The sequence below is a fragment of the Aythya ferina genome, assembly GCF_964211825.1.
Source record: "Aythya ferina genome assembly, chromosome: 29".
Taxonomy (NCBI): domain Eukaryota; kingdom Metazoa; phylum Chordata; class Aves; order Anseriformes; family Anatidae; genus Aythya; species Aythya ferina.
Window position 1 is genome coordinate 992,540 of NC_140326.1, and position 137,420 is coordinate 1,129,959.

The following is a 137,420-nucleotide window of genomic DNA, read 5'->3' on the forward strand; positions in this document are numbered from 1 at the left end:
TAGTGGCTTATAAATGCATAAGTCTGCCTGTGGGCAAACCCATTTTAACTGGTGAGTAAGCCAAAAATTTGGAAGAAAATCATTCTTTTCTCAGCTGCTCTTGTGGTGGCAGTATCTGGAACACTTTCTGGATTTAAAGATCTTACTTATTATAGAATAGAAAATCGCACACTTTCTGTTCACCTTGCTAACTAATAAAGACAAGTGTTTGCAACTGTTACTGTAAGGCTTCTTTTGAATGACAATGAATTGGCGTGCATTTCCCTGTCTGCACAATCACACTGGTTATTAGGGCGAGATCCCTTGATGCATCCTGAAGTGACTCTATTATTCATGACTGAAGTACCTAACTGGCAGAAGTAGTAACCTCTTAATAGTACGATGCTGTAACAACGTCTAGCCATAAAATAGCCAGTGAAGTGCTTTGAAATCCCCATTAAACCCTAGAACCTGTATTGTGAATGTAATTGCCATTCTTTGAACACACACAGAGGCACTTTGATGGCAGTCTCAAAAGAGGAATAGAGCTCAATTGTGCTATGATACACCTGGGTGCATGAGTATAAATTACATTGAACACCTTTGCAAGAAAGCTGTGGGTTGTGCTTCCAGCAAGTTCCAGGACAGAGGTTTCTCATGGCTTCTGAGGAACTTGTTTCTGGGAAGGTGCTCACTGACTTTGGTGCCTGACATGTTTGTTCCTGGAGCACAGTGCAGATTGCTGCTCAACCTGTATCTTGACATTAAGGCATATAAATTTAGCTGGTCATTATTCTGACATTATAACTGGCCATAATTTCAATTTTTCAATATCTAAAGCTACAAAATAAAATCTGGAAATTACTAAGTGTCTTACAGTGCAGAAGTAAGAGACTGAGAGCTTAAAATAATCACCATTACAGTATCACAGTGGTTCTACAGATTGTTTATGGACTTAACAGGGGACACAGGTAAAAGAAATGGTTAAAAATGCCCCAAATGCCACATAAGTATGTCTCTTTCTTCAGCTCCAGGAAATGTTAAGATAAGGCTAGAAAGAAATCCAGCTTTCTAAGATGAAAAGACAAAGATACTAATTGAAGGGTCTATTATGGTTGTTTGTGCAGACCCACATTTTAATGAAAAATTTGAAGGCTATAAAATCCCATTCTGACTAAAGCATATATAGAAATGTCTCCGTATGCATGTTTGAAGTGACTATTATTCAGTAATGAAGCATGTAATGAGAACAGTAAGCATTTAATACAGTAATAATACACTATGAATGTATTAAATAGTTACAAGCATCTGAGAAGTGCTTTGAACTTCTCAGACTACTTAGCATGAAGAAATCTGGTGATATTGTACACTTCTTGGGAAAAGAATCTCTGCGCAATAAACAAGTTATATTTTTTCATTTGAAGTCTATCCCTTACAATAAGGATATTATCTTGTTTGCATCTATTGCATGCTACAGCTCAAGGGTCAGTATCACAAGCTGTTCAACCTCCCACAGACTATTTAATAACAAATTTGCCATCTGATTTCTGATAATATGGCTTGAGATTAATTATCAAAAAGTCTCTAACCAATATGGAAAATTAAAAGACAAATTTAGAAACACAAACACACCAAAAGCAAGTTGTTGCTGCAATGGAGATTCTTTAATATGGATGGAAAAGGCAATAGACACTGACAGCAGAAAACAAAACATCACAGAAACAATGAATTAGAATCATAAAAATCACAAGGCAAGACACAGTCCAGGACTTCACCTCAAAGATTTCCCCTTCTTAGCATCATTCAGGAACCCTTGATCTGGGCAGAGGGAAGACACTCACTCGAGGATGAGCGCTGCTCTGCTGTACTGCAGATAGAGGGGAGCTTTTGAAGGCATTGCTGGACACCCTGAAACCCCCAGATATACATCTGCAACGTCATTTTCTGAAAAAAAGCAAGGAGCAGTAGATTAAAGTAGCTGCTTTGTCACAGCTGAAAGAGGGACTGAAATATTTGTTCTGCATCTGGTGGTAGAAATCAAGGGCAGCTGTTTGTAAAGGCTCAAGGCAGATGCAGCACTGCATTCCATGGGCCTTTGGAGTTTAGCAGGGCCCGCAGTTGCCACTGAGGTACCTGTGGCTCCGACGCCAGCCACCGTATCCGCAGCTCCCAAAGGCTCCATAGCCCCCATAGCTGCCAAGGCCTCCATAACCCCCAAGGCCTCCATAGCCCAAAAGGCCACCATAACCCCCAAGGCCTCCATAGCCCCCAAAGGCACCACGGCCTCCAAAAGTGCCGCCAAAGCCCCCTGCAACAGCCGGGACTCCCGCCGAGCCGACCACGGCGTGCTGAGGGAAGGAGCTGAGGATGGGCCCGGGCAAGGTGAGCACCGTGGCCGGGGGCTGGATCACCACGGTGGAGTCGGGGCACTGCCGCACGCAGGGCTCATTGGCGCTGTCAGCCAGCGGGGCCGGGGCAGCCACCCCGCACACAGGGGCACACAGGCTGGAGCAGGACATCCTTTGATTTGCAGGCAAAGCTGTGAGAGAAGGCAGAGCTGGGGTCAGAACATAAACGCATTGCAAATATCCTGTTGCTCTCCTGTACTTGGAGCTTGTGCCCCAGGAAATGCTCTGCATCATATAAGGCAGTCAGAGTATAAGGACAGTATTCATTTACAAAGCTGGTGTAGACCACTTACTCTCCCTGGCCCTAAGGACACAGGAAAAAACACATCATCCAAAGTACATGGAAAGAGACTGAGCACCCAAAGGACTTAGTTGTGTTGGGAAGCTCAAAGCACCATGCCTAAAAGTTTTAATATCCATCCTTCCCATAGCTGTGAAACACTACCATTACAACCAAGCCTATTCAACACTGGAAAAAGAATGGTAGAACAAACACCAACAGATGCAATTCATGAAATGACTGCTGAGGAATAGAAGAGGCACATAAGACATGGACTTACCCAAGTGATCTGGTAAGAGACAAATGGAAGATGCAGGATAGAGGCCTGTGAAGCCCTCTGTGCTTTTATACCTGTTTCAGACAGTCTGTGGCATCAAACAGGTGTGGAAGTCCCAGATATTCATGCAATAAAGCCATCATGAATCATGACACACGTGGAAATGTGGAGCAATTTTATACCTCCCAACTGGGGACACTGAGGCTTAAACGTACCCTGGGGAAGATGAGCATGATGAAAGGGTTAAGCTGTGACAGTCACTTAAAAGACCAGCCACTGCTGAAGCTGACCTCATGGCACCAATAAACCCCAATGAGTTCCAGAACCCCCAGGCAGATCTGGCTTCACCCAAAACACCAACACAGCTACAGCTCTTTGCTTGGCCTTCAGGCGAATTGGAGAGTGAGGAGCAGCACATGTCCCACAGGGCAGAGAGAAGGTTAATGGTTAGGGATGCTCCTCAACTCCCCCCTGAGTGCCTTGCAGCCCTTGCCTGTACAGGGTGATGGTGAGTGTCTGGAAGCCTCTGCAAGTGGCTGTGATGGCTTCATCCCTTTACCCAAACTTCCACCACCTCTGTTTACCAGCCTGTAAAATGGAGGTAATGACAGGCAGGCTGGCTGTGTAGAGGATTGCAAAGCAATTCTTCGACCAATAGCCCATGACTCTTCCACACAAAGTTTGGGATCAGGAAGAAATCAGGCTTTTGGTGTTCCAAGGTCAGTTTCAGCAGTGGATGGCCTTTCATGAAGTTATGTGTAATGGCCTATTCATCCCATCAGCATCCTGTTCCCCAGAGCAGGTTTGCATTTCAGTGTCCCCGATGGGGAAGAATATAATTGCCCCAAATCTTCAAATTTGTCATGATTCATGCAGGCTTTTTTGCCTGAACATCTGGGGGTTTCACCTCCGCCCCCTGCCTGATGCTGCAGGCTGTCTGGGACAAGGATAAAAGGGCTGAGGGCTTTGCAGCCCTCTATCCAGCTCCATCCACTTGTCTCTAAACAGATCACCTGCGTAAGTCGTGCTCTTGGAGGCTTCTCGGGGCTCTCTCCCTGCCTCCATCAATACAGCCTCTCCCCAGACCCTTGCCTAACTCTGCCTGCCCTTTGCAGTACTCCTTGCCTACGTGGAAGATGTCCTGCTCCAGCCTGTGTGCCCCTGTGTGCGGGGTGGCTGCCCCGGCCCCGCTGGCTGACAGCGCCAACGAGCCCTGTGTGCGGCAGTGCCCCGACTCCACCGTGGTGATCCAGCCCCCGGCCACGGTGCTCACCTTGCCCGGGCCCATCCTCAGCTCCTTCCCTCAGCACGCCGTGGTCGGCTCGGCGGGAGTCCCGGCTGTTGCAGGGGGCTTTGGCGGCACTTTTGGAGGCCGTGGTGCCTTTGGGGGCTATGGAGGCCTTGGGGGTTATGGTGGCCTTTTGGGCTATGGAGGCCTTGGGGGTTATGGAGGCCTTGGCGGCTATGGGGGCTATGGAGCCTTTGGGAGCTGCGGATACGGTGGCTGGCGTCGGGGCCTCAGGTACCTCAGTGGCAACTGCGGGCCCTGCTAAGCCCACCTCTGGCTCCACTCTGTGATGAAGGAGAGCTCTGGAATTGGCCTGCAATATTCCCACCTGATGTTGCCGTTAAAGGCTCCGCTGTAGCATCATCAAGTTGAAGAGCCTGGAGGTCTTGTGCCTGCATGGGGCTCCTCTGTGCTTCTCCTTCCCGTTTGAGCTTTGCTTTAGGAATCAATGCCCCACAATGATGCAGCCAAGAATTGGACTCCTCCTGTTGCAAGGCTGCTGCTCACCAACGCTCTGCCTTCTGCAAGGAGTCAGGGGCTGCCCTTCTGCCATCTCCCTGCTCCCCTGGACCTGAAATAAAAGCTCTGTTACAACACATTCTGGACCCTGTCTGTTCTGTGACACTTCCTGTGAGGCCTGGGAGCTGCCATCGGGGAGTCCTCAAGAGCACCACAGGCGCTCCCTCAGCTCCTCCAAAAGCCCTGCACACACGGCCATTACAAGAGGGTCGCCACAGCCTCCCCAAGGGCAAATGCCTGGTTAGAGTCAACAGGGAGGCCAAGGGGCAGAGGAAGGAGTCTGAGGGTCCCCCACTAGCCTTTCCTCCACCCCCTCCAGTTTCCCTCCTCTTCCTCCCAAATCTCCATGGAGCACTGGCAAGCTTTTCCCCACCACTGGGCCAGAAGCTCTTCCCTGTATACACAGCTTGCCTACCTGTAGCCAGGGGACACAGCTCTGGCCAAGTAGGACAGCAGTGCTCCACACAGCTCCATGCTGCAGACATGCTGCCAGGCCTTGGCTGCCCTTCCTCACACACCAGCACACAAAGCAACCTGCATGGCCAGGCCCCCAGAACACCTGGCCATAACAGCTGTGATGAGGCACACCGACTGCCTTCCACCACTCTGCCCTCACCCAGCATGCACGGGATGCTATGTGAGGCAGCACCCTGTGGTTGGCTGGCGGTCCTTGCACTGGAGCCTAGGGAGTGGTGCGAATGGGCAGAACTGGAAAAGATGTCCCCAAGCACAAGAGGAGACACACAAACTTCTGCGCAGGTGGTAGAGGAAAGCTGAGGCTGCTTTGACAGTTCACAGCCGTTTTCCCCTTCCCCTGCCTTGACAATTACGGGTTATGCGTGTTCTCCTGAGCCCCCACCACTGAACAACGTGCTGCCCCGCTGCTCTTCTTGATTTCCCTTGCAGGAACAGTCTCAAAGAAAGACCACTGTGCAGAGCCAGGATCACACGATCAGAAGATGTTTGGGAAACGAAGGGACATGAGGCGGGTACGGACACGAACCGCCTACTCAAGGCCTTTGTGCTCCCTGGCTCTGGATGGCTGCAATGGGTACATGGATGTGAGGGGAACCTGGGGCAGACTTGGTTGTGTCTCCTTCACCCCTTCCCAGTGCCACCACCTGCAGCTGTGCACATGCGCACAGTCAGCAGGTAGCAGCAGCCCTGACCATGCAGTGGCCATCTCTCTGTCTCCCCAGACCTCCACGGCTGACCATAGAAAAGGCAATATGAAGAGGTCAAACGTGCTGTGGTGGCTGTGCAAGACGTCCATTTCTCTGTCATGTTCTCAAAGTAGTACTGGGGATGCGTTGCCTTTCTACCCGGTGAGAGAAGGGAGGAGGTTCAGGGGCCTGTCCTCTACAAGACCCACTGGGGCCTCTGATCTTCAGTCGCAATGCCCTGCCCCAGCGGCCCAAAGACCCCAGTAGCAAAGGCAGGAGTGCAGCCAGCAGCCCAACTGCCCTGGCTCTGAGTTTTGGGGGAAGTCTGGAAGAAGAACGATGAAGAAATACCATGGGTCAAGAACGTGGTGCAACAGAGCTTTTATTGAAGGTCCAGGGAAGCAAGGAGACGGCAGAAGGGCAGCCCCTGGGCAGAGGCAGCCTCCAACTCCTTGGAAGATGCAGAGAGGAGGAGAGCAGCAGCCAGCCACAGGAAAAGGCAGTTCCATGGGGTTGCATTGTCATGGGGCAGCAAGTCCTGAAGCAAAGCCCAGTTAGGACATGATAAAGAGAGAGCTGGGCCCCATGAAGGCACAGGACCTCCAAGCTCTGGAGACGAGTGATGCCAAAGAGGAGCTTTTCCTGCTGGTGTCATGTCGGGACGTTCCAGGGCAGCTGAGGAGCTCTCCTTGTTCAGGGGCTGGAGCCAGAGGTGGGCTTAGCAGGGCCCGCAGTTGCCACTGAGGTACCTGAGGCCCCGACGCCAGCCACCGTATCCGCAGCTCCCAAAGGCTCCATAGCCCCCATAGCCGCCAAGGCCTCCATAACCCCCAAGGCCTCCGTAGCCCAAAAGGCCACCATAACCCCCAAGGCCTCCATAGCCCCCAAAGGCACCACGGCCTCCAAAAGTGCCGCCAAAGCCCCCTGCAACAGCCGGGACTCCCGCCGAGCCGACCACGGCGTGCTGAGGGAAGGAGCTGAGGATGGGCCCGGGCAAGGTGAGCACCGTGGCCGGGGGCTGGATCACCACGGTGGAGTCGGGGCACTGCCGCACGCAGGGCTCGTTGGCGCTGTCAGCCAGCGGGGCCGGGGCAGCCACCCCGCACACAGGGGCACACAGGCTGGAGCAGGACATCTTCCACGTAGGCAAGGAGTACTGCAAAGGGCAGGCAGAGTTAGGCAAGGGTCTGGGGAGAGGCTGTATTGATGGAGGCAGGGAGAGAGCCCTGAGAAGCCTCCAAGAGCACAACTTACCCAGGTGATCTGTTTAGAGACAAGCGGAGGAAGCAGGATAGAGGGCTGCAAAGCCCTCAGCCCTTTTATCCTTGTCCCAGACAGCCTGCAGCATCAGGCAGGGGGCGGAGGTGGAAGCCTCAGATATTCATGCAATAAAGCCAGCACAAATCATGACAAATGTGGAGATGCGAGGCAATTACATCCCTCCCCATTGTGGACACTGAGGTACAAACGTTCCATGGGAAACTGGGAGTTGCTGGAAGGAACAGACCATGACACTCTTCTACATGAAAGACAAGCTGCTGCAAAACTGACCTTGTGGCACCAAGAAACCCCAATGAATTCCTTATTACCCAGGCAGATGTGGCTTCAGCCACAATTCCAACATAGCCACAGCTCTTTGCTTAGCCTTCAGGCGAATTGGAGAGCAAGAAGTAGCACATGTTCCACAGGGCAGGGAGAAGGGTAATCGTAGGGATGCTCCTCAACTCCCAGCCAAATGCCTTGCAGCCCTTGCCTGTACAGGGTGATGGTGAGTGTTAGGGAGTTTCTGCAAGTGGGTGGGATGGCTTCATGCCTTTACCCAAACATCCACCACCTCTGTTTACCAGCCCATAAAAGGGAGGTAATGACAGGTGTGCTGGCTTTGCGCAGAGTTGCAAAGAGCTTCTTCTGTAAAATACCCCTGATACTTCCTCATAGACGAAGTTTCAGATTATGAACACATTGGGATTTACTGGTGCTATGAGGTCAGCTTTAGCGGCTCCTAGCCTTTCATGTAGGTGAGTATCATGGTCTGTCCCTCCCATCACCTCCCTATTCCCCAGGGCATGTTTAGCGACTCATGTCTGTTATGGGGAAGGACATAATTGCCCAACATGTCCACGTGTCATGTTGCTTCCTAGCTTTACAGCATTAATATCTGAGGCTTCAAACTGCTCGATGCTGCAGGCTGTCTGGGACAGGTATAAAAGGGCTGAGGGCTTTGCAGCCCTCTATCCTGCTTCCTCCGCTTGTCTCTAAACAGATCACCTGGGTAAGTTGTGCTCTTGGAGGCTTCTCGGGGCTCTCTCCCTGCCTCCATCAATACAGCCTCTCCCCAGACCCTTGCCTAACTCTGCCTGCCCTTTGCAGTACTCCTTGCCTACGTGGAAGATGTCCTGCTCCAGCCTGTGTGCCCCTGTGTGCGGGGTGGCTGCCCCGGCCCCGCTGGCTGACAGCGCCAACGAGCCCTGTGTGCGGCAGTGCCCCGACTCCACCGTGGTGATCCAGCCCCCGGCCACGGTGCTCACCTTGCCCGGGCCCATCCTCAGCTCCTTCCCTCAGCACGCCGTGGTCGGCTCGGCGGGAGTCCCGGCTGTTGCAGGGGGCTTTGGCGGCACTTTTGGAGGCCGTGGTGCCTTTGGGGGCTATGGAGGCCTTGGGGGTTATGGTGGCCTTTTGGGCTATGGAGGCCTTGGGGGTTATGGAGGCCTTGGCGGCTATGGGGGCTATGGAGCTTTTGGGAGCTGTGGATATGGCGGCTCGCGTCGGGGCCTCAGGTACCTCAGTGGCAACTGCGGGCCCTGCTAAGCCCACCTCTGGCTCCAGCCCCTGAACAAGGAGAGCTCCTCAGCTGCCCTGGAACGTCCCGACATGGCACCAGCAGGAAAAGCTCCCCTTTGGCGTCACCTGTCTCCAGAGCTTGGAGGCCTCGTGCCTGCATGCGGCCCAATTCTGACTTTTACCTGCCCCAATTGAGATTCTTTTCAGGACTTGCTGCCCCGTGACAGGCAGCACAGTATCTTCCTCCTGTTCATGTAGCATGGTTACTGGTCACCTCTTCTGTGCCTTTTCCAAGGAGCTGATGGATGCCTCTGCCCAGGGGCTGCCCTTCTGTCAACTTCCTGCTCCCATGGACTTTTAATAAAAGCACTGTTGCACCACATTCTTGACCCATGGTATTTCTTCATCGTTCTTCTTCCAGACTTCCCCCAAAACTCAGAGCCAGGGCAGTTGGGCTGCTGGCTGCACTCCTGCCTCTGCTACTGGGACCCTTGCTCCTGCACGTTAAGCTGAAGCAGGGGAGGTTTAGCTTGCACATCAGGAAGAGGTTCTTCACCACGAGGGTGGTCGCACACTGGAACAGGCTCCCCAGTGAATTAGTCACTGCACCGAGCCTGTCTGAATTTATGAAGGAATTGGACTGTGCACTTAGTCACATGGTCTAAAATTTTGGGAAGACCTGTGCGGTGTCAGGTTTTGGACTTGATGATCCTTATGGGTCCTTTCCAACTCGAGATACTCTATGATTCTATGATTCTTTGTGCAGCTGGGACAGGGCATTACGACTGAAGCAGAGGCCCCGGTGGGTCTTGTAGAGGACATGCCCCTGAACCTCCTCCCTTCTCTCACCGGGTAGAATGGCAATGAGTACCCAATCCTATTTTGAGAACATGAAAAAACAACAGCCATCTTGCACAGCCACCACAGCATGTTTGACCTCTTTATATTGCCTTTTCTATGGTCAGCTGTGGAGGTCTGGGGAGACAGAGAGATGGCCACTGCATGGTCAGGGCTGCTGCCACCTGCTGACTGTGCCCATGTGCACAGCTGCAGGTGGTGGCACTGGGAAGGGGTGAAGGAGATACAACCAAGGCTGCCCAAGGTCCTCCACATGGCCATGAACACATCACAGCCATCCAGAGCCAGGAAACACAAAGGCCTTGAGTAGATGGTGCGTGTCTGTACCCGCCTCATGTCCCTTCATTCCCTAAGTGTCTTCTGATCGTGTGATCCTGGCTCTGCACAGTGGTCTTTCTTTGAGACTGTTCCTGCAAGGGAAATCAAGAAGAGGAGCGGGGCAGCATGTTGGTCAGTGGTGGGTGCTCAGGAGAACATGCATCACCCATAATTCTCAAGGCAGGGGAAGGGAAAATTGGCATTTCTGCCCATCCACACAACTCCCCAGCCTCCAGTGCAAGGGCCGCCAGCCAACCACTGGGTGCTGCCTCACATAGCATCCCGTGCCTGCTGGGTGAGGGCAGAGTGGTGGGAGGCAGCTGGTGTGCCTCATCACAGCTGTTATGGCCAGGTGTTCTGGGGGCCTGGCCATGCAGGTTGCTTTGTGTGCTGGTGTGTGAGGAAGGGCAGCCAAGGCCTGGCAGCATGTCTGCAGCATGGAGCTGTGTGGAGCACTGCTGTCCTACTTGGCCAGAGCTGTGTCCCCCGGCTACAGGTAGGCAAGCTGTGTATACAGGGAAGAGCTTCTGGCCCAGTGGTGGGGAAAAGCTTGCCAGTGCTCCATGGAGATTTGGGAGGAAGAGGAGGGAAACTGGAGGGGCTGGAGTAAAGGCTGGTGGGGTCCCTCAGCCTCCCTCCTCTGCCCAGTGGCCTCTCAGGTGGCTCTAACCAGGTCTTTGCCGTTGGGGAGGCTGTGACAGTTCCCAGAGACATAAAAGTCCAAGGCCTTCAGGAAGCCCCTAGGGAGCTGCCAGAGTAGACAAGAAGTGCTTTTCGTTACCAACCTCTCATCTTGGGCTGTAGCTGTTAATTGCCCAGGATGAGGGTGAGATGGTGTGAGCGCTGAGGGAGCAGTGGTTGGTGATGGTTCTGTGTGTGGCCCCACTGTGGTGACCCTTCACTGACGGCTGCTCTGACCATCAAGGTCATCTTCTGATGGTCATGGCCGTAGAGGTGAGGGAGTTCCTGAGGGCCTCTGAGAATGCCCCAGGATTGCAGCTCTCAGGAATGGACCCTGGGGGCCTGCATGGGCTCACAGCAAGGAGCAAATGCATTAAGGGTCATAGAAAAGACAGGATCAAGAATGTGGCAAAACAGAGCTTTTATTGCAGGTCTAGGGGAGAAGGGAGATGGCAGAAAGGCAGCCCCTGGCACGTGGCAGCCCCTGACTCCTTGCAGATGGCGGCAGAAGCAGTCACGATGCAGAAATAGGCAGACAGCTGTGGGCTACATCGTCACGGGGCAGCAAGTCCTGAAGCAAAGCTCAGTTAGAGCAGGAGAAGGAAGAATCTGGGGCCCATGTAGACACAAGGCCCCCAATCAGTGGAGACGAGTGATGATGAAGGGGAGCCTTTCCTGGCAATGAACGTTGGGAAGGTTCCAGGGCAGCTCCAGAGTTGTCCTTCATCAGGGGCAGGAGCCAGTGGTGGGCTTAGCAGGGCCCGCAGTTGCCACTGAGGTACCTGTGGCTCCGACGCCAGCTACCGTATCCGCAGCTCCCAAAGGCTCCATAGCCCCCATAGCCGCCAAGGCCTCCGTAACCCCCAAGGCCTCCATAGCCCAAAAGGCCACCATAACCCCCAAGGCCTCCATAGCCCCCAAAGGCACCACGGCCTCCAAAAGTGCCGCCAAAGCCCCCTGCAACAGCCGGGACTCCCGCCGAGCCGACCACGGCGTGCTGAGGGAAGGAGCTGAGGATGGGCCCGGGCAAGGTGAGCACCGTGGCCGGGGGCTGGATCACCACGGTGGAGTCGGGGCACTGCCGCACGCAGGGCTCGTTGGCGCTGTCAGCCAGCGGGGCCGGGGCAGCCACCCCGCACACAGGGGCACACAGGCTGGAGCAGGACATCTTCCACGTAGGCAAGGAGTACTGCAAAGGGCAGGCAGAGTTAGGCAAGGGTCTGGGGAGAGGCTGTATTGATGGAGGCAGGGAGAGAGCCCTGAGAAGCCTCCAAGAGCACGACTTACCCAGGTGATCTGTTTAGAGACAAGCGGAGGAAGCAGGATAGAGGGCTGCAAAGCCCTCAGCCCTTTTATACCTGTCCCAGACAGCCTGCAGCATCAGGCAGGGGGCGGAGGTGGAAGCGTCAGATATTCATGCAATAAAGCCAGCACAAATCATGACACACGTGGAGATGCGAGACAATTATATCCCTCCACACTGGGGACACTGCGGCTCATACGTGTCCTGAGGAACAGGGAGGTGATGGGAGAGACAGACCATGACACTCACATACATAAAAGGCTAGACACTGCTGGAGCTGACCTCATGGCACCAATAAACCCCAATGAGTTCTAATCCCCCAGGTTGATTGGGCTTCGCCCATGATACCAACACAGCCACAGCTCTTTGCTTGGCCTTCAGGCGAATTGGAGAACAAGGAGTAACACATGTTCCACAGGGCAGGGAGAAGGGCAATGGTTAGGGATGCTCCTCAACTCCCACTTGAGTGCCTCACAGCCACTGCCTGTACAGGGTGATGGTGAGTGTTTGGGAGCTGCTTCACGTGGGTGGGATGGCTTCATCCCTTCACCCAATCTTCCACCACCTCTGTTTACCAGCCCATAAAAGGGAGGTAATGACAGGTATGCTGGTTGTGCACAGAGATAAAAAGGCACTTCTTCAACAAATTGCCCATGACACTTCTACATAGACAAAGTTTGGGATTAGGAAGAAATCAGGGTTTATTGGTGCCATGAGGTCAGTTTAAAAAGCAGCTGGCCTTTGATGTAGTTGCGTGTCATGGTCTGTTCCTCCCATGACCTCCTGTTCCTGAGGGCATGTTTGCGTTTCGGTGTCCCCGATGGGGAGGAATATAATTGCCTCGCATCTCCACATTTGTCATGATTCATGCTGGCAACATTGCAGGAATATCTGGGGCTTTCACCTATGTTTGATGCCAGGGGCTCTCTGAGACAGGTATAAAAGGGCTGAGGGCTTTGCAGCCCTCTATCCTGCTTCCTCCGCTTGTCTCTAAACAGATCACCTGGGTAAGTCGTGCTCTTGGAGGCTTCTCAGGGCTCTCTCCCTGCCTCCATCAATGCAGCCTCTCCCCAGACCCTTGCCTAACTCTGCCTGCCCTTTGCAGTACTCCTTGCCTACGTGGAAGATGTCCTGCTCCAGCCTGTGTGCCCCTGTGTGCGGGGTGGCTGCCCCGGCCCCGCTGGCTGACAGCGCCAACGAGCCCTGCGTGCGGCAGTGCCCCGACTCCACCGTGGTGATCCAGCCCCCGGCCACGGTGCTCACCTTGCCCGGGCCCATCCTCAGCTCCTTCCCTCAGCACGCCGTGGTCGGCTCGGCGGGAGTCCCGGCTGTTGCAGGGGGCTTTGGCGGCACTTTTGGAGGCCGTGGTGCCTTTGGGGGCTATGGAGGCCTTGGGGGTTATGGTGGCCTTTTGGGCTATGGAGGCCTTGGGGGTTATGGAGGCCTTGGCGGCTATGGGGGCTATGGAGCTTTTGGGAGCTGTGGATATGGCGGCTCGCGTCGGGGCCTCAGGTACCTCAGTGGCAACTGCGGGCCCTGCTAAGCCCACCTCTGGCTCCAGCCCCTGAACAAGGAGAGCTCCTCAGCTGCCCTGGAACGTCCCGACATGACACCAGCAGGAAAAGCTCCCCTTTGGCGTCACCTGTCTCCAGAGCTTGGAGGCCTCGTGCCTGCATGCGGCCCAATTCTGACTTTTACCTGCCCCAATTGAGATTCTTTTCAGGACTTGCTGCCCCGTGACAGGCAGCACAGTATCTTCCTCCTGTTCATGTAGCATGGTTACTGGTCACCTCCTCTGTGCCTTTTCCAAGGAGCTGATGGATGCCTCTGCCCAGGGGCTGCCCTTCTGTCAACTTCCTGCTCCCATGGACTTTTAATAAAAGCACTGTTGCACCACATTCTTGACCCATGGTATTTCTTCATCGTTCTTCTTCCAGACTTCCCCCAAAACTCAGAGCCAGGGCAGTTGGGCTGCTGGCTGCACTCCTGCCTCTGCTACTGGGACCCTTGCTCCTGCACGTTAAGCTGAAGCAGGGGAGGTTTAGCTTGCACATCAGGAAGAGGTTCTTCACCACGAGGGTGGTCGCACACTGGAACAGGCTCCCCAGTGAATTAGTCACTGCACCGAGCCTGTCTGAATTTATGAAGGAATTGGACTGTGCACTTAGTCACATGGTCTAAAATTTTGGGAAGACCTGTGCGGTGTCAGGTTTTGGACTTGATGATCCTTATGGGTCCTTTCCAACTCGAGATACTCTATGATTCTATGATTCTTTGTGCAGCTGGGACAGGGCATTACGACTGAAGCAGAGGCCCCAGTGGGTCTTGTAGAGGACATGCCCCTGAACCTCCTCCCTTCTCTCACCGGGTAGAATGGCAATGAGTACCCAATCCTATTTTGAGAACATGAAAAAGCAACAGCCATCTTGCACAGCCACCACAGCATGTTTGACCTCTTTATATTGCCTTTTCTATGGTCAGCTGTGGAGGTCTGGGGAGACAGAGAGATGGCCACTGCATGGTCAGGGCTGCTGCCACCTGCTGACTGTGCCCATGTGCACAGCTGCAGGTGGTGGCACTGGGAAGGGGTGAAGGAGACACAACCAAGTCTGCCCAAGGTCCTCCACATGGCCGTGAACACATCACAGCCATCCAGAGCCAGGAAACACAAAGGCCTTGAGTAGATGGTGCGTGTCTGTACCCGCCTCATGTCCCTTCATTCCCTAAGTGTCTTCTGATCGTGTGATCCTGGCTCTGCACAGTGGTCTTTCTTTGAGACTGTTCCTGCAAGGGAAATCAAGAAGAGGAGCGGGGCAGCATGTTGGTCAGTGGTGGGTGCTCAGGAGAACATGCATCACCCATAATTCTCAAGGCAGGGGAAGGGAAAATTGGCATTTCTGCCCATCCACACAACTCCCCAGCCTCCAGTGCAAGGGCCGCCAGCCAACCACTGGGTGCTGCCTCACATAGCATCCCGTGCCTGCTGGGTGAGGGCAGAGTGGTGGGAGGCAGCTGGTGTGCCTCATCACAGCTGTTATGGCCAGGTGTTCTGGGGGCCTGGCCATGCAGGTTGCTTTGTGTGCTGGTGTGTGAGGAAGGGCAGCCAAGGCCTGGCAGCATGTCTGCAGCATGGAGCTGTGTGGAGCACTGCTGTCCTACTTGGCCAGAGCTGTGTCCCCCGGCTACAGGTAGGCAAGCTGTGTATACAGGGAAGAGCTTCTGGCCCAGTGGTGGGGAAAAGCTTGCCAGTGCTCCATGGAGATTTGGGAGGAAGAGGAGGGAAACTGGAGGGGCTGGAGTAAAGGCTGGTGGGGTCCCTCAGCCTCCCTCCTCTGCCCAGTGGCCTCTCAGGTGGCTCTAACCAGGTCTTTGCCGTTGGGGAGGCTGTGACAGTTCCCAGAGACATAAAAGTCCAAGGCCTTCAGGAAGCCCCTAGGGAGCTGCCAGAGTAGACAAGAAGTGCTTTTCATTACCAACCTCTCATCTTGGGCTGTAGCTGTTAATTGCCCAGGATGAGGGTGAGATGGTGTGAGCGCTGAGGGAGCAGTGGTTGGTGATGGTTCTGTGTGTGGCCCCACTGTGGTGACCCTTCACTGACGGCTGCTCTGACCATCAAGGTCATCTTCTGATGGTCATGGCCGTAGAGGTGAGGGAGTTCCTGAGGGCCTCTGAGAATGCCCCAGGATTGCAGCTCTCAGGAATGGACCCTGGGGGCCTGCATGGGCTCACAGCAAGGAGCAAATGCATTAAGGGTCATAGAAAAGACAGGATCAAGAATGTGGCAAAACAGAGCTTTTATTGCAGGTCTAGGGGAGAAGGGAGATGGCAGAAAGGCAGCCCCTGGCACGTGGCAGCCCCTGACTCCTTGCAGATGGCGGCAGAAGCAGTCACGATGCAGAAATAGGCAGACAGCTGTGGGCTACATCGTCACGGGGCAGCAAGTCCTGAAGCAAAGCTCAGTTAGAGCAGGAGAAGGAAGAATCTGGGGCCCATGTAGACACAAGGCCCCCAATCAGTGGAGACGAGTGATGATGAAGGGGAGCCTTTCCTGGCAATGAACGTTGGGAAGGTTCCAGGGCAGCTCCAGAGTTGTCCTTCATCAGGGGCAGGAGCCAGTGGTGGGCTTAGCAGGGCCCGCAGTTGCCACTGAGGTACCTGTGGCTCCGACGCCAGCCACCGTATCCGCAGCTCCCAAAAGCTCCATAGCCCCCATAGCCGCCAAGGCCTCCGTAACCCCCAAGGCCTCCATAGCCCAAAAGGCCACCATAACCCCCAAGGCCTCCATAGCCCCCAAAGGCACCACGGCCTCCAAAAGTGCCGCCAAAGCCCCCTGCAACAGCCGGGACTCCCGCCGAGCCGACCACGGCGTGCTGAGGGAAGGAGCTGAGGATGGGCCCGGGCAAGGTGAGCACCGTGGCCGGGGGCTGGATCACCACGGTGGAGTCGGGGCACTGCCGCACGCAGGGCTCGTTGGCGCTGTCAGCCAGCGGGGCCGGGGCAGCCACCCCGCACACAGGGGCACACAGGCTGGAGCAGGACATCTTCCACGTAGGCAAGGAGTACTGCAAAGGGCAGGCAGAGTTAGGCAAGGGTCTGGGGATAGGCTGTATTGATGGAGGCAGGGAGAGAGCCCTGAGAAGCCTCCAAGAGCACGACTTACCCAGGTGATCTGTTTAGAGACAAGCGGAGGAAGCAGGATAGAGGGCTGCAAAGCCCTCAGCCCTTTTATACCTGTCCCAGACAGCCTGCAGCATCAGGCAGGGGGCGGAGGTGGAAGCGTCAGATATTCATGCAATAAAGCCAGCACAAATCATGACACACGTGGAGATGCGAGACAATTATATCCCTCCACACTGGGGACACTGCGGCTCATACGTGTCCTGAGGAACAGGGAGGTGATGGGAGAGACAGACCATGACACTCACATACATAAAAGGCTAGACACTGCTGGAGCTGACCTCATGGCACCAATAAACCCCAATGAGTTCTAATCCCCCAGGTTGATTGGGCTTCGCCCATGATACCAACACAGCCACAGCTCTTTGCTTGGCCTTCAGGCGAATTGGAGAACAAGGAGTAACACATGTTCCACAGGGCAGGGAGAAGGGCAATGGTTAGGGATGCTCCTCAACTCCCACTTGAGTGCCTCACAGCCACTGCCTGTACAGGGTGATGGTGAGTGTTTGGGAGCTGCTTCACGTGGGTGGGATGGCTTCATCCCTTCACCCAATCTTCCACCACCTCTGTTTACCAGCCCATAAAAGGGAGGTAATGACAGGTATGCTGGTTGTGCACAGAGATAAAAAGGCACTTCTTCAACAAATTGCCCATGACACTTCTACATAGACAAAGTTTGGGATTAGGAAGAAATCAGGGTTTATTGGTGCCATGAGGTCAGTTTAAAAAGCAGCTGGCCTTTGATGTAGTTGCGTGTCATGGTCTGTTCCTCCCATGACCTCCTGTTCCTGAGGGCATGTTTGCGTTTCGGTGTCCCCGATGGGGAGGAATATAATTGCCTCGCATCTCCACATTTGTCATGATTCATGCTGGCAACATTGCAGGAATATCTGGGGCTTTCACCTATGTTTGATGCCAGGGGCTCTCTGAGACAGGTATAAAAGGGCTGAGGGCTTTGCAGCCCTCTATCCTGCTTCCTCCGCTTGTCTCTAAACAGATCACCTGGGTAAGTCGTGCTCTTGGAGGCTTCTCAGGGCTCTCTCCCTGCCTCCATCAATGCAGCCTCTCCCCAGACCCTTGCCTAACTCTGCCTGCCCTTTGCAGTACTCCTTGCCTACGTGGAAGATGTCCTGCTCCAGCCTGTGTGCCCCTGTGTGCGGGGTGGCTGCCCCGGCCCCGCTGGCTGACAGCGCCAACGAGCCCTGCGTGCGGCAGTGCCCCGACTCCACCGTGGTGATCCAGCCCCCGGCCACGGTGCTCACCTTGCCCGGGCCCATCCTCAGCTCCTTCCCTCAGCACGCCGTGGTCGGCTCGGCGGGAGTCCCGGCTGTTGCAGGGGGCTTTGGCGGCACTTTTGGAGGCCGTGGTGCCTTTGGGGGCTATGGAGGCCTTGGGGGTTATGGTGGCCTTTTGGGCTATGGAGGCCTTGGGGGTTATGGAGGCCTTGGCGGCTATGGGGGCTATGGAGCTTTTGGGAGCTGTGGATATGGCGGCTCGCGTCGGGGCCTCAGGTACCTCAGTGGCAACTGCGGGCCCTGCTAAGCCCACCACTGGCTCCAGCCCCTGAACAAGGAGAGCTCCTCAGCTGCCCTGGAACGTCCCGACATGACACCAGCAGGAAAAGCTCCCCTTTGGCGTCACCTGTCTCCAGAGCTTGGAGGCCTCGTGCCTGCATGCGGCCCAATTCTGACTTTTACCTGCCCCAATTGAGATTCTTTTCAGGACTTGCTGCCCCGTGACAGGCAGCACAGTATCTTCCTCCTGTTCATGTAGCATGGTTACTGGTCACCTCCTCTGTGCCTTTTCCAAGGAGCTGATGGATGCCTCTGCCCAGGGGCTGCCCTTCTGTCAACTTCCTGCTCCCATGGACTTTTAATAAAAGCACTGTTGCACCACATTCTTGACCCATGGTATTTCTTCATCGTTCTTCTTCCAGACTTCCCCCAAAACTCAGAGCCAGGGCAGTTGGGCTGCTGGCTGCACTCCTGCCTCTGCTACTGGGACCCTTGCTCCTGCACGTTAAGCTGAAGCAGGGGAGGTTTAGCTTGCACATCAGGAAGAGGTTCTTCACCACGAGGGTGGTCGCACACTGGAACAGGCTCCCCAGTGAATTAGTCACTGCACCGAGCCTGTCTGAATTTATGAAGGAATTGGACTGTGCACTTAGTCACATGGTCTAAAATTTTGGGAAGACCTGTGCGGTGTCAGGTTTTGGACTTGATGATCCTTATGGGTCCTTTCCAACTCGAGATACTCTATGATTCTATGATTCTTTGTGCAGCTGGGACAGGGCATTACGACTGAAGCAGAGGCCCCAGTGGGTCTTGTAGAGGACATGCCCCTGAACCTCCTCCCTTCTCTCACCGGGTAGAATGGCAATGAGTACCCAATCCTATTTTGAGAACATGAAAAAGCAACAGCCATCTTGCACAGCCACCACAGCATGTTTGACCTCTTTATATTGCCTTTTCTATGGTCAGCTGTGGAGGTCTGGGGAGACAGAGAGATGGCCACTGCATGGTCAGGGCTGCTGCCACCTGCTGACTGTGCCCATGTGCACAGCTGCAGGTGGAGGCACTGGGAAGGGGTGAAGGAGACACAACCAAGTCTGCCCAAGGTCCTCCACATGGCCGTGAACACATCACAGCCATCCAGAGCCAGGAAACACAAAGGCCTTGAGTAGATGGTGCGTGTCTGTACCCGCCTCATGTCCCTTCATTCCCTAAGTGTCTTCTGATCGTGTGATCCTGGCTCTGCACAGTGGTCTTTCTTTGAGACTGTTCCTGCAAGGGAAATCAAGAAGAGGAGCGGGGCAGCATGTTGGTCAGTGGTGGGTGCTCAGGAGAACATGCATCACCCATAATTCTCAAGGCAGGGGAAGGGAAAATTGGCATTTCTGCCCATCCACACAACTCCCCAGCCTCCAGTGCAAGGGCCGCCAGCCAACCACTGGGTGCTGCCTCACATAGCATCCCGTGCCTGCTGGGTGAGGGCAGAGTGGTGGGAGGCAGCTGGTGTGCCTCATCACAGCTGTTATGGCCAGGTGTTCTGGGGGCCTGGCCATGCAGGTTGCTTTGTGTGCTGGTGTGTGAGGAAGGGCAGCCAAGGCCTGGCAGCATGTCTGCAGCATGGAGCTGTGTGGAGCACTGCTGTCCTACTTGGCCAGAGCTGTGTCCCCCGGCTACAGGTAGGCAAGCTGTGTATACAGGGAAGAGCTTCTGGCCCAGTGGTGGGGAAAAGCTTGCCAGTGCTCCATGGAGATTTGGGAGGAAGAGGAGGGAAACTGGAGGGGCTGGAGTAAAGGCTGGTGGGGTCCCTCAGCCTCCCTCCTCTGCCCAGTGGCCTCTCAGGTGGCTCTAACCAGGTCTTTGCCGTTGGGGAGGCTGTGACAGTTCCCAGAGACATAAAAGTCCAAGGCCTTCAGGAAGCCCCTAGGGAGCTGCCAGAGTAGACAAGAAGTGCTTTTCGTTACCAACCTCTCATCTTGGGCTGTAGCTGTTAATTGCCCAGGATGAGGGTGAGATGGTGTGAGCGCTGAGGGAGCAGTGGTTGGTGATGGTTCTGTGTGTGGCCCCACTGTGGTGACCCTTCACTGACGGCTGCTCTGACCATCAAGGTCATCTTCTGATGGTCATGGCCGTAGAGGTGAGGGAGTTCCTGAGGGCCTCTGAGAATGCCCCAGGATTGCAGCTCTCAGGAATGGACCCTGGGGGCCTGCATGGGCTCACAGCAAGGAGCAAATGCATTAAGGGTCATAGAAAAGACAGGATCAAGAATGTGGCAAAACAGAGCTTTTATTGCAGGTCTAGGGGAGAAGGGAGATGGCAGAAAGGCAGCCCCTGGCACGTGGCAGCCCCTGACTCCTTGCAGATGGCGGCAGAAGCAGTCACGATGCAGAAATAGGCAGACAGCTGTGGGCTACATCGTCACGGGGCAGCAAGTCCTGAAGCAAAGCTCAGTTAGAGCAGGAGAAGGAAGAATCTGGGGCCCATGTAGACACAAGGCCCCCAATCAGTGGAGACGAGTGATGATGAAGGGGAGCCTTTCCTGGCAATGAACGTTGGGAAGGTTCCAGGGCAGCTCCAGAGTTGTCCTTCATCAGGGGCAGGAGCCAGTGGTGGGCTTAGCAGGGCCCGCAGTTGCCACTGAGGTACCTGTGGCTCCGACGCCAGCCACCGTATCCGCAGCTCCCAAAAGCTCCATAGCCCCCATAGCCGCCAAGGCCTCCGTAACCCCCAAGGCCTCCATAGCCCAAAAGGCCACCATAACCCCCAAGGCCTCCATAGCCCCCAAAGGCACCACGGCCTCCAAAAGTGCCGCCAAAGCCCCCTGCAACAGCCGGGACTCCCGCCGAGCCGACCACGGCATGCTGAGGGAAGGAGCTGAGGATGGGCCCGGGCAAGGTGAGCACCGTGGCCGGGGGCTGGATCACCACGGTGGAGTCGGGGCACTGCCGCACGCAGGGCTCGTTGGCGCTGTCAGCCAGCGGGGCCGGGGCAGCCACCCCGCACACAGGGGCACACAGGCTGGAGCAGGACATCTTCCACGTAGGCAAGGAGTACTGCAAAGGGCAGGCAGAGTTAGGCAAGGGTCTGGGGATAGGCTGTATTGATGGAGGCAGGGAGAGAGCCCTGAGAAGCCTCCAAGAGCACGACTTACCCAGGTGATCTGTTTAGAGACAAGCGGAGGAAGCAGGATAGAGGGCTGCAAAGCCCTCAGCCCTTTTATACCTGTCCCAGACAGCCTGCAGCATCAGGCAGGGGGCGGAGGTGGAAGCGTCAGATATTCATGCAATAAAGCCAGCACAAATCATGACACACGTGGAGATGCGAGACAATTATATCCCTCCACACTGGGGACACTGCGGCTCATACGTGTCCTGAGGAACAGGGAGGTGATGGGAGAGACAGACCATGACACTCACATACATAAAAGGCTAGACACTGCTGGAGCTGACCTCATGGCACCAATAAACCCCAATGAGTTCTAATCCCCCAGGTTGATTGGGCTTCGCCCATGATACCAACACAGCCACAGCTCTTTGCTTGGCCTTCAGGCGAATTGGAGAACAAGGAGTAACACATGTTCCACAGGGCAGGGAGAAGGGCAATGGTTAGGGATGCTCCTCAACTCCCACTTGAGTGCCTCACAGCCACTGCCTGTACAGGGTGATGGTGAGTGTTTGGGAGCTGCTTCACGTGGGTGGGATGGCTTCATCCCTTCACCCAATCTTCCACCACCTCTGTTTACCAGCCCATAAAAGGGAGGTAATGACAGGTATGCTGGTTGTGCACAGAGATAAAAAGGCACTTCTTCAACAAATTGCCCATGACACTTCTACATAGACAAAGTTTGGGATTAGGAAGAAATCAGGGTTTATTGGTGCCATGAGGTCAGTTTAAAAAGCAGCTGGCCTTTGATGTAGTTGCGTGTCATGGTCTGTTCCTCCCATGACCTCCTGTTCCTGAGGGCATGTTTGCGTTTCGGTGTCCCCGATGGGGAGGAATATAATTGCCTCGCATCTCCACATTTGTCATGATTCATGCTGGCAACATTGCAGGAATATCTGGGGCTTTCACCTATGTTTGATGCCAGGGGCTCTCTGAGACAGGTATAAAAGGGCTGAGGGCTTTGCAGCCCTCTATCCTGCTTCCTCCGCTTGTCTCTAAACAGATCACCTGGGTAAGTCGTGCTCTTGGAGGCTTCTCAGGGCTCTCTCCCTGCCTCCATCAATGCAGCCTCTCCCCAGACCCTTGCCTAACTCTGCCTGCCCTTTGCAGTACTCCTTGCCTACGTGGAAGATGTCCTGCTCCAGCCTGTGTGCCCCTGTGTGCGGGGTGGCTGCCCCGGCCCCGCTGGCTGACAGCGCCAACGAGCCCTGCGTGCGGCAGTGCCCCGACTCCACCGTGGTGATCCAGCCCCCGGCCACGGTGCTCACCTTGCCCGGGCCCATCCTCAGCTCCTTCCCTCAGCACGCCGTGGTCGGCTCGGCGGGAGTCCCGGCTGTTGCAGGGGGCTTTGGCGGCACTTTTGGAGGCCGTGGTGCCTTTGGGGGCTATGGAGGCCTTGGGGGTTATGGTGGCCTTTTGGGCTATGGAGGCCTTGGGGGTTATGGAGGCCTTGGCGGCTATGGGGGCTATGGAGCTTTTGGGAGCTGTGGATATGGCGGCTCGCGTCGGGGCCTCAGGTACCTCAGTGGCAACTGCGGGCCCTGCTAAGCCCACCTCTGGCTCCAGCCCCTGAACAAGGAGAGCTCCTCAGCTGCCCTGGAACGTCCCGACATGACACCAGCAGGAAAAGCTCCCCTTTGGCGTCACCTGTCTCAAGAGCTTGGAGGCCTCGTGCCTGCATGCGGCCCAATTCTGACTTTTACCTGCCCCAATTGAGATTCTTTTCAGGACTTGCTGCCCCGTGACAGGCAGCACAGTATCTTCCTCCTGTTCATGTAGCATGGTTACTGGTCACCTCCTCTGTGCCTTTTCCAAGGAGCTGATGGATGCCTCTGCCCAGGGGCTGCCCTTCTGTCAACTTCCTGCTCCCATGGACTTTTAATAAAAGCACTGTTGCACCACATTCTTGACCCATGGTATTTCTTCATCGTTCTTCTTCCAGACTTCCCCCAAAACTCAGAGCCAGGGCAGTTGGGCTGCTGGCTGCACTCCTGCCTCTGCTACTGGGACCCTTGCTCCTGCACGTTAAGCTGAAGCAGGGGAGGTTTAGCTTGCACATCAGGAAGAGGTTCTTCACCACGAGGGTGGTCGCACACTGGAACAGGCTCCCCAGTGAATTAGTCACTGCACCGAGCCTGTCTGAATTTATGAAGGAATTGGACTGTGCACTTAGTCACATGGTCTAAAATTTTGGGAAGACCTGTGCGGTGTCAGGTTTTGGACTTGATGATCCTTATGGGTCCTTTCCAACTCGAGATACTCTATGATTCTATGATTCTTTGTGCAGCTGGGACAGGGCATTACGACTGAAGCAGAGGCCCCAGTGGGTCTTGTAGAGGACATGCCCCTGAACCTCCTCCCTTCTCTCACCGGGTAGAATGGCAATGAGTACCCAATCCTATTTTGAGAACATGAAAAAGCAACAGCCATCTTGCACAGCCACCACAGCATGTTTGACCTCTTTATATTGCCTTTTCTATGGTCAGCTGTGGAGGTCTGGGGAGACAGAGAGATGGCCACTGCATGGTCAGGGCTGCTGCCACCTGCTGACTGTGCCCATGTGCACAGCTGCAGGTGGAGGCACTGGGAAGGGGTGAAGGAGACACAACCAAGTCTGCCCAAGGTCCTCCACATGGCCGTGAACACATCACAGCCATCCAGAGCCAGGAAACACAAAGGCCTTGAGTAGATGGTGCGTGTCTGTACCCGCCTCATGTCCCTTCATTCCCTAAGTGTCTTCTGATCGTGTGATCCTGGCTCTGCACAGTGGTCTTTCTTTGAGACTGTTCCTGCAAGGGAAATCAAGAAGAGGAGCGGGGCAGCATGTTGGTCAGTGGTGGGTGCTCAGGAGAACATGCATCACCCATAATTCTCAAGGCAGGGGAAGGGAAAATTGGCATTTCTGCCCATCCACACAACTCCCCAGCCTCCAGTGCAAGGGCCGCCAGCCAACCACTGGGTGCTGCCTCACATAGCATCCCGTGCCTGCTGGGTGAGGGCAGAGTGGTGGGAGGCAGCTGGTGTGCCTCATCACAGCTGTTATGGCCAGGTGTTCTGGGGGCCTGGCCATGCAGGTTGCTTTGTGTGCTGGTGTGTGAGGAAGGGCAGCCAAGGCCTGGCAGCATGTCTGCAGCATGGAGCTGTGTGGAGCACTGCTGTCCTACTTGGCCAGAGCTGTGTCCCCCGGCTACAGGTAGGCAAGCTGTGTATACAGGGAAGAGCTTCTGGCCCAGTGGTGGGGAAAAGCTTGCCAGTGCTCCATGGAGATTTGGGAGGAAGAGGAGGGAAACTGGAGGGGCTGGAGTAAAGGCTGGTGGGGTCCCTCAGCCTCCCTCCTCTGCCCAGTGGCCTCTCAGGTGGCTCTAACCAGGTCTTTGCCGTTGGGGAGGCTGTGACAGTTCCCAGAGACATAAAAGTCCAAGGCCTTCAGGAAGCCCCTAGGGAGCTGCCAGAGTAGACAAGAAGTGCTTTTCGTTACCAACCTCTCATCTTGGGCTGTAGCTGTTAATTGCCCAGGATGAGGGTGAGATGGTGTGAGCGCTGAGGGAGCAGTGGTTGGTGATGGTTCTGTGTGTGGCCCCACTGTGGTGACCCTTCACTGACGGCTGCTCTGACCATCAAGGTCATCTTCTGATGGTCATGGCCGTAGAGGTGAGGGAGTTCCTGAGGGCCTCTGAGAATGCCCCAGGATTGCAGCTCTCAGGAATGGACCCTGGGGGCCTGCATGGGCTCACAGCAAGGAGCAAATGCATTAAGGGTCATAGAAAAGACAGGATCAAGAATGTGGCAAAACAGAGCTTTTATTGCAGGTCTAGGGGAGAAGGGAGATGGCAGAAAGGCAGCCCCTGGCACGTGGCAGCCCCTGACTCCTTGCAGATGGCGGCAGAAGCAGTCACGATGCAGAAATAGGCAGACAGCTGTGGGCTACATCGTCACGGGGCAGCAAGTCCTGAAGCAAAGCTCAGTTAGAGCAGGAGAAGGAAGAATCTGGGGCCCATGTAGACACAAGGCCCCCAATCAGTGGAGACGAGTGATGATGAAGGGGAGCCTTTCCTGGCAATGAACGTTGGGAAGGTTCCAGGGCAGCTCCAGAGTTGTCCTTCATCAGGGGCAGGAGCCAGTGGTGGGCTTAGCAGGGCCCGCAGTTGCCACTGAGGTACCTGTGGCTCCGACGCCAGCCACCGTATCCGCAGCTCCCAAAAGCTCCATAGCCCCCATAGCCGCCAAGGCCTCCGTAACCCCCAAGGCCTCCATAGCCCAAAAGGCCACCATAACCCCCAAGGCCTCCATAGCCCCCAAAGGCACCACGGCCTCCAAAAGTGCCGCCAAAGCCCCCTGCAACAGCCGGGACTCCCGCCGAGCCGACCACGGCGTGCTGAGGGAAGGAGCTGAGGATGGGCCCGGGCAAGGTGAGCACCGTGGCCGGGGGCTGGATCACCACGGTGGAGTCGGGGCACTGCCGCACGCAGGGCTCGTTGGCGCTGTCAGCCAGCGGGGCCGGGGCAGCCACCCCGCACACAGGGGCACACAGGCTGGAGCAGGACATCTTCCACGTAGGCAAGGAGTACTGCAAAGGGCAGGCAGAGTTAGGCAAGGGTCTGGGGATAGGCTGTATTGATAGAGGCAGGGAGAGAGCCCTGAGAAGCCTCCAAGAGCACGACTTACCCAGGTGATCTGTTTAGAGACAAGCGGAGGAAGCAGGATAGAGGGCTGCAAAGCCCTCAGCCCTTTTATACCTGTCCCAGACAGCCTGCAGCATCAGGCAGGGGGCGGAGGTGGAAGCGTCAGATATTCATGCAATAAAGCCAGCACAAATCATGACACACGTGGAGATGCGAGACAATTATATCCCTCCACACTGGGGACACTGCGGCTCATACGTGTCCTGAGGAACAGGGAGGTGATGGGAGAGACAGACCATGACACTCACATACATAAAAGGCTAGACACTGCTGGAGCTGACCTCATGGCACCAATAAACCCCAATGAGTTCTAATCCCCCAGGTTGATTGGGCTTCGCCCATGATACCAACACAGCCACAGCTCTTTGCTTGGCCTTCAGGCGAATTGGAGAACAAGGAGTAACACATGTTCCACAGGGCAGGGAGAAGGGCAATGGTTAGGGATGCTCCTCAACTCCCACTTGAGTGCCTCACAGCCACTGCCTGTACAGGGTGATGGTGAGTGTTTGGGAGCTGCTTCACGTGGGTGGGATGGCTTCATCCCTTCACCCAATCTTCCACCACCTCTGTTTACCAGCCCATAAAAGGGAGGTAATGACAGGTATGCTGGTTGTGCACAGAGATAAAAAGGCACTTCTTCAACAAATTGCCCATGACACTTCTACATAGACAAAGTTTGGGATTAGGAAGAAATCAGGGTTTATTGGTGCCATGAGGTCAGTTTAAAAAGCAGCTGGCCTTTGATGTAGTTGCGTGTCATGGTCTGTTCCTCCCATGACCTCCTGTTCCTGAGGGCATGTTTGCGTTTCGGTGTCCCCGATGGGGAGGAATATAATTGCCTCGCATCTCCACATTTGTCATGATTCATGCTGGCAACATTGCAGGAATATCTGGGGCTTTCACCTATGTTTGATGCCAGGGGCTCTCTGAGACAGGTATAAAAGGGCTGAGGGCTTTGCAGCCCTCTATCCTGCTTCCTCCGCTTGTCTCTAAACAGATCACCTGGGTAAGTCGTGCTCTTGGAGGCTTCTCAGGGCTCTCTCCCTGCCTCCATCAATACAGCCTCTCTCCAGACCCTTGCCTAACTCTGCCTGCCCTTTGCAGTACTCCTTGCCTACGTGGAAGATGTCCTGCTCCAGCCTGTGTGCCCCTGTGTGCGGGGTGGCTGCCCCGGCCCCGCTGGCTGACAGCGCCAACGAGCCCTGCGTGCGGCAGTGCCCCGACTCCACCGTGGTGATCCAGCCCCCGGCCACGGTGCTCACCTTGCCCGGGCCCATCCTCAGCTCCTTCCCTCAGCACGCCGTGGTCGGCTCGGCGGGAGTCCCGGCTGTTGCAGGGGGCTTTGGCGGCACTTTTGGAGGCCGTGGTGCCTTTGGGGGCTATGGAGGCCTTGGGGGTTATGGTGGCCTTTTGGGCTATGGAGGCCTTGGGGGTTATGGAGGCCTTGGCGGCTATGGGGGCTATGGAGCTTTTGGGAGCTGTGGATATGGCGGCTCGCGTCGGGGCCTCAGGTACCTCAGTGGCAACTGCGGGCCCTGCTAAGCCCACCTCTGGCTCCAGCCCCTGAACAAGGAGAGCTCCTCAGCTGCCCTGGAACGTCCCGACATGACACCAGCAGGAAAAGCTCCCCTTTGGCGTCACCTGTCTCCAGAGCTTGGAGGCCTCGTGCCTGCATGCGGCCCAATTCTGACTTTTACCTGCCCCAATTGAGATTCTTTTCAGGACTTGCTGCCCCGTGACAGGCAGCACAGTATCTTCCTCCTGTTCATGTAGCATGGTTACTGGTCACCTCCTCTGTGCCTTTTCCAAGGAGCTGATGGATGCCTCTGCCCAGGGGCTGCCCTTCTGTCAACTTCCTGCTCCCATGGACTTTTAATAAAAGCACTGTTGCACCACATTCTTGACCCATGGTATTTCTTCATCGTTCTTCTTCCAGACTTCCCCCAAAACTCAGAGCCAGGGCAGTTGGGCTGCTGGCTGCACTCCTGCCTCTGCTACTGGGACCCTTGCTCCTGCACGTTAAGCTGAAGCAGGGGAGGTTTAGCTTGCACATCAGGAAGAGGTTCTTCACCACGAGGGTGGTCGCACACTGGAACAGGCTCCCCAGTGAATTAGTCACTGCACCGAGCCTGTCTGAATTTATGAAGGAATTGGACTGTGCACTTAGTCACATGGTCTAAAATTTTGGGAAGACCTGTGCGGTGTCAGGTTTTGGACTTGATGATCCTTATGGGTCCTTTCCAACTCGAGATACTCTATGATTCTATGATTCTTTGTGCAGCTGGGACAGGGCATTACGACTGAAGCAGAGGCCCCAGTGGGTCTTGTAGAGGACATGCCCCTGAACCTCCTCCCTTCTCTCACCGGGTAGAATGGCAATGAGTACCCAATCCTATTTTGAGAACATGAAAAAGCAACAGCCATCTTGCACAGCCACCACAGCATGTTTGACCTCTTTATATTGCCTTTTCTATGGTCAGCTGTGGAGGTCTGGGGAGACAGAGAGATGGCCACTGCATGGTCAGGGCTGCTGCCACCTGCTGACTGTGCCCATGTGCACAGCTGCAGGTGGAGGCACTGGGAAGGGGTGAAGGAGACACAACCAAGTCTGCCCAAGGTCCTCCACATGGCCGTGAACACATCACAGCCATCCAGAGCCAGGAAACACAAAGGCCTTGAGTAGATGGTGCGTGTCTGTACCCGCCTCATGTCCCTTCATTCCCTAAGTGTCTTCTGATCGTGTGATCCTGGCTCTGCACAGTGGTCTTTCTTTGAGACTGTTCCTGCAAGGGAAATCAAGAAGAGGAGCGGGGCAGCATGTTGGTCAGTGGTGGGTGCTCAGGAGAACATGCATCACCCATAATTCTCAAGGCAGGGGAAGGGAAAATTGGCATTTCTGCCCATCCACACAACTCCCCAGCCTCCAGTGCAAGGGCCGCCAGCCAACCACTGGGTGCTGCCTCACATAGCATCCCGTGCCTGCTGGGTGAGGGCAGAGTGGTGGGAGGCAGCTGGTGTGCCTCATCACAGCTGTTATGGCCAGGTGTTCTGGGGGCCTGGCCATGCAGGTTGCTTTGTGTGCTGGTGTGTGAGGAAGGGCAGCCAAGGCCTGGCAGCATGTCTGCAGCATGGAGCTGTGTGGAGCACTGCTGTCCTACTTGGCCAGAGCTGTGTCCCCCGGCTACAGGTAGGCAAGCTGTGTATACAGGGAAGAGCTTCTGGCCCAGTGGTGGGGAAAAGCTTGCCAGTGCTCCATGGAGATTTGGGAGGAAGAGGAGGGAAACTGGAGGGGCTGGAGTAAAGGCTGGTGGGGTCCCTCAGCCTCCCTCCTCTGCCCAGTGGCCTCTCAGGTGGCTCTAACCAGGTCTTTGCCGTTGGGGAGGCTGTGACAGTTCCCAGAGACATAAAAGTCCAAGGCCTTCAGGAAGCCCCTAGGGAGCTGCCAGAGTAGACAAGAAGTGCTTTTCGTTACCAACCTCTCATCTTGGGCTGTAGCTGTTAATTGCCCAGGATGAGGGTGAGATGGTGTGAGCGCTGAGGGAGCAGTGGTTGGTGATGGTTCTGTGTGTGGCCCCACTGTGGTGACCCTTCACTGACGGCTGCTCTGACCATCAAGGTCATCTTCTGATGGTCATGGCCGTAGAGGTGAGGGAGTTCCTGAGGGCCTCTGAGAATGCCCCAGGATTGCAGCTCTCAGGAATGGACTCTGGGGGCCTGCATGGGCTCACAGCAAGGAGCAAATGCATTAAGGGTCATAGAAAAGACAGGATCAAGAATGTGGCAAAACAGAGCTTTTATTGCAGGTCTAGGGGAGAAGGGAGATGGCAGAAAGGCAGCCCCTGGCACGTGGCAGCCCCTGACTCCTTGCAGATGGCGGCAGAAGCAGTCACGATGCAGAAATAGGCAGACAGCTGTGGGCTACATCGTCACGGGGCAGCAAGTCCTGAAGCAAAGCTCAGTTAGAGCAGGAGAAGGAAGAATCTGGGGCCCATGTAGACACAAGGCCCCCAATCAGTGGAGACGAGTGATGATGAAGGGGAGCCTTTCCTGGCAATGAACGTTGGGAAGGTTCCAGGGCAGCTCCAGAGTTGTCCTTCATCAGGGGCAGGAGCCAGTGGTGGGCTTAGCAGGGCCCGCAGTTGCCACTGAGGTACCTGTGGCTCCGACGCCAGCCACCGTATCCGCAGCTCCCAAAAGCTCCATAGCCCCCATAGCCGCCAAGGCCTCCGTAACCCCCAAGGCCTCCATAGCCCAAAAGGCCACCATAACCCCCAAGGCCTCCATAGCCCCCAAAGGCACCACGGCCTCCAAAAGTGCCGCCAAAGCCCCCTGCAACAGCCGGGACTCCCGCCGAGCCGACCACGGCGTGCTGAGGGAAGGAGCTGAGGATGGGCCCGGGCAAGGTGAGCACCGTGGCCGGGGGCTGGATCACCACGGTGGAGTCGGGGCACTGCCGCACGCAGGGCTCGTTGGCGCTGTCAGCCAGCGGGGCCGGGGCAGCCACCCCGCACACAGGGGCACACAGGCTGGAGCAGGACATCTTCCACGTAGGCAAGGAGTACTGCAAAGGGCAGGCAGAGTTAGGCAAGGGTCTGGGGATAGGCTGTATTGATAGAGGCAGGGAGAGAGCCCTGAGAAGCCTCCAAGAGCACGACTTACCCAGGTGATCTGTTTAGAGACAAGCGGAGGAAGCAGGATAGAGGGCTGCAAAGCCCTCAGCCCTTTTATACCTGTCCCAGACAGCCTGCAGCATCAGGCAGGGGGCGGAGGTGGAAGCGTCAGATATTCATGCAATAAAGCCAGCACAAATCATGACACACGTGGAGATGCGAGACAATTATATCCCTCCACACTGGGGACACTGCGGCTCATACGTGTCCTGAGGAACAGGGAGGTGATGGGAGAGACAGACCATGACACTCACATACATAAAAGGCTAGACACTGCTGGAGCTGACCTCATGGCACCAATAAACCCCAATGAGTTCTAATCCCCCAGGTTGATTGGGCTTCGCCCATGATACCAACACAGCCACAGCTCTTTGCTTGGCCTTCAGGCGAATTGGAGAACAAGGAGTAACACATGTTCCACAGGGCAGGGAGAAGGGCAATGGTTAGGGATGCTCCTCAACTCCCACTTGAGTGCCTCACAGCCACTGCCTGTACAGGGTGATGGTGAGTGTTTGGGAGCTGTTTCACGTGGGTGGGATGGCTTCATCCCTTCACCCAATCTTCCACCACCTCTGTTTACCAGCCCATAAAAGGGAGGTAATGACAGGTATGCTGGTTGTGCACAGAGATAAAAAGGCACTTCTTCAACAAATTGCCCATGACACTTCTACATAGACAAAGTTTGGGATTAGGAAGAAATCAGGGTTTATTGGTGCCATGAGGTCAGTTTAAAAAGCAGCTGGCCTTTGATGTAGTTGCGTGTCATGGTCTGTTCCTCCCATGACCTCCTGTTCCTGAGGGCATGTTTGCGTTTCGGTGTCCCCGATGGGGAGGAATATAATTGCCTCGCATCTCCACATTTGTCATGATTCATGCTGGCAACATTGCAGGAATATCTGGGGCTTTCACCTATGTTTGATGCCAGGGGCTCTCTGAGACAGGTATAAAAGGGCTGAGGGCTTTGCAGCCCTCTATCCTGCTTCCTCCGCTTGTCTCTAAACAGATCACCTGGGTAAGTCGTGCTCTTGGAGGCTTCTCAGGGCTCTCTCCCTGCCTCCATCAATACAGCCTCTCTCCAGACCCTTGCCTAACTCTGCCTGCCCTTTGCAGTACTCCTTGCCTACGTGGAAGATGTCCTGCTCCAGCCTGTGTGCCCCTGTGTGCGGGGTGGCTGCCCCGGCCCCGCTGGCTGACAGCGCCAACGAGCCCTGCGTGCGGCAGTGCCCCGACTCCACCGTGGTGATCCAGCCCCCGGCCACGGTGCTCACCTTGCCCGGGCCCATCCTCAGCTCCTTCCCTCAGCACGCCGTGGTCGGCTCGGCGGGAGTCCCGGCTGTTGCAGGGGGCTTTGGCGGCACTTTTGGAGGCCGTGGTGCCTTTGGGGGCTATGGAGGCCTTGGGGGTTATGGTGGCCTTTTGGGCTATGGAGGCCTTGGGGGTTATGGAGGCCTTGGCGGCTATGGGGGCTATGGAGCTTTTGGGAGCTGTGGATATGGCGGCTCGCGTCGGGGCCTCAGGTACCTCAGTGGCAACTGCGGGCCCTGCTAAGCCCACCTCTGGCTCCAGCCCCTGAACAAGGAGAGCTCCTCAGCTGCCCTGGAACGTCCCGACATGACACCAGCAGGAAAAGCTCCCCTTTGGCGTCACCTGTCTCCAGAGCTTGGAGGCCTCGTGCCTGCATGCGGCCCAATTCTGACTTTTACCTGCCCCAATTGAGATTCTTTTCAGGACTTGCTGCCCCGTGACAGGCAGCACAGTATCTTCCTCCTGTTCATGTAGCATGGTTACTGGTCACCTCCTCTGTGCCTTTTACAAGGAGCTGATGGATGCCTCTGCCTAGGGGCTGCCCTTCTGTCAACTTCCTGCTCCCATGGACTTTTAATAAAAGCACTGTTGCACCACATTCTTGACCCATGGTATTTCTTCATCGTTCTTCTTCCAGACTTCCCCCAAAACTCAGAGCCAGGGCAGTTGGGCTGCTGGCTGCACTCCTGCCTCTGCTACTGGGACCCTTGCTCCTGCACGTTAAGCTGAAGCAGGGGAGGTTTAGCTTGCACATCAGGAAGAGGTTCTTCACCACGAGGGTGGTCGCACACTGGAACAGGCTCCCCAGTGAATTAGTCACTGCACCGAGCCTGTCTGAATTTATGAAGGAATTGGACTGTGCACTTAGTCACATGGTCTAAAATTTTGGGAAGACCTGTGCGGTGTCAGGTTTTGGACTTGATGATCCTTATGGGTCCTTTCCAACTCGAGATACTCTATGATTCTATGATTCTTTGTGCAGCTGGGACAGGGCATTACGACTGAAGCAGAGGCCCCAGTGGGTCTTGTAGAGGACATGCCCCTGAACCTCCTCCCTTCTCTCACCGGGTAGAATGGCAATGAGTATCCAATCCTATTTTGAGAACATGAAAAAGCAACAGCCATCTTGCACAGCCACCACAGCATGTTTGACCTCTTTATATTGCCTTTTCTATGGTCAGCTGTGGAGGTCTGGGGAGACAGAGAGATGGCCACTGCATGGTCAGGGCTGCTGCCACCTGCTGACTGTGCCCATGTGCACAGCTGCAGGTGGAGGCACTGGGAAGGGGTGAAGGAGACACAACCAAGTCTGCCCAAGGTCCTCCACATGGCCGTGAACACATCACAGCCATCCAGAGCCAGGAAACACAAAGGCCTTGAGTAGATGGTGCGTGTCTGTACCCGCCTCATGTCCCTTCATTCCCTAAGTGTCTTCTGATCGTGTGATCCTGGCTCTGCACAGTGGTCTTTCTTTGAGACTGTTCCTGCAAGGGAAATCAAGAAGAGGAGCGGGGCAGCATGTTGGTCAGTGGTGGGTGCTCAGGAGAACATGCATCACCCATAATTCTCAAGGCAGGGGAAGGGAAAATTGGCATTTCTGCCCATCCACACAACTCCCCAGCCTCCAGTGCAAGGGCCGCCAGCCAACCACTGGGTGCTGCCTCACATAGCATCCCGTGCCTGCTGGGTGAGGGCAGAGTGGTGGGAGGCAGCTGGTGTGCCTCATCACAGCTGTTATGGCCAGGTGTTCTGGGGGCCTGGCCATGCAGGTTGCTTTGTGTGCTGGTGTGTGAGGAAGGGCAGCCAAGGCCTGGCAGCATGTCTGCAGCATGGAGCTGTGTGGAGCACTGCTGTCCTACTTGGCCAGAGCTGTGTCCCCCGGCTACAGGTAGGCAAGCTGTGTATACAGGGAAGAGCTTCTAGCCCAGTGGTGGGGAAAAGCCTGCCAGTGCTCCATGCAGATGTGGGAGGAAGGGAAACTGGAGGGGCTGGAGTAAAGGCTGGTGGGGTCCCTCAGCCTCCCTCCTCTGCCCAGTGGCCTCTCAGGTGGCTCTAACCAGGTCTTTGCCGTTGGGGAGGCTGTGACAGTTCCCAGAGACATAAAAGTCCAAGGCCTTCAGGAAGCCCCTAGGGAGCTGCCAGAGTAGACAAGAAGTGCTTTTCGTTACCAACCTCTCATCTTGGGCTGTAGCTGTTAATTGCCCAGGATGAGGGTGAGATGGTGTGAGCGCTGAGGGAGCAGTGGTTGGTGATGGTTCTGTGTGTGGCCCCACTGTGGTGACCCTTCACTGACGGCTGCTCTGACCATCAAGGTCATCTTCTGATGGTCATGGCCGTAGAGGTGAGGGAGTTCCTGAGGGCCTCTGAGAATGCCCCAGGATTGCAGCTCTCAGGAATGGACCCTGGGGGCCTGCATGGGCTCACAGCAAGGAGCAAATGCATTAAGGGTCATAGAAAAGACAGGATCAAGAATGTGGCAAAACAGAGCTTTTATTGCAGGTCTAGGGGAGAAGGGAGATGGCAGAAAGGCAGCCCCTGGCACGTGGCAGCCCCTGACTCCTTGCAGATGGCGGCAGAAGCAGTCACGATGCAGAAATAGGCAGACAGCTGTGGGCTACATCGTCACGGGGCAGCAAGTCCTGAAGCAAAGCTCAGTTAGAGCAGGAGAAGGAAGAATCTGGGGCCCATGTAGACACAAGGCCCCCAATCAGTGGAGACGAGTGATGATGAAGGGGAGCCTTTCCTGGCAATGAACGTTGGGAAGGTTCCAGGGCAGCTCCAGAGTTGTCCTTCATCAGGGGCAGGAGCCAGTGGTGGGCTTAGCAGGGCCCGCAGTTGCCACTGAGGTACCTGTGGCTCCGACGCCAGCCACCGTATCCGCAGCTCCCAAAGGCTCCATAGCCCCCATAGCCGCCAAGGCCTCCGTAACCCCCAAGGCCTCCATAGCCCAAAAGGCCACCATAACCCCCAAGGCCTCCATAGCCCCCAAAGGCAAAACGGCCTCCAAAAGTGCCGCCAAAGCCCCCTGCAACAGCCGGGACTCCCGCCGAGCCGACCACGGCGTGCTGAGGGAAGGAGCTGAGTATGGGACCGGGCAAGGTGAGCACCGTGGCCGGGGGCTGGATCACCACGGTGGAGTCGGGGCACTGCCGCACGCAGGGCTCGTTGGCGCTGTCAGCCAGCGGGGCCGGGGCAGCCACCCCGCACACAGGGGCACACAGGCTGGAGCAGGACATCTTCCACGTAGGCAAGGAGTACTGCAAAGGGCAGGCAGAGTTAGGCAAGGGTCTGGGGAGAGGCTGTATTGATGGAGGCAGGGAGAGAGCCCTGAGAAGCCTCCAAGAGCACGACTTACCCAGGTGATCTGTTTAGAGACAAGCGGAGGAAGCAGGATAGAGGGCTGCAAAGCCCTCAGCCCTTTTATACCTGTCCCAGACAGCCTGCAGCATCAGGCAGGGGGCGGAGGTGGAAGCGTCAGATATTCATGCAATAAAGCCAGCACAAATCATGACACACGTGGAGATGCGAGACAATTATATCCCTCCACACTGGGGACACTGCGGCTCATACGTGTCCTGAGGAACAGGGAGGTGATGGGAGAGACAGACCATGACACTCACATACATAAAAGGCTAGACACTGCTGGAGCTGACCTCATGGCACCAATAAACCCCAATGAGTTCTAATCCCCCAGGTTGATTGGGCTTCGCCCATGATACCAACACAGCCACAGCTCTTTGCTTGGCCTTCAGGCGAATTGGAGAACAAGGAGTAACACATGTTCCACAGGGCAGGGAGAAGGGCAATGGTTAGGGATGCTCCTCAACTCCCACTTGAGTGCCTCACAGCCACTGCCTGTACAGGGTGATGGTGAGTGTTTGGGAGCTGCTTCACGTGGGTGGGATGGCTTCATCCCTTCACCCAATCTTCCACCACCTCTGTTTACCAGCCCATAAAAGGGAGGTAATGACAGGTATGCTGGTTGTGCACAGAGATAAAAAGGCACTTCTTCAACAAATTGCCCATGACACTTCTACATAGACAAAGTTTGGGATTAGGAAGAAATCAGGGTTTATTGGTGCCATGAGGTCAGTTTAAAAAGCAGCTGGCCTTTGATGTAGTTGCGTGTCATGGTCTGTTCCTCCCATGACCTCCTGTTCCTGAGGGCATGTTTGCGTTTCGGTGTCCCCGATGGGGAGGAATATAATTGCCTCGCATCTCCACATTTGTCATGATTCATGCTGGCAACATTGCAGGAATATCTGGGGCTTTCACCTATGTTTGATGCCAGGGGCTCTCTGAGACAGGTATAAAAGGGCTGAGGGCTTTGCAGCCCTCTATCCTGCTTCCTCCGCTTGTCTCTAAACAGATCACCTGGGTAAGTCGTGCTCTTGGAGGCTTCTCAGGGCTCTCTCCCTGCCTCCATCAATACAGCCTCTCCCCAGACCCTTGCCTAACTCTGCCTGCCCTTTGCAGTACTCCTTGCCTACGTGGAAGATGTCCTGCTCCAGCCTGTGTGCCCCTGTGTGCGGGGTGGCTGCCCCGGCCCCGCTGGCTGACAGCGCCAACGAGCCCTGCGTGCGGCAGTGCCCCGACTCCACCGTGGTGATCCAGCCCCCGGCCACGGTGCTCACCTTGCCCGGGCCCATCCTCAGCTCCTTCCCTCAGCACGCCGTGGTCGGCTCGGCGGGAGTCCCGGCTGTTGCAGGGGGCTTTGGCGGCACTTTTGGAGGCCGTGGTGCCTTTGGGGGCTATGGAGGCCTTGGGGGTTATGGTGGCCTTTTGGGCTATGGAGGCCTTGGGGGTTATGGAGGCCTTGGCGGCTATGGGGGCTATGGAGCTTTTGGGAGCTGTGGATATGGCGGCTCGCGTCGGGGCCTCAGGTACCTCAGTGGCAACTGCGGGCCCTGCTAAGCCCACCTCTGGCTCCAGCCCCTGAACAAGGAGAGCTCCTCAGCTGCCCTGGAACGTCCCGACATGACACCAGCAGGAAAAGCTCCCCTTTGGCGTCACCTGTCTCCAGAGCTTGGAGGCCTCGTGCCTGCATGCGGCCCAATTCTGACTTTTACCTGCCCCAATTGAGATTCTTTTCAGGACTTGCTGCCCCGTGACAGGCAGCACAGTATCTTCCTCCTGTTCATGTAGCATGGTTACTGGTCACCTCCTCTGTGCCTTTTCCAAGGAGCTGATGGATGCCTCTGCCCAGGGGCTGCCCTTCTGTCAACTTCCTGCTCCCATGGACTTTTAATAAAAGCACTGTTGCACCACATTCTTGACCCATGGTATTTCTTCATCGTTCTTCTTCCAGACTTCCCCCAAAACTCAGAGCCAGGGCAGTTGGGCTGCTGGCTGCACTCCTGCCTCTGCTACTGGGACCCTTGCTCCTGCACGTTAAGCTGAAGCAGGGGAGGTTTAGCTTGCACATCAGGAAGAGGTTCTTCACCACGAGGGTGGTCGCACACTGGAACAGGCTCCCCAGTGAATTAGTCGCTGCACCGAGCCTGTCTGAATTTATGAAGGAATTGGACTGTGCACTTAGTCACATGGTCTAAAATTTTGGGAAGACCTGTGCGGTGTCAGGTTTTGGACTTGATGATCCTTATGGGTCCTTTCCAACTCGAGATACTCTATGATTCTATGATTCTTTGTGCAGCTGGGACAGGGCATTACGACTGAAGCAGAGGCCCCAGTGGGTCTTGTAGAGGACATGCCCCTGAACCTCCTCCCTTCTCTCACCGGGTAGAATGGCAATGAGTACCCAATCCTATTTTGAGAACATGAAAAAGCAACAGCCATCTTGCACAGCCACCACAGCATGTTTGACCTCTTTATATTGCCTTTTCTATGGTCAGCTGTGGAGGTCTGGGGAGACAGAGAGATGGCCACTGCATGGTCAGGGCTGCTGCCACCTGCTGACTGTGCCCATGTGCACAGCTGCAGGTGGAGGCACTGGGAAGGGGTGAAGGAGACACAACCAAGTCTGCCCAAGGTCCTCCACATGGCCGTGAACACATCACAGCCATCCAGAGCCAGGAAACACAAAGGCCTTGAGTAGATGGTGCGTGTCTGTACCCGCCTCATGTCCCTTCATTCCCTAAGTGTCTTCTGATCGTGTGATCCTGGCTCTGCACAGTGGTCTTTCTTTGAGACTGTTCCTGCAAGGGAAATCAAGAAGAGGAGCGGGGCAGCATGTTGGTCAGTGGTGGGTGCTCAGGAGAACATGCATCACCCATAATTCTCAAGGCAGGGGAAGGGAAAATTGGCATTTCTGCCCATCCACACAACTCCCCAGCCTCCAGTGCAAGGGCCGCCAGCCAACCACTGGGTGCTGCCTCACATAGCATCCCGTGCCTGCTGGGTGAGGGCAGAGTGGTGGGAGGCAGCTGGTGTGCCTCATCACAGCTGTTATGGCCAGGTGTTCTGGGGGCCTGGCCATGCAGGTTGCTTTGTGTGCTGGTGTGTGAGGAAGGGCAGCCAAGGCCTGGCAGCATGTCTGCAGCATGGAGCTGTGTGGAGCACTGCTGTCCTACTTGGCCAGAGCTGTGTCCCCCGGCTACAGGTAGGCAAGCTGTGTATACAGGGAAGAGCTTCTGGCCCAGTGGTGGGGAAAAGCTTGCCAGTGCTCCATGGAGATTTGGGAGGAAGAGGAGGGAAACTGGAGGGGCTGGAGTAAAGGCTGGTGGGGTCCCTCAGCCTCCCTCCTCTGCCCAGTGGCCTCTCAGGTGGCTCTAACCAGGTCTTTGCCGTTGGGGAGGCTGTGACAGTTCCCAGAGACATAAAAGTCCAAGGCCTTCAGGAAGCCCCTAGGGAGCTGCCAGAGTAGACAAGAAGTGCTTTTCGTTACCAACCTCTCATCTTGGGCTGTAGCTGTTAATTGCCCAGGATGAGGGTGAGATGGTGTGAGCGCTGAGGGAGCAGTGGTTGGTGATGGTTCTGTGTGTGGCCCCACTGTGGTGACCCTTCACTGACGGCTGCTCTGACCATCAAGGTCATCTTCTGATGGTCATGGCCGTAGAGGTGAGGGAGTTCCTGAGGGCCTCTGAGAATGCCCCAGGATTGCAGCTCTCAGGAATGGACCCTGGGGGCCTGCATGGGCTCACAGCAAGGAGCAAATGCATTAAGGGTCATAGAAAAGACAGGATCAAGAATGTGGCAAAACAGAGCTTTTATTGCAGGTCTAGGGGAGAAGGGAGATGGCAGAAAGGCAGCCCCTGGCACGTGGCAGCCCCTGACTCCTTGCAGATGGCGGCAGAAGCAGTCACGATGCAGAAATAGGCAGACAGCTGTGGGCTACATCGTCACGGGGCAGCAAGTCCTGAAGCAAAGCTCAGTTAGAGCAGGAGAAGGAAGAATCTGGGGCCCATGTAGACACAAGGCCCCCAATCAGTGGAGACGAGTGATGATGAAGGGGAGCCTTTCCTGGCAATGAACGTTGGGAAGGTTCCAGGGCAGCTCCAGAGTTGTCCTTCATCAGGGGCAGGAGCCAGTGGTGGGCTTAGCAGGGCCCGCAGTTGCCACTGAGGTACCTGTGGCTCCGACGCCAGCCACCGTATCCGCAGCTCCCAAAGGCTCCATAGCCCCCATAGCCGCCAAGGCCTCCGTAACCCCCAAGGCCTCCATAGCCCAAAAGGCCACCATAACCCCCAAGGCCTCCATAGCCCCCAAAGGCACCACGGCCTCCAAAAGTGCCGCCAAAGCCCCCTGCAACAGCCGGGACTCCCGCCGAGCCGACCACGGCGTGCTGAGGGAAGGAGCTGAGGATGGGCCCGGGCAAGGTGAGCACCGTGGCCGGGGGCTGGATCACCACGGTGGAGTCGGGGCACTGCCGCACGCAGGGCTCGTTGGCGCTGTCAGCCAGCGGGGCCGGGGCAGCCACCCCGCACACAGGGGCACACAGGCTGGAGCAGGACATCTTCCACGTAGGCAAGGAGTACTGCAAAGGGCAGGCAGAGTTAGGCAAGGGTCTGGGGAGAGGCTGTATTGATGGAGGCAGGGAGAGAGCCCTGAGAAGCCTCCAAGAGCACGACTTACCCAGGTGATCTGTTTAGAGACAAGCGGAGGAAGCAGGATAGAGGGCTGCAAAGCCCTCAGCCCTTTTATACCTGTCTCAGAGAGCCCCTGGCATCAAACATAGGTGAAAGCCCTAGATATTCCTGCAATGTTGCCAGCATGAATCATGACAAATGTGGAGATGCGAGGCAATTATATTCCTCCCCATCGGGGACACCGAAACGCAAACATGCCCTCAGGAACAGGAGGTCATGGGAGGAACAGACCATGACACGCAACTACATTAAAGGCCAGCTGCTTTTTAAACTGACCTCATGGCACCAATAAACCCTGATTTCTTCCTAATCCCAAACTTTGTCTATGTAGAAGTGTCATGGGCAATTTGTTGAAGAAGTGCCTTTTTATCTCTGTGCACAACCAGCATACCTGTCATTACCTCCCTTTTATGGGCTGGTAAACAGAGGTGGTGGAAGATTGGGTGAAGGGATGAAGCCATCCCACCCACTTGAAGCAGCTCCCAAACACTCACCATCACCCTGTACAGGCAGTGGCTATGAGGCACTCAAGTGGGAGTTGAGGAGCATCCCTAACCATTGCCCTTCTCCCTGCCCTGTGGAACATGTGTTACTCCTTGTTCTCCAATTCGCCTGAAGGCCAAGCAAAGAGCTGTGGCTGTGTTGGTATCATGGGCGAAGCCCAATCAACCTGGGGGATTAGAACTCATTGGGGTTTATTGGTGCCATGAGGTCAGCTCCAGCAGTGTCTAGCCTTTTATGTATGTGAGTGTCATGGTCTGTCTCTCCCATCACCTCCCTGTTCCTCAGGACACGTATGAGCCGCAGTGTCCCCAGTGTGGAGGGATATAATTGTCTCGCATCTCCACGTGTGTCATGATTTGTGCTGGCTTTATTGCATGAATATCTGACGCTTCCACCTCCGCCCCCTGCCATGATGCCGAAGGCTGTCTGGGACAGGTATAAAAGGGCTGAGGGCTTTGCAGCCCTCTATCCTGCTTCCTCCGCTTGTCTCTAAACAGATCACCTGGGTAAGTCGTGCTCTTGGAGGCTTCTCAGGGCTCTCTCCCTGCCTCCATCAATACAGCCTCTCCCCAGACCCTTGCCTAACTCTGCCTGCCCTTTGCAGTACTCCTTGCCTACGTGGAAGATGTCCTGCTCCAGCCTGTGTGCCCCTGTGTGCGGGGTGGCTGCCCCGGCCCCGCTGGCTGACAGCGCCAACGAGCCCTGCGTGCAGCAGTGCCCCGACTCCACCGTGGTGATCCAGCCCCCGGCCACGGTGCTCACCTTGCCCGGGCCCATCCTCAGCTCCTTCCCTCAGCACGCCGTGGTCGGCTCGGCGGGAGTCCCGGCTGTTGCAGGGGGCTTTGGCGGCACTTTTGGAGGCCGTGGTGCCTTTGGGGGCTATGGAGGCCTTGGGGGTTATGGTGGCCTTTTGGGCTATGGAGGCCTTGGGGGTTACGGAGGCCTTGGCGGCTATGGGGGCTATGGAGCCTTTGGGAGCTGCGGATACGGTGGCTGGCGTCGGAGCCACAGGTACCTCAGTGGCAACTGCGGGCCCTGCTAAGCCCACCACTGGCTCCTGCCCCTGATGAAGGACAACTCTGGAGCTGCCCTGGAACCTTCCCAACGTTCATTGCCAGGAAAGGCTCCCCTTCATCATCACTCGTCTCCACTGATTGGGGGCCTTGTGTCTACATGGGCCCCAGATTCTTCCTTCTCCTGCTCTAACTGAGCTTTGCTTCAGGACTTGCTGCCCCGTGACGATGTAGCCCACAGCTGTCTGCCTATTTCTGCATCGTGACTGCTTCTGCCGCCATCTGCAAGGAGTCAGGGGCTGCCACGTGCCAGGGGCTGCCTTTCTGCCATCTCCCTTCTCCCCTAGACCTGCAATAAAAGCTCTGTTTTGCCACATTCTTGATCCTGTCTTTTCTATGACCCTTAATGCATTTGCTCCTTGCTGTGAGCCCATGCAGGCCCCCAGGGTCCATTCCTGAGAGCTGCAATCCTGGGGCATTCTCAGAGGCCCTCAGGAACTCCCTCACCTCTACGGCCATGACCATCAGAAGATGACCTTGATGGTCAGAGCAGCCGTCAGTGAAGGGTCACCACAGTGGGGCCACACACAGAACCATCACCAACCACTGCTCCCTCAGCGCTCACACCATCTCACCCTCATCCTGGGCAATTAACAGCTACAGCCCAAGATGAGAGGTTGGTAACGAAAAGCACTTCTTGTCTACTCTGGCAGCTCCCTAGGGGCTTCCTGAAGGCCTTGGACTTTTATGTCTCTGGGAACTGTCACAGCCTCCCCAACGGCAAAGACCTGGTTAGAGCCACCTGAGAGGCCACTGGGCAGAGGAGGGAGGCTGAGGGACCCCACCAGCCTTTACTCCAGCCCCTCCAGTTTCCCTTCCTCCCACATCTGCATGGAGCACTGGCAGGCTTTTCCCCACCACTGGGCCAGAAGCTCTTTCCTGTATACACAGCTTGCCTACATGTAGCTGGGGGACACAGCTCTGGCCAAGTAGGACAGCAGTGCTCCACACAGCTCCATGCTGCAGACATGCTGCCAGGCCTTGGCTGCCCTTCCTCACACACCAGCACACAAAGCAACCTGCATGGCCAGGCCCCCAGAACACCTGGCCATAACAGCTGTGATGAGGCACACCAGCTGCCTCCCACCACTCTGCCCTCACCCAGTAGGCACGGGATGCTATGTGAGGCAGCACCCAGTGGTTGGCTGGCGGCCCTTGCACTGGAGGCTGGGGAGTTGTGTGGATGGGCAGAAATGCCAATTTTCCCTTCCCCTGCCTTGAGAATTATGGGTGATGCATGTTCTCCTGAGCACCCACCACTGACCAACATGCTGCCCCGCTCCTCTTCTTGATTTCCCTTGCAGGAACAGTCTCAAAGAAAGACCACTGTGCAGAGCCAGGATCACACGATCAGAAGACACTTAGGGAATGAAGGGACATGAGGCGGGTACAGACATGCACCATCTACTCAAGGCCTTTGTGTTTCCTGGCTCTGGATGGCTGTGATGTGTTCACGGCCATGTGGAGGACCTTGGGCAGACTTGGTTGTGTCTCCTTCACCCCTTCCCAGTGCCTCCACCTGCAGCTGTGCACATGGGCACAGTCAGCAGGTGGCAGCAGCCCTGACCATGCAGTGGCCATCTCTCTGTCTCCCCAGACCTCCACAGCTGACCATAGAAAAGGCAATATAAAGAGGTCAAACATGCTGTGGTGGCTGTGCAAGATGGCTGTTGCTTTTTCATGTTCTCAAAATAGGATTGGGTACTCATTGCCATTCTACCCGGTGAGAGAAGGGAGGAGGTTCAGGGGCATGTCCTCTACAAGACCCACTGGGGCCTCTGCTTCAGTCGTAATGCCCTGTCCCAGCTGCACAAAGAATCATAGAATCATAGAGTATCTCGAGTTGGAAAGGACCCATAAGGATCATCAAGTCCAAAACCTGACACCGCACAGGTCTTCCCAAAATTTTAGACCATGTGACTAAGTGCACAGTCCAATTCCTTCATAAATTCAGACAGGCTCGGTGCAGTGACTAATTCACTGGGGAGCCTGTTCCAGTGTGCGACCACCCTCGTGGTGAAGAACCTCTTCCTGATGTGCAAGCTAAACCTCCCCTGCTTCAGCTTAACGTGCAGGAGCAAGGGTCCCAGTAGCAGAGGCAGGAGTGCAGCCAGCAGCCCAACTGCCCTGGCTCTGAGTTTTGGGGGAAGTCTGGAAGAAGAACGATGAAGAAATACCATGGGTCAAGAATGTGGTGCAACAGTGCTTTTATTAAAAGTCCATGGGAGCAGGAAGTTGACAGAAGGGCAGTCCCTGGGCAGAGGCATCCATCAGCTCCTTGGAAAAGGCACAGAAGAGGTGACCAGTAACCATGCTACATGAACAGGAGGAAGATACTGTGCTGCCTGTCACGGGGCAGCAAGTCCTGAAAAGAATCTCAATTGGGGCAGGTAAAAGTCAGAATTGGGCCGCATGCAGGCACGAGGCCTCCAAGCTCTGGAGACAGGTGACGCCAAAGGGGAGCTTTTCCTGCTGGTGTCATGTCGGGACGTTCCAGGGCAGCTGAGGAGCTCTCCTTGTTCAGGGGCTGGAGCCAGAGGTGGGCTTAGCAGGGCCCGCAGTTGCCACTGAGGTACCTGAGGCCCCGACGCGAGCCGCCATATCCACAGCTCCCAAAAGCTCCATAGCCCCCATAGCCGCCAAGGCCTCCATAACCCCCAAGGCCTCCATAGCCCAAAAGGCCACCATAACCCCCAAGGCCTCCATAGCCCCCAAAGGCACCACGGCCTCCAAAAGTGCCGCCAAAGCCCCCTGCAACAGCCGGGACTCCCGCCGAGCCGACCACGGCGTGCTGAGGGAAGGAGCTGAGGATGGGCCCGGGCAAGGTGAGCACCGTGGCCGGGGGCTGGATCACCACGGTGGAGTCGGGGCACTGCCGCACGCAGGGCTCGTTGGCGCTGTCAGCCAGCGGGGCCGGGGCAGCCACCCCGCACACAGGGGCACACAGGCTGGAGCAGGACATCCTCCACGAAGGCAAGGAGTACTGCAAAGGGCAGGCAGAGTTAGGCAAGGGTCTGGGGAGAGGCTGTATTGATGGAGGCAGGGAGAGAGCCCTGAGAAGCCTCCAAGAGCACGACTTACCCAGGTGATCTGTTTAGAGACAAGCGGAGGAAGCGGGATAGAGGGCTGCAAAGCCCTCAGCTCTTTTATACCCGTCTAAGGGAGCCTGTGGAATCACGCAGGAGGTGGAAGCCCCAGATATTCCTGCAATAAAGCAGACACCCTTGATGACATACATGTAAATGCAGGGCAATTATATCCGTCAGTTATTCATGCAATTACAAGCCTCAGACATTCATGTAGTAAAGCCAGCACTAATCATGGCAAACGTGGAGTCAGGGCAATTGTATCCCTCCCCACCAAGGACACTGAGGCAAAAGCATGCCCACAGGAACAGGAGTTGATGGGAGGGACAGACTGTGACATGCAACTACGTGAAAGCCACCAACTGCTGAAGCTGACCTCACAACACCAATAAACCCTGATTTCTACCTTATCCCAAACTTTGTCTATGTGGAAGAGTCAGAGGTATTTTGCTAAAGAACCACTTTGCTACACTGTGCACAGTCAGCACGCCTGTGATTACTTCCGTTTCAGAGGGTGATAAACGGAGGTGGTAGAAGTTTGGGTAAACAGATGAAGCCATCCCACCCACTTGCAGAAGCTTCCAAACACTCACCATCACCCTGTACAGGCAAGGGCTGAAGGGCACTTGGGTGGGAGTTGAGGAGCATCCCTAACCATTGCCCTTCTCCTTGCCCTGTGGGACATGTACTACTCCTTGTTCTCCAATTCATCTGAAGGCCAAGTAAAGAGCTGTGTTTTTGTTGGTACTGAGGGTGAACCCCGATCAACCTGGGGGATTAGGAATTCATTGGGATTTATTCATGACATGAGATCAGCTTCAGCAGTGGCTGGCCATTCATGTATGTGTATGTCATGGTCTGCTCCTCCTGTCACGTTCCTGTTCCCCAGGGCACATTTGTTCCTCAGTGTCCCCAGTGGGGAGAGATATAATTGCCCCGCATCACCACGTGTGTCATGAGGGGTTGTCAGCATTGTTGTATGAATATCTGAGGCTTCCACCTCCTGCCTGATTCCACAGGCTCCCTGAGACAGGTATAAAAGGGCTGAGGGCTTTGCAGCCCTCTATCCCGCTTCCTCCGCTTGTCTCTAAACAGATCACCTGGGTAAGTCGTGCTCTTGGAGGCTTCTCAGGGCTCTCTCCCTGCCTCCATCAATGCAGCCTCTCCCCAGACCCTTGCCTAACTCTGCCTGCCCTTTGCAGTACTCCTTGCCTACGTGGAAGATGTCCTGCTCCAGCCTGTGTGCCCCTGTGTGCGGGGTGGCTGCTCCGGCCCCTCTGGCTGACAGCGCCAACGAGCCCTGCGTGCGGCAGTGCCCCGACTCCACCGTGGTGATCCAGCCCCCGGCCACGGTGCTCACCTTGCCCGGGCCCATCCTCAGCTCCTTCCCTCAGCACGCCGTGGTCGGCTCGGCGGGAGTCCCGGCTGTTGCAGGGGGCTTTGGCGGCACTTTTGGAGGCCGTGGTGCCTTTGGGGGCTATGGAGGCCTTGGGGGTTATGGTGGCCTTTTGGGCTATGGAGGCCTTGGGGGTTATGGAGGCCTTGGCGGCTATGGGGGCTATGGAGCCTTTGGGAGCTGCGGATACGGTGGCTGGCGTCGGGGCCTCAGGTACCTCAGTGGCAACTGCGGGCCCTGCTAAGCCCACCTCTGGCTCCAGCCCCTGATCAAGGAGAGAACCTCAGCTGCCCTGGAATGTCCCAACATGACACCAGCAGGAAAAGCTCCTCTTTGGCATCACTCATCTCCAGAGCTTGGAGGTCCTGTGCCTTCATGGGGCCCAGCTCTCTCTTTATCATGTCTAGTTGGGCTTTGCTTCAGGACTTGCTGCCCCATGACAATGCAACCCCATGGAACTGCCTTTTCCTGTGGCTGGCTGCTGCTCTCCTCTTCTCTGCATATTGCAAGTAGTTGGAGGCTGCCTCTGCCCAGGGGCTGCCCTTCTGCCGTCTCCTTGCTTCCCTGGACCTTCAATAAAAGCTCTGTTGCACCACATTCTTGACCCATGGTATTTCTTCATCATTCTTCCAGACTTCCCCCAAAACTCAGAGCCAGGGCAGTTGGGCTGCTGGCTGCACTCCTGCCTTTGCTACTGGGGTCTTTGGGCCGCTGGGGCAGGGCATTGCGACTGAAGATCAGAGGCCCCAGTGGGTCTTGTAGAGGACAGGCCCCTGAACCTCCTCCCTTCTCTCACCGGGTAGAAAGGCAACGCATCCCCAATACTACTTTGAGAACATGACAGAGAATTGGATGTCTTGCACAGCCACCACAGCATGTTTGACCTCTTTATATTGCCTTTTCTATGGTCAGCCGTGGAGGTCTGGGGAGACAGAGAGATGGCCACTACATGGTCAGGGCTGCTGCCACCTGCTGACTGTGCCCACTGGGAAGGGGTGAAGGAGACGCAACCAAATCTGTTCCAGGTTCCCCTCACATCCATGTACCCATTGCAGCCATCCAGAGCCAGGGAGCACAAAGGCCTTGAGTAGGCGGTTAGTGTCCGTACCCGCCTCATGTCCCTTCGTTTCCCAAACGTCTTCTGATCGTGTGATCCTGGCTCTGAACAGTGGTCTTTCTTTGAGACTGTTCCTGCGAGGGAAATCAAGAAGAGCAGCGGGGCAGCACGTTGGTCAGTGGTGGGGGCTCAGGAGAACACGTATCACCCGTAATTGTCAAGCAGGGGAAGGGGAAAACGGCTGTGAACTGTCAGAGCAGCCACAGCTTTCCTCCACCACCTGCGCAGAAGTTTGTGTGTCTCCTTTTGTGCCTGGGGACATCTTTTCCAGTTCTGTCCATCCGCACCACTCCCTAGGCTCCAGTGCAAGGACCACCAGCCAACCACAGGGTGCTGCCTCACATAGCATCCCGTGCATGCTGGGTGAGGGCAGAGTGGTGGGAGGCAGCTGGTGTGCCTCATCACAGCTATTATGGCCAAGTGTTCTGTGGGCCTGGCCATGCAGGTTGCTTTGTGTGCTGGTGTGTGAGGAAGGGCAGCCAAGGCCTGGCAGCACGTCTGCAGCATGGAGCTGTGTGGAGCACTGCTGTCCTACTTGGCCAGAGCTGTTTCCCCCAGCTACAGGTAGGCAAGCTGTGTATACAGGGAAGAGCTTCTGGCCCATTGGTGGGGAAAAGCTTGCCAGTGCTCCATGGAGATTTGGGAGGAAGAGGAGGGAAACTGGAGGGGCTGGAGTAAAGGCTGGTGGGGTCCCTCAAACTCCTTCCTCTGCCCCTTGGCCTCCCTGTTGACTCTAACCAGGCATTTGCCCTTGGGGAGGCTGTGGCGACCCTCTTGTAATGGCCGTGTGTGCAGGGCCTTTGGAGGAGCTGAGGGAGCGCCTGTGGTGCTCTTGAGGACTCCCCAATGGCAGCTCCCACGCCTCACAGGATGAAACGAATGGAGGAAGTGTCACAGAAAAGACAGGGTCCAGAATGTGTTGTAACAGACCTTTTTTTTTTTTTTGTTTTCATGTCCAGGGGAGTAGGGAGATGGCAGAAGTGTAGTCCCTGACTCCTTGCAGAAGGCAGAGCATTGGTGAGCAGCAGCCTTGCAACAGGAGGCATCCAATTCTTAGCTGTATCATCATGGGGCATTGATTCCTAAAGCAAAGCTCTAGCAGGGAGGAGAAGCACAGAGGAGTCCCATGCAGGTACCACGCCTCCAAGATCTTGAGCCCGATGATGATAAAGCGGACCCTTTAATGGCAACATCAGGTGGGAATATTGCAGGCCAATTCCAGAGCTCTCCTTCATCACAGAGTGGAGCCAGAGGTGGGCTTAGCAGGGTCTGCAGTTGCCACTGAGATACCTGAGGCCCCGGCACCAGCCACTGTATCCACAGCTCCCAAAGGCTCTATAGCCTCCATAGTCCCCAAAGGCACTACCGCCTCCAAAAGTGCCGCTAAAACCCCCTGCAACAGCCGGGACTCCCGCCGAGCCAACCACGGCGTGCTGAGGGAAGGAGCTGAGGATGGGCCCGGGCAAGGTGAGCACCGTGGCCGGGGGCTGGATCACCACAGTGGAGTCGGGGCACTGCCGCACGCAGGGCTCGTTGGCGCTGTCAGCCAGCGGGGCCGGGGCAGCCACCCCGCACACAGGGGCACACAGGCTGGAGCAGGACATCTTCCACGTAGGCAAGGAGTACTGCAAAGGGCAGGCAGAGTTAGGCAAGGGTCTGGGGAGAGGCTGTATTGATGGAGGCAGGGAGAGAGCCCTGAGAAGCCTCCAAGAGCACGACTTACCCAGGTGATCTGTTTAGAGACAAGCGGAGGAAGCGGGATAGAGGGCTGCAAAGCCTTCAGCCCTTTTACACCTTTCCCATAGAGCCCATGGCATGGGGCACGATGCGGTGGTGAAAGCCCCAGATATTCATACAATAAAGCTGAAACTCTTTTTTAAACATGTGAAGATGTGAGGCAATTATATCCTTCACCATTGGGGACACTGAGGTACAAACCTGCCCTGGGGAACAGGGAGGTGATGATAAGAAGAAACCATGATTGCCACTAATACGAAGGGTTATTGGCTTCTAAAGCTGACCTCACAGTAACAAGAAACATCAATGAATTTCTAATCCGCAGGTTGATTGGGCTTCAACCATAATGCCAACACTGCCACAATTCTTTGCTTGGTCTTTAGGTGAACTGGAGAGCAAGGAGTACCGCATGCCCCATAGGGCAAGAAGAAGGGCAATGGTTAGGGATGCTCCTCAACTCCCATCCAAATGCTTTGCAGCCCTTGTCTGTACATTGTGATGGTGTTTGGTAGCTTCTTCAAGTGGGTGGGACAGCTTCATCCCTTTACCCAAACTTATACCACCTCTGTTTACCAGCTCATAAAAGGGAAGTAATGACAGGCATGCTTGCTGTGCAGAGGGTTTCAAAGCACTTCTTCTGCTAAATACCCATGACTCTTCCACATAGACAAAGTTTGGGATTAGGAAGAAATCAGAGTTTATTGGTGCCATGAGGTCAGGTTCAGGAGTGGCTGGCCTTTCATGTAGTTATGTGTCGCAGCCTGTTCCTCCCATCACCTCCCCATTCCCCAGGATGCGTTTGAGTCTCTAATTCCCCAATGTGGAGGGATATAATTGCCCTGCATCTCTACGTTTGTCATGATTCATGATGGCTTTATTGCATGAATATCTGGGGCTTTGTCCAATGCCACCTGCCCGATGCTGCAGGCTGTTTCTAGCAGGTATAAAAGAGCTGAGGGCTTCACAGCCCTCTATCCTGCGTCCTCCACTTGTCTCTTACTGCATCACTCAGGTAAGTCCATGCTTTATGTGCCTCTTCTATTCCTCAGCAGTCACTTCATCAATTGGATGTATTGGTGTGGGTTCTGCCTTTGTTTTTGCAGTGTTGTATAGGCTTGGTTTTAATGTAGTGTTTCATAGCTACAGAAAGGATAGATATTGATTTTTTTAGGCATGGTGCTTTGAGCATTCCAATGCAATTGAGTCCTTTGGCTCTCTTTCTTTGTGCTTTGGATGATGTGGTTTTTCCTGTGTCCTCCGTGTCAGGGAAATCAAGTTGTTCACACCAGCTGTCCAAGTGAAAACTGTGCTTATGCTCTGACTGATTTACTTGGTGCAGAGCATTTCCTGGGGCAGAAGCTCCAAGTACAGGACGGCAACAGGGTATTTGCAATGTGATGATGTTCTGACCCCAGCTCTGCCTTCTCTCACAGCTTTGCCTGCAAATCAAAGGATGTCCTGCTCCAGCCTGTGTGCCCCTGTGTGCGGGGTGGCTGCCCCGGCCCCGCTGGCTGACAGCGCCAACGAGCCCTGCGTGCGGCAGTGCCCCGACTCCACCGTGGTGATCCAGCCCCCGGCCACGGTGCTCACCTTGCCCGGGCCCATCCTCAGCTCCTTCCCTCAGCACGCCGTGGTCGGCTCGGCGGGAGTCCCGGCTGTTGCAGGGGGCTTTGGCGGCACTTTTGGAGGCCGTGGTGCCTTTGGGGGCTATGGAGGCCTTGGGGGTTATGGTGGCCTTTTGGGCTACGGAGGCCTTGGGGGTTACGGAGGCCTTGGCGGCTATGGGGGCTATGGAGCCTTTGGGAGCTGCGGATACGGAGGTTGGGCTCTAAGCCACAGGTACCTCAGTGGCAACTGCGGGCCCTGCTAAACTCCAAAGGCCCATGGAATGCAGTGCTGCATCTGCCTTGAGCCTTTACAAACAGCTGCCCTTGATTTCTACCACCAGATGCAGAACAAATATTTCAGTCCCTCTTTCAGCTGTGTCAAAGCAGCTACTTTAATCTACTGCTCCTTGCTTTTTTGCAGAGAATAACCTTGCAGATATGTATTTGGGGGCTTCAGGATATTAACATTGCCTTTTTAAAGCTCCCCTCTATCTGCAATACAGTAGAGCAGTGCTCATCCTCGGGTGAGTGTCTCCCCTCTCTGCCCAGATCTGAGGTTCCTGAATGGTGTTAAGAAGGGGAAATCTTTGAGGTGAAGTCCTGTGTTGTAACTTGCTGCAGCTTTAGTATTTCTGTGATTCCATTTCATTGTTTCTGTGTTTTTTCTTTTCTCTTGTTTTCTTTTTTTTTTTTCTTTCAATTTCTACTGCATTTTCCATTCATATTAAAGAATCTGTATTGCATCAATAAAATTTCTTGTCTGAATTTTGTCTTCACTTTGATGCGAGATATCTTTATACATTGTTGATGATGTGAAATACCAGATGGCAAGTGGGTTTGGTTATATTTTTGTGGAAGCACTGTTTTTCTCTTAGAAAACATTTTGAAATAAAATGTGGGAAAGTTTAAAGGCAAAATTCAGATTTATGCTTTTAATGATTAATAGAGTAATGGAAACTAAACTAGTTAAGCGTTTCTTTCTTGTTGATCCTGTGGGAAAATTATGCACATTTTCACATTAAAAACAATTTAGTATAGAGGAAATTGATACACTTTTCCTTTCCTCTCGATGGAAAGACAAAAGAAAATTTTTATTGGGACACAAAGCAATGTTTTTTCAGCTCATTGGAAACTTCTGCTTATCGTTGCCACCCACCAGTTGTGATGCACCAAGTTTTCACCCTGCAGCATGTCTACTGCCTTTGCTTTCCTCTGCAGGTATCTCTGGAGCTTCCTTTCAGTCTTATGGCCTCAGGGAAGCTCCATGCTATGTGTTGGAAGGCTATGCCTAGGCCCTGGGTTTCTCCACCTGGAGAGCTGCATCCAGCAAGGCATGCCTTGCTTGGGGCTTGGGTCCAAGTGTTGGAAAGTTGCTCTGTCCTGAGATGGACACGGGAAATTTGGCACAGATCATTACCTGAGAAGTGGCAACTGTCAGGGACTCAGGTTGGTCCTGGGGGCTGTCAAATATTAAGCTCATATCTAATGAGATCATGTAGAAAAGTGTGTGTGTGATTTTGTGATACTTGTGCACAAAGAGGAAACATGAAATACCTATGACAACGAATAAATATACTATAAATTCAATTGAGAAGTGAAAGAAAAAAGCAGCAATTATGTTGTAATGAAAACCAAAAGTCATAGTTTGGTATAGAAAATTTATTTGGAAGGAGACAGCTTTTCTACAATTCTGGAACAAAATTGTACATAATATAAAGATTATCTTTCTGGGGGTTCACTGTAGTCTGGTTTATCACCAGGACCAAAGTGATGCAGCCTATATATATACATATATATTTTTTTTTTCCTTCGGTGCAGTTGCTGTGTGCAATTTCTAGCATCCTAAGTCACCTCTCTAGACTCAGTGTCAATAACGTAACTGAAGTAAACAAAGCACAACGTAAGCAGATGACTAAACCAGAAAGCCAGAGGCTAACAAACCTAAGCTAAAGGCAAAAGGAGAAACTGCACATATGAGCTGCCTCTCACAGGTGCTGAGTGTTCACAGCTCTCCTTCAGCTGGAGCCAGGCGATGCCCAATGCTGAGCTCCTGCCTGGCCGCTCAGCCCTCCTGCATTGCCAGGGGCTTGAGCTACCTGAAGCCGCTCCACATCCCAGCTCAGTATGTCCACCGTTTTCCAGAGCGGTACAAGTTGCATGGATGTGTCCATTGGGAAGAATATGTGTAGGAGTATTTAGGAGTGCACCGAGGCTCTGGGCGAGCAATAACCTGCGGGGTGAGTTTCTCCACTGCAGCCTCCAGCCTCCCCTGGGCCTCTGCTGGCAGGGGGGCTGCAGCAGGGGGCTCCGCCAGGGCCACCTCGGAGGGCTCTGAGGCTCCCACCACTGTTTGCTGGGGGTAGGTGGTGAGGATGGGCCCTGGGAAGGTGACGACGACGGGTGGTGGGTAGATGATCACCCGGGAGTCGCCGCAGGCAACCACGCAGGGCTCGTTGCTGCTGGCAGCCAGGGGCTGAGGACACTTCGCCTCGCAGGGGTTGCTGCATGCCAGCTGCTCGGAAGCCATTGCCTGGCTGTGGAGGAGGGTCCTGCAATTTCATTGTGAAGTTAGAAGGGAGGAAAATAGGGGAAAAAAACCCCAAATATACCCTGTGTGCTTGGCTGCTGATACTTCTCTGCTTGACTCCAAGAGATCTTAAGAGAGATAATTTGAATAAAGAAAACAGCATAGCTTCTCTCCCCAGCTCAACAACATTTTACTTAGCCTGCATCTATTTATCTTTTCTAATTTGCTGCTTTAATCGTGCTCCCTCCTCATCCTCTAGGAGCAAAAATCTGGCCCTTTTCCTGTGTGCCAATTCCAAACCACACATGTGTTCTAAAAGCTCCCCGTCTCTTGCAGTATTTCCTGGAGACGGGTTGGGTCTTGTTCCAGCAGCCTCCCTCCTCCTCCCACAGGCAGCCTCTCAGGGCAGTGCCTACATTCTTTGTTTTACAGAGAGGGGTGCAAAGGGCGGGGAGAGCCAGGTTTTCAATAGAAAACCTGAGTACCGAGTGATCTGTTTAGCAGCCTGCTTAACGTCTTCTATTTTCCATGCAAATTTCTGGTATTACCGAGCATTGTTCCATTAAAGCACAGAAGAAATAAAGGCTAAGAATAAAAGGGGGATTAAAAATACCGTTTTAATAAGTAAAACACCACACTTACAATATTTAAATTGTGGATGAATGGTTTTGCCAACCCGAATGCAAAACTTGCAGCTCTAGATTGGGGCTTGGGTACAGACAAATTTAATAATGGTTATTTCTTTCTTCACATTAAATCTCTACATACAAGCTAGTTCTCCGTGGTATAGCATCACACTAATTTTTAAACTTGTAAATCAAAGACATGGTACAGTGAAGAATAAGGAAAAAGTATTAATTTGTTCTCAGTTAAGCCCTGTGTGTTGCAGTGTATTAAATTACTGTCCTTAAACGTTTGAAAATGAGGACTAGGGGATATGGCAGCTTTAAAGCACTCCTCACAGTAAGTAAATGCAGAATGCTTCTAAAGGTAGAGGGAGGATAATTTGGAGCTAATCTATAAAATCAGTAAGTCTTATGTATGGAGAAGTGATATACAGGTTCTTAAATTATGTAGCCAAAAACACTTTATAATAAACAATTAAACCACAAAGCATAAAATGAAAGTATCTTAAAAGCTACTTTGCCTGACTTCAGGAGCTCAGTGCTACCTTGTACAAGATGCTAGCACAGGGAATAGGCAGGGCAATGAGCTCCCATCTATTTACTTGTCTCAGCTGTATTCTCAAAAGTAATTTCAAATATACTCAAAAGGATTCTCAAATACATCATTCTTCAGGGAGAGGGGAAGCATGTCTGCTATTTTTCCCCAAATACCTTTAGGTTAGAATTTAGCTTTGACCCAAAAAAATGCTTACCTCCATCTTTGTAAGAGCATATTAAAATGCTAGCAAAGTCACATTTTATTAGTTAGAAATGAAAGCTTATTTTCCACAGTTACATTATGTAATAGTATCGAACCATCACCAGGTATAATTTGTTGGGACTCCAAATAAATTAGCTAAGATTAGCTAAAACAGATTAAGAATAAAAGCAATGCTGCATCTCTGTAGTTACACCGAACTACCTTCAAACAATGAGGTTTTACTTCAACAGTTGTCTAGAAAATTCCCCCACTTAACAACTGACAAATTTCTTATGCATGGCATATATGTAAAAACAGAGCTAAAATCTATTCTTAGTACTTTTCTGAGAAATTTTCTAAATGGAGAGTAAAATTTCCCAATTCTCTCATAAAATTAGTAGCCCAAAGGAGTCTTGAAAAACTCTTCCTTTTATTTTACAGCCTTTATCCAGCAGACAAAAAAACATCTGTAGAAAGATGCTTACTAATGTCTCTGATAGAGGATTTAGTCCCAAGTTTAACAAAACTTACGCTAAAATAACATTAAACTCAAGATTTTTATAGTTGTCAAATCAGACTTACTCAGTGTACCGCAGAGAACAAGTCAAGAGAAGTAGTGAGAAGAACCTTGCACGGAAATTGTATTTATATCCTTTCTCAGATTGCCTGGAGGATCTGAGACGCCCTTTGTGTAAAGGGCCTTAATTACTTATGAAGCAAACTTTGTTGCATGTATTACTCCTGTACTTGCTGTAATTGTTTTGCTCACTGTTTATGATTATCTAAAGCTAAGTTAGGTAATAATTCAAAATGCAGACTGTAGCCTGCAAGTTCCTTTCATCTTGAAATTTCCTTGTTTTACTCTACTGATTTCATTAGGAATTAAAAATACATGAATGAATAGGCTTCTAGTGACTTACCTTTGCTAAAAACAGGATTGCACCGGGAGTTTTAGAAATGTCAGTGACAAATTGTGTCAACACATGCAAGATTTATTTTCCATATTGGAAATACAGGTAACATCTCCTAACATTCTCCATGCCTAGATAAATCTCTAGAAGCACAGGGCTTCTTCCTCATCTGATATAATGTTAGTGAGGCTGATGGATGTGTTCTTACCCAAGCCAGAGGAGTTATCTGGTGCAAAAACTTTAAACAGCAGAACTATCACAAAACTATCTATTAAATAAAAATGAAGTCATCTCCAATTATGAAGTCTAAAATGAGGAGTTGATTAAATAAATGTTTTACACTTTTCATTCTGTATGAGGTCAGAGCAGTCTAAATCCACTAGGATATTATTACTATTAACATAAAATAACTTCCAAGTTTGGCATACTAACATGTTTGTGAAGTACTTTGAAATCTTGTTTCCCCATGTCTCCAGAATATTCCTGATAAGCTCTACAGCCTGGGGGATGTTTAGGGTGTCTTCATTAAAAAGAATTAAACCCACTGTCATGGTGTTTATGACATGAAATTCTTTTTTAATGTTCTTGGTGTCTTTACGCACAAAGCTTCCCTCCAGAGGGAAGAGAGAGTGCAGTGGACCGATTTCTCAGAAAATGGGTTTCCCACCCACGCCTGTCACTGAGGTCCTCCCCCGCCCTGGAGACTGCCTCCACCAGAGGGAGCCTCCATGTGTTTGGGAGCCTCCATGTATTCAGGAGCCTCCCCTCGTGCACTGCTCCTCTGTGCACATGAGGGCAGAGTTCAGGTATTGGGAATACTGGGGCAGTCTTTGAGCTGTTGATATAGGCCACAGCAGAGGTGGCCTCAGGTTTTCATGGTTTGGTTCTTGCGAGGTGGTGTCAATACGGAGTATGCATCAAAGGAACTCACAATTCAACTGCAAATAGTTTTTTTCTTTCTTTTTTTTTTTTTTTTTCTTTTTTTTTCCTTTTCCTTCTCCGATGTTCTCAAGGTTTCCTGGTTCTAAGTTATGCATAATTTGTAGCTAGAAGACTGCTGCCCCGCCCCCCCCCCCCCCCCCCCCCCCCCCGTATTGCTATTTCAAAACATGACTTTTAAAGCACATGTAACAAGAGTGAAATTCATCCCAATAAAAGTATTCTAGCTAAGCATACTGGATTTTTGCTTCATCTCCACAGCATTTGGGAGATACCCATGAGTACAGGAAATAAGTAGGAACTGAATTCTGGCTGTCATATTAAGATGTAGTCCCTTTGCCCCACAGGAAAATGAACTCTTCAGAATTCCCTCATAATTTAGCAATACTCTACAGATTTATTTTTATTTTTTTTCCCTTCTGGTTTTCATGTTGTACTCTGGAGTGACTCATAAAGGCAACAAAAGGTAAAGAGGAAAGAAGACTGCATACACCACAATATACAATGTTAATATTGTGAGCATCTATTAATTTTAAAATTATTTTAGAAAATTACATCCTTGTGTAAGGCAGGGCCATCATTAATAATAGCTCTTGCCTAGCTAAGATATGATCTATGTGGTCAAACCTGTTCTGTTCAACTTCAGAGCACAGAAGTCTTCTTTGTAAAGCTGAGTCAGGGGCACTTGCTAATGAAGAAATAATCAAAGGAAAATGCTTGTGGATGGATGCTCTGCTGATGTAGATCTGCAACATTCATTCTGGGTACTTCAAAGAAGCTCTACATGCTTACATCATCTGTAAACACATTGTATCAGCAAAAATTCTGCCCATTAGACATGTAAGAATTAAAATATAAGTCCAGATCATTAGCAAATGTTAATCAATTATGTATTAATGTATAGATCCAACATTTCTTATGCTAGCCGAATCTCTGGCTTTCTGGTTTTATACAAACTACAAGTGAAAGTTGAATAATTCAAAATTTGAGGCAGGGCATCAGAGTCTAATTAGGATAATGCCAGAAATGACCTTGATATCTCTCCTTTAAGGTGATACTATTGCCCAACACTAGGCGTCACCTATGGCTATTATCATTATAGACCTATTTGCATAAGCCACATATTCATAAATGATTATGAAACATTTGCAGTTCTCAGCATTCTCATGGCGCTAACTACATAGGGTGTTTCCAGAAACACCTCATAAATCCCAATGTATGGCAGAAGGAGAACAATTGAATAAAGGTGCACAGATACTGGAAAAGTCCACCAGGATGCGTATCAGGCTTCTCCAAGCATGTTTGTCAGTTCAGCAGAACAGGCACTTTTCTGAAGGTCTTTCAATAGCACTAGTGGATTAAAAAAGGGAAATTTTTCTTGTGTAATGGCCTTGTGACAAGTGGTTGCTTGCTGGCTCTCTGCTTTCCAGGCTTGTCAGGACCAGTGACGTGGGGTCCAGGGCTCCATGGATATTCCATGTCTTCACCAATTCATTACTTGTGTTTAACAGCCCAGGAAACAGGGTACAAGAAGCAAAGACTTCTACTTTTTCTTCCCTGCTATGTGGGATTAACCTAGGTTTTGAGCATTGAAAAACAACAAAGAAATGTAAACAAATTGAAGTCTGTGTGAGAAACTCAGAGGAAATAGGTGTTCAAGGAACACAGAAGGAAGCAGAGGGAGCAGGGCAGATGAGACACCTCCTTCACTACGTGCTGACCAGAACAGTGTTGAAATGTATTGTAATACAAGAAAGTCTAAGTGCTAATTTATTAGGAGCAGGAAAGCAAAAGAAATCATTTAAATGATGTAAAATGCGTTTGGAGTTTATGCAGGTTGTGTGTTGTCTCTGATCCTACCATGGATCTTATTTATTTTTCCTGCTAATGCTGTGTTTTGTTATTTGTTTTGTTTTGTTATTTTTATTTTTAACATTTAGATAGAAACGTGAACCCTGCAGACAGGTTTAGAAGACACCGAGTCAACCCTGGTTTATTTAGCCTCCACAGCTCCCTCTAGTTGCCCTGTGTGTCATTACATAACCTGCCTCAGTTTCCCTTTGTTTTGAGTTTTCTTTATTTTTCTCATCTGCTTCCCAAACACTGGCCCCCAGCCCCTCATTGCACAGTGTCAGGCAGCAGCACAGATGGTACCTGGCAGAAAAGCAGCAAGCTGCTTTCCTTCTGCCACAGGTAAGGTGCACAGCCCTAGTCTTAAGTGACTTGTTGCCTTCAACACGACTATAAATATGGATGCTGAAGATGCTGTTTGGTTTCTTAGAATTAAAGAGCAGACCAGATTAAATTGTAACGGTGTACATCCAAATTTCACTACATGAAATGTCATAATCAAGCTGAAGCCTGCCTGGTGTTGACTATGAAAAAGCAATGTAAGGGATGGTCCCTGAATGGGACCATATCTGGGATCATCAGACTGATCTGTCGAAAGGTTTAGAAGGAGCTACTGTTGCTATGTATTTGTCACTATAGATGAGCAGATGCACAAAAGTAAAAGGCTGAACTGCCATTCTAGGTGAGCACAAGTTATAGAGAAAATGGAGCCAGACCCTTTATGGAGGCAGATTGCAGGTATATGAGGAGCAATATGTGTAAACAATGAGAGGTGTTCTGATAGGAGGAAAAAAATTCCTGAGAAAGAACAAGAGTTTGGATCAGAGACCTAAGAAAAATCTTATATTAACCAATAATTAGATCTGAGTCTGGTGCAATTTGGCTCTATCAAACTCTAACATCCCTCTGCTATTCTGAATGATGTTATATGAAATAATTGTACATATCTGAAACTTCACTTTAAAGCAGTTATTTCTCAATGAAAATTGAATGAAGAACATGCAGAATGGGTTTTGGCATATAGGAAGAGGGGGGGAGGGTGTCAATCTTGTGGTAGTAGAGTTTACTGAAACACTGATTATTTCTAATAATGCAGTGTGGTGCATATAGAAGATTTTGTAGAGCCTTCACAAAATTCTTTGAAAGTATTTGCTCTCAGCATTCCGCAGGATATATTTAACAAGTGAGTTTCCCCTCAGGGAGATCCCACATATTCACCTCAAAATTTAAGGACAATTTATGGTATGGAAACCTGAAGTTATTTAATCAGGATCAAACCACAGGAATGTAAACAAATTATACAGGAGAATGAAGAAAGTATTTTTAGCAATCTGTGGGTGTAGCAGCTTAATTCATTGCGAGTCATCCTATGTCCTCCCTGGCAGACCTCAGAGTTGGGATGGTTACAGGGTGAGAAATGCTGTCTGGCACACAGACCTCTGCTGCCACATCACAGCCTGGGGGTCTGGCCCTTAGTGGCAGTAAAAATAGTTAGAGCTCAGGGGCTGGAAGTGAGGATTACTTTGTCAGTAAAGTGCCACAAATGAAGTTTGTACATGTAATTTAAAGTGCTCTTTTTTACTTGATATTTTTGTGCAGAGCCTGATAAGGTAGGGTTCAATTTGTTTTGTTCCTGTGGTTGGTGCAGAAAAAGTAAAAACAAGTATGAGATGAGAATTTTGAACTTGTTTCTTCTAAAACAGCCATAGATAGGTGTTATTACTGAACAGTTCCTTTAGAGGGCAGACCAGAAATTAGGGATAAAGAATGTAGAAGTAGCAATTTAGGGAATAAAGAGAAGACAAGAATACGAATAGTATGAGTAGATTATTATGGTCCTGCGTGCACATAGAAGACCTCTGAAATGGAAGAGGGGTAGAAGAGAATGTTAGGGAGAATCAGGAACATAACCTACCTCATGGGAAAGTTTGAAGTGATGAACTTTTGCATACTCAGGGTTTATTATTGAATGCATCTGATCCAGATAAATAGCTACTTCTTAGTAAAGATCGGATCCCAGGGCATCAAAGTTGAGTTAAGTGATATTAACTTTATAATAGGCACTTTGCCTATGTAAATCAATACAAAGCACTTTGGAATTATTTTGAAACTCTTTCCCTGAGGGCATTTTGGAGATTTCCCAGTGAATGATTTTCTCTGAGACCCTCAGAGAAGCACCTCCCAAACTGCAGGGAGCAGTTGGGAGTATAAATCTGATTAAGCCAAAGCCCAGGTAGTACAGAAACAGTATGCAGCAATAGAAGCAGGCTTCTAGTACACAACCTGGACCCCAGCAGTCCTTCCCCTTCCTAGAGCGCATAGTTCCATGGAGCTTCCCAGTGCTGACATCAGTGCTGTGCACACCTGCCCTCCTTTTTAGGATGGCTGTTTTTTGAGTGTTGGGACCACGTAGCAACTGACTGCATCAGCAGCAAAGTTACACCTATATGCCAGGTCACTTATGGGTCTGTGACCAACACAAGCCTTGCACAGATCCTTGGGAAAGGAATAGCAAGGAACATATACACTCTCCCCTTGTTGTGGGGTTTGGCCTGAAGGATCCGGGATCCTCCATCACCAATGCTAGGACAAGTGTCACAGCTAAATCTGTAGGACGTGTAGTGGTAGCAGGTTTGCAGGTGAGAAGTAGCTACTAGTGCCTGACTAGCTGATCTGCTATTACATAAACCACTATGTGAGATATGTTCATGGGGCTGGACTATTGCAGGGAGCAGATATTCAAAATACATGAATATTTTGTATTCATGCCCAATGTAAGCTGAGTATAACACATACTGGGTTGCTAAAGGGGAGAGAGAGGGAGATGCCTGGATTCCACTTTCTTGGTGTTTGTCCCATGCACTTCAAAAAGCCTTAGGGTATGCGAGAGGTGGTTTGTTTAAAATGGAGGGGAAAATAAAATAAAAAAAAAGAAAAAAAAAAGCTTGTTTTCATGAAAAGCTGTAAAATAATGATCTCACCTGCAAAATACTTCTTGAAATCCTCACACATTTCTAAAGTGTGGATGTTACTCAACATCTGGATGTCTAAATCTGAAGGCATACACTTAGTTTTGTAACACTGCATGTGTACAAACATAATTAATGTTTATGAAATAACCTGGAAACTTCAGAGATACGTGCTATTACTGCAAGGATCACATAGAATCCATCAGAAGTGGGTCTAATTTATGGGAATAGAAGCTACGGCTTTAATTTGCAGACTCCAAGAGTTCGAGTAGATTAGTATGGAGAGGATGTCCTGGGGGATGGGGAGGGCTGTTGGAAATAGTCCTCTGGGAATTACAATGAGGGAAGAAGGTTTCCACTTGAAAAATCTTGTGAGGCATCAGCATTTGTCTCTGACTTCAGGGTACAAATTTTTATGTAATTTTTCATGGATTTACTCCTACAGGCCTAGCCTCAAATCCACCCCCTTCTACTTGTCTTTTTTTCCAAACATTTTGGAAACACAGGATAATGGGGTAGGGGAGAAGTAGATGATCCTTCCTAGTCACAGAATATAGACAATTTAAAAGCAGAATCACTCCCCTGCTTGGCTTCTTCAGCACATTAATACTTAGCCTAATAGCACATGAGTTCTAGCTGTTGTTTGTTGGCCAATTGATGTTTGCTTTGCATTTTTAAGTTGCATGTATCCAGGTTGCAGGTGATTTTTGCACAAGTTGTCCCAACAGAGTGACCCAGAGACTGCCACAGTGCCCTGCTGTTGCGAGTGCTCAGCTGACGATTTTACGCAGTTTTGGGAGAATAGACTTGCTAGTTTGCTAGGAAACTCATGGTGGCACTCAAGACAATCTGAAAATCTGCATGTGTTGTGCATCTCTGAGCTCCTAACAACTGGGGAAGGAGTGAGGAGGGTACTTCATGGTGCTCTATGCTGCTGTAGCCAGGTGGATTCCTGTGAACCACTGTGCTGCTGTGCAGGGCATGGCCCCCTCTGAATACAACAGCATTTTTCTTCCACGCAAAAATGCAGTTGGGATGGATGCTTTAAAAAATGCAAAGGTTTCTAAACATCAGGTAGTGATTTAGTTAATGCTGGTGTGGGTGGTGCACCTCAGGCAGGTGACAGCACAGCTTGAGGTGGGACTCATAAGGGTTCAAAAATAGAGTGTAGGGGAAAAAAAGGAAAAACAAAAAGTGCATGCTGCATGATAATGTTTAATGCGAATGAAAAGCTGAATATACATGCACAAAATTAGATGGATAGGATATAATCAGAAGAGTTCCAGGACTTCATGAGGGTCTACAGTGAATCTCCAGTTCCATGGTTCTGCATAGGTTGTTGTTTTTTTGCTCACAAATATTTCACAATGAAATCTGCTGTTACAAGTGCTTGAACTTTTTTTTTTTTTTTTTTTTTTTTTGCCCTGGTTTGCATTAAATGAGATATAGGCAGAAAAATAAGCTGGTAAGCCAGTACATCATGGGTCTTAAGCAGAAATAAAGTATAAGGAAGACTTACTAATGCCTAAGAGCTAACTTTTTTTTTTTTTTTTTTTTTTTTTCGGGGGGGGGGAGGGGTGGTAAATGCTGGTTCAGCAAAGTATACACGTGAGTGTCAATTTTGATTAAAAAAAATCTTTTGGGAACCCAAGATTTTCAGTCGTATAATTTTAAGAAATTGTGTTTTCAAGATGAATTGATAATAAAAAGTCAATGTTGGCATAAAATCTTTAATTTATTGAGAGATACAGTTTTGTCAAACCAAAAATATTTTTTTGAAAATCTTGTTTCTTGGAGAATTCTTTTTCATTTCATCCTAATTTTGGATAAGATCAATGGTGAAATTCCAATTTCTTGTGGTTTGGAAATTCTAGTCCTCATGCAGGTCTAGTGCCAGGAAGCCATGCTTTTATTGACTCCACTGGGAACTGTGGGAGCTCAGCACTTCTACAACCCATTATCCATAAACTTAGTCATGATCTGTCTTTTCAGTTCTTGTTTTTACGTAATCCAGCATGGATATCCATGGATTTAGGCTGGCCTGCAAGTTCTATAACAAAATGGCTTGGAGAAGTGAGGAGACAAAGTATTACAGTTTCCTGTATCAAAAAATGGTAATCCTGAGTTACATGCTGTCCCAGAACCACACATGCCCCTGAACCCAAGAGATCCCCTGGAACCAAGTAAATTCCCGATATCGAACAGTGCAGTAGATCCCACTATGGTTTGCTGAGGGAAAGTGGTGAGAGTTGGGCCTGGATAGATCACAGAATATGGTGGTGAGTCAGGTTCCACTATGTCCACTATCGTGTCGGGGTATTTTATGACACAGGTCTCATTGGAGGTGAGGGCAAATGGCTCAGGGCATACCACCCCCGGCGGCAGGCAACACTCGTCGTAGGGAGACATGTGATGGATCCAGACCTGAAACACAGCAAGAGGGGAGGAGAGAAAAGGCAGTTGTCAGTCCAGCAAGAAGATAACATATTGGATGTCAAGATTTTTGGAAGACAGGGTTGTGTGCTAGATATAGCAATTGGGAGTATTCCAAGTTGCAAGTATTTTAGGTGACTGGATGTCCAGTATCCTCTTTTTGCAATCGTTTGTCTCCCTCCCACTGCCTGTTCAAACCTTCCTGAGAGCTGTAACCAAAGCCCAACTCTGTGTTAAAACTCCAGTTTTAATCCCCAGCACTGGCAAAATCAAAATACAGGGATGAAGCAAGTTACCTCACCTCACCTGGTTAAAAGTGGAACAGTAAGAAATGGGATGGAGATCCACCCATCTTTTATTAGTCTCATTAGTTATCCTCCAGATTACAGATTCTTTTATTTGAAATCACACAGCTCTTTAAAACTGCTCCTGATATCAAGGTCAGGTTTTCTTGGGCATTGTTTAATTATAGATTAACAAGCAGTCCTTGCCCTGAATTGTGCCCACACTAATTAGGTGCGGCAAACACAGTGAGGGAGAAGTGATAATTTTCTTCACTTGATCAGTGTGGAACTGATGTGGAAGAGATTAAGGGTTGGCAGAAAGGGTGGGCCTAAACTGATTTCCCAAATGAATCCCAACATTTACTCCATGAGTCTACAGGAAAAAGAAAATTCAGGGGAGATTTCTTGTCTCCATCTAAATGTCTTGTTTTAGCCACGCGTCTGTGTTGTCCTCTCCCAACCTCAGGGCTGCATCTTCAGCTTTTGCCAATTGACCCCATGCCTTTGACTTGAAGGTAAGACAAAGGCAACAACAGGCTATTTTGTCAGCTGAAGTGCTGGATCTGGAATGGCTCGTTTTCCTCTGACCGGGTAAGAATCACTACCACAGATCAGTCTAAGGGCAGGGATCCCCAAGTGGTGTGAAGGAGACCAACAACTTGTGGAAGCTCACCCTAGAACCCATGAAGAGAGGTGAAGGAGAATTTGTATGATCCTTCTAGATTAGTAATTCAGCACTGCTTAAAATATATTTTAAACAAAACCAGCAGTAAAGTGACTCTTTAATAGGAAAAAAAAAAATGAGCTCCAGTCACTGTAGGCTTTTAAAAATATTTAGGGCAGCTTCAGCTGTTAAAAGACACTACTTTCTGTGAAGACAGCTGAAGGTGAGAACATCAAAAAAAAAATATTTTTTTTTCCAATGTTAATTTGTTTAATGTGACATAGTCTTTATAGTATGAAAAGAATGCTTGCCAGTATGAAATTATTGAGACTTTCTAGAGTTCTGAGGGAATTTTATATACCATTCCTAGTCTAAATGAACAGTTGTCCTGAACACTAACATAGTTTGCAAATGCCAGCTTCCACCTCTGAAGTATAAAACTTTAATTGACTTAAAACTAAAGGTCAATAGAAAGTATATTTCTGAAAGAATACCCCCTTAATATTTCCTAAGTTTAACCTATCATTTGATAATATTTAGATAGCAATAAGTAATTGATTCAAAATTGACTTACCCGGATCACCAAGGAGAAGAGTTTAAGAAAAGTGATTAGAAGAGTTCTACGTAGCAAATGCTTTTATACACTTAGTCAAATTGCCTGAAGGATGTGACACCCTTTTTGCATGCAGTCTTAATTAGTTGCAAAACAAAGTTTGCTGCATGCATAACTTCATGCAAGTAATGAAACTGTTTTGCTCGCTGTTTGTGTTTGCTAGCTATTGGACATTCACGTAGTGTGCTAACATGCTACTACACCCTGCAGGCAGGATTCACTAACATTTCATGGGTCAAAAAGAACTAGATATACTTCATTAGCCACATTTCAGTTATATCATAAGTTGACCACACATTCATGTATTTTCTCTATCTCCCTGCTGCCCCCCATCAAATTCAATTTGTGAAAGAAAATTAAGGGAGCACCAGCAGTACCATTTGCTGTCAGGGAATAGGATTTTATTGTTTTTTTCCCTAATTTGTGCTGGTGTGCAGCATGGAAAAGAAGAGTTTGCCCGTAAAATTCCTTACAGGGAGCTTAACCTGAAGCTGTTATGACTCTAAGTGAATATTCACATTTAAGGAGAACTAAATACATCTGTAGTCATCTTCCGAGTAAGACTGCCTTTGAATAGGATTGGTTTCTAGGGAGAGACCTCTGTTATTTAACATCCACTTTACAAATAGTGCTCGCATAGGATTTGAGTGGAGCATGTAGATTTATTTCAGCTTTCTTTGTAGGGTTTGACCATGTTACAATTAAAGACAGGCAGGTGTCACCCACGTTTTTTTGCCACTGACTCAAAGTGAAGTCATAGAGCATCATGGTAGTATGTTTTTAGGGTGTTTTTTTTTTTTTTTTTTTTTTTTTTGACTGGGTTGAAAAGGGCAATACTACAGAAAAGGGAAGATTGCAACAGGGAAGATTGTACTGTACTATGAAACTGGTGTTTCCATCCAGCCTTTGTTTTTTTCAGTGACAGTACCAAGGTGATGACTGGAAAGAACATACACAAAAAATAGCTCTATCCTGATTAGAAATTAATTTAACACATGAGAGACATAAGCTTAATATAAGACTACTGAAGAATCAGAGAAAATGAGGGCTGTCAGTTTGTCAAGATTTTTATGAGTGAGACAAAGATGTGGAATTAAAAATGTTTTTCTAGTTACTTTAAAGAGAAAATCAGTATAACAGAAGCATGTTAAATGAGGAGAAGGAAACCGGGATTCACTGGGAGCAGACTTCTGGAGAAGTTAGTGTAGATAGAAGAGTTTTTGATGTCAGTCACATGACACAGCAGCTCATAACTCAGAATGTTCTTAATTAAAATAGTTAAAATACATATAAGTTCTTAATTAAAATCTTTTAGCAATACTAAGGATATGGATCATTTACATGTTTGGAAACACACTTGGGTAGTACAATAGAACTTGCTGTGTTGCATTAGCATACCTGAAGCAAAGCATGATGTTTTATCTGCATAAATGACTGGGAATTGGACTGAAATCTTTTGTTCTGTTCACAAGTCTCTGTAAATGCTTTTGCCTTAGGACCCCTGTGAACATCCTCCCAAGCTACAGATAGCTTATGATATGAAGGAAAACTTTGGGTAAATAATTACAAACAAAAGAATCCTTCATCAAGTTTGTAAGGCAAGGGAGGCAGGCATGTCATCTTCCTAGCACCACACAATGGTTCCCTTTCACTTGGAATATAAATCTTGTGAAAGAGAAATAGTAGTTTTTGATAGCAGGGTCTTTGTTGTGGGGTTCCATAGCCTGACATCTACTTTAAAACAATGAAGTTTATTACAGGAATAAGAAGCTTTCTGGGACTGGAGTAACAAGAGAAGTGACCCAGTTGAGAGGACTCTAGGAAAGACCTCCCTGTCCAGATGAAAGGTAACATCACTGAACATCACTGCTTTATGAAGATATGTGAGGAGCCCTGACAGGTCCTCCTTTGAGAGAAGAGATGCACCAGCCGCGCTGGAGACAGTAAAGATCTAAAGCTGAAATACATTATTTCATTAGCACTTCACAGTCCTGAAGAAGGACTGAAGTCAAGGTTGGCGACCGGACGCTTCAAGTTTGCATAATGCAGTATATTTATTTGGAGACAATTTTCCCATTTTTGGTCCCCTTTTGCTTCTCTTCTTCATCCTTGTTAGGAAACTTTAAACTCCGACTGACTCCCTGCCAGATATATTGTGCTCTTGCATGTGCATCATCATGCCTTCAGTCTTTGCAGAGATTACCAGAGCATTTACCATGATTTGTCTAAAATATTTCAAAATCAAATGTCTGCTTGAAGCTACGGGGAAAAAAAATTGCCTATTCCTTCTGCATAACATATGTAAGATATAGCTTCTATTCACTGAAGGCAAATGTTTTATTGTACAGATTAAGAGCTAAATTTCTTGATCTTCTTGTGTTGATCTTTATTGTATGAATAGGCATTTGTGGGGAATGCCACTGAGTGAAATGGGTGCTTCCCTTCTGCCAGAAGGTGGCAAGTTTGGAGTAAAAAGGTGGATTTGTGTTTAACACTTAGAGCTGCCTTTATATTTATTTTTCCTCCCCAGCACAGTGTTGTTACCTCTTAGACAGGTTGTTTTTTAAGACCATGTTAAGAAATGGGAAACATAATTTTTCTGATTAAAAATAGGAAATAGGATTTCTGAGCACAGCAGGAAGAAGGGAGTAAAGGCAAATAAGAATGTCCTAAAATCTACCCATGTAATTAAACTGCCTGAGCACTCAGCTGAAGAGCTGCAGGTATGGTCACACACATATATGGAGAATCATATATATTTTGAATGAATCTACTAAATAAATTATTTTAACAAAATTCTGGTTCTTGCAAGTTGACCACAATATAAAATTCACACAATGTGCTTCTCATATGCCAAGTCAGGATAAACCTGAAAAACTTTTTTACAGTTCTTAACGAACTATAACACACCACTGGTGCCATTCTTAGCAATGAAAGCTGTTGTATGCAGAAGATCCCTTAATTACTGGAAGTGCCCATTTATTTAGTTCTATAAGCAGAGAACAAGAATCCCTGTGATGGTCCAGACATGGAGCCCCCCGGTGAGAGACACTCATGTGGGTGCCATGCAGGAGCCCAAGAGCAGCAGTGGCTGTTCCTTCCCTGGGGCTGGGGTTCTGGTTATCCTTGGACCTTGCTTGAACCAGGGCAATGCCCTATGGAGGCTTTGCTGCAAGCGCTTCAGGCAAACTGGATACGGTCTTTAGTAAACAGTACAGGAAGATAACTGGAAGTATCCAGTAAACAAAAACACAAACACCTTAGCTGCCAACTATGCTCATCTTCTGTGGTTTCAGCACTTTGTGACATTAATCCAGGCTTAGCATAGCCACTACTCATTTTATGCATCTTCTGACTCCTTTCTAAATGCTGTCCCAGAGACTGGTCAATGCTTTGTGCTCATTGCATCCTCTTTTTCCAGTGCCTTGTCACATTATGTCGTGGGGCTCCTTGAGACTTTTACTTTCTTTGCAATTTTGGGCACTATATTGAATGCTACCTGACATCCCTCACAGCTTAATTTTTCATTGCCTTGAGCAAATTTTAATTCTAGTTATTATCTAGATTTAATAAAGTGAAGCACAGAGGCTAAATGAATCACCAGAGGTCACTTGGTGAGCAAATGGAACAGCCTGGAGTAAAACAGGCTTTCTTCCTTGGCATTTATCGTATTTATAATTTGAATTCCAGCAACTGTTTGAAGTCTTCACTAAGATTGTGTTGTATCAGGCAAACAAAGAACAAGTCCATGCACTGAACAGCAAGTATTGGAACTGATTAGACCTGGGAAACAAAAGAGAAGGGATTATTATCTCTTACAAATGCAACTTTAATGCACAGGGATTAAGGGAGGGGCCGTCAGTTGAGAAAAGCACAGTGAGCAATTTTTGACATGTCCTGAAATGACACAGGAAATCTGTGGCAGTCAGGAAGTAAACACAGACCTGAGTTTTAATAAATGATTGAACTCCAAGAGTACCCATTATAGTCATATTTTCCCAGTGCTGTTTCTACAATAAAACTGAGGATTTGGTGCAAAAGCTCAGTCCCTAAGATGTCAGAAGTGTGTGTGACCGTGACTAGGCCAGTGTTTTGGGTAACGGAGTGTCCTTCTCTCTGGGGTAACTACTTCTAGAGAAAAGAGACCTGAATTTGAATCTGAGGGAATAAGCATCCAAAGGGATTATAAATCCTAGCTTTGTGGAGACATTCTTGGTCTGGACAAAACGTAACTTTTCAAGAAGGCTGCAGACTCAAAACTGCTTCTTTTTCCTTTGCTTGGAAAAAATAGTGAGCACTGCTTTTTTTCATAAAACAGAAAAAAAATTCCAAGTTTTTCAAAGCTAAAGTATTGTTACCATCCGTGTAACAGTAGTTAAAATCCGTGGCTTCCTTTATGTTTTTTGAAACCTAAGTTGTCATTTAACAAATCTGCAATTATCAATGCATGCAAATTAATGCCTATGGAATAAAATGATCTTTATTAAAAAGAAATCCCCTTAAAGAAAAATATACATTCAAAATCATCCTTTAATAGTTGGTTACCAGGGAACAATTTCTTTAAGGTGGATTTATATGCTTTTCTGAGCAGAATAGCTAAAGAGAAACAAATCAAGGAAACAAGTAAAGGAAACAATAAGTTGAGAATAAGTTGGGAAATAGGAAGCCTCTGTTTTGGGGACTTTCTTAAATTAACTGAAGGATTACAATTTTTATTTTATTTTATTTTATTTTATTTTATTTTATTTTATTTTATTTTATTTTATTTTATTTTATTTTATTTTATTTTATTTTATTTATTTTATTATTTTTTTTTTGTGCGTGTGAGTTATTTACCTACCCAGAATTTTATTTCTACAAGTAAGCTCTTCATGCACATTTTCTGACCTTCATATTCTGCCTTTAGGTTTCTTTCATTTGAAATTCAGAAGAACCTAGAATATCACTTGAATCATTCTCCTAACTCCGAAAACAGCCTCTGGAATTGAAAGGTGTTTATTTTGTCACTCATTTTTCAATCTGAGTCTATGAATGTTTCAGATTTTTCTGAGACTCTCCCTGCAAATGCAAACAAAACTAAACTATATGTGCAGATCATGTACTCTTACACAATTCTTATTCTTTCTTGTTTGCACATACATACAAGAGGGCAAGCAAGGAGGTGCTCATTTGTGTAATTTCTGAGAAAATAATTCTGTATGAGAAGGTTCAGGTTTTCTTTGTAACACTTTTTTTTGTTGTTGTTGTTTTTTTTTTTTTGTTTTTTTTTTTTGTTTGTTTGTTTTGGTTGCGTATTTTGAGAAACCTGACAGCAGTGCAAAGCTACTTTTCAAATGAAAATCAAACAAAAATGCATATGTTGCAAACACCTTAATACAGAACTAGAGAATGTATATTAATAACCTTGACACATTTCAGGGTGACTTTGTAACTCTTTTAAAACACTGCAATCATTCTGGATACTTAAAATATGATAATAAGTGTTTTGCATGTATAAATCATTAATGAGGATTTGCAGAGTGCTTTGAAATCCTTTAATATGAAACTTCCGCAGGCTGTTTCCAATGACTGTCATTGCTTTGGGACCTTTACAAAGACATCTACTGTATAGGAATGCTTTAGAAGATGAGGACCACAGATTGAAAGATTATTAACAAAGAAAAAAAAAAAAAAGGAAAATATTAGCAAGTAAGAAAATTAAATAGTTTTTAGAGAAAAGTGGTGGAGCATAAACACTTTCTATGCTGAAATCTTCTCATATTTCACGAGATAAGATGGTACCTCAGATATATTACTTTCAACATCTTGTCCAAAGAGATTTACTCATATAGTTCAGGAGTTTATACATTCAAGTTGCTGAGAGAGTTTTTCACACACAACTATAAATGTAATTCAAGTATTATGAGAGAGTCCTCTTTACTGCTTATCAACATTGTCCAAAGAGCTGATTGCTAAGACCACATGCAACCACATTATACCACTCATCTGAGGGTAGGAGCCAGCTCTCTTAGAGTATAAGATTATAAAATTAGGGAGCATAGAATATATAAAAATTTCTTCTCCTTGTACATCAGTTCCTGTGCACTCATTCCCCTGAGCATACAGATTCCCTGAACATGGCCAGTGACAGAGGGCACTAAAGTAATAACCACTGCCTTCAATATTGCTTCGTATGGAGCCTGGTGGTTCCCTGTAATCCTTTCTCTGAGATCCTCAGGAGTCTGACTTTGAAGGTGGGTAAAAGTTGTGAGAGACCTCCAGGGAGAAAGAAGAAGTCGACCAAATGCCTCCTGCTTTACAGCGAAAGCTAATGTTCACTCCAATTGAAAAATGATCAGAGGTTTTGGTTGCCAAAGCCACAATGCCTCAAATGAGAAAGAGTTTTAGAAATGATTTGACTTGAAAGCCAAGACATATCTGAGCAGCTCCAAATTTAAATCCAGAAGTAACTAGTCACCGTGATGATCTGTTTATCTTTCCAAGCAGTGGGCTCCAACTCCCAGCCCATCTGTCTGTTGTCCTTAAGAGTACCACAGCTAAATTATGATTTGAAGGGAGAGATGAATGGAGAACAAGAGTATTGGACTGATGACAGGCAGCCTGCTAAATACACTAGTAATTGTGCCATTGATAAGTGACCAGTCCTTCAAATACGTTTATAAAAAGAGAAAATCTGTCAGTGATATGACTTTTATCCAGAGACAATATGATTAACATTATTATTTCTAACCTTGGTGGTAAAAATCATTGCAATGACAGAAATCTATGGAATGGTGTTTATTTGCATCTACGGGGGTCACCCAAGATTCTTTAAGGTGGGAGTGGGATCTAATGAGAATGCAGTGTAGGAAAAAAATTGCATTATGAGGCAAGAAATCATGACCTGATTAAGACCTGATTGGTGGTATGACATGCGTGACTTTGATCTGTTTATCATAAAGGGATTCTATTACTCAATTCATGGGTGTCTGAAGCCTGTACCACACTTTAAGTATAATAACACAGCACTTTGCATGTATAAATCATTAATGAATACTTGTGATATGACATTTGATCCAAGGAGGCCACAGAGCTTCCTGATAAGAGTTACTGCCCCAGGGATCCTTCTAACACACCTTATAATTTAGAAGGGATTTACAGATTTATTTTTTTTTTACCATTCTATTAGAGAAGGAAACAAGTAGCAGGTAAACAACTCCAGATAGGAAATCTGTCTGTGGGGAAGGGCAGATCTCAAGGTATGTGAGGCACTTTCCCTGATGAGCTTGTTCTGTGGGCTGTCAGCTACACCTTCTGACACAACAACCCAAGAATGAATTATGCAGGAGAGGAAAAAACTTTGTCATCCTTTGTGGCTGCAACTTTTCACCCTCATACTGACTGACAGACCCTTTAATCAGGATCAATGCCCAAACAAGCATCCTGGGGGGCAACCAAAGCTTGTGTTCAGAATGATGCTATCCATCAGAAAGGGCGAGGAAGGCCAGAAAGATCTTTTTCTTAAAACAAAAACAAAAACAAACAAACAAACAAAAAAACACTGAAGTACCATTTTCTGTCTAGACAACACACTGATGTAGAAGCAATTACAATGTAGCAGCCTCTTCAGTCTCATGGCAAGTCTCAAATCCTTCCTTCTCTCACCTGAAGAAGTCTACTTGCCTTGGGATCACTGGGTGTAAATTTTTACTATGAATCTGGAGCAGACATATGGCGCTAGCTATGCAGGTAAATGCTTTAATTAGTATTCTCTTAGTAGAACTGAGGAAATAATTTTTCACCGAGATGGACAAGCTGGTGAAAGACAAACAGAGAGAAGCAATAAGTCACAGAATTTGTATAAAATGCAAATTATGCAGTAACAACAGGAACAGACACAGAAGTTGTGGCAGCAGGCTAATGCTCAGGAAAGTGGGTGGTTTGTGTTGGTGGTTTAAAAAAAAACAACATACCATATTCCAGCTTTATTTTGTTGCCTGGTGCTGCTGCACTACATAGTCATAAGAATTTAGAGTAGATGAAGATCTGCTCCAGAATTTTTATAAAAGGTTACTATTATGACACACAAAACTACTTTTTAATGAAAAATGTAATAACTCTGGTTTGAAGCTATTAAATGCTGTCTGCTTATGGAGTAACCATGACTCTCAAATTTAAAGTGATGTTATTATCCAAGTGACATATCTGTTTAAATTTTGTCATATACTTGGAATATTTACATACTATATGTACTTTGTATGTCTCAACCATTAATGAATATTTGAGACTAGCTTTGAAGTTCTAATTTTAAAGAAGCCAAAGAAGAAGCTTCAATATTGTTATACAGCCCTAGGGATCTGTAGACAGACACACCTCACTGGCTTCTAAACGTATAATAGAGGTAAATGAAAGATCAAGATGGTGATATTGCTAGGTAGAAAATTTTATTTTAAGTGAAATACACTTTTAAAAATGAAATTATATTTTATAAAACATTTCCATCAATCAGGTAATTGATCACCTATTTCACCTCAAAGATCACCATTGGATGAATTCCCAATTAATTTGTTTTTGTTTCTCAGTTGCAGTGAAATATGTTTTGGGGATGATAGTGGGCTTGACTCATGCTCTAATGTAGACAGAGAAATAAGTACTGAACTCAGAATAATAATCATAAAATAACAAAACTGGATGTGATGTTTTGTAGGAACACTGATAGATATATAATTTGATCCTTTCATAGTCAAATTCTTGTTTTGCTGTAGTCATGATGCATTAGGCATGATTTTAATGAACAAAATTAAAACATTTCTCAGAAATGTTTCATACAATGGAGAAAAAAAAATCAAGCTTCAGACTTTGTTCATTTTTCTTCATTTGGTTAGCCAAAATTACCAACTCAAATTATTTGAATCTAATATAAGTAATTGTTTAGTACACCACCTCAATGTAGCACTTGGTTTTCTGTGTTTTGGTATGGTAATAAATCAACAGAAAGTATGTGTCCAAGCAATTACATGGATGCCATCTTCTCATGATGTCAATTGATTTAATGTCTTTCCTATAGGAGAGGTGTCTGAATACTTTAAGTGGATGTTCTGCATACAAAATTGTTATTCAAGTACATGAAATCTTAGTGTATTACATCCATAACTAGATAAGGAAAACAACTGTTTCAATAACCCATATCCAACATCAGATGAGAAATGCTCTGTAGAGTAATTTTGGATTACTTTAAAAAATCAGCTAATTTGCTGTGCTAAATCCCTAAATCAGTGTCTCTTAAGGTGCAACACTTTATCCTTTGAGTTTCATCTCAAATATTTAATGAGTTTTTTTTTTTTTTTTTTTTTTTTTTTTTTTCTTGTACTGTCATGGTCTCTACTGCTGCCAGTGCATGGATGATTCAAAGTCCTGTTGTGAGAACAGTTTTGTCTGTACTTCACAGGTGCCTGGACTGCCTGATGATGCACAATGGACTGTGATTGATATCTTGAATGTGCAATTCAGTCTCTGCCCTGAAGAAACTGCTGAACTGTGTAGTTCATTGTCCTTGAATGGTTCGAACAAGAGTCCAAAAGTCTGAAAGTTTTTGGTCTCAGCTTATTGAGACAATTCTCACTCTGACTGATATCAGGAAAGGATTCAGAAATCTAACTACTAGTGGCTTCTTTTTCTGACTACATCCCAAAATATGAGATTTCCTTCAAGAATTCATTGGTTTACTGTTGGAAGTCAGAAAAAAAAAAGGGAAACATACTCCTTAAGATGTTTTACAGAAATTAAAGGATTGAAGTTTTAAGTTGCCTTGGAGAATACATTATAAACCACAATACGATTTCTGAAATAAAATAGTTAATTTGACCAAAAAAAAAAAAAAAAAAAAAAAAAGTTCATATTACACAGGGGATGTGTTGTAGTTATGATTTACTAAAAAAAAGTAATTCACTGTAAAATATATATCAAGGCCATATACGAACTTGATTTCTACAACAAATCTAAGAACTACATAAAAATACCTGGAAAATATTTTCTGCAGATGATGTAAATTTTCTCATTTTATAGCTGCTTAGGATGAGTCTGGCATCATTCTAATTTCTAAATGGCCCCAAGACAAGTAGGTGACTAAACTAACAGAGAGAGGAGGAAAAGACCAGTGCTTTTCAAGCAGAGTGCCATAAATGGCCAAATTACATTAATAAAGTATACTGTGATCAAAATTCATTTGATCTGCAATTATGATGCAAAAGACAAAGATCTAAGGTAGAAGAGACATACCATTAGCAAGGAATTGCACTGGGAGCATTGCAAACACCAACCCCAAAGACTGTGTCACTAGCACTGACTGCTTTGCATTCAAGACGAACTTGTTGGTACAAAAATGACAAATGCATGGGGTGCCTCTGGGCCTGGGGCAGCCTGGAAGAGTATAAAAGCCCATCCAACATTAAGCTCCCTCATCCACTTCTCTTGCCTTCTCCTCCTTGGTGAAAAAGGTGAGCTGCAAGAGCCTTCTCCTCACTCCCCTCATTCTCTTCTTCTCCTCTTGGCCTTCTGACCCTGACTGAGTCTGCCTCCATGTAGCTTTGATGTGGGCCTTGCTACTCACTCCATCATTGTTCTGCTTGTCACTGAGAGAAGAGGTGGGAGAAGGACTTAGGCTGTCTTTGCAGGGGTCCTTGAGCACCCAGGCCCCCAAGCCCCTCTCTGTCATTGTGCACCCTGTGCTCCCCAGACTATGTCTTCCATCTTGGCCAGCAGGCTGTCAGGCTGCTGCTGACATGCTGCATGTGTTTTCCCTGCTCTCTCTCCCAGGTGCGCCTCCATCCCGCAGCCATGTCCTGCTACGATCTGTGCCGTCCCTGTGGGCCAATCCCACTTGCCAACAGCTGCAACGAGCCCTGTGTCCGGCAGTGCCAGGACTCCCGTGTGGTGATTGAACCATCTCCCGTGGTGGTGACCCTGCCCGGTCCCATCCTCAGCTCCTTCCCCCAGAACACCGCTGTGGGATCCACCACCTCAGCTGCCGTTGGCAGCATCCTGAGTGCTGAGGGAGTGCCCATCTCCTCCGGGGGCTTTGGCCTCTCTGGCTTTGGTGGCCGCTACAGTGGCAGGAGGTGCCTGCCCTGCTAAAGCCCACGAGGATGTCCAGTGATCGCATCGACCAGGAAGCCCGAAGCCAGGTGCTGGACTGAGGACGGAGCTGCTGGCCAGAGTTTCCAGATGGGCTGAGCACCCTTGTGGCCTCCTGCAGAGCAGAGAGGGAAGCCAGGGTGCTAGCCTGCGCTGTCTGGAAACATGGCCAGCAGACATCTTCTTCTCCCACTTTCTTCATTGCATGACAAGTCCTTGTTTTCTGCTGCTGTCCTGTGCCATGGGTTCATCTGGAAGCAAGTCAAGAGTGTTCTGTTTGTTCTTCCTCTTCCCATGTGAGGGAGGAAGACATGCAACCCATTGTGTTGAAGTGGGATCTGACTGCCAGCTGTCCTTGTGGCAGCTTGGACTGGATCCCTTCCTCCTAGTGCTGCTTTGATTCCTTCTTCAGACTCATTAAAGTTTATGCTGCATTGTAATCTGTGTCTCCTCATATTCCTTCCCTATTGGGATTCCCAGCCATTCTCTGTAGAGGGAATGGGCATGTCCTGAATTGTAATATTCTGGTTAGCCACCACATCATCTCTCTGTGCATACACTAATGTTTCTGAATCACTCAATGAGTCCAGCAGAGCCGCACAGTCACTGTTTCTGTGTCTGCAAGACCATTCTCCAGCAGCATTCAAGTGAGGGATTTTGGCAAGTCCCTGTCTGACCCTCTCCTACCACAGCAAGGAGAGGAAGAAATCATCCTGGATGCATTTGTTGTGCTTTTCTACCGTTCTGCCCCAACCTGCAAGAGCACCAGCATCAGGGAGGAAAGTAGCATGGTTTGTGTGTGGTTGTTGTGTCCAATTACAACAGGCTCTGGTGATTGCTCCTGCCATGGGGGATGCAGGTGACAATGAGCTCCATAGCCCTACTTCCCATATGCTCTATTCCTCAACAGGAGATTTGTTTGTCTGTGTCACCCACTCCTGCTTGAGGCAGAGTGCGGGGCACCTCTCATGCTATCCTCTATACTGGGGAAATCCTACAACACTTTACACCATAGCTAAAGGCCTGCCTTCCCTGACTGACTGCTTTTTCAGGCAAAGTCCTGAGTCTTGCTGTGTGGGAAGACCCTCAGGAAACACACTCTTTGTTAATAATCCTTATCTACCCTGAGCTGACAGTGGGAGAAAAGTGCTGTGAACAGCTGATATCTGGGAGAGAAGGCAACAACTGCAGCAGGTGACCAGGGAACGTAGGGAACTGCAGGGAACTGGAGCTTTGGGGCAGAGTAGCATTCTGAAGACTGACTGCTGGGTAGCACTGGCCAGTGGGAAACCACATATGTGTGAGTGTGCTGAGATGCATGGGGAGAGGAAATTGAGGGAAATGATTGTTGTGCTTTGCACTGTGCTGGTGCGGCCTCACATTGAGTGTTGAGTTTTGGCTGCCACAGTATAAGAAGGTTATAAAACTATTAGAGTGTCCAAAGGAGGGCTACAAGTTGGTGAAAGGTCTCGAGGGAAAGACATACGACCAGTTTTCTCAGTCACCTGTGTTTTTCAGCCTAGAGAATAGGAGACTGAGTGGAGGCCTCCTTGCAGCCTACAGCTTCTTCATGAGGGAAATTAAAGGTAGGCCCTGTTCACTTCTCTGTGGTGACAGTGGCAGGACCTGAGGGAATGGCATGGATCTGCAACAAGGGAGGTTCAGGCTGGATGTTAGGAAAAGCTTCTTCACTCTGAGAAGGCAGTCAGCACTGGAACAGGCTCCTCCTGGGAGTGGTCATGGCACTGAGGCTGCCGGCATTCAGGAAGCGTTTGGAAACCACTCTCAGACGTATATTCTTATTGTTTGGTGGTCCTGTGTGGAGATAGAAGTTGTACTTGATGATCCTTGTGGGTCCCTTCTAACTCAGGATATTCTAGGATTCTATGAAGCAGAGGTCGTGATGCATACTTTCCTCTATAGACATCCTGCTGTCATTCTCAGGCCATGCCAGCTTGTGATGAGTTTTCGTGTTGCATGGAAAGTTTTCCAAGCATTTTGCAGTGGAGGTTATTGAATTAGCATGCAGTTTGAAAGCAGAAGTTGCAGGAAGCCTTGAGGAGGAGGAAGGAGGAGTTGTGAAGCCACTACATCACTGCACTGACCTTTGGTAGTGTGAGGGGTGTAGACTTAGCATGTGTTGGAAAGGGGTGTCTCTCCTCAAACATCCTTCTTCTGTTGACTGGGGACTTCAGGAGGCTGCCCAGCCAAAGGAGGGAAGGGCAAAGAACATGTGAATTTCTCCTATGTGAGACTGCAGACAGTCTAAAAGCCAACAGCTTATCCAACCTGACTCGCATGTTCAGACCTAACATAGAATTATTTATTATGTGAAGCATTGGCAATGGCCACTCCTATCATAGAAAGCTGTTTTTAAGTCATACCTTGTGTTTTAGTATGGGAAGGAAATGTGAGATAAGCATTTTTGAAATCGTCAAAGTAAGGCTCTTTAGGATATGAGGCTGTCATCAAATACTGTAGCTGAATACCCCTCATCACTACTGTATCATTTCCATGTGCTGATGCATCATTTCCAATGGAAATATTTTGGTCTATAATTCTGTCCATTTAAAGGAGTGTGCATGGCAAAATAGCCATGTCATGAAAAGGGTGCATTAATTGGAACAAAAAATAGTGTCCCCATTTACTTTGACTTCACAGTTTTGCATAGAAGATGAGCTTGTTGTGAAACATATTCAAGCCCAAAAGGTGTCTCTGCGCCTGGGGCAGTCTGGAACAGTATAAAAACCCATCCAACAACAGGCTCCCTCATCCACTTCTCTTGCCTCCTCCTCCTTGGTGAACAAGGTGAGCTGCAAGTGCCTTCTCCTCACTCCCCTCTTGCTCTTCTCCTCTTGGCCTTCTGGCCTCCACCAAGGCTCTGCCTCCATTAGGTTTGGTGTGGGCCTTGCTCCTTGACTCTGCTCCCTCTGCTGCTGTTCTGCTTGTCACTGAGGGGGAAGGTGGGAGGAGGTTTGGAGTGTGTTTGCAGAGGCCCTTGGACCCCTCTCTGTCCTTGTCGACTGTGTCCCTGTTCCCCAGACTATGCCTTCTGTCTTGGCCAGCAGGCTGTCAGGCTGCTGCTGACATACTGCGTGTGCTTTCCCTGCCCTCTCTCGCAGGTGTGCCTCCATCCCGCAGCCATGTCCTGCTACGATCTGTGCCGTCCCTGTGGGCCAACCCCGCTTGCCAACAGCTGCAACGAGCCCTGTGTCCGGCAGTGCCAGGACTCCCGTGTGGTGATTGAACCATCTCCCGTGGTGGTGACCCTGCCCGGTCCCATCCTCAGCTCCTTCCCCCAGAACACCGCTGTGGGATCCACCACCTCAGCTGCCGTTGGCAGCATCCTGAGTTCTGAAGGAGTTCCCATCTCCTCCGGGGGCTTTGGCCTCTCTGGCTTTGGTGGCCGCTACTATGGCAGGAGGTGCCTGCCCTGCTAAAGCCCACGAAGATGTCCAGTGAGCACATCGACCAGGAAGCCCGAAGCCAGTTGCCGAACTGAAGATGGAGCTGCTGGCCAGAGTTTCCAGATGGGCTGAGCACCCTCGTGGCCTCCTGCAGAGCAGAGAGGGAAGCCAGGGTGCCAGCCTGCGCTGTCTGGAAACACGGCCAGCAGACATCTTCTTCTTTTCCCACTTTCTTCTGTGCATCATGAGCCGTTGTTGTCTCCTGCTGTCCTGTGCCATGGGTTCATCTGGAAACAAGTCAAGAGTGTCCTGTTTCTTCTGCCTCTCACCATGTGAGGGAGGAAGACATGCATCCCATTGTGTTGAAGGGGGGTCTGACTGCCAGGTGTCCTTGTGGCAGCGTGGGCTGGATCCTTTCCTCCATGTGCTGCTTTGATTCCTTCTTCAGACTCATTAAAGTTTACACTGCATTGTAATCTGTGTGTCATCATGTTCCTTTTCTTTATGGATGCCCAGTGAAGCTGTCCAGGGAGAAATGTGATGTCTTGGAGTGGAAAAGCATGGGTGAATATGGCCCTAATATGGACCTCCTTCATGTCTGGAGGAGTTAGCTAGCCTGAAGAAAGATGGTCATTAGTGGAGATATGGAGAGGTGGAAGGGTGTCTGGTGTTTGCAAGCTAAAATGAGAGTGTCGAAGATGTAACCCAAGAGATTTGTCACCAACATGGGAGGTTTGCTGCTGTCTTCCAATTTATGAGGCAAACCTTTGAATTTGTGGAAGGTATGCTTGTGAAGGCCAGTGCCCATCTGGATGAAGCTCTGGTGGTATATTACAGCTCTAAATATTTTGTTCTGCCCATCTCTCCCCACGCATATCTGCCAAAGCCTCAGATTGGAAAGAGTCCCAAAGAAGATAAAGGGAGAAGTGGAAGCTAGGGCAATCTATTAGAGGATGGTGTGAGCTCCTATTTTTGGGTTTAAGTCCCTCCCTCCTCTGCTATTTTTCTCTGTGGGCAATCCCTTACTCCAGGCCCTCCAGTCCTCACTGAGGTTGAGTGGGAAGCTTCTCTTTTGCTCTACCCTCTGGAGGACAGTATAATTTTGCACCAGATGGGTATATTCTCTTAAAGACAGCAACCACCAAAAAGATCCATGCATCTGTCCTTGATGGGAGACCCTCTAAAATGCACTTTGCTCTATGTTTTTAAGGCATCCTGTTTCATCTCCAGAATACAGGAGTTGTTAAAAGATACAACTGGGGATAGAAGTCAACATCCTCAGTATGCCGTCTGAGAGTAGTGTGTTACAAGATGCTTGAGGTCTTGTATAGACCCTTTGTATGTGATTCTGCATTGGAGACTATGGAGAAATGATAGAAACATGTATTTTTGCATGCAATGTCTTTCTTGTGGAGAGTTTTTAATGAAAGCAGCATGTATGGGAAACTGGTGCCCTGTATAGTTTAAAGATGATTAAAATTCCTTTGTATATGGAGATCGTTATTTTCCGTGCAGCAATGCTGTGTTGCAGTCACACTGTGGATTTATTCTGCATGCAGATTTGCTTAGATGAACATGCCCTGTCACCTTAAAAGCTCCTTTCATCTTCTTAAATGAGGAATTTGGTTGGGCCTCTGTGATTAGAGAGTTGCCTATGTCTGGTGGAGTCCCAGCCTCACTGGGGAAGGCATTTTGTCCACCCCGTGGGATGAGGTCGTGAGCTGTGTACATGTATGCTTAATATCCCAAGCTGGGCTGTTGTTCCCCTGAGAAATGTGCTGCCTCAGGAAAGCACAGGGTGTGGCTTGGTGTTGCCCCCTTGGCACATATCCGCAGGGAGGTCCTGATACCTGCTGCTCACCCAGATGCCCTCGGTGGACCTCCCAGACCTCCCTTGTTTCTGGGCAGGGTTGTGTGTAGCATGGAAATGTTGCCGTGTGTTTTTGTTAGAGTGGTTTCTTCAAGAAAGCAGCATATCTAGATAATACTGACTTTGGAAAAGCAAAATCATTCTTTCTGAAGCATGCTTGGTCTGGTTATTGGGGACTAACAGACAACAGTGAAGGAGGTGAGAAAGCAAAACAGCCAGGATAACTGGACTGTGCAATGCCAGTTCAAAAGGAGAGTACAAAACACCTGACAGCGCAGTCATCCTGCTGTAAAAATAATGCCTACGAAAGATTTAAAAGCCTTGGAGTCACAGAGAGCAACAGATTTGACCAGTCCTTGGATAAGGATCTGCTCTCTAATCAAATGAAAATATTGGAAGAAAAAAACAAAAACAAAAACAAAAGCAAACAACAAACAAACAAAACAACAACAACAAAATCAAAAAGCACCAAAAAAAATGCTACATTCATAACAGTCTAATATGCCTAAGAAGGGGAAAATGCTGATGTCAACTAAAAACATGGCAAAACTCCTCTGACGTGGTTGAAACATCTGCCTGATTTTAACTATAATTTCCAATGGAAATATTGGCCTATAATACTGGAGCTTGAAAGGAGACTGCATGATGGAATGGACATGTCATGAAACAGCAAAATGAAAAGGGAGCATTGCAGGGAAAATAAACAATGAGCCAATTTACTTAATTTGGAAGCTCAGCATAAAATATGAGCTTGTTGGTAAACACATTCAAAATGCAAATGGTCCCTCTGTGCCTAAGGCAGTCTGGAACAGTATAAAAACAAATCCAACAGTAAGCTCCCTCATTCACTTCTCTTGCCTTCTTCCCTGGTGAACAAGGTGAGCTGCAAGTGCCTTCTCCTCACTCCCCTCATTCTCTTCTTCTCCCCTTGGCCTTCTTGCCTTAAAAAACTCTTTGCCTCTGTTAAGCTCTTGCTGTGGCCCTTCATCCTTGACACTCCTCGCTCCGTTGTTAACCTCCTTGACACTGAGAGGGGAGGTGGAGGAGGTCTTGGACTGTCTTTGCAGGGGCCCTTCGGTCCCTCTCTGTCCTCGACCTGGACTCAAGCCTGTCCCTGCTCCCCAGACTATACATTCTGTCTTGGCCAGCAGGCTGTCAGGCTGCTGCTGACATGCTGCGTGTGCTTTGCCTGCCCCCTCTCCCAGGTTCGCCTCCATCCCGCAGCCATGTCCTGCTACGATCTGTGCCGTCCCTGTGGGCCAACCCCGCTTGCCAACAGCTGCAACGAGCCCTGTGTCCGGCAGTGCCAGGACTCCCGTGTGGTGATCCAGCCCTCTCCCGTGGTGGTGACCCTGCCCGGCCCCATCCTCAGCTCCTTCCCCCAGAACACCGCTGTGGGATCCACCACCTCAGCTGCCGTTGGCAGCATCCTGAGTGAGGAGGGAGTGCCCATCTCCTCCGGGGGCTTTGGCCTCTCTGGCTTTGGTGGCCGCTACAGTGGCAGGAGGTGCCTGCCCTGCTAAAGCCCACGAGGATGTCCAGTGAGCGCATCGACCAGGAAGCCCGAAGCCAGGTGCCGGACTGAGGACGGAGCTGCTGGCCAGAGTTTCCAGATGGGCTGAACACCCTCGTGGCCTCCTGCAGAGCAGAGAGGGAAGCCAGGGTGCCAGCCTGCGCTGTCTGGAAACACGGCCAGCAGACATCTTCTTCTTCTCCCACTTTCTTCTCTGCATCACGAGTCCTTGTTATCTCCTGCTGTTCTGCGTCATGAGTTCATCTGGAAGCAAGTCAAGAGCATCCTCTTTGTTCTTCCTCTGGCCATGTAAGGGAGGAAGAAGTGCTTCCCGTTGTGGTGAAGGGGGGTCTGACTGCCAGGTGTCCTTGTGGCAGCGTGGGCTGGATCCTTTCCTCCATGTGCTGCTTTGATTCCTTCTTCAGACTCATTAAAGTTTTTGCTTCCAAGTAATCTGAGTCTCCTTATGTTCCTTTTCTATTGGGATGTTCTGTGAAGATGTACAGGGAGAAATGTGATGTCTTGGAGTGGAAAAACATGGGTGGATATGGTCCTAATATGGATCTCCTTCATGCCTGTAAGAGATGAGTACCCTTAAGGAATTTGGTCTTTGTAGGAGTGACTGAGAGGTGTGGTATTGGCAAGGTCTTAGAAGGATGTCCAGGAGCTCCCGCTCTCTAATTGTCGTATCACCAACAACCAAGGTTTGATCCTGTCTCCCCGTTGATGAAGCAAACCTTTGAATTGCTGGAAGGTATGTTTGTGCAGGCCAATGCCCAACTGGATGAAGCGCTGATGGTATATTAGCACTCTAAACATTTTGTATTGCCCATCCCTCCTCCAAGCACACCTGCCAAAGCCACAAAGAGGAGGGAGTCCCAAAGAAGTCAAAGGGATAGGTGGCATCCAGGACAGCTTTTAGAGGGTGATGTGAGGCCCCTTTAGATCTTGGCAGGACGCAGATAAATTCAGCCTTGGTGTGTATAATGGCGGCGGAATGCGAATGGCGATGCAAAGATTGTTTTCTCTCCTCCGAAAGGGCTTATGCAGAATCTTTCACTTGTCCTGAAAACACTGCAGAGGACAGGAATAGCGCAGGACAAGTATCATCTTCCCCACTGGAGCATTCCTGTGGTGAAAAGTGTTATGTCTTTCAGGGTACTACGCGTGCATCCCTGTGTCCTGAAGCCAAGTGGGTCTGGAGAAGCCCTGCAGGACCCCTCCAAAAATCCCATTCTGATGCTGTGCAGGCTAGGCTGTGCCTGGGTTGGTCCCAAGCCAATGATTGCTTTGTCCCTCCACCCTGGCCTCAAGCTGGGGAGACCGAGGTTGTGGTAGACCAACAGCTCTGTTCTCAGTCCCCCCTTCCCACACGCTTGTCCTCCGCAGGCAGTGCTGTGCTCCTGCCGCTCTGATCCTGCCTCAGGCAGAGTTAGGGGCACGTCTGGTGCCCTTGCTCATCTGGCTGCCCTTGTGAGGACTCCCAGAGCATGCGTGCTGCTGAGCCGGGTGGGTGGGGTGTGCTGGGGAAATCCTACCAAATATGTGCTTGTGCCTGCTGTGCAGGCAGAATGATGTGTATCAATTACTCAGCATGTGCTTTTGTTATTGAAGCTCTTGTAGTGGCTTTATGTGACAAGGTTTTGGTAGCAGTGGCCCACAGGGGTGGCTTCTGCGAGAAGAATCTAGAAGATGCCCCATTTTAGGTAAGGGCCCACTGCTGGCCAGAGTAGATCCAATAAGCAACGCTGTTTGCACCTCTCTGTGAGCATAATTAAGAAAGGGACACACACACACACACACAAAAAGGTGGTGCTACACAGCATCTGGGGGAGTGAGTCGTGAGAAAGAGCCTTGCAGGCGCCATGGTCAGTGAAGAAGGAGGGGGAGAGGTGCTCCAGGTGCTGGAGCCCAAGTTCCCTTACGGCCTATGGTGTGGACCATGGCGAAGAAGGCTGTCCCTCCGCAGCCCATGGAGTACCACGGTGGAGCAGGGTTCCATGCTGCAGCCCGTGGAGGAGGCCACGGTGGAGCAGGTGGACCTGCACTGAAGGAGGCTGCGGGCTGTGGAGGACCCCTGCCGGACCCAGATCCCGGGCCAGACCTGTGGCCTGTGGAGAGGAGCCTATGTAAGAGCAGGTGACCTGGCAGGAGCTGTTGCCTGTGGGGGACTCATTTTGGAGCAGTTTGCTCCTGATGGATTGACCCTGTGGTACGGACCCATATCTGGAGCAGTTCTTGAAGAGCTGCTGCCTGTGGGAAGTCCACGCACAATCAGTTCAGGAAGGACTGCATCCTGTGGGAGGGACCCCAACGTGCAGGTTACGAGAGTGACTGTGAAGGAGCGGCAGAGACAAATGGTATAGACTGACCACAACACCCGATCCCCCATTCCCCTGGGCCGCTCGAGGGGAGGAGGTTGAAGAGGGCAGATGGGAGGAAAGCATGTTTGGTTTCTTTTCTTTGTTTCTCACTCCTCTAGCTTGTTAGTAATAGGCAATAAATAGTAATAGGCAATAAATCTTACTATCTCCCTATGTTGAGGCTCTTTTGCCCATCACAATAATTATTGAGCGATCTCCCTGTCGTTATCTCAAACCTTGAGCCCTTTTTATCCTATTTTCTCCACCTCTCCCTTTGAGGAGGGGGAGTGAGGGAGCGGTTGTTGTGGAGCTCGGCCGCCCACCCAAGTAAAACAACCACAGCTCTCCAACAGAAACTCTTGGGAGGGCAGCAGCCTTCATTCCCAATTCTTGGAGTTAAGAGGTGTAAAGCAGGAAGGTACAAAGGGGAGAAGTACGATTACAAAAGAAGAGCCAGGCACATTTCTCCCAAGAGAATTGTTAATCTGAGGGAGTCTAAAACCAAGATTAGAGGTGCTCTGCCTAGAAATACAATGACTAAAAGAACCTGAGTAAGCACTGCGTTAAGGAGGGAGATTGATAATGCTGACCCTCACACCTGGAAGTCCATCCTGAAACTTCAAGGCTAGGGAGGAGATGTACGCCAGAAATCAGGGTGAGTGTTGGAGCAAGGCTCCAGGGAGTAAGAGGCTCCCATTCCCTAAAGAGGTAGGACAATCCGCATCATTGTCTTCATCATCTCTTTGTGCTGATGTGTATTTTTGCCCGGAAACATTCTGGCCTCTAATCCTGTGACTTGAAAGAAGCCAGCGTGGCAGAATGGCTATGACATGAGCAAGGAAATGAAAAGGGAGCATTGCAGGGAACAAATAAATGCCAGAGATTCTTAAATTGTAATATTTTGCATGTGAGATGAGCTTGCTAGTAAAAACACTACTTGTGCAAATGGTGCCTCTGGGCCTGGGGCAGTCTGGAACAGGATAAAAACTCATTCAACAGCAAGCTGCCTCATCCACTTCTCTTGCCGTCTCCTCCTTGGTGAACAAGGTGAGCTGTAGGAGCCTTCTGCGTACTCCCCTCTTGCTCTTCTCCCCTTGGCCTTCTGGCCTCCACCGAGGCTCTGCCTCTGTGTAGGTTTGGTGTGGGCCTTGCTCCTTGACTCTGCTCCCTCTGTTGCTGTTCTGCTTGTCACTGAGGGGGAAGGTGGGAGGAGGTCTTGGACTGTCTTTGCAGGGGCCCCGGGACTTCTCTCTGTCCTTGTCGACTGTGTCCCTGTTCCCCAGACTGTGCCTTCTGTCTTGGCCAGCAGGCTGTCAGGCTGCTGCTGACATGCTGCGTGTGCTTTGCCTGCCCCCTCTCCCAGGTTCGCCTCCATCCCGCAGCCATGTCCTGCTACGATCTGTGCCGTCCCTGTGGGCCAACCCCGCTTGCCAACAGCTGCAACGAGCCCTGTGTCCGGCAGTGCCAGGACTCCCGTGTGGTGATCCAGCCCTCTCCCGTGGTGGTGACCCTGCCCGGCCCCATCCTCAGCTCCTTCCCCCAGAACACCGCTGTGGGATCCACCACCTCAGCTGCCGTTGGCAGCATCCTGAGTGAGGAGGGAGTGCCCATCTCCTCCGGGGGCTTTGGCCTCTCTGGCTTTGGTGGCCGCTACAGTGGCAGGAGGTGCCTGCCCTGCTAAAGCCCACGAGGATGTCCAGTGAGCGCATCGACCAGGAAGCCCGAAGCCAGGTGCCGGACTGAGGACGGAGCTGCTGGCCAGAGTTTCCAGATGGGCTGAACACCCTCGTGGCCTCCTGCAGAGCAGAGAGGGAAGCCAGGGTGCCAGCCTGCGCTGTCTGGAAACACGGCCAGCAGACATCTTCTTCTTCTCCCACTTTCTTCTCTGCATCACGAGTCCTTGTTATCTCCTGCTGTTCTGCGTCATGAGTTCATCTGGAAGCAAGTCAAGAGCATCCTCTTTGTTCTTCCTCTGGCCATGTAAGGGAGGAAGAAGTGCTTCCCGTTGTGGTGAAGGGGGGTCTGACTGCCAGGTGTCCTTGTGGCAGCGTGGGCTGGATCCTTTCCTCCATGTGCTGCTTTGATTCCTTCTTCAGACTCATTAAAGTTTTTGCTTCCAAGTAATCTGAGTCTCCTTATGTTCCTTTTCTATTGGGATGTTCTGTGAAGATGTACAGGGAGAAATGTGATGTCTTGGAGTGGAAAAACATGGGTGGATATGGTCCTAATATGGATCTCCTTCATGCCTGTAAGAGATGAGTACCCTTAAGGAATTTGGTCTTTGTAGGAGTGACTGAGAGGTGTGGTATTGGCAAGGTCTTAGAAGGATGTCCAGGAGCTCCCGCTCTCTAATTGTCGTATCACCAACAACCAAGGTTTGATCCTGTCTCCCCGTTGATGAAGCAAACCTTTGAATTGCTGGAAGGTATGTTTGTGCAGGCCAATGCCCAACTGGATGAAGCGCTGATGGTATATTAGCACTCTAAACATTTTGTATTGCCCATCCCTCCTCCAAGCACACCTGCCAAAGCCACAAAGAGGAGGGAGTCCCAAAGAAGTCAAAGGGATAGGTGGCATCCAGGACAGCTTTTAGAGGGTGATGTGAGGCCCCTTTAGATCTTGGCAGGACGCAGATAAATTCAGCCTTGGTGTGTATAATGGCGGCGGAATGCGAATGGCGATGCAAAGATTGTTTTCTCTCCTCCGAAAGGGCTTATGCAGAATCTTTCACTTGTCCTGAAAACACTGCAGAGGACAGGAATAGCGCAGGACAAGTATCATCTTCCCCACTGGAGCATTCCTGTGGTGAAAAGTGTTATGTCTTTCAGGGTACTACGCGTGCATCCCTGTGTCCTGAAGCCAAGTGGGTCTGGAGAAGCCCTGCAGGACCCCTCCAAAAATCCCATTCTGATGCTGTGCAGGCTAGGCTGTGCCTGGGTTGGTCCCAAGCCAATGATTGCTTTGTCCCTCCACCCTGGCCTCAAGCTGGGGAGACCGAGGTTGTGGTAGACCAACAGCTCTGTTCTCAGTCCCCCCTTCCCACACGCTTGTCCTCCGCAGGCAGTGCTGTGCTCCTGCCGCTCTGATCCTGCCTCAGGCAGAGTTAGGGGCACGTCTGGTGCCCTTGCTCATCTGGCTGCCCTTGTGAGGACTCCCAGAGCATGCGTGCTGCTGAGCCGGGTGGGTGGGGTGTGCTGGGGAAATCCTACCAAATATGTGCTTGTGCCTGCTGTGCAGGCAGAATGATGTGTATCAATTACTCAGCATGTGCTTTTGTTATTGAAGCTCTTGTAGTGGCTTTATGTGACAAGGTTTTGGTAGCAGTGGCCCACAGGGGTGGCTTCTGCGAGAAGAATCTAGAAGATGCCCCATTTTAGGTAAGGGCCCACTGCTGGCCAGAGTAGATCCAATAAGCAACGCTGTTTGCACCTCTCTGTGAGCATAATTAAGAAAGGGACACACACACACACACACAAAAAGGTGGTGCTACACAGCATCTGGGGGAGTGAGTCGTGAGAAAGAGCCTTGCAGGCGCCATGGTCAGTGAAGAAGGAGGGGGAGAGGTGCTCCAGGTGCTGGAGCCCAAGTTCCCTTACGGCCTATGGTGTGGACCATGGCGAAGAAGGCTGTCCCTCCGCAGCCCATGGAGTACCACGGTGGAGCAGGGTTCCATGCTGCAGCCCGTGGAGGAGGCCACGGTGGAGCAGGTGGACCTGCACTGAAGGAGGCTGCGGGCTGTGGAGGACCCCTGCCGGACCCAGATCCCGGGCCAGACCTGTGGCCTGTGGAGAGGAGCCTATGTAAGAGCAGGTGACCTGGCAGGAGCTGTTGCCTGTGGGGGACTCATTTTGGAGCAGTTTGCTCCTGATGGATTGACCCTGTGGTACGGACCCATATCTGGAGCAGTTCTTGAAGAGCTGCTGCCTGTGGGAAGTCCACGCACAATCAGTTCAGGAAGGACTGCATCCTGTGGGAGGGACCCCAACGTGCAGGTTACGAGAGTGACTGTGAAGGAGCGGCAGAGACAAATGGTATAGACTGACCACAACACCCGATCCCCCATTCCCCTGGGCCGCTCGAGGGGAGGAGGTTGAAGAGGGCAGATGGGAGGAAAGCATGTTTGGTTTCTTTTCTTTGTTTCTCACTCCTCTAGCTTGTTAGTAATAGGCAATAAATAGTAATAGGCAATAAATCTTACTATCTCCCTATGTTGAGGCTCTTTTGCCCATCACAATAATTATTGAGCGATCTCCCTGTCGTTATCTCAAACCTTGAGCCCTTTTTATCCTATTTTCTCCACCTCTCCCTTTGAGGAGGGGGAGTGAGGGAGCGGTTGTTGTGGAGCTCGGCCGCCCACCCAAGTAAAACAACCACAGCTCTCCAACAGAAACTCTTGGGAGGGCAGCAGCCTTCATTCCCAATTCTTGGAGTTAAGAGGTGTAAAGCAGGAAGGTACAAAGGGGAGAAGTACGATTACAAAAGAAGAGCCAGGCACATTTCTCCCAAGAGAATTGTTAATCTGAGGGAGTCTAAAACCAAGATTAGAGGTGCTCTGCCTAGAAATACAATGACTAAAAGAACCTGAGTAAGCACTGCGTTAAGGAGGGAGATTGATAATGCTGACCCTCACACCTGGAAGTCCATCCTGAAACTTCAAGGCTAGGGAGGAGATGTACACCAGAAATCAGGGTGAGTGTTGGAGCAAGGCTCCAGGGAGTAAGAGGCTCCCATTCCCTAAAGAGGTAGGACAATCCGCATCATTGTCTTCATCATCTCTTTGTGCTGATGTGTATTTTTGCCCGGAAACATTCTGGCCTCTAATCCTGTGACTTGAAAGAAGCCAGCGTGGCAGAATGGCTATGACATGAGCAAGGAAATGAAAAGGGAGCATTGCAGGGAACAAATAAATGCCAGAGATTCTTAAATTGTAATATTTTGCATGTGAGATGAGCTTGCTAGTAAAAACACTACTTGTGCAAATGGTGCCTCTGGGCCTGGGGCAGTCTGGAACAGGATAAAAACTCATTCAACAGCAAGCTGCCTCATCCACTTCTCTTGCCGTCTCCTCCTTGGTGAACAAGGTGAGCTGTAGGAGCCTTCTGCGTACTCCCCTCTTGCTCTTCTCCCCTTGGCCTTCTGGCCTCCACCGAGGCTCTGCCTCTGTGTAGGTTTGGTGTGGGCCTTGCTCCTTGACTCTGCTCCCTCTGTTGCTGTTCTGCTTGTCACTGAGGGGGAAGGTGGGAGGAGGTCTTGGACTGTCTTTGCAGGGGCCCCGGGACTTCTCTCTGTCCTTGTCGACTGTGTCCCTGTTCCCCAGACTGTGCCTTCTGTCTTGGCCAGCAGGCTGTCAGGCTGCTGCTGACATGCTGCGTGTGCTTTGCCTGCCCCCTCTCCCAGGTTCGCCTCCATCCCGCAGCCATGTCCTGCTACGATCTGTGCCGTCCCTGTGGGCCAACCCCGCTTGCCAACAGCTGCAACGAGCCCTGTGTCCGGCAGTGCCAGGACTCCCGTGTGGTGATCCAGCCCTCTCCCGTGGTGGTGACCCTGCCCGGCCCCATCCTCAGCTCCTTCCCCCAGAACACCGCTGTGGGATCCACCACCTCAGCTGCCGTTGGCAGCATCCTGAGTGAGGAGGGAGTGCCCATCTCCTCCGGGGGCTTTGGCCTCTCTGGCTTTGGTGGCCGCTACAGTGGCAGGAGGTGCCTGCCCTGCTAAAGCCCACGAGGATGTCCAGTGAGCGCATCGACCAGGAAGCCCGAAGCCAGGTGCCGGACTGAGGACGGAGCTGCTGGCCAGAGTTTCCAGATGGGCTGAACACCCTCGTGGCCTCCTGCAGAGCAGAGAGGGAAGCCAGGGTGCCAGCCTGCGCTGTCTGGAAACACGGCCAGCAGACATCTTCTTCTTCTCCCACTTTCTTCTCTGCATCACGAGTCCTTGTTATCTCCTGCTGTTCTGCGTCATGAGTTCATCTGGAAACAAGTCAAGAGCATCCTCTTTGTTCTTCCTCTGGCCATGTAAGGGAGGAAGAAGTGCTTCCCGTTGTGGTGAAGGGGGGTCTGACTGCCAGGTGTCCTTGTGGCAGCGTGGGCTGGATCCTTTCCTCCATGTGCTGCTTTGATTCCTTCTTCAGACTCATTAAATTTTTTGCTTCCAAGTAATCTGAGTCTCCTTATGTTCCTTTTCTATTGGGATGTTCTGTGAAGATGTACAGGGAGAAATGTGATGTCTTGGAGTGGAAAAACATGGGTGGATATGGTCCTAATATGGATCTCCTTCATGCCTGTAAGAGATGAGTACCCTTAAGGAATTTGGTCTTTGTAGGAGTGACTGAGAGGTGTGGTATTGGCAAGGTCTTAGAAGGATGTCCAGGAGCTCCCGCTCTCTAATTGTCGTATCACCAACAACCAAGGTTTGATCCTGTCTCCCCGTTGATGAAGCAAACCTTTGAATTGCTGGAAGGTATGTTTGTGCAGGCCAATGCCCAACTGGATGAAGCGCTGATGGTATATTAGCACTCTAAACATTTTGTATTGCCCATCCCTCCTCCAAGCACACCTGCCAAAGCCACAAAGAGGAGGGAGTCCCAAAGAAGTCAAAGGGATAGGTGGCATCCAGGACAGCTTTTAGAGGGTGATGTGAGGCCCCTTTAGATCTTGGCAGGACGCAGATAAATTCAGCCTTGGTGTGTATAATGGCGGCGGAATGCGAATGGCGATGCAAAGATTGTTTTCTCTCCTCCGAAAGGGCTTATGCAGAATCTTTCACTTGTCCTGAAAACACTGCAGAGGACAGGAATAGCGCGGGACAAGTATCATCTTCCCCACTGGAGCATTCCTGTGGTGAAAAGTGTTATGTCTTTCAGGGTACTACGCGTGCATCCCTGTGTCCTGAAGCCAAGTGGGTCTGGAGAAGCCCTGCAGGACCCCTCCAAAAATCCCATTCTGATGCTGTGCAGGCTAGGCTGTGCCTGGGTTGGTCCCAAGCCAATGATTGCTTTGTCCCTCCACCCTGGCCTCAAGCTGGGGAGACCGAGGTTGTGGTAGACCAACAGCTCTGTTCTCAGTCCCCCCTTCCCACACGCTTGTCCTCCGCAGGCAGTGCTGTGCTCCTGCCGCTCTGATCCTGCCTCAGGCAGAGTTAGGGGCACGTCTGGTGCCCTTGCTCATCTGGCTGCCCTTGTGAGGACTCCCAGAGCATGCGTGCTGCTGAGCCGGGTGGGTGGGGTGTGCTGGGGAAATCCTACCAAATATGTGCTTGTGCCTGCTGTGCAGGCAGAATGATGTGTATCAATTACTCAGCATGTGCTTTTGTTATTGAAGCTCTTGTAGTGGCTTTATGTGACAAGGTTTTGGTAGCAGTGGCCCACAGGGGTGGCTTCTGCGAGAAGAATCTAGAAGATGCCCTATTTTAGGTAAGGGCCCACTGCTGGCCAGAGTAGATCCAATAAGCAACGCTGTTTGCACCTCTCTGTGAGCATAATTAAGAAAGGGACACACACACACACACACAAAAAGGTGGTGCTACACAGCATCTGGGGGAGTGAGTCGTGAGAAAGAGCCTTGCAGGCGCCATGGTCAGTGAAGAAGGAGGGGGAGAGGTGCTCCAGGTGCTGGAGCCCAAGTTCCCTTACGGCCTATGGTGTGGACCATGGCGAAGAAGGCTGTCCCTCCGCAGCCCATGGAGTACCACGGTGGAGCAGGGTTCCATGCTGCAGCCCGTGGAGGAGGCCACGGTGGAGCAGGTGGACCTGCACTGAAGGAGGCTGCGGGCTGTGGAGGACCCCTGCCGGACCCAGATCCCGGGCCAGACCTGTGGCCTGTGGAGAGGAGCCTATGTAAGAGCAGGTGACCTGGCAGGAGCTGTTGCCTGTGGGGGACTCATTTTGGAGCAGTTTGCTCCTGATGGATTGACCCTGTGGTACGGACCCATATCTGGAGCAGTTCTTGAAGAGCTGCTGCCTGTGGGAAGTCCACGCACAATCAGTTCAGGAAGGACTGCATCCTGTGGGAGGGACCCCAACGTGCAGGTTACGAGAGTGACTGTGAAGGAGCGGCAGAGACAAATGGTATAGACTGACCACAACACCCGATCCCCCATTCCCCTGGGCCGCTCGAGGGGAGGAGGTTGAAGAGGGCAGATGGGAGGAAAGCATGTTTGGTTTCTTTTCTTTGTTTCTCACTCCTCTAGCTTGTTAGTAATAGGCAATAAATAGTAATAGGCAATAAATCTTACTATCTCCCTATGTTGAGGCTCTTTTGCCCATCACAATAATTATTGAGCGATCTCCCTGTCGTTATCTCAAACCTTGAGCCCTTTTTATCCTATTTTCTCCACCTCTCCCTTTGAGGAGGGGGAGTGAGGGAGCGGTTGTTGTGGAGCTCGGCCGCCCACCCAAGTAAAACAACCACAGCTCTCCAACAGAAACTCTTGGGAGGGCAGCAGCCTTCATTCCCAATTCTTGGAGTTAAGAGGTGTAAAGCAGGAAGGTACAAAGGGGAGAAGTACGATTACAAAAGAAGAGCCAGGCACATTTCTCCCAAGAGAATTGTTAATCTGAGGGAGTCTAAAACCAAGATTAGAGGTGCTCTGCCTAGAAATACAATGACTAAAAGAACCTGAGTAAGCACTGCGTTAAGGAGGGAGATTGATAATGCTGACCCTCACACCTGGAAGTCCATCCTGAAACTTCAAGGCTAGGGAGGAGATGTACGCCAGAAATCAGGGTGAGTGTTGGAGCAAGGCTCCAGGGAGTAAGAGGCTCCCATTCCCTAAAGAGGTAGGACAATCCGCATCATTGTCTTCATCATCTCTTTGTGCTGATGTGTATTTTTGCCCGGAAACATTCTGGCCTCTAATCCTGTGACTTGAAAGAAGCCAGCGTGGCAGAATGGCTATGACATGAGCAAGGAAATGAAAAGGGAGCATTGCAGGGAACAAATAAATGCCAGAGATTCTTAAATTGTAATATTTTGCATGTGAGATGAGCTTGCTAGTAAAAACACTACTTGTGCAAATGGTGCCTCTGGGCCTGGGGCAGTCTGGAACAGGATAAAAACTCATTCAACAGCAAGCTGCCTCATCCACTTCTCTTGCCGTCTCCTCCTTGGTGAACAAGGTGAGCTGTAGGAGCCTTCTGCGTACTCCCCTCTTGCTCTTCTCCCCTTGGCCTTCTGGCCTCCACCGAGGCTCTGCCTCTGTGTAGGTTTGGTGTGGGCCTTGCTCCTTGACTCTGCTCCCTCTGTTGCTGTTCTGCTTGTCACTGAGGGGGAAGGTGGGAGGAGGTCTTGGACTGTCTTTGCAGGGGCCCCGGGACTTCTCTCTGTCCTTGTCGACTGTGTCCCTGTTCCCCAGACTGTGCCTTCTGTCTTGGCCAGCAGGCTGTCAGGCTGCTGCTGACATGCTGCGTGTGCTTTGCCTGCCCCCTCTCCCAGGTTCGCCTCCATCCCGCAGCCATGTCCTGCTACGATCTGTGCCGTCCCTGTGGGCCAACCCCGCTTGCCAACAGCTGCAACGAGCCCTGTGTCCGGCAGTGCCAGGACTCCCGTGTGGTGATCCAGCCCTCTCCCGTGGTGGTGACCCTGCCCGGCCCCATCCTCAGCTCCTTCCCCCAGAACACCGCTGTGGGATCCACCACCTCAGCTGCCGTTGGCAGCATCCTGAGTGAGGAGGGAGTGCCCATCTCCTCCGGGGGCTTTGGCCTCTCTGGCTTTGGTGGCCGCTACAGTGGCAGGAGGTGCCTGCCCTGCTAAAGCCCACGAGGATGTCCAGTGAGCGCATCGACCAGGAAGCCCGAAGCCAGGTGCCGGACTGAGGACGGAGCTGCTGGCCAGAGTTTCCAGATGGGCTGAACACCCTCGTGGCCTCCTGCAGAGCAGAGAGGGAAGCCAGGGTGCCAGCCTGCGCTGTCTGGAAACACGGCCAGCAGACATCTTCTTCTTCTCCCACTTTCTTCTCTGCATCACGAGTCCTTGTTATCTCCTGCTGTTCTGCGTCATGAGTTCATCTGGAAGCAAGTCAAGAGCATCCTCTTTGTTCTTCCTCTGGCCATGTAAGGGAGGAAGAAGTGCTTCCCGTTGTGGTGAAGGGGGGTCTGACTGCCAGGTGTCCTTGTGGCAGCGTGGGCTGGATCCTTTCCTCCATGTGCTGCTTTGATTCCTTCTTCAGACTCATTAAAGTTTTTGCTTCCAAGTAATCTGAGTCTCCTTATGTTCCTTTTCTATTGGGATGTTCTGTGAAGATGTACAGGGAGAAATGTGATGTCTTGGAGTGGAAAAACATGGGTGGATATGGTCCTAATATGGATCTCCTTCATGCCTGTAAGAGATGAGTACCCTTAAGGAATTTGGTCTTTGTAGGAGTGACTGAGAGGTGTGGTATTGGCAAGGTCTTAGAAGGATGTCCAGGAGCTCCCGCTCTCTAATTGTCGTATCACCAACAACCAAGGTTTGATCCTGTCTCCCCGTTGATGAAGCAAACCTTTGAATTGCTGGAAGGTATGTTTGTGCAGGCCAATGCCCAACTGGATGAAGCGCTGATGGTATATTAGCACTCTAAACATTTTGTATTGCCCATCCCTCCTCCAAGCACACCTGCCAAAGCCACAAAGAGGAGGGAGTCCCAAAGAAGTCAAAGGGATAGGTGGCATCCAGGACAGCTTTTAGAGGGTGATGTGAGGCCCCTTTAGATCTTGGCAGGACGCAGATAAATTCAGCCTTGGTGTGTATAATGGCGGCGGAATGCGAATGGCGATGCAAAGATTGTTTTCTCTCCTCCGAAAGGGCTTATGCAGAATCTTTCACTTGTCCTGAAAACACTGCAGAGGACAGGAATAGCGCGGGACAAGTATCATCTTCCCCACTGGAGCATTCCTGTGGTGAAAAGTGTTATGTCTTTCAGGGTACTACGCGTGCATCCCTGTGTCCTGAAGCCAAGTGGGTCTGGAGAAGCCCTGCAGGACCCCTCCAAAAATCCCATTCTGATGCTGTGCAGGCTAGGCTGTGCCTGGGTTGGTCCCAAGCCAATGATTGCTTTGTCCCTCCACCCTGGCCTCAAGCTGGGGAGACCGAGGTTGTGGTAGACCAACAGCTCTGTTCTCAGTCCCCCCTTCCCACACGCTTGTCCTCCGCAGGCAGTGCTGTGCTCCTGCCGCTCTGATCCTGCCTCAGGCAGAGTTAGGGGCACGTCTGGTGCCCTTGCTCATCTGGCTGCCCTTGTGAGGACTCCCAGAGCATGCGTGCTGCTGAGCCGGGTGGGTGGGGTGTGCTGGGGAAATCCTACCAAATATGTGCTTGTGCCTGCTGTGCAGGCAGAATGATGTGTATCAATTACTCAGCATGTGCTTTTGTTATTGAAGCTCTTGTAGTGGCTTTATGTGACAAGGTTTTGGTAGCAGTGGCCCACAGGGGTGGCTTCTGCGAGAAGAATCTAGAAGATGCCCCATTTTAGGTAAGGGCCCACTGCTGGCCAGAGTAGATCCAATAAGCAACGCTGTTTGCACCTCTCTGTGAGCATAATTAAGAAAGGGACACACACACACACACACAAAAAGGTGGTGCTACACAGCATCTGGGGGAGTGAGTCGTGAGAAAGAGCCTTGCAGGCGCCATGGTCAGTGAAGAAGGAGGGGGAGAGGTGCTCCAGGTGCTGGAGCCCAAGTTCCCTTACGGCCTATGGTGTGGACCATGGCGAAGAAGGCTGTCCCTCCGCAGCCCATGGAGTACCACGGTGGAGCAGGGTTCCATGCTGCAGCCCGTGGAGGAGGCCACGGTGGAGCAGGTGGACCTGCACTGAAGGAGGCTGCGGGCTGTGGAGGACCCCTGCCGGACCCAGATCCCGGGCCAGACCTGTGGCCTGTGGAGAGGAGCCTATGTAAGAGCAGGTGACCTGGCAGGAGCTGTTGCCTGTGGGGGACTCATTTTGGAGCAGTTTGCTCCTGATGGATTGACCCTGTGGTACGGACCCATATCTGGAGCAGTTCTTGAAGAGCTGCTGCCTGTGGGAAGTCCACGCACAATCAGTTCAGGAAGGACTGCATCCTGTGGGAGGGACCCCAACGTGCAGGTTACGAGAGTGACTGTGAAGGAGCGGCAGAGACAAATGGTATAGACTGACCACAACACCCGATCCCCCATTCCCCTGGGCCGCTCGAGGGGAGGAGGTTGAAGAGGGCAGATGGGAGGAAAGCATGTTTGGTTTCTTTTCTTTGTTTCTCACTCCTCTAGCTTGTTAGTAATAGGCAATAAATAGTAATAGGCAATAAATCTTACTATCTCCCTATGTTGAGGCTCTTTTGCCCATCACAATAATTATTGAGCGATCTCCCTGTCGTTATCTCAAACCTTGAGCCCTTTTTATCCTATTTTCTCCACCTCTCCCTTTGAGGAGGGGGAGTGAGGGAGCGGTTGTTGTGGAGCTCGGCCGCCCACCCAAGTAAAACAACCACAGCTCTCCAACAGAAACTCTTGGGAGGGCAGCAGCCTTCATTCCCAATTCTTGGAGTTAAGAGGTGTAAAGCAGGAAGGTACAAAGGGGAGAAGTACGATTACAAAAGAAGAGCCAGGCACATTTCTCCCAAGAGAATTGTTAATCTGAGGGAGTCTAAAACCAAGATTAGAGGTGCTCTGCCTAGAAATACAATGACTAAAAGAACCTGAGTAAGCACTGCGTTAAGGAGGGAGATTGATAATGCTGACCCTCACACCTGGAAGTCCATCCTGAAACTTCAAGGCTAGGGAGGAGATGTACGCCAGAAATCAGGGTGAGTGTTGGAGCAAGGCTCCAGGGAGTAAGAGGCTCCCATTCCCTAAAGAGGTAGGACAATCCGCATCATTGTCTTCATCATCTCTTTGTGCTGATGTGTATTTTTGCCCGGAAACATTCTGGCCTCTAATCCTGTGACTTGAAAGAAGCCAGCGTGGCAGAATGGCTATGACATGAGCAAGGAAATGAAAAGGGAGCATTGCAGGGAACAAATAAATGCCAGAGATTCTTAAATTGTAATATTTTGCATGTGAGATGAGCTTGCTAGTAAAAACACTACTTGTGCAAATGGTGCCTCTGGGCCTGGGGCAGTCTGGAACAGGATAAAAACTCATTCAACAGCAAGCTGCCTCATCCACTTCTCTTGCCGTCTCCTCCTTGGTGAACAAGGTGAGCTGTAGGAGCCTTCTGCGTACTCCCCTCTTGCTCTTCTCCCCTTGGCCTTCTGGCCTCCACCGAGGCTCTGCCTCTGTGTAGGTTTGGTGTGGGCCTTGCTCCTTGACTCTGCTCCCTCTGTTGCTGTTCTGCTTGTCACTGAGGGGGAAGGTGGGAGGAGGTCTTGGACTGTCTTTGCAGGGGCCCCGGGACTTCTCTCTGTCCTTGTCGACTGTGTCCCTGTTCCCCAGACTGTGCCTTCTGTCTTGGCCAGCAGGCTGTCAGGCTGCTGCTGACATGCTGCGTGTGCTTTGCCTGCCCCCTCTCCCAGGTTCGCCTCCATCCCGCAGCCATGTCCTGCTACGATCTGTGCCGTCCCTGTGGGCCAACCCCGCTTGCCAACAGCTGCAACGAGCCCTGTGTCCGGCAGTGCCAGGACTCCCGTGTGGTGATCCAGCCCTCTCCCGTGGTGGTGACCCTGCCCGGCCCCATCCTCAGCTCCTTCCCCCAGAACACCGCTGTGGGATCCACCACCTCAGCTGCCGTTGGCAGCATCCTGAGTGAGGAGGGAGTGCCCATCTCCTCCGGGGGCTTTGGCCTCTCTGGCTTTGGTGGCCGCTACAGTGGCAGGAGGTGCCTGCCCTGCTAAAGCCCACGAGGATGTCCAGTGAGCGCATCGACCAGGAAGCCCGAAGCCAGGTGCCGGACTGAGGACGGAGCTGCTGGCCAGAGTTTCCAGATGGGCTGAACACCCTCGTGGCCTCCTGCAGAGCAGAGAGGGAAGCCAGGGTGCCAGCCTGCGCTGTCTGGAAACACGGCCAGCAGACAGCTTCTTCTTCTCCCACTTTCTTCTCTGCATCACGAGTCCTTGTTATCTCCTGCTGTTCTGCGTCATGAGTTCATCTGGAAGCAAGTCAAGAGCATCCTCTTTGTTCTTCCTCTGGCCATGTAAGGGAGGAAGAAGTGCTTCCTGTTGTGGTGAAGGGGGGTCTGACTGCCAGGTGTCCTTGTGGCAGCGTGGGCTGGATCCTTTCCTCCATGTGCTGCTTTGATTCCTTCTTCAGACTCATTAAAGTTTTTGCTTCCAAGTAATCTGAGTCTCCTTATGTTCCTTTTCTATTGGGATGTTCTGTGAAGATGTACAGGGAGAAATGTGATGTCTTGGAGTGGAAAAACATGGGTGGATATGGTCCTAATATGGATCTCCTTCATGCCTGTAAGAGATGAGTACCCTTAAGGAATTTGGTCTTTGTAGGAGTGACTGAGAGGTGTGGTATTGGCAAGGTCTTAGAAGGATGTCCAGGAGCTCCCGCTCTCTAATTGTCGTATCACCAACAACCAAGGTTTGATCCTGTCTCCCCGTTGATGAAGCAAACCTTTGAATTGCTGGAAGGTATGTTTGTGCAGGCCAATGCCCAACTGGATGAAGCGCTGATGGTATATTAGCACTCTAAACATTTTGTATTGCCCATCCCTCCTCCAAGCACACCTGCCAAAGCCACAAAGAGGAGGGAGTCCCAAAGAAGTCAAAGGGATAGGTGGCATCCAGGACAGCTTTTAGAGGGTGATGTGAGGCCCCTTTAGATCTTGGCAGGACGCAGATAAATTCAGCCTTGGTGTGTATAATGGCGGCGGAATGCGAATGGCGATGCAAAGATTGTTTTCTCTCCTCCGAAAGGGCTTATGCAGAATCTTTCACTTGTCCTGAAAACACTGCAGAGGACAGGAATAGCGCGGGACAAGTATCATCTTCCCCACTGGAGCATTCCTGTGGTGAAAAGTGTTATGTCTTTCAGGGTACTACGCGTGCATCCCTGTGTCCTGAAGCCAAGTGGGTCTGGAGAAGCCCTGCAGGACCCCTCCAAAAATCCCATTCTGATGCTGTGCAGGCTAGGCTGTGCCTGGGTTGGTCCCAAGCCAATGATTGCTTTGTCCCTCCACCCTGGCCTCAAGCTGGGGAGACCGAGGTTGTGGTAGACCAACAGCTCTGTTCTCAGTCCCCCCTTCCCACACGCTTGTCCTCCGCAGGCAGTGCTGTGCTCCTGCCGCTCTGATCCTGCCTCAGGCAGAGTTAGGGGCACGTCTGGTGCCCTTGCTCATCTGGCTGCCCTTGTGAGGACTCCCAGAGCATGCGTGCTGCTGAGCCGGGTGGGTGGGGTGTGCTGGGGAAATCCTACCAAATATGTGCTTGTGCCTGCTGTGCAGGCAGAATGATGTGTATCAATTACTCAGCATGTGCTTTTGTTATTGAAGCTCTTGTAGTGGCTTTATGTGACAAGGTTTTGGTAGCAGTGGCCCACAGGGGTGGCTTCTGCGAGAAGAGTCTAGAAGATGCCCCATTTTAGGTAAGGGCCCACTGCTGGCCAGAGTAGATCCAATAAGCAACGCTGTTTGCACCTCTCTGTGAGCATAATTAAGAAAGGGACACACACACACACACACAAAAAGGTGGTGCTACACAGCATCTGGGGGAGTGAGTCGTGAGAAAGAGCCTTGCAGGCGCCATGGTCAGTGAAGAAGGAGGGGGAGAGGTGCTCCAGGTGCTGGAGCCCAAGTTCCCTTACGGCCTATGGTGTGGACCATGGCGAAGAAGGCTGTCCCTCCGCAGCCCATGGAGTACCACGGTGGAGCAGGGTTCCATGCTGCAGCCCGTGGAGGAGGCCACGGTGGAGCAGGTGGACCTGCACTGAAGGAGGCTGCGGGCTGTGGAGGACCCCTGCCGGACCCAGATCCCGGGCCAGACCTGTGGCCTGTGGAGAGGAGCCTATGTAAGAGCAGGTGACCTGGCAGGAGCTGTTGCCTGTGGGGGACTCATTTTGGAGCAGTTTGCTCCTGATGGATTGACCCTGTGGTACGGACCCATATCTGGAGCAGTTCTTGAAGAGCTGCTGCCTGTGGGAAGTCCACGCACAATCAGTTCAGGAAGGACTGCATCCTGTGGGAGGGACCCCAACGTGCAGGTTACGAGAGTGACTGTGAAGGAGCGGCAGAGACAAATGGTATAGACTGACCACAACACCCGATCCCCCATTCCCCTGGGCCGCTCGAGGGGAGGAGGTTGAAGAGGGCAGATGGGAGGAAAGCATGTTTGGTTTCTTTTCTTTGTTTCTCACTCCTCTAGCTTGTTAGTAATAGGCAATAAATAGTAATAGGCAATAAATCTTACTATCTCCCTATGTTGAGGCTCTTTTGCCCATCACAATAATTATTGAGCGATCTCCCTGTCGTTATCTCAAACCTTGAGCCCTTTTTATCCTATTTTCTCCACCTCTCCCTTTGAGGAGGGGGAGTGAGGGAGCGGTTGTTGTGGAGCTCGGCCGCCCACCCAAGTAAAACAACCACAGCTCTCCAACAGAAACTCTTGGGAGGGCAGCAGCCTTCATTCCCAATTCTTGGAGTTAAGAGGTGTAAAGCAGGAAGGTACAAAGGGGAGAAGTACGATTACAAAAGAAGAGCCAGGCACATTTCTCCCAAGAGAATTGTTAATCTGAGGGAGTCTAAAACCAAGATTAGAGGTGCTCTGCCTAGAAATACAATGACTAAAAGAACCTGAGTAAGCACTGCGTTAAGGAGGGAGATTGATAATGCTGACCCTCACACCTGGAAGTCCATCCTGAAACTTCAAGGCTAGGGAGGAGATGTACACCAGAAATCAGGGTGAGTGTTGGAGCAAGGCTCCAGGGAGTAAGAGGCTCCCATTCCCTAAAGAGGTAGGACAATCCGCATCATTGTCTTCATCATCTCTTTGTGCTGATGTGTATTTTTGCCCGGAAACATTCTGGCCTCTAATCCTGTGACTTGAAAGAAGCCAGCGTGGCAGAATGGCTATGACATGAGCAAGGAAATGAAAAGGGAGCATTGCAGGGAACAAATAAATGCCAGAGATTCTTAAATTGTAATATTTTGCATGTGAGATGAGCTTGCTAGTAAAAACACTACTTGTGCAAATGGTGCCTCTGGGCCTGGGGCAGTCTGGAACAGGATAAAAACTCATTCAACAGCAAGCTGCCTCATCCACTTCTCTTGCCGTCTCCTCCTTGGTGAACAAGGTGAGCTGTAGGAGCCTTCTGCGTACTCCCCTCTTGCTCTTCTCCCCTTGGCCTTCTGGCCTCCACCGAGGCTCTGCCTCTGTGTAGGTTTGGTGTGGGCCTTGCTCCTTGACTCTGCTCCCTCTGTTGCTGTTCTGCTTGTCACTGAGGGGGAAGGTGGGAGGAGGTCTTGGACTGTCTTTGCAGGGGCCCCGGGACTTCTCTCTGTCCTTGTCGACTGTGTCCCTGTTCCCCAGACTGTGCCTTCTGTCTTGGCCAGCAGGCTGTCAGGCTGCTGCTGACATGCTGCGTGTGCTTTGCCTGCCCCCTCTCCCAGGTTCGCCTCCATCCCGCAGCCATGTCCTGCTACGATCTGTGCCGTCCCTGTGGGCCAACCCCGCTTGCCAACAGCTGCAACGAGCCCTGTGTCCGGCAGTGCCAGGACTCCCGTGTGGTGATCCAGCCCTCTCCCGTGGTGGTGACCCTGCCCGGCCCCATCCTCAGCTCCTTCCCCCAGAACACCGCTGTGGGATCCACCACCTCAGCTGCCGTTGGCAGCATCCTGAGTGAGGAGGGAGTGCCCATCTCCTCCGGGGGCTTTGGCCTCTCTGGCTTTGGTGGCCGCTACAGTGGCAGGAGGTGCCTGCCCTGCTAAAGCCCACGAGGATGTCCAGTGAGCGCATCGACCAGGAAGCCCGAAGCCAGGTGCCGGACTGAGGACGGAGCTGCTGGCCAGAGTTTCCAGATGGGCTGAACACCCTCGTGGCCTCCTGCAGAGCAGAGAGGGAAGCCAGGGTGCCAGCCTGCGCTGTCTGGAAACACGGCCAGCAGACATCTTCTTCTTCTCCCACTTTCTTCTCTGCATCACGAGTCCTTGTTATCTCCTGCTGTTCTGCGTCATGAGTTCATCTGGAAGCAAGTCAAGAGCATCCTCTTTGTTCTTCCTCTGGCCATGTAAGGGAGGAAGAAGTGCTTCCCGTTGTGGTGAAGGGGGGTCTGACTGCCAGGTGTCCTTGTGGCAGCGTGGGCTGGATCCTTTCCTCCATGTGCTGCTTTGATTCCTTCTTCAGACTCATTAAAGTTTTTGCTTCCAAGTAATCTGAGTCTCCTTATGTTCCTTTTCTATTGGGATGTTCTGTGAAGATGTACAGGGAGAAATGTGATGTCTTGGAGTGGAAAAACATGGGTGGATATGGTCCTAATATGGATCTCCTTCATGCCTGTAAGAGATGAGTACCCTTAAGGAATTTGGTCTTTGTAGGAGTGACTGAGAGGTGTGGTATTGGCAAGGTCTTAGAAGGATGTCCAGGAGCTCCCGCTCTCTAATTGTCGTATCACCAACAACCAAGGTTTGATCCTGTCTCCCCGTTGATGAAGCAAACCTTTGAATTGCTGGAAGGTATGTTTGTGCAGGCCAATGCCCAACTGGATGAAGCGCTGATGGTATATTAGCACTCTAAACATTTTGTATTGCCCATCCCTCCTCCAAGCACACCTGCCAAAGCCACAAAGAGGAGGGAGTCCCAAAGAAGTCAAAGGGATAGGTGGCATCCAGGACAGCTTTTAGAGGGTGATGTGAGGCCCCTTTAGATCTTGGCAGGACGCAGATAAATTCAGCCTTGGTGTGTATAATGGCGGCGGAATGCGAATGGCGATGCAAAGATTGTTTTCTCTCCTCCGAAAGGGCTTATGCAGAATCTTTCACTTGTCCTGAAAACACTGCAGAGGACAGGAATAGCGCAGGACAAGTATCATCTTCCCCACTGGAGCATTCCTGTGGTGAAAAGTGTTATGTCTTTCAGGGTACTACGCGTGCATCCCTGTGTCCTGAAGCCAAGTGGGTCTGGAGAAGCCCTGCAGGACCCCTCCAAAAATCCCATTCTGATGCTGTGCAGGCTAGGCTGTGCCTGGGTTGGTCCCAAGCCAATGATTGCTTTGTCCCTCCACCCTGGCCTCAAGCTGGGGAGACCGAGGTTGTGGTAGACCAACAGCTCTGTTCTCAGTCCCCCCTTCCCACACGCTTGTCCTCCGCAGGCAGTGCTGTGCTCCTGCCGCTCTGATCCTGCCTCAGGCAGAGTTAGGGGCACGTCTGGTGCCCTTGCTCATCTGGCTGCCCTTGTGAGGACTCCCAGAGCATGCGTGCTGCTGAGCCGGGTGGGTGGGGTGTGCTGGGGAAATCCTACCAAATATGTGCTTGTGCCTGCTGTGCAGGCAGAATGATGTGTATCAATTACTCAGCATGTGCTTTTGTTATTGAAGCTCTTGTAGTGGCTTTATGTGACAAGGTTTTGGTAGCAGTGGCCCACAGGGGTGGCTTCTGCGAGAAGAATCTAGAAGATGCCCCATTTTAGGTAAGGGCCCACTGCTGGCCAGAGTAGATCCAATAAGCAACGCTGTTTGCACCTCTCTGTGAGCATAATTAAGAAAGGGACACACACACACACACACAAAAAGGTGGTGCTACACAGCATCTGGGGGAGTGAGTCGTGAGAAAGAGCCTTGCAGGCGCCATGGTCAGTGAAGAAGGAGGGGGAGAGGTGCTCCAGGTGCTGGAGCCCAAGTTCCCTTACGGCCTATGGTGTGGACCATGGCGAAGAAGGCTGTCCCTCCGCAGCCCATGGAGTACCACGGTGGAGCAGGGTTCCATGCTGCAGCCCGTGGAGGAGGCCACGGTGGAGCAGGTGGACCTGCACTGAAGGAGGCTGCGGGCTGTGGAGGACCCCTGCCGGACCCAGATCCCGGGCCAGACCTGTGGCCTGTGGAGAGGAGCCTATGTAAGAGCAGGTGACCTGGCAGGAGCTGTTGCCTGTGGGGGACTCATTTTGGAGCAGTTTGCTCCTGATGGATTGACCCTGTGGTACGGACCCATATCTGGAGCAGTTCTTGAAGAGCTGCTGCCTGTGGGAAGTCCACGCACAATCAGTTCAGGAAGGACTGCATCCTGTGGGAGGGACCCCAACGTGCAGGTTACGAGAGTGACTGTGAAGGAGCGGCAGAGACAAATGGTATAGACTGACCACAACACCCGATCCCCCATTCCCCTGGGCCGCTCGAGGGGAGGAGGTTGAAGAGGGCAGATGGGAGGAAAGCATGTTTGGTTTCTTTTCTTTGTTTCTCACTCCTCTAGCTTGTTAGTAATAGGCAATAAATAGTAATAGGCAATAAATCTTACTATCTCCCTATGTTGAGGCTCTTTTGCCCATCACAATAATTATTGAGCGATCTCCCTGTCGTTATCTCAAACCTTGAGCCCTTTTTATCCTATTTTCTCCACCTCTCCCTTTGAGGAGGGGGAGTGAGGGAGCGGTTGTTGTGGAGCTCGGCCGCCCACCCAAGTAAAACAACCACAGCTCTCCAACAGAAACTCTTGGGAGGGCAGCAGCCTTCATTCCCAATTCTTGGAGTTAAGAGGTGTAAAGCAGGAAGGTACAAAGGGGAGAAGTACGATTACAAAAGAAGAGCCAGGCACATTTCTCCCAAGAGAATTGTTAATCTGAGGGAGTCTAAAACCAAGATTAGAGGTGCTCTGCCTAGAAATACAATGACTAAAAGAACCTGAGTAAGCACTGCGTTAAGGAGGGAGATTGATAATGCTGACCCTCACACCTGGAAGTCCATCCTGAAACTTCAAGGCTAGGGAGGAGATGTACGCCAGAAATCAGGGTGAGTGTTGGAGCAAGGCTCCAGGGAGTAAGAGGCTCCCATTCCCTAAAGAGGTAGGACAATCCGCATCATTGTCTTCATCATCTCTTTGTGCTGATGTGTATTTTTGCCCGGAAACATTCTGGCCTCTAATCCTGTGACTTGAAAGAAGCCAGCGTGGCAGAATGGCTATGACATGAGCAAGGAAATGAAAAGGGAGCATTGCAGGGAACAAATAAATGCCAGAGATTCTTAAATTGTAATATTTTGCATGTGAGATGAGCTTGCTAGTAAAAACACTACTTGTGCAAATGGTGCCTCTGGGCCTGGGGCAGTCTGGAACAGGATAAAAACTCATTCAACAGCAAGCTGCCTCATCCACTTCTCTTGCCGTCTCCTCCTTGGTGAACAAGGTGAGCTGTAGGAGCCTTCTGCGTACTCCCCTCTTGCTCTTCTCCCCTTGGCCTTCTGGCCTCCACCGAGGCTCTGCCTCTGTGTAGGTTTGGTGTGGGCCTTGCTCCTTGACTCTGCTCCCTCTGTTGCTGTTCTGCTTGTCACTGAGGGGGAAGGTGGGAGGAGGTCTTGGACTGTCTTTGCAGGGGCCCCGGGACTTCTCTCTGTCCTTGTCGACTGTGTCCCTGTTCCCCAGACTGTGCCTTCTGTCTTGGCCAGCAGGCTGTCAGGCTGCTGCTGACATGCTGCGTGTGCTTTGCCTGCCCCCTCTCCCAGGTTCGCCTCCATCCCGCAGCCATGTCCTGCTACGATCTGTGCCGTCCCTGTGGGCCAACCCCGCTTGCCAACAGCTGCAACGAGCCCTGTGTCCGGCAGTGCCAGGACTCCCGTGTGGTGATTGAACCATCTCCCGTGGTGGTGACCCTGCCCGGCCCCATCCTCAGCTCTTTCCCCCAGAACACCGCTGTGGGATCCACCACCTCAGCTGCCGTTGGCAGCATCCTGAGTGAGGAGGGAGTGCCCATCTCCTCCGGGGGCTTTGGCCTCTCTGGCTTTGGTGGCCGCTACTGCGGCAGAAGGTGCCTGCCCTGCTAAAGCCCACGAGGATGTCCAGTGAGCGCATCGACCAGGAAGCCCGAAGCCAGGTGCTGGACTGAGGACGGAGCTGCTGGCCAGAGTTTCCAGATGGGCTGAGCACTTTCGTGGCCTCCTGCAGAGCAGAGAGGGAAGCCAGGGTGCCAGCCTGCACTGTCTGGAAACACAGCCAGGAGACAGCTTCTTCTTCTTGCGCTTTCTTCTCTTCAGCATGAGTCCTTGTTGTCTCTTGCTGTCCTGTGCCATGAGTTCATCTGGAAGCAAGTCAAGAGCATCCTCTTTGTTCTTCCTCTCACCATGTGAGGGAGGAAGAAGTGCTTCCCATTGTGGTGAAGGGGGGTCTGACTGCCAGCTGTCCTTGTGGCAGCCCGGACTGGATTTCTTCGACCACGAGCTGCTTTGATTGCTTCTTGAGACTCATTAAAGTTTATGCTGCATTGTAATCTGTGTCTCCTCATGATACTTCCCTTTTGAGATTCTCAGCCACGCTCTCTAGAGGGAACTGGGATAACGTAGAATCTAAAGTTGTGGTTAGCCCCCACATCCTCTGTGTGCCTACAGTCCTGTTTCTGAAGCACTGAACCAGTCCCGCAGGGCTGCGCAGGTGCTGCTTGTATGTTTGCCAGACAATTCTGCAGCATTCAAGTGAGGGATTTTGGCGAGTCCCTGTCTCACCCTTGCCTACGAGAGCAAGGAGAGGAAGAAACCCTCCTGGATGAAGCTGTTGTGCCTTCCTGACCTTCTGCCCCAAAATGCAAGAGAGCCAACATCAGGGAGGGAAGCAACATGGCTTGAGAGTGGCTGTTTGGTCCAACTACACCGCGCTCTGGTGATTGCTCCTGCCACAGGGGAAACAAGGGAAAACAAGCTCCATAGCCCTTCTTCCCTTATGCTCTAGTCCTCCACAGGAGATGCTTTTGTCTGTGTCACCCACTCCTGCTTGAGGCAGAGTGAGGGGCACCTCTCATGCTATCCCCTGTGCTGGGGAAATCCTATGATGCCTTACACCACAGCTAAAGGCCTGCATTCTCTGACCAACCACTGGTATGAGGCAAAGCCCTCAGCCTTGCTGTGCAGGAAGACTCTCAGGAAACATGCTCCTTGTCAACATTCCTGAGCCACCTCGAGCTGACAGCAGGAGCAAAGTGCAGTGAAAAGCTGATACCAGGGAGGGAAGGCAACAACTGCAGCAGGCAATCAGGGAGCGCAGGGTGCTGCAAGGCATTGCAGCTTTTTTGGGCAGACCCTGAGGTGCGAGACATGTTTTTCCTTGGAAAATTAATTGAAGCTTCCTTCCTTTCTTCTTTTGGGGTAGATGCAGCTGGTGTCCTATGTCCCAAGTGCACAGGAGATTTCTTCCTCATGCATATGAGTAGTCTGAGTGCAGCAGAGGCCCAATGGCCCTCATCAGGCTCACCTGGAGCCTCCCACCACACCCTCTTCCCATTGACCCTGGTGCTATAGTTAAGTTTTGTCCTGAGCCTTTGGCCCCCCCTTCAGATCCGGGTCATCAGTGTGGGTTGCCTGCTCTGTTGCAGATTTGCTTTTGCCTGCCCCTGGGTAGCCTTGGTAGGGCTAAAGTTGCCCAGTGGTTTCCCAGCTTTCCCTTGGGTCTGTCTGTGTTACTTTTTTCTGGGCCTGGTCAGCAGTCTTTGGGCCCCGTGTTGACCCTGGTTGCTGTCACTGGACCTGACCCTGAAGTGTGGACTGTCTTGTCATCAGTCCTATGTCACCTGACCACCGAGCTAGACGCCTGGCTGAATCTGCCTTCCATCTCCTCATCTTCCTTGGTCAGGTGCTGTACAACGAGGGCCATTGCTGGTATAGCTGATGCCCTGTTGGCTGTGTGGCCTTGCTTGGCTCCTGGCTCCCATTGTGTAGGCAGCAGGTGGCTCGTACTGAGCTGTGACAGCACTCTTTGGGATAGATGTTTACTGTCATCATCAGGGTAGTACTGTGCACCTTCAAAGCTTTCCTCATCTTCCTAAATGAGGAATTTGGTCGGGCCTCTGTGATTTGACAGTTGCCTTTGTCTGCTGTCGTCCCAGCCTCATTGGGAAGGCGTTTTGTCCAGCCCTTGGGAAGACGGCCTGGCTGAGGGGCCTGAGCTGTGTATGCCTAGTATTCCTTGCTGGGCAGTCGTGCCCCCAAGAAACATGCTGCTGGTATGGCTTGGTGTCACCCCTTGGCACACGTCCCCAGGGAGGTGCTGATACCTGCTGCTGCCCAGGCTGCCCTCAACGGCACCCTCAGACCTCCCTGGTTTTTGGGCAGGGTTCTGTGTTGCACGGAAATATGGTCACATGTTTGCTGGTGTGTACTGTTCTGTCGGTATGTGGGGTCAAAGCAGAATCTGAGGCGTGGAGATGGGGAAGGAGGAAAGGAGCTGTGTTTGTTGTCCAGTATGGGGCTTTGTCTGCAGGAGACATCCCGGTTTAACAGGAGTGGGCAGCAGGAGCGAGTAGTAGAGAGAGAGCCATGTCCGTGTTTCTGAAAGAGGCCTGCTGTGGTGACAGGGGACCTCTAGTTGCTGGGGACAGAGGGGAGAGGAAAACCAGTCAGGCTTTTGTCACCTGAGAGCAAGGCTTGATCCCACAGAAGGGCTGAGGCTTGATGGCAGAGCAGCCATACTTGGAAATCTGGTGCCTAAGGCAGCCTGAGCAGGTTGATAGGTAAAGCAAAGGCTGTACCTGCTCTTTGCTGATGAGCCTGGCTGGCAGTCTGACCTTTAAGGGTGGGTTTGCATGGAAATGAGTACCCATGCATTTAGGACAAAGCCTGAAGGAAGCTGCAGGAGGGTGAGAGGCTGGCACCACTTGACAATTTGGCCATCTCCTTCTTTTTGCCTTCATCTTCTTCCTGTGCTTTTGTGTCACTTCCCCAGAAGCATTTTGGCCTGTAATCCCGTCACTTGAAAGGAGCCTGTGTGATGGAATGGGCATGTCCTGACCAGGAAAATGAAAAGGGGTCACTGCAGGGAACATAAGTCACCCATCTCTTCCATTGCGGTGTTTTGCATGCAAGATGAGTTTCTGGTATACACATTACATGCGCAAAAGGCACCTCTGGGCCTGGGGCAGTCTGGACTGGTATAAAAGCCTGTCCAACAGCAGGCTCCATCATCCTCTGCTCTTGCCTTCTCCTCCTTGGCGAACAAGGTGAGCTGCAAGTGCCTTCTCCTCACTCCCCTCATTCTCTTCTTCTCCCCTTGGCCTTCTGGCCTCGACCAAGTCTTTGCCTCCATGTAGCTCTTTGTGTGGTCCTTGCTCCTTGACGCTGCTCCCTCCATCACTGTTCTGCTTGCCAGTGAGGGGAGAGGTGAGAGGAGGTCTTGGACTGTCTTTGCAGGGGCCCTTGGGGACCTTGGCTCACAAGCCCCTCCCTGTCCTCATGTACCCTGTCCCTGCTCCCCAGACTATGCCTTCTGTCTGGGCCAGCAAACTGTCAGGCTGCTGCTGACATGCTGCGTGTGTTTCCCTGCCCCCTCTCCCAGGTTCGCCTCCATCCCGCAGCCATGTCCTGCTACGATCTGTGCCGTCCCTGTGGGCCAACCCCGCTTGCCAACAGCTGCAACGAGCCCTGTGTCCGGCAATGCCAGGACTCCCGTGTGGTGATCCAGCCCTCTCCCGTGGTGGTGACCCTGCCCGGCCCCATCCTCAGCTCCTTCCCCCAGAACACCGCTGTGGGATCCACCACCTCAGCTGCCGTTGGCAGCATCCTGAGTGAGGAGGGAGTGCCCATCTCCTCCGGGGGCTTTGGCCTCTCTGGCTTTGGTGGCCGCTACAGTGGCAGGAGGTGCCTGCCCTGCTAAATGTCCAGTGAGTGCATCGACCAGGAAGCCCGAAGCCAGGTGCCGGACTGAGGACGGAGCTGCTGGCCAGAGTTTCCAGATGGGCTGAGCACCCTCGTGGCCTCCTGCAGAGCAGAGAGGGAAGCCAGGGTGCCAGCCTGCGCTGTCTGGAAACACTGACAGCTTCTTCTCCAGTTTTCTTGTCTGCATCCTGAGCCCGTTTTGTCTCCTGCTGTCCTGTGCCATGGATTCATCTGGAAGCAAGTCAAGAGTGTCCTGTTTTTTCTTCATTTCCTCTTCTGATGGAGGAAGACCTGCATGCTTTTCCGGTGAAGTGTGATCTGTCTAGCAGCTGTCCTTGTGGCAGCCTGGTCTGGATCCTTTCCTCCATGTGCTGCTTTGATTCCTTCTTCAGACTCATTAAAGTTTTTGCTTCAAATTAATCTGAGTCTCCTTATGTTTCTTTTCTATTGGGATGTTCAGTGAATCTCTTCAGTGAGAAATGTGATGTCTTGGATTGGAATAGCTTGAGAGGATATGGTCCTAATGTGGATCTCCTTCGTTCCTGTAGGAGATGAGTACCCTTAAAGAATTTGGTCTTTATAAGAGTGTAAGAGAGATGGAAGTAAGTCATATTGGCAAAGCGTGAAGTCTTAGAAGTGTGTCCGGGAACTCCCTCTCATTGAAATATCACCAACAGGAAGGATTACCAACACTTCCTATTCTGCTGTGTAAGGCAGGAAATTATGAATGGGCGAAGCATGATTAAAAAAGAAAAGCCACGCACCTTTCTCCCAAGACCATATTTAATATGAGGGAGAGTCCAAAACCCAAGTCTAGAGGTGTCCTGCTTAGAAAGGTGATGCATAAGTGGATCGGAGTGACCATAATGTTTATGGGTTACACTAACGTTGATGACACCAAGACGAGTGGTACAGTTGATATCCCTGTTGGGAATGGATTTTAGCAGAAGTCACCCTGCCAGATGTGAGAACTGGGGCCATGTGAACTTCATGGAGTTCAGCAAGGGCACGTGCAAGTTCCTGCATCTGATTTGAGGAGATCCCCCATGTCAGTACAGGCTGGCTGTGGGCATGTAGATGTGGTGCTTTGGTACATGGTTTAGTGGTAGCCTTGGCAGTGCTAGGCTAAGAGTTGCACTTGATGATCTTAGAGGTCTTTTCCAACCTAAATGACTCTATGATTCTGTGAATTGACTGAGACTGGCCCTGCAGTGTAGGAGTCAGCAATATGTGCTTGTAGCCCAGAAACCCAATTACATCTTGGGCTGCATGAAAAGAAGTGTGTCCAGCAGGAAAAAGGGAGGTAATTGTCTCCATCTGCTGTGCTCTACTTCACCCAGAGTAGCATATCCACTTCTGGGTTCCCTGGTACAAGAAAGACATGGACCTGTTAGAGCAGGTCTAGCAGAGGCCTTGAAAATGACCTGGGAGCTGGAGTACCTCTGCTCTAAAGGCAGGCTGAGAGAGTTGGGCTTCTTGAGCCTGGAGAGGAGAAGGCTCCAGGGAAACCTTTTTGCAGCCTTTAAATATCTAAAGTTGTCTTGTAAGAAAGATGGATAAAGACTTTTTACCAGGCACAGCAGTGACAGGACAAGGGAAAACAGTTTTAAATGGAAAGACGGTAAGTTGAGAGGGGATCTAACGAAGAAAGTTTTCACAGTGAAGGTTGTTACACACTGGAAGAGGTTGTGCAGAGAAGCTGAGGATGCCTCAGCATTGAGAATGTTCAAAGTGAGGTTGAATGGAATATGAGTAACCGGATCTGGCAGAAGATGTTCCTGCCCAAGGCAGAAGGTTGAACTAGATGATCTTTAAAGGTACCTTCCAAACTAAGCCATTCCCTAACTTAAGATTTTATTATAGCATCAGGGGGAACAATTGATGATGCTGGCCCTCCCATGTGGAAGTCCAGGTGATGCTTCAGGGTTAGGAGGAAACCTACCCCAAACATCAGGACAAGTGTTGAAGCAAGGCCCCAAAGGGCAAGAGGCTGGCATTCCCCGACGAGGTTGCACACTCCTCATCACTGGCTGCATCATCTGCTTGTGCTGACATGTCACGTCTCCTGGAAAAAAATATTTTAGCCTCTAATTCTGTGACTTGAAAGAAGACTCCATGGTGGAATGGGCATGTCTTAAGCAAGGAAATGAAAAGGGAGCGTTGCAGGGAACAGAAACAAGACACCCATTCCTTTAATTGTAGTGTTTTACATACAAATGGGCTTGCTATAACACATGCTGCATAAGTGGTGTGCCACTGGGCCTGAGGCTGTCCGAGCCAGTTTAAAAACCCATCCAACAGCAGGCTCCATCATCCACTGCTCTTGCCTTCTCCTCCTTGGTGAACAAGGTGAGCTGCAAGTGCCTTCTCCTCACTCCCCTCATTCTCTTCTTCTCCCCTTGTCCTTCTGGCCTTGACAGAGTCTTTGCCTCCATGTAGCTTTGGTGTGTGTCTTGCTCCTTGATGCTGCTCTCTCCATCACTGTTCTGCTTGCCACTGAGGGGAGAGGTGGGAGGAGGTCTTGGACTTTCTTTGCAGGGGCCCTTGGAAACCCAAGTTCCCAAGCCCCTCTCTGTCCTCATACACCATTTCCCTGTTCCCCAGACTATGCCTTCTGTCTTGGCCAGCAGGCTGTCAGGCTGCTGCTGACATACTGCGTGTGCTTTGCCTGCCCTCTCTCCCAGGTTCGCCTCCATCCCGCAGCCATGTCCTGCTACGATCTGTGCCGTCCCTGTGGGCCAACCCCGCTTGCCAACAGCTGCAACGAGCCCTGTGTCCGGCAATGCCAGGACTCCCGTGTGGTGATCCAGCCCTCTCCCGTGGTGGTGACCCTGCCCGGCCCCATCCTCAGCTCCTTCCCCCAGAACACCGCTGTGGGATCCACCACCTCAGCTGCCGTTGGCAGCATCCTGAGTTCTGAAGGAGTGCCCATCTCCTCCGGGGGCTTTGGCCTCTCTGGCTTTGGTGGCCGCTACTGTGGCAGAAGGTGCCTGCCCTGCTAAAGCCCACGAGGACATCCAGTGAGTGCATCGACCAGGAAGCCCGAAGCCAGGTGCCGGACTGAGGACGGAGCTGCTGGCCAGAGTTTCCAGATGGGCTGAACACCCTCGTGGCCTCCTGCAGAGCAGAGAGGGAAGCCAGGGTGCCAGCCTGCGTTGTCTGGAAACACGGCCAGCAGACAGCTTCTTCTTCTTGTGCTTTCTTTTTTTCATCATGAGTCCTTCTTGTCTCCTGCTTTCCTGTGCCATGGGTTCATCTGGAAGCAAGTCAAGAGTGTCCTGTTTCTTCTTCCTGCCATCTTCTCAGGGAGGAAGATGTGCATGCTGTTGTGGTGAAGTAGGGTCTTGCATGACAGCTGTCCTTGTGTCAGACTTGGCCGGATCCCTTCCATTGTGAGTTGCTGTGATTCCTTCTTCAGACTCATTAAAGTTTTTGCTTCAAATTAATCTGAGTCTCCTTATGTTCCTTTTCTATTGGGATGTTCAGTGAATCTCTTCAGTGAGAAATGTGATGTCTTGGATTGGAAAAGCATGAGAGAATATGGTCCTAATGTGGATCTCCTTCGTTCCTGTAGGAGATGAGTACCCTTAAAGAATTTGGTCTTTATAAGAGTCTAAGAGAGGTGGACAGATTTGTACTGACAAAGTCTTAGAATCATAGAATTAAAGAACTGGGTTTGAAAGGTACCTAAATATATCTTTGGGTCCAACCCCCTTGCGAAAGCAGGTTCCTTAGAGCAGTTTGCCCAAGTAGGTATCCAGACTGGTCTTTAGTGTCTTCAAAGAAGGAGAGTCCACAACGTTCCTGTGCAGCCTGTTCCAGTGCTCTGTTGCTGTCACTGTGAAGAAGTTCTTTTGCATGTTGGTGCGGAACTTCCTGTGATCCATTTTGTGGACACTGCCCCTTGTCCTGTCCCCACAAACCACTGAAAAGAGGTTGGCCATATCCCTCTGTCTCCTACACTTAAGGTATTTATAAACATGAATAAGATCCCCTCTCAGTCTTCTTTTCTCAAGTCTGAACAGACCCAGGTCTGTCAGCCTTTCCTCATAGGTGAGATGCTCCTTGCCCCCTGAGGATGGTGACCCTGCCCGGCCCCATCCTCAGCTCTTTCCCCCAGAACACCGCTGTGGGATCCACCACCTCAGCTGCCGTTGGCAGCATCCTGAGTGAGGAGGGAGTGCCCATCTCCTCCGGGGGCTTTGGCCTCTCTGGCTTTGGTGGCCGCTACTGCGGCAGAAGGTGCCTGCCCTGCTAAATGTCCAGTGAGTGCATCGACCAGGAAGCCCGAAGCCAGGTGCCGGACTGAGGACGGAGCTGCTGGCCAGAGTTTCCAGATGGGCTGAGCACCCTTGTGGCCTCCTGCAGAGCAGAGAGGGAAGCCAGGGTGCCAGCCTGCGCTGTCTGGAAACACGGCCAGCAGACAGCTTCTTCTTCTTGCGCTTTCTTCTCTTCAGCATGAGTCCTTGTTGTCTCCTGCTGTCCTGTGCCATGAGTTCATCTGGAAACAAGTCAAGAGCATCATCTTTGTTCTTCCTCTCACCATGTGAGGGCGGGAGATGTGCATTCTATTTTGGTAAAGTGGGGTCTGTCTGACAGCTGTCCATGTGTCAGCTTGGACCTGATCCCTTCCTCCAAGTGCTGTTTCGATTCTTTGTTCAGATTCATTAAAGGTTACACTGCAATGTAGTCTGAGCCTCCTTATTTTCCTTTTTTATTGGGATGTCCAATGAAGCTGTCCAGGGAGAAATGTGATGTCTTAGGGTGGAAACGTGTGGGCGGATATGGTCCTAATATGAGCTCCTCCTTGCAAGTTGGATTTGACTAGTCTTGAGGCATATATCCATTTGTGGAGAGGTGGAGTGGTGTATGTTGTAAAACATAACGAAGTATGCTTGTGCAGGCCAGTGAACAACTGGATGATGCTCTGATGGTGGATTACCACTCTAAAGATATTGTTTTGCTCATGCTTCCTCCAAGCACACCTGTGAAAGCCTCAAAGATGAGAGAGTCCCAAAGAAGTCAAAGGGACAATGAGCATCTAGGACAGCAGTGTAAATTGATATCTAAGCCCTGCTTTGATCTTGTGCTGTGGATGTGTATACTGTCTAGGGGAGTGAGAGGGAAACATGGAGGATGTTTTCTGTCCTCTAGGGAGAAAATCAGAGTATGTGATATGTCCGGAAAACCTTGCATAGGGCAGGAATGGAGCAGAACAAGTATGATCTCCCCTGGTAGAAATGTCCTGTGGTGAAAAGTGTTATGTCTTTCAGGGTATTACGTGTGCATCCCTGTGTCCTGAAGCCAAGTGGGTCTGGAGAAGCCCTGCAGAACCCCTCCAAAAATCCCATTCTGATGCTGTGCAGGCTAGGCTGTGCCTGGGTTGGTCCCAAGCCAATGATTGCTTTGTCCCTCCACCCTGGCCTCAGGCTGGGGAGACCGAGGTTGTGGTAGACCAACAGCTCTGTTCTCAGTCCCCCCTTCCCACACGCTTGTCCTCCGCAGGCAGTGCTGTGCTCCTGCCGCTCTGATCCTGCCTCAGGCAGAGTTAGGGGCACGTCTGGTGCCCTTGCTCATCTGGCTGCCCTTGTGAGGACTCCCAGAGCATGCGTGCTGCTGAGCCGGGTGGGTGGGGTGTGCTGGGGAAATCCTACCAAATATGTGCTTGTGCCTGCTGTGCTGTCAGTCTGGACAGCCAGAGCGCAAAGACATGGGCAGGCAGAGTGATGTGTACCGATTACTCAGCATGTACTTTTGTTATTGAAGCTCTCCAGTAGAAAGTCTTGGGACAGCAGCAGTCTTCATTCCCAATTTTTGGAATTAAGATGTATAAAGCAGGAAGGTATGAAGGAAAGAAGTACGATTACAAGAGAAGAGCCAGGCACATTTCTCCCAAAAGCAATAGTTAATTTGACGGGGAGTCAAAAAACAAGACTGGAGGAGCCCTGCCTAGAAAAGTAATGTTTAACTCAAGATGAGGGCATATTATAAAGGGGAGCAATTGTTGTGGCCAGACTTTGAACGTAGAAGTCCATCCTGGTGCTTCAGGGATGGGAGGAGAACAGCCTCAATCATCAAGATAAATACTAACACAATGCCCCAGAGACTAAGAGGCTGGCATCCCCTGGAGTGCTAGGACACTCTTCATCACTGGTGGTACCATTCTTGTGCTGACGTGTCCTTTTTCAGACATTTTGGCCTCTAATCTTGTCACTTGAAAGGAGCCTGCCTGATTGAATAAGCATGCCCTAAAAAGGGACATAAAAAGGAAGTATTGCAGGTAACATAAACAAGACAATTTCTGTAATTGTGATGTTTTGCATGGAAGATGAGCTTCTGGTAAACACATTACAATTGCAAAGGATGCTTTGTACCTGGAGCGTTCTTGTCCCGGTATAAAAACACATCCAACAGAAGGCTCCATCATCCACTTTTCTTACATTTTCTTCCTTGGTGAACAAGGTGAGCTGCAAGTACCTTCTCTGCACTTCCCTCATTCTCTTCTTCTCCCCTTGGCCTTCTGGCCACGACCGAGGCTTTGCCTCTGTGTAGTTTCAGTATGGGCCTTGTCCCTTGAGGCTGCTCACTATTCCGCTTGTCACTGCGGTGGTAGCTTGGAGAAGGTCTTGGGCTATTTTTGCAGAGGCCCTTGGGCCCCTCCCTGTCCTCATACACCATTTCCCTGCTCCCCAGACTATGTCTTCTGTCTTGGCCAGCAGGCTGTCAGGCTGTTGCTGACACGCTGCATGTGCTTTCCCTACCCTCTCTCCTAGGTGCGCCTCCATCCCGCAGCCATGTCCTGCTACGATCTGTGCCGTCCCTGTGGGCCAACCCCGCTTGCCAACAGCTGCAACGAGCCCTGTGTCCGGCAGTGCCAGGACTCCCGTGTGGTGATCCAGCCCTCTCCCGTGGTGGTGACCCTGCCCGGCCCCATCCTCAGCTCCTTCCCCCAGAACACCGCTGTGGGATCCACCACCTCAGCTGCCGTTGGCAGCATCCTGAGTGAGGAGGGAGTGCCCATCTCCTCCGGGGGCTTTGGCCTCTCTGGCTTTGGTGGCCGCTACTGCGGCAGAAGGTGCCTGCCCTGCTAAAGCCCACGAGGATGTCCGAGGATGTCCAGTGAGCGCATTGACCAGGAAGCCCGAAGCCAGGTGCCGGACTGAGGACGGAGCTGCTGGCCAGAGTTTCCAGATGGGCTGAACACCCTCGTGGCCTCCTGCAGAGCAGAGAGGGAAGCCAGGGTGCCAGCCTGCGCTGTCTGGAAACACAGCCAGCAGACAGCTTCTTCTTCTTGCTCTTTTTTCTCTTCAGCATGAGTCCTTGTTGTCTCCTGCTTTCCTGTGCCATGAGTTCATCTGGAAGCAAGTCAAGAGCATCATCTTTGTTCTTCCTCTCACCATGTGAGGGAGGAAGAAGTGCTTCCCATTGTGGTGAAGGGGGTCTGACTGCCAGCTGTCCTTGTGGCAGCCTGGACTGGATTTCTTCGACCACGAGCTGCTTTGATTGCTTCTTGAGACTCATTAAAGTTTATGCTGCATTGTAATCTGTGTCTCCTCATGATACTTCCCTTTTGAGATTCTCAGCCACGCTCTCTAGAGGGAACTGGGATAACGTAGAATCTAAAGTTGTGGTTAGCCCCCACATCCTCTGTGTGCCTACAGTCCTGTTTCTGAAGCACTGAACCAGTCCCGCAGGGCTGCGCAGGTGCTGCTTGTATGTTTGCCAGACAATTCTGCAGCATTCAAGTGAGGGATTTTGGCGAGTCCCTGTCTCACCCTTGCCTACGAGAGCAAGGAGAGGAAGAAACCCTCCTGGATGAAGCTGTTGTGCCTTCCTGACCTTCTGCCCCAAAATGCAAGAGAGCCAACATCAGGGAGGGAAGCAACATGGCTTGAGAGTGGCTGTTTGGTCCAACTACACCGCGCTCTGGTGATTGCTCCTGCCACAGGGGAAACAAGGGAAAACAAGCTCCATAGCCCTTCTTCCCTTATGCTCTAGTCCTCCACAGGAGATGCTTTTGTCTGTGTCACCCACTCCTGCTTGAGGCAGAGTGAGGGGCACCTCTCATGCTATCCCCTGTGCTGGGGAAATCCTATGATGCCTTACACCACAGCTAAAGGCCTGCATTCTCTGACCAACCACTGGTATGAGGCAAAGCCCTCAGCCTTGCTGTGCAGGAAGACTCTCAGGAAACATGCTCCTTGTCAACATTCCTGAGCCACCTCGAGCTGACAGCAGGAGCAAAGTGCAGTGAAAAGCTGATACCAGGGAGGGAAGGCAACAACTGCAGCAGGCAATCAGGGAGCGCAGGGTGCTGCAAGGCATTGCAGCTTTTTTGGGCAGACCCTGAGGTGCGAGACATGTTTTTCCTTGGAAAATTAATTGAAGCTTCCTTCCTTTCTTCTTTTGGGGTAGATGCAGCTGGTGTCCTATGTCCCAAGTGCACAGGAGATTTCTTCCTCATGCATATGAGTAGTCTGAGTGCAGCAGAGGCCCAATGGCCCTCATCAGGCTCACCTGGAGCCTCCCACCACACCCTCTTCCCATTGACCCTGGTGCTATAGTTAAGTTTTGTCCTGAGCCTTTGGCCCCCCCTTCAGATCCGGGTCATCAGTGTGGGTTGCCTGCTCTGTTGCAGATTTGCTTTTGCCTGCCCCTGGGTAGCCTTGGTAGGGCTAAAGTTGCCCAGTGGTTTCCCAGCTTTCCCTTGGGTCTGTCTGTGTTACTTTTTTCTGGGCCTGGTCAGCAGTCTTTGGGCCCCGTGTTGACCCTGGTTGCTGTCACTGGACCTGACCCTGAAGTGTGGACTGTCTTGTCATCAGTCCTATGTCACCTGACCACCGAGCTAGACGCCTGGCTGAATCTGCCTTCCATCTCCTCATCTTCCTTGGTCAGGTGCTGTACAACGAGGGCCATTGCTGGTATAGCTGATGCCCTGTTGGCTGTGTGGCCTTGCTTGGCTCCTGGCTCCCATTGTGTAGGCAGCAGGTGGCTCGTACTGAGCTGTGACAGCACTCTTTGGGATAGATGTTTACTGTCATCATCAGGGTAGTACTGTGCACCTTCAAAGCTTTCCTCATCTTCCTAAATGAGGAATTTGGTCGGGCCTCTGTGATTTGACAGTTGCCTTTGTCTGCTGTCGTCCCAGCCTCATTGGGAAGGCGTTTTGTCCAGCCCTTGGGAAGACGGCCTGGCTGAGGGGCCTGAGCTGTGTATGCCTAGTATTCCTTGCTGGGCAGTCGTGCCCCCAAGAAACATGCTGCTGGTATGGCTTGGTGTCACCCCTTGGCACACGTCCCCAGGGAGGTGCTGATACCTGCTGCTGCCCAGGCTGCCCTCAACGGCACCCTCAGACCTCCCTGGTTTTTGGGCAGGGTTCTGTGTTGCACGGAAATATGGTCACATGTTTGCTGGTGTGTACTGTTCTGTCGGTATGTGGGGTCAAAGCAGAATCTGAGGCGTGGAGATGGGGAAGGAGGAAAGGAGCTGTGTTTGTTGTCCAGTATGGGGCTTTGTCTGCAGGAGACATCCCGGTTTAACAGGAGTGGGCAGCAGGAGCGAGTAGTAGAGAGAGAGCCATGTCCGTGTTTCTGAAAGAGGCCTGCTGTGGTGACAGGGGACCTCTAGTTGCTGGGGACAGAGGGGAGAGGAAAACCAGTCAGGCTTTTGTCACCTGAGAGCAAGGCTTGATCCCACAGAAGGGCTGAGGCTTGATGGCAGAGCAGCCATACTTGGAAATCTGGTGCCTAAGGCAGCCTGAGCAGGTTGATAGGTAAAGCAAAGGCTGTACCTGCTCTTTGCTGATGAGCCTGGCTGGCAGTCTGACCTTTAAGGGTGGGTTTGCATGGAAATGAGTACCCATGCATTTAGGACAAAGCCTGAAGGAAGCTGCAGGAGGGTGAGAGGCTGGCACCACTTGACAATTTGGCCATCTCCTTCTTTTTGCCTTCATCTTCTTCCTGTGCTTTTGTGTCACTTCCCCAGAAGCATTTTGGCCTGTAATCCCGTCACTTGAAAGGAGCCTGTGTGATGGAATGGGCATGTCCTGACCAGGAAAATGAAAAGGGGTCACTGCAGGGAACATAAGACACCCATTTGTTTAATTGTGGTGTTTTGCATACTTGAAGGTCCTGTTGGTAAACACATTAGAAGTGCAAATGGTGCCTCTATGCCTGGGGCAGTCTGGACTGGTATAAAAGCCTGTCCAACAGTAGGCTCCATCATCCACTGCTCTTGCCTTCTCCTCCTTGGCGAACAAGGTGAGCTGCAAGTGCCTTCTCCTCACTCCCCTCATTCTCTTCTTCTCCCCTTGGCCTTCTGGCCTCGACCAAGTCTTTGCCTCCATGTAGCTCTTTGTGTGGTCCTTGCTCCTTGACGCTGCTCCCTCCGTCACTGTTCTGCTTGCCAGTGAGGGGGGAGGTGGGAGAAGGTCTTGGGCTGTCTTTGCAGAGAACCTTGGGCACCCAGTTCCCCAATCCTCTCTATGTCCTCATGCAACCTCTCTCTGCTCCCCATACTATGTCTTCCATTGTCCAGCAAACTGACAGGCTGCTGCTGACATGTGGTGTGTGTTTTCCCTGCCCTTTCTCCCAGGTGCGCCTCCATCCCACAGCCATGTCCTGCTACGATCTGTGCCGTCCCTGTGGGCCAACCCCGCTTGCCAACAGCTGCAACGAGCCCTGTGTCCGGCAGTGCCAGGACTCCCGTGTGGTGATCCAGCCCTCTCCCGTGGTGGTGACCCTGCCCGGCCCCATCCTCAGCTCCTTCCCCCAGAACACTGCTGTGGGATCTTCAGCATCTGCTGCCGTTGGCAGCATCCTGAGTGAGGAGGGAGTGCCCATCTCCTCCGGGGGCTTTGGCCTCTCTGGCTTTGGTGGCCGCTACAGTGGCAGAAGGTGCCTGCCCTGCTAAAGCCCACGAGGATGTCCAGTGATCGCATCGACCAGGAAGCCCGAAGCCAGGTGCCGGACTAAGGACGGAGCTGCTGGCCAGAGTTTCCAGATGGGCTGAACACCCTCGTGGCCTCCTGCAGAGCAGAGAGGGAAGCCAGGGTGCCAGCCTGTGCTGTCTGGAAACATGGCAAATACCTTAATCTTTAAATAACTGCTTCTGATTACTTCTGTTGCATTTTTACTTTGCTTTGTGTAATCCTCTCTTTATGAATAAGTTGAGGGTACTTAATGCCTCAGTAAGGAAAAGCAGTGTCTTGTCTGTGTTCCAGTGTTAATGGCTTCCTTCCTTTACATAAATATTTACTTTGCTTTTGCATTGTGGAATATTTGCCTATCTCATTAAACTGAGTCTGCATCTTAATTTGAATTTCATTGTGTTTTGTTCTCTGCTTCCACCCTTTTGGGTGGAGTAAATCATTATATGGTAAAATCTATGCATTTATTAAACCATACCTTCACAGCTGAATTCGAGAATTTAATAGTCAGCAATAATCAACACTAAGTTTTTTCACCATTTACTCCATTCTTGAAGCATTTAACTGGTTTTCTTGCTAGCTTTTTCAATTTTTTCCACATCCATGTGGAAAGTTACTTTTGCAACCTTTCACAGCGATAACTTTCTCATCTTGTCTCATAGTTTTCTTTGAAACTCTGAAAATTGCAAAGTGTGGAGTAGCTTCTCAGAACTTATATTTGTCTGGGATTTTGTTTGTTTGTTTGTTTTTATTGACATGAATGCTACTAAACTCTGAAGATCTAACCATGATAGGCTTTGAGGCAAACTTGTGATCTTGTCTCACATTTTCAAGACTGAAATGATTGTTCACAACTCCTAAGAATAAGAAGACTCTGTATGATTTAGTCATTAATAAATTTTTATGGTCAACTTCCACGTTCTCTCTTTCAAGCCTTAAACAAAGTAGATCTTATTCCTTAGCTAATCTGTGCAAGAACTCTAATCCACACAGAAAAAATTATGTGGGTGAAGAACTAGTTAAATGGCTGTGTTTGTCTTAACAGATTTTAATCCTGCTTTCAGCTAAGACTTTTCTCAAAGAATGTTGAAACCCTGCGCTTTGTGTGCTACTGAGTTTTATCAAAAAATATTAACAAATCCTTGTTTTGTCTAGATACAAAACCATCTAGATATGCATCTGAGCTCTTAATTGTATCATTAAGACAATCAAGACATTAAGACAACCTCGTTAGCTCCAGTGGCAAAGCAGTGTGGGGTCCAGTATGACACAGAACAGGAAAGCAGTAAGAAAGAGTAGCATCTAATTTCTTATGACTCTAAAGCTTGTGGAGAGCTTTCTCTTTAGGAGCACAATAAGTTCTATTTGAAAATGGAAGTGCTGAAATAAAAACAGCAAAGGAACCAGGCTGAAGTCACCAGACATTCAGGTTCAAAGCTGGAACTAGCCCAATATCCAATCATTGGTGGTAAAAAGGCAGATGTATTCTTTTCAAATGTCCTTTCCTTTCCTTTCCTTTCCTTTCCTTTCCTTTCCTTTCCTTTCCTTTCCTTTCCTTTCCTTTCCTTTCCTTTCCTTTCCTTTCCTTTCCTTTCCTTTCCTTTCCTTTCCTTTCCTTTCCTTTCCTTTCCTTTCCTTTCCTTTCCTTTCCTTTCCTTCCCTTCCCTTCCCTTCCCTTCCCTTCCCTTCCCTTCCCTTCCCTTCCCTTCCCTTCCCTTCCCTTCCCTTCCCTTCCCTTCCCTTCCCTTCCCTTCCCTTCCCTTCCCTTCCCTTCCCTTCCCTTCCCTTCCCTTCCCTTCCCTTCCCTTCCCTTCCCTTCCCTTCCCTTCCCTTCCCTTCCCTTCCCTTCCCTTCCCTTCCCTTCCCTTCCCTTCCCTTCCCTTCCCTTCCCTTCCCTTCCCTTCCCTTCCCTTCCCTTCCCTTCCCTTCCCTTCCCTTCCCTTCCCTTCCCTTCCCTTCCCTTCCCTTCCCTTCCCTTCCCTTCCCTTCCCTTCCTCCAAAGTTGCAAAATTAGGAAAAGAATATTTAATTTAGAGATAAGATGGCTTATGGCCTTTTTTAGACTGTGGCTCGAGGCAGCAAAGTATAAGAGATGAAAAGTCAACAGGTGTTAGACTGAATAGAGCTTCTGCTGAAAAAAATCAATTCCATGAGTGTATTTAAAAAAAATAAAAGAACAAATGTATACATGAATATATGGTATCCTATCAAAAGAACTGGTGTGATTGAGGTAATTAGTTATTCACCCAGGTCTGTGGGGAATCACTGATAACACTGATATACATCAAAAACTTTCTGTTTGGGGGAAGGTAGGTGTCTTTCTATGATGCAAATAGACACATACCATAAAGAGTATAGAAATGTGTTTCAGAAGAAGGAACTGCCTAGCTTAGTGGCCTGTCTTTGACAACAGCATATGCTGAAAAGTGTGTTTTGTGGTTCTTCTTCTGAATGAAATAAATGAAATAGATTGGAGATCTAGCCTCTTCCATAAGTGTTTCAGTCTTTGCCTTGAAATACTTGTTGATTTTAAAAAAAGAAATAATCTCCTAGAAGCCTTTAGTAAATGTGGCATTAGAAACATCCTGAAGAATGTGAATGTCTGTTTAAAACCAATGTCTCCTTTATATGTTGAGATTGGAGAAATGGATACAATAACTATGATTATGACTTTTTATGAATTTCTCAGACTCTTTGAGACTACTGAAGCATCTTTTTTTTTATTTTTTCATGACTTGGTTCTCACATAGATTTATTTATTTATTTATTTTCATGTGGAACCTTTTTTGATAATGAAATTATTTTTAGTTTTCTAGTCTAGGTTCCTTCTGGCGCTGCATGAGAAGCATACTCTGTCCATTTAAAATTCTTTCATCTTCACAATTTATGGGTTCAATTAATTTCTGGTACTTCTATACTTACTCCATTAATGTCCATATGAAATGAGTAAAAGCCCAGTCTAATAAATCATTCTTTTCAGATCCTCAGCAATTTGTTACCTTACAGGTGTCTTGGAAGTACAATCTAAGATCGCATTCAAGACATTTATTAAAGTTCTTTGTGTGCAATTCCCTGCCTGACCTAGTTAAGAACAATTGTCATTTAACTTGTTTGTCATTCTTAAAATTTCCAAAAAAGGCTCCAAGCCTCCTGGGTAAGTTCTTTGAGCCAACCAGTGCAGTCTGAAGTCAGGCCACCATCAGAAGACAGTTCACAAGTCTTCTTGAAAACATTGCTGTGATCTTTCATGAGTTTGTTTTTAAAGTGAGTTATTATATCAAATAGAAGCTGTTGTGTTAAAAGAAGGAAGAAGAACAGAAGTGCTGAAAATAGTATTTATGAATGTTGTTACATGTTTTACAGGAAAATTAATTCTCCAAGTTGCCAATAAGAACCTGCTGCTATAGATAACTTAAAGAACTTTAAAAAATGTAGGTGCCACATATACGTTTATGGATTGATATTGTTTAGGTCTGGAAAGGTAGGGAAATATTTTAGTCTAGGTGGGTCACTTTAAATTATATTACTGAAATATGAAGAGCAGTTTAAAATTGCTAAAACATTGAATTGTTCTTTAAATAATAGTTCAGAGCTGGTTTTCATAGAGTCCATTAAAATACAGACGGATCCCTTTTGTGAAGCTGGGTGGCAAAAGATGATCCAGGCTGACAGATTTTGAAGACATCCCATTAGGTGGATTATAAAGGTGATCAAACCCCATTATGTATCATGAGCAGTTTGATAATTCCATGAATATGCACACTGTTAATGAAAATTGTGAAGAAAAATGCAAACATAGTAAAATCTTGCATATGTATTCCACTTGTGCAATGAATCTACACCAGTCTGGAGTACCATCACTGCTATACTGAAGTCTGTAGCAAGGGGAATAACTATGATGGCAAATGGCTAATTCTTGTGTTTCCTTCTCCCCCCCCCCCCCCCCCCCCCCATAACTTCACTGTTAAAGTCCTGTGAGGATGAGAGGATAATATCTCAAAATAGTTTAAAATTCATATGTCTTCAAGATGACTTATGAAATGCTCTTCATTTTTGTTGTCTGAGAAGATACAGAGGGGAGTTACAGGTAACTGAGAAATCAAGTTCAGAACCAGTCTGCAAACGTCCCCAGGTGATAGCAGCTGCACCTCAAACTATGACACCAAAGTGTTTGATACTATCTGAATTAGAAGAGACCATTCCTAACCTTTGTGTCTTGTCCATGGTGAAGAAGCAAAATCCTGTACAGATTTGAATCTGTACTGAAAAATGCGAATTACCCTAATTCACACCAGAAAAACTATCTGCTGCTGTATTTCATCATACTGTTTCATATAACAGTATTTTTGTCTGAATTTCACAATGGGGTCTGGTTCTTTCTCATTGGATTTGGTGGGATTTTGTTTCATGTGTGCATATGGTTGTGGGTTTTTTGCAGGGCCTTGAGAAAACACAAAAGTTCAGTCTAGATTGTTCTTAAGCTTGATTGAAGTCAGAGCTTTGCAGCCATTGGTAGAGCACAGAATTTGTTGAGGACTTACATTCATATTCTTAATAAAAGAAAAAAAAAAAGGATGATAACTTATGTATTCCATAAATTTTCTTTAATCTTTATCCTGATGACTGAAGTGTGTTGAATGTACAACACATACATTCTGTTGTGACTGAAAGGTGGCACTGGAATAAATTTGTCCCATAATACCATAAGATGAGAGAAACTTGTATGGCAGAATATTCATGTCAGAAGATAAGGAAATGAAAACAATAATAAACAGTAAGGAAAAGGCATTTAATCGGTTGGAAGCATTTTGCATTCAGGGCATACTTGTTGGTAAATAATTTCATGTACAAAGGATGTCTGCAGTCCCCAGGCCATCCAAGACTCAGTATAAAAGCTAGCTCTACTCAAGGTGCTTCCTACCACTACTTGCCATTTTCTCTTTCGTGAACAAGGTTAGTTGAAATCTACTTCTATTTTCTGAATTCTTCCTTCCTAACAGTTTGATTACTGTACTTCTTCCTCCATAGTATTCTGCTAGCTGCTGTTTTGGGGGAAGTGGGTGAGTGGGGGGCAGTGGGGGGTGTTTTTTTGTTAAAGAAGTATTTTTTCAGTGTTTGAGTTGCAGGGATTTCTAGAGGCCAGGCTTGGCTATATAGATCTTTGAAATTCTCATATATATTTATTTAAATGTATGCTTTCAGGTATGTCAAGTGACTTAGAAAATCCCAATACTAATAATATTAGAGATTAACAAACTGAATGGTTAGAATACAGAGATCTATATGCCCAGGAGAAAAAGTGTATTTTATATATTTAAGGGTCTGTTTCATCACCTGTAATGCTTGAAATTTCATCTGGGTTGACAAGAAGAGAAAATAACAGTGTTTGTAAGGGCTAAATTTATCTTCAGAAATGTCCAGAAAAATCTGGTTCTGTGCTGTTTATGTTGTAGGAGGCTTCTCCAGTGTTTGCATTTTTGTTATGACAGATCTACTCCTGGGCACAGTGGGAAGTAGGAGGGTAAAAGGAACCATATTCTCAAGGAAGCAGCTGGAGAGCAAGAAGATTAGGAAGGTTTAAAGCAGAGGCTTGTGGGTCTTAAAATTCAGTTACGTTGAACCACAAGCTTTTGATATCTAAATAATACTTTCTAAATGAGGAAAAAAAGAAGCTGTATACTGAGATTAGAAGCATTCACACTGGGTTTAACAAGGGTATTGATTCTAATACTATAGTAATTAATATAGACTTTAATAGGACAGATATCAAAATATTCTGCTTGGTATCTTATAGCTGCCAGGTTTTTGAAATTGTAGGTTGCAATGACATCTCCCTCAAGTTTAAGGAAATGGTTTCAGGGTCAGCGAGGATAAAGAAGAACAAAAATAGAGGAGAACTGAGCACTCAACAGACTGAGATAGGCATAGGAGATAGTGAAATTTGTGTTTGTTGGAATGGTGGAACTGGTCACAGGGAGCATGCAGGGACTGCATGGATTTCTCATGGATGGACAAGTCATCTGGGACAAATTTCTAAACAGCTCAGCTTCAAGTATGCCAAATGGCAGTGAAATTTGTACATTTTCTTAGGTGAAGTTGGCATCTGGAAAATTACTACTTCTGAAATGCTTTTAATACTTAGGTTGGATCTCAGTAGTGTCTTTCCAGACAGCAAATCAAAACACTAAAATATGTCATGAAACAGGTATGTCTCCTTTTGTTCTGCTGCCATTTATTCCACTGGATCACCAAAAACTGATAAAGGACTTTTTCAGCCTCCATCTTCTTGTAGAAGTGGTTTTACTTCCTCACTTGACTCTTGAAAGGTTACCTGGAAAGCTCCAGTGGTCCTGGTACCTGAGAGGAGTAAACAGTAAACTGCAATATGACTCCTATGCTGCATTTGTTCTGATCCTGTATTTCAGACTTGCCTCCATCCTGCAGACATGTCCTGCTATGAGCGGTGCCCTTCCACACCCTGTGGCCCAACCCCACTTGCCAACAGCTGCAACGAGCCCTGTGTGCGACAGTGCCAGGACTCGACAGTGGTGATCCAGCCCTCTCCTGTAGTGGTTACCCTGCCCGGCCCCATCCTCAGCTCCTTCCCCCAGAACACCACTGTGGGATCCTCGGCATCTGCGGCTGTTGGGAGTGTGCTCAATGCTGAGGGAGTCCCCATCTCCTCTGGGGGCAGCTCCTTGGGATATGGGAGCTTTGGCTATGCAGGCCTGGGCAGTGGGTACAGCCGGCCCTACCGTCGCTACAACACCTACCGCAGCAGTTTCAGTGGACCATGCTAAAGCACGAGGAGCAAGCACAAAGAAATGACCAGAAACACTGAAGCACGACCTGATGCAGGAGAGAGCTCATGGCCATGGTTTTCAGATGTGATGTTAGGCACCCACAACTCCACCTGAAGTGCATGGAGCTGTGGGAGTTAGTCATTCCCTAAAATGAGGCCCCTGTTCTTGATATGCTACTTTATATTTCTAATCAAGTATGTAATTCTGCTACCCACTGCTGTATTTGATACTGCCTGGTGCTAAACATACTTTAAACAGTAGATGGGACTTGATTGTCAAGGTGTAGTCCTACACTGAAAGAAGAGCTCTGTCTGTGGGACACATCACCTTTTTTCCCTTATTAGAACCTGTTGCTTTGCAGTATTTTAATGCACTCTTTAGTATTATTAAAGTTTTATCATATTCCAAGTCTTCTGTTATTTTTATTCCCCATCCTACCTTACTTTGTAACTTTTCTAGGTGAAATTCATCACTGTAGATCATCAGTACCAGGCAGAGACATGATATGAATACTAGCAGAAACACCAATAAGAGGAAAAGAAGATATATTTAGAGGTTGAGATCAAAAACATATCTTATATTGCAGCTGAAATGCATATTGATTCCAGAGTTATTTATTGTAATATTTGACTTTCTGCATCTCTGTCAGGAAAGTTTTCTGAAGACAGGAAGTATTTTATTATCTAACAATGACATACTGAGTAATGCATATCTAATCTAGCCTATAATTATGTTTGTTTTAAGGAATCCTGTTGTGATTCACTCTCAATAACTCTGACCTAGAGCTGCAGGGTGCAAAGAAAGATTAACCATCAAATCACTGCTTGAATGCTTGAATTCATAAGGTCGAATATGAACAGCAGCACAAGTCCCAAGGAAGGTATAGACATAGCTTTTTGTGAGAGACAGAACAAAACCATTTGGTCTATTTGCTTGCTACTTACTGCAGAAGTACTGTCTATTTTAGGGCTCCTAATAAAAGCCTGTCTTTAATGTCCTGTCTGTAGCCCTACAGAATTCCAACAGAAAACACATGGAATGAAGCATGCTAAAAATTACAGGACACTGGTAGGCATCAAAACCTTAGAAGTTCTCTCAAATAAATTATTTGTGCTGAAAGTAAGTACCTGAGATTAAAAACAGCATTGCACAGCCACTGAAGCTACTAAAGCAATAGATTTTTGGAAAGAAAAAAAAAAAAAAAAAAGAAAAAAAAAAAGAAAAAAAAAGAAAAAAAAAAAAGAAAAAAAAAAGAAAAAAAAAAAAGAAGGCGTTCTCAGGTAGGGAAATGTTTTAGGCATTCAATTAATTCTAGTTATCAAACAAATTCTATTGCAGCTGGTTGAATGGTCCCCAAGACTTAAATTGTTCCAGGTAGTTAAATTGTTATGTTTATAGTTTATGCACCAGTCTAGTCTCATCCTGGCATCAGATGAAAAGCCTTCCTCAAAGCTTCTTTCATGTCAAAGACTTGTGGATCATTTAAACACTTCATACTATTACATTCACGCCTGTGAAGTCAACATAAAGATGATACAAATTTTAGTTCATGTAAGTAATTTGTCAGCTCTGGCAATTTAGTAGTTCACCAGCCTAATGGGAGCACTCTGTCGTTATACAAAGTGTTTTAATTGAGTGCATGGAATGTGAAAAGCCATCACTGATCCATACATGAGAGCTGTTCAGTCCTGGTTCACCAGTCTTAGCAGTCCCAAAAAGCAAGATCTGAAGACTCACAGCATTTTAGATGAACTTTACTAGATGCCAATTAGACTTAACTGGCAGAATGTCAATTGAAGTATTTCCAGGCTGTTTCTAAGATATTATATACCCTCCAAGGAAAGGAGGATATATATTTTGTGTTCTTAGAGGGAAAAATGAGGAAAAGTTAGCATTTTTTGCCTACCTAGTTTTAAGGATGAAAAGGAAAAAAAAAATCCCCAGGCGAGTGATGTCTTTCAGTTACTCTAAGGAAATATGTTTTTAAAATTTCTAAAGTAGTGTGTGAGATAGAGATTTTGTGAAAAGGGAAGAACGTAGCAGCTGTAGGAAAGGAGAGGAAAATTTTCCTCTGGAGAATCATTAAAATATTTAGTTATAGGAATTTACAGAAATCTTCCCTTCCCTTCCCTTCCCTTCCCTTCCCTTCCCTTCCCTTCCCTTCCCTTCCCTTCCCTTCCCTTCCCTTCCCTTCCCTTCCCTTCCCTTCCCTTCCCTTCCCTTCCCTTCCCTTCCCTTCCCTTCCCTTCCCTTCCCTTCCCTTCCCTTCCCTTCCCTTCCCTTCCCTTCCCTTCCCTTCCCTTCCCTTCCCTTCCCTTCCCTTCCCTTCCCTTCCCTCCCATCCCCACCCCTCCCCTCCCCTCCCCTCCCCTCTCCTCCCCTCTTTCTTAATCAAGTTTGACATTTTTAAATAAAATCATTTCTGAAGGAGTGTGCTTCGAGTTACTTTGTGAAGTCCTTTGAATGATCTTGACTCACACACTTTGAAATTAGGTTATTAGCCAGGTGATGCGAGAGCTGAGATCTTGTCATGTACCTTGAAATTTAGGTAGCATGAAACTTTGCATATTTGAGACATTAGTGAAAAGCTATTCTGAACTTTGAAGTCCTTTGTTCTTCTGAAGACCAAAACCAACCTACGTATAAAGATACTCCTCATTGAGAGTTAATTCACATCTCTTGCTGGAGGACTGTGACGCTAAGAGAAGAGACCTGATCCTTGCTCTTTGAATACTTTTCATCTGTACAAATATTTCTGTCAGGCCACTGCAGGCTGAAGAGGTGAAACAAATCACATAATGATAAATATCATGGAGAAATGCTGGGTGCAATTTCTACTGACGCTGTAGTTTAGCTCAGGCAGAGAACTGCCTTTAAGAACCAATAACTGAAAGCAGTCTTAATATCCATATTCCTATCTAATTTGATGTGAAAATTGATGTACATCCCTTTGACTTGCTGGGATTTCATGTAGGACTAATGTTGATTCTTCAGATGAAAGATTGCAGAAATCAGATAAAAAATTAGAGGCAGTTAATAAAGTCCCTAAAGTAATAAGATCATGCCATGACACTTTTTCATTAAAGTGTGATTGTTTGACCTTCACCTGGAAAAAGAAGCTAAAAAATACAGTCCTGTGTGTATATTAGCTGTGTTTGTACAAACTGGGGGAAAAAAGTATGGGTTAGCCCACAATAAAACACTCCAGAAAGTGTTTTATTGTCTCTGGTCAGCAATTCTCACTGGTCTTAATTTTCTCTACCTTTTGCAATACTCATGGAAATTTGGTGCTCTTCTCAGCTGTATGTTTGTGTGGGGTTGAAATAGTGCAGAAATGCAAAATTTGGGAATATATATAATGCATCACATCTTGTGGTCAGACTGACCCCTTGAAATGGAAATGGTCATGAGCCCAAGCTCGCATCTCAGAGCTTAATGATTGTTCACCTAAAGGAGTGAAGTCTTGAATAAGGACTCTGCATCACATACGCTCCCCTTAAGCAGTGTCTTGACGACAGAAATGAAACATAAAATGTACATTGGCCTTAGGAGACAATATAATTATTGCTGTAATTCAAATGAATCACCACAGTCTTCCAAGGAATTAAATGGGTACTCATTGCTGAAGATGAAAGCTTTGCCTGTACTGGAATGTGAGTGTAATAAGGGGAGGGGAAAAAGAGAGAAATACCAAAAGAGATTTTGGGAAGAAAAAAAAAAAAAAAGTTAATCAGTTTGGTGGATTTTGCATGCAAAAGTATGGATTGTTAAATAATTTCATGCATAGTATATGTCTCAGGTCTGCAGGCAGTCTGGAATGCAGTATAAAAGCCTATACAACACAAGACTCTTCCATCCACTTCTCTTGCCTTATTCGCTCAGGTGAACAGGTAAGTCTGAATCTACCCAGTGTCTTTTTAAATGCTAAACTGTGACTTTGATGACTGCTTTTTGTTGTTCTTAGTTCTTTATAAATATTGCTAGGTGGTTTTTTTTTTTTGTTTGTTTTTTTTTTTTTTTTCCTTTTCAGGAGGAAAATTAGAAAGGCTTACTTCTATCAGACAGAAAGGCTTTATTTATTTGTGAAGCAGGGTGTAATGATGCAAGACTTAAACTTCAATACTGGCAATATTGTCTCTCAAAACATGCAGCTTCGTGCTCCATTTTAGAGGCTGGTGCTAAGCTAGCCAAAGGATCTGGCTGGAAATATGGTCTTGTCTTAAAATATAGGGACTAGCCCAAAAATAAACCTATTCTGAGTTCCAGGATCCATCCCAAGTCCTCTTTTCCACAGGCAGGAGAGCTGAGATCCTAGGAGACTCAAATACATTGAATTTGAACTAGGGCAAAACTTCTGACCAAGAAAATAATCCTTTTTCCCACTCCATGTCTGCCTGTTCTGGTCATATGTACTTTGGGAGCAAAGGATGCATCTAAAACACTTTTCTACAATTCTGAAAATGCTTCTGGTTGGGCTGCTAGAGAGTAAATTCTAGCACTGAGGCATTAAACTCAGATAAGTGTCAGGATAAGGCTCAGTGTTTCCACCGCGATGGTAGCTTCAGTAGCTGTCCTCCATCTATGCTATAGTGGTACCATCTGCACTGAGTTGCTGCAAGGGGAAATTGCCAAGGAATGGGAAATGCCTTTGCTGGTGAGGGTTAAGAGGAGTTTTATCACAACTGGCAGCATGGTTCAAAGGCTACCTGCTCCATCAGTCTTGAAAAAGATAAAAATAAAAACTTCTATGTCATTTTCAGACTGCTCACAGTAGATTTTGGTCTAATAAATGATATTAATACTAGGTCAAAGGTTGGACTAGATGACCTTAGAGGTCTTTTCCAACCTGAATGATTCTGTGATTCTATGATTCCATGAAATGATTATCCCTTTAACCACCTTGTCTAGTTACTTTCCCATGTTAACCCCATACCTGAGTTTTTTAAATTCAATATGACTTCTATATTGCACATGATTTCTTTGCTGTATTTCAGACATCCCTCTGTCCTGCAGCCATGTCCTCTAATGACCTGTGTCCTCCCACCTCCTGCGGCCCAACCCCACTCGCCAACAGCTGCAATGAGCCATGCGTCCGGCAGTGCCAGGAATCGACATATGTGATCCAGCCACCTCCTGTGGTGGTTACCCTGCCTGGACCCATCCTCAGCTCCTTCCCCCAGAACACCGCCGTAGGATCCACCAGCTCGGCTGCTGTAGGCAACACCCTCAGCTCTGAGGGAGTCCCCATCTCCTCTGGGGGCAGCTCCTCGGGATTTGGGAGCTTTGGCTATGCAGGCCTGGGCAGTGGGTACAGCCGGCCCTACAATCGCTACAACACCTACCGCAGTGGTTACAACGGGCCATGCTAAAGCACGAGGAGCAAGTACAAAGAAATGACCAGAAACGCTGAAGCACGACCTGACAAAGGAGTTAGCTCATGGCCATGGTTTTCAGATGTAGTGTTAGGCCCCCGCGACTCCACCTGTAGTGCATGGAGCTGTGGGAGCTTGGCATCTCCTAAAATAAGGCATTTGCTTGTCTTATACTTTGAATACTTCATATTTCTCATGAAACTTTTTATTTATTTTTTTTTTCTATTGCTGTAGATGGGACTTTATTGTCTCAGTACACAGCAGCATTGAGAAAAGAAACCTAGGATGAAAAGACATATTTGCTGTTGTCTTACCGACTCCTAGAAATATTTGCTTACACTTTGTACTTTTTTATTCCACTTTTTGCTCTCATTAAAGTTATGCTGCATCATAAACCAAGTCTCCTGGTGTTTGTTTGGTAACACCTACTAGCAGCCTGCTCTTGGTAAAATTTCTTTCCATTTTTTTTAGTAATTAACTGCTACTATTTCAAGTTGACTAGAGTTAAATATTCAGCTTACTGCTTCTATGCCAAGAAATCATTTCTACAGCCAGGAAACTTTGGCTTCCTTGTATATACAAGGTAGATACTCTGCAGAGTAGTAGAGCCTGTGCGTGTGTGTGTGTGTGTAAGTGCAAAGTAGATGCATAGTAGGAAGACCATAGGGAGTTTGGCAGGTTTATGCTCTAAGAAGAAACCTGCTCCCTCTGCAAATCATATTGAGTATTTTTATTTTTTTAATTAATGCCAGCTTATCTGAGACTACTTAAGTGTAGAAATTCTACTGTAGACAGTGCTCCTGGTGCTTCTGTGGTGCTGAAATAATTGGGTTTGGCGGAGATATTTGCATGCACTCACTGGCTGCAGGCATCTGTAGAGTTAAATGACAGGCTGAATTTTCATCCCATGATAATGTCTGTAATTTCAAAGTTTATTTTCAGCATGAAAACCCATCTCTTCTTACTGGGATGGAAAGGATTTAAATGAGTGTGTGTTAGTCCTGCGTCTCCAGCTCCAAGCATGTAGGCTGTGATCATTTCCTTTCTAAATGACTAATGGAAGTAAATATAAAATCAGGGACCTGTAATGGGCATGTAATTGTGGCAAAATTCATGAGTGAGATCTTATGCAACCCTTGCCAAAAATAAATAAGGGACTGTGAAAAGGGTTTATACCAATGATAATAGGCAACCCCTTGCTCTGAGCTGATGAACTCCAAGTATGCTTGTGTCTTTCTGTCTTGGCACTGAGACATCTTTCTGTGAGGTAGGTGGATCTGACACATAGGGCCATGAGTAGAGAAATTCTAATTGCACAATTACAATTTGAAATGTAATTAACATATGCATTAAAAAAAAATATTCAAAAGTATTTGAAAAATGACTAAAGCCCACCCATTGTGGGTGTGGTGTTCTGCAGAAACTCAGGTGAGTAAATAATTTCTTCCCTCTAGCATGAAATAATTTTTGTTGTTGTTTTCTCCTACTGTGCCCTTTGAATTCTGGTATAACAACCCCACTATAAGCTGTCTCTTTGCAGAAATACTCCACAGATCTCTATGCAGAAGTTAGCTACATTTATTTTTTGACAGAAAGAAAAATTGTAATATAAACTGTTTAAGCTTATTAGACCACTGTAAGATGCCAAACCTCAAAATTTAGTCATTTTAAAGTTCTTTATAACTGTAATTGATTATCATTAACAATGAAAATAGCTATGTATGAAATAGGTATGAACTTTTAGGACTGTATATATCTACCTATATTTGAACATCCTTGCCTTCAGGGGAGGCATCCGAGCAGCATAAATTGATATTGTGAAGCTCAAGTTGCAGGCTGTGCCTATACCAAATGCCATCTCAGATTATACACAGAGTGTATATTATTCATTTGCCTGTGTCAAACAACAATTTGCAGCAACAGATTGCAACAGAAACAGCAGAGATACCCAGTCTGATTGAACAAAAGAACCTTAAGATACATATATATCTTTGGTTTCAAGCACTAAGTCCTAATACTATGAGGGTATTAGCAGAGTTCACTGTCAATGGCCTCAAACCAGATGTCCTAGATTATTCTGTGAACTTCAAATGGCTGTGCAGTCTGTATGAAATGCTGTCAATAACATCAGTATTAGTACAATTAGCTAAGATTGAGGCCTGAGATTAAAGAGATAACTATCAAACCCACTGTCAACAGTGAGAGAAGGGGACTGCACAGGAGGAATCTGTGCCATAAGGACTTTTACAGATTTGTACAACTGTTCAAAGCCTCTGAGGCATCCATTTCTTTGAACAAGCTAATTAATTACAGCTCAAAAGTTATTGCAGGTGGCAGTCTTCTCATCAGGGAAACCGCTCTGGTCTCTGCATGTCTGTGTTTCCACACACAGATTTTGGGGTCAATTTTGTGTCTGGAGCCATTGCCCAGAGATTAATGTGAGTAAGATTCCAGTTCCCTTTTGATTAAGAGCTTTTTTCAGCCATTTAGTCACTTACAGGTGTCTTGGGAGGATGTTCTCACATTATGCAAAAACTTTTTTGTATATGAATATACAGACCTGTCTCTGATTATATAAAAACAGTCATGAATTCTGATTCGCTCGCTTTAATTCAGCCCAAAGATCAGGACATGAAGTCATTCTGACTGTACAATAATTATTGTAATCACTTTTAAGGAAGGTCATAGACATCTCTGAAACATTGCTAGGTCCTTTTCTATACTCTGAGTCTGATTTTAAAATTATTTAAGCAGAGCTTGGAAGAAAGAATATATATATTTTTTAATGATGAAAATCATCTATCAGTACTGCTATGCAAATTAATTTCCTAAGTAGCTGTTGAAAAAGCTTGCTAATCCATCAGAGTATGGAGAAATACTGAGGAATAACCAGAGTTGGTGAAGCTAAAAAACGATACAGTAATTTCTTTTTGAATCTCCATGAAATATGATATAGCTTGAAACAAGCCTTTAGGTATTTTTTAATTAAAGTGAAATAGCCATAATTCATGTCACCAGCAACAGTGACATACATTTTAGAAGCCAATGACTGACCTGTACTCCCAAATCTTAATAATAGATTATTACAGAAATGATATGAGGATTCATATCTGGGTCACATATCTTAAGGTGCCACATAATATGATACTTTGCATGCCTAGAGTTTTAATAAAAGTTTTTGATAAACTTTGATGTTCTCAGGAACACATGACCAAGCCAAACAAGTTTCTGTTCTCAGGGGATCTTCACAAAGACGCTCATAATTTGGAGATGATTTGCATGTCTAAGTAATTAAAGCGCTAGGAGAGAAAAGACCTGAGTGCTGATCTCTGTGCCAATGATTGCTTTTGTATTTTACCCCTTTACTATTTATCCTCCATGCCCTTCCTATGGAAGAAGTTTGATGTCA

At 49.6% G+C, this 137,420-nt stretch overlaps 4 protein-coding genes and 33 pseudogenes across 37 annotated transcripts; 25 read left to right on the top strand and 12 right to left on the bottom strand.

Moving 5' to 3' along the window:
* Window positions 1-2,081: 2,081 nt before the first annotated feature.
* Window positions 2,082-2,498, bottom strand: LOC311424929 (claw keratin pseudogene; annotated as a pseudogene). Its single transcript has one exon. The product of its transcript is annotated as a claw keratin pseudogene (transcript).
* A 1,582-nt stretch (window positions 2,499-4,080) lies between these two features.
* On the top strand, window positions 4,081-4,497 carry LOC311424931 (claw keratin pseudogene; annotated as a pseudogene). Its single transcript has one exon. The product of its transcript is annotated as a claw keratin pseudogene (transcript).
* A 2,135-nt stretch (window positions 4,498-6,632) lies between these two features.
* LOC311424928 (claw keratin pseudogene) lies at window positions 6,633-7,049 on the bottom strand (annotated as a pseudogene). Its single transcript has one exon. The product of its transcript is annotated as a claw keratin pseudogene (transcript).
* A 1,256-nt stretch (window positions 7,050-8,305) lies between these two features.
* On the top strand, window positions 8,306-8,722 carry LOC311424936 (claw keratin pseudogene; annotated as a pseudogene). Its single transcript has one exon. The product of its transcript is annotated as a claw keratin pseudogene (transcript).
* A 2,581-nt stretch (window positions 8,723-11,303) lies between these two features.
* On the bottom strand, window positions 11,304-11,720 carry LOC311424948 (claw keratin pseudogene; annotated as a pseudogene). Its single transcript has one exon. The product of its transcript is annotated as a claw keratin pseudogene (transcript).
* A 1,261-nt stretch (window positions 11,721-12,981) lies between these two features.
* LOC311424937 (claw keratin pseudogene) lies at window positions 12,982-13,398 on the top strand (annotated as a pseudogene). Its single transcript has one exon. The product of its transcript is annotated as a claw keratin pseudogene (transcript).
* A 2,581-nt stretch (window positions 13,399-15,979) lies between these two features.
* Window positions 15,980-16,396, bottom strand: LOC311424938 (claw keratin pseudogene; annotated as a pseudogene). Its single transcript has one exon. The product of its transcript is annotated as a claw keratin pseudogene (transcript).
* Window positions 16,397-17,657: 1,261 nt separating this feature from the next.
* LOC311424939 (claw keratin pseudogene) lies at window positions 17,658-18,074 on the top strand (annotated as a pseudogene). Its single transcript has one exon. The product of its transcript is annotated as a claw keratin pseudogene (transcript).
* A 2,581-nt stretch (window positions 18,075-20,655) lies between these two features.
* LOC311424944 (claw keratin pseudogene) lies at window positions 20,656-21,072 on the bottom strand (annotated as a pseudogene). The gene has a single exon. The product of its transcript is annotated as a claw keratin pseudogene (transcript).
* Window positions 21,073-22,333: 1,261 nt separating this feature from the next.
* Window positions 22,334-22,750, top strand: LOC311424940 (claw keratin pseudogene; annotated as a pseudogene). The gene has a single exon. The product of its transcript is annotated as a claw keratin pseudogene (transcript).
* A 2,581-nt stretch (window positions 22,751-25,331) lies between these two features.
* LOC311424945 (claw keratin pseudogene) lies at window positions 25,332-25,748 on the bottom strand (annotated as a pseudogene). The gene has a single exon. The product of its transcript is annotated as a claw keratin pseudogene (transcript).
* A 1,261-nt stretch (window positions 25,749-27,009) lies between these two features.
* Window positions 27,010-27,426, top strand: LOC311424941 (claw keratin pseudogene; annotated as a pseudogene). The gene has a single exon. The product of its transcript is annotated as a claw keratin pseudogene (transcript).
* A 2,581-nt stretch (window positions 27,427-30,007) lies between these two features.
* LOC311424942 (claw keratin pseudogene) lies at window positions 30,008-30,424 on the bottom strand (annotated as a pseudogene). Its single transcript has one exon. The product of its transcript is annotated as a claw keratin pseudogene (transcript).
* A 1,261-nt stretch (window positions 30,425-31,685) lies between these two features.
* LOC311424943 (claw keratin pseudogene) lies at window positions 31,686-32,102 on the top strand (annotated as a pseudogene). Its single transcript has one exon. The product of its transcript is annotated as a claw keratin pseudogene (transcript).
* A 2,576-nt stretch (window positions 32,103-34,678) lies between these two features.
* Window positions 34,679-35,095, bottom strand: LOC311424934 (claw keratin pseudogene; annotated as a pseudogene). Its single transcript has one exon. The product of its transcript is annotated as a claw keratin pseudogene (transcript).
* Window positions 35,096-36,356: 1,261 nt separating this feature from the next.
* On the top strand, window positions 36,357-36,773 carry LOC311424930 (claw keratin pseudogene; annotated as a pseudogene). The gene has a single exon. The product of its transcript is annotated as a claw keratin pseudogene (transcript).
* Window positions 36,774-39,354: 2,581 nt separating this feature from the next.
* Window positions 39,355-39,771, bottom strand: LOC311424946 (claw keratin pseudogene; annotated as a pseudogene). The gene has a single exon. The product of its transcript is annotated as a claw keratin pseudogene (transcript).
* A 1,262-nt stretch (window positions 39,772-41,033) lies between these two features.
* LOC311425034 (uncharacterized protein) lies at window positions 41,034-46,207 on the top strand (the record flags this gene model as incomplete). The annotated part of the gene is made up of 6 exons (XM_084500514.1): window positions 41,034-41,419; window positions 41,907-41,964; window positions 44,006-44,306; window positions 44,664-44,719; window positions 45,663-45,671; window positions 45,770-46,207. The coding sequence occupies 6 exons, from the start codon at window positions 41,034-41,036 to the stop codon at window positions 46,205-46,207; spliced, it is 1,248 nt and encodes a 415-aa protein (XP_084356640.1).
* LOC311424935 (claw keratin pseudogene) lies at window positions 44,027-44,443 on the bottom strand (annotated as a pseudogene). The gene has a single exon. The product of its transcript is annotated as a claw keratin pseudogene (transcript).
* A 2,132-nt stretch (window positions 46,208-48,339) lies between the features above and the next one.
* LOC311424978 (claw keratin-like) lies at window positions 48,340-48,684 on the bottom strand (the record flags this gene model as incomplete). Its single annotated transcript, XM_084500468.1, has 1 exon — window positions 48,340-48,684. The coding sequence occupies one exon, from the start codon at window positions 48,682-48,684 to the stop codon at window positions 48,340-48,342; it is 345 nt and encodes a 114-aa protein (XP_084356594.1).
* A 1,586-nt stretch (window positions 48,685-50,270) lies between these two features.
* On the top strand, window positions 50,271-50,687 carry LOC311424947 (claw keratin pseudogene; annotated as a pseudogene). The gene has a single exon. The product of its transcript is annotated as a claw keratin pseudogene (transcript).
* Window positions 50,688-52,543: 1,856 nt separating this feature from the next.
* Window positions 52,544-52,951, bottom strand: LOC311424949 (uncharacterized protein; the record flags this gene model as incomplete). The annotated part of the gene is made up of 1 exon (XM_084500456.1): window positions 52,544-52,951. The coding sequence occupies one exon, from the start codon at window positions 52,949-52,951 to the stop codon at window positions 52,544-52,546; it is 408 nt and encodes a 135-aa protein (XP_084356582.1).
* A 22,844-nt stretch (window positions 52,952-75,795) lies between these two features.
* Window positions 75,796-76,092, top strand: LOC311424994 (feather beta keratin; the record flags this gene model as incomplete). Its single annotated transcript, XM_084500472.1, has 1 exon — window positions 75,796-76,092. One exon carries the CDS (start codon window positions 75,796-75,798, stop codon window positions 76,090-76,092), a length of 297 nt encoding a protein of 98 aa, XP_084356598.1.
* Window positions 76,093-79,235: 3,143 nt separating this feature from the next.
* Window positions 79,236-79,532, top strand: LOC311424985 (feather beta keratin pseudogene; annotated as a pseudogene). Its single transcript has one exon. The product of its transcript is annotated as a feather beta keratin pseudogene (transcript).
* A 3,063-nt stretch (window positions 79,533-82,595) lies between these two features.
* On the top strand, window positions 82,596-82,892 carry LOC311424983 (feather beta keratin pseudogene; annotated as a pseudogene). Its single transcript has one exon. The product of its transcript is annotated as a feather beta keratin pseudogene (transcript).
* Window positions 82,893-86,629: 3,737 nt separating this feature from the next.
* Window positions 86,630-86,926, top strand: LOC311424986 (feather beta keratin pseudogene; annotated as a pseudogene). Its single transcript has one exon. The product of its transcript is annotated as a feather beta keratin pseudogene (transcript).
* A 3,737-nt stretch (window positions 86,927-90,663) lies between these two features.
* On the top strand, window positions 90,664-90,960 carry LOC311424989 (feather beta keratin pseudogene; annotated as a pseudogene). Its single transcript has one exon. The product of its transcript is annotated as a feather beta keratin pseudogene (transcript).
* A 3,737-nt stretch (window positions 90,961-94,697) lies between these two features.
* LOC311424991 (feather beta keratin pseudogene) lies at window positions 94,698-94,994 on the top strand (annotated as a pseudogene). Its single transcript has one exon. The product of its transcript is annotated as a feather beta keratin pseudogene (transcript).
* Window positions 94,995-98,731: 3,737 nt separating this feature from the next.
* On the top strand, window positions 98,732-99,028 carry LOC311424988 (feather beta keratin pseudogene; annotated as a pseudogene). The gene has a single exon. The product of its transcript is annotated as a feather beta keratin pseudogene (transcript).
* Window positions 99,029-102,765: 3,737 nt separating this feature from the next.
* LOC311424992 (feather beta keratin pseudogene) lies at window positions 102,766-103,062 on the top strand (annotated as a pseudogene). The gene has a single exon. The product of its transcript is annotated as a feather beta keratin pseudogene (transcript).
* Window positions 103,063-106,799: 3,737 nt separating this feature from the next.
* Window positions 106,800-107,096, top strand: LOC311424993 (feather beta keratin pseudogene; annotated as a pseudogene). The gene has a single exon. The product of its transcript is annotated as a feather beta keratin pseudogene (transcript).
* A 3,514-nt stretch (window positions 107,097-110,610) lies between these two features.
* On the top strand, window positions 110,611-110,907 carry LOC311424990 (feather beta keratin pseudogene; annotated as a pseudogene). The gene has a single exon. The product of its transcript is annotated as a feather beta keratin pseudogene (transcript).
* A 2,707-nt stretch (window positions 110,908-113,614) lies between these two features.
* LOC311424984 (feather beta keratin pseudogene) lies at window positions 113,615-113,911 on the top strand (annotated as a pseudogene). Its single transcript has one exon. The product of its transcript is annotated as a feather beta keratin pseudogene (transcript).
* A 3,792-nt stretch (window positions 113,912-117,703) lies between these two features.
* On the top strand, window positions 117,704-118,000 carry LOC311424987 (feather beta keratin pseudogene; annotated as a pseudogene). The gene has a single exon. The product of its transcript is annotated as a feather beta keratin pseudogene (transcript).
* Window positions 118,001-121,523: 3,523 nt separating this feature from the next.
* On the top strand, window positions 121,524-121,820 carry LOC311424982 (feather keratin 1 pseudogene; annotated as a pseudogene). Its single transcript has one exon. The product of its transcript is annotated as a feather keratin 1 pseudogene (transcript).
* A 6,462-nt stretch (window positions 121,821-128,282) lies between these two features.
* On the top strand, window positions 128,283-128,636 carry LOC311424975 (feather keratin 1 pseudogene; annotated as a pseudogene). Its single transcript has one exon. The product of its transcript is annotated as a feather keratin 1 pseudogene (transcript).
* Window positions 128,637-133,654: 5,018 nt separating this feature from the next.
* On the top strand, window positions 133,655-134,008 carry LOC311424976 (feather keratin 1 pseudogene; annotated as a pseudogene). Its single transcript has one exon. The product of its transcript is annotated as a feather keratin 1 pseudogene (transcript).
* Window positions 134,009-137,420: the final 3,412 nt, after the last annotated feature.